A 122,167-nucleotide genomic window follows, 5' to 3' on the forward strand; every position below is an offset into this window, starting at 1 on the left:
GACCCCGGCAAGAAAATCACAAGACACAGGAGAGAGCATGTGCATCTCGTGGCCGGGTAAGGAACACGTACCAGGCATGCATGAAGGAGTCTGCTCGACAGTAAGAGGACAAATAACCTGATCAAAATACAAGCAAAGGATTGGGACGCAGGGGTCGAGGGGGAGCAGACCAGGCCAGGGCCAGAGCAGGACCAGCGCCCGGGAGCAGGGGGGTGGGCTGCGGCCCTGCTCCACACACGGCCCCTGGGCCGGTCCTGGGGACTGGGAATAGCAGCCCGGGATGGGATCAGAGCCTGGCAGGAGGCTGCGGGGCCACCGGGGCTTCTCCGGAGAGGCCCAACAGCTGCGCGACTCCGTCCCTGCGCGCGCGTCCGGTGGGGCAGGCCGGGCTCTCGGGAGAGGAGAGGGGTCTGCCTGTGTCCTGTGTAAGGAAGGCCATCCCCCAGGTCAGCAGGCACCCAAGCCTCCACCGCCCACCCGAGGGGCCCCTGGGGCCCAGGTCCCCGCCATCCGTCAGGCACTGGACTCTGCTGACCGGCGGACCCGCAGACTCAGGCTGCTCCGCCAGGTCGGTCCCTCCCCCGGGCCCGGGGAGGGGGCGGCCCGGGCTGTCCAGCGGGAAACCTCTGTCCTCCCTCCTCCCAGCCGCAGCCCCCCCCACTGCGGTCTGCACAGCAGATGGGGCAGAGGGTGAAGGAGTCCACAGGCCACACGCGTCCCTCTGCAGCCCCGGGGGTCCGTGTGTGCGTGGCTGTTCCCCCACCCCCAGCTCTGCTCCACGTCCACTCAGAGAGCGTCCAGTCAGCGGCCTCCTCCATCCCCAGCCCAGCACGGCAGACCCAGGGCAGCCGAGCAACCTCCACAGAGCCCGGAGTGTCTCCACGGAGGCAGGCTGGGCCACGGGGCTGTGCCACACGGGGCCACGGGGCTGTGCCACACGGGGCCACGGGGCTGTGCCACGGGGCCACGCCACGTGAAGCCGCGCTGCCCCAGCCACGCCTCCCTGGTGGAGAAGCAGAGCCTCCTGCTGCGTTGTGTGCTCTCTCTCTCTCTCTCTTTCCCCCTCTTGCTCTCCTGCTCGCTCCCTCTTGCTCTCCCCAGCACAGTGCAATGGCGCTCCTGGGCCCGCACAGCGCCTCCTGCTGGCAGCCGTGCGGGATGGCGCAGACCCCGGCTCCGCTCTCTGTGCAGGGAGCTGTCAGCGCCAGCAGGACACAGTTCTGCCTTTTCTCCACCTGAGGACGGAGGGAGACGCTGGCCTTCTGCGGGCTGTGGAAGCCCCTGCGGCACCCGGGCCCTGGGCTCTTTGGTCTTGGATGTCCAGCCTCCAGCATGGCGGGAACCACGTCCATCCCGTGGCCCCTCCAGCATGGCGGGAACCACGTCCGTCCCACGGCCCCCAGCGAGCCCACTGGCGGTGGCTGTCACGTGCATTCACACTGCATTCTGTGACAGCTTGGAAATGTTCTTCCAGAGATCCAGAACAGTCTGCATTGTCTTCCCATGCACGTCCTTTCTCCTAAACGCCTTGTGACCTCCCCGCGTGGGAAGGAGTGCGGAGCCCTGCTTCACAGGTGGAGGGTTGGAGTGCTGTGTGGAGCTCCAGCAGCTCCACAGAGACCATAGAAACACCGGTGTGGGCCCGCGCTTCAGGCTTACCGCTCGGCGCCTTCACCCCTACCTCCAAGAGTATGTGAGGAGGGCGGCGGGCTGGGCCTGGCATCCAGGGGAGACGCCGGGGCCGGGCTGGGGCTCCGAATAAAGGATCCCCACCGCCCGGCACAGGCTAGCACAGCATCGGACCCCGCCAGGAGCGTGGGGCACCCACGGCAGGGCCCTCCCCGCTAGCAAGGGGGAGAGCAGCCCTCCAAGCAAGTCCCCGGACGGCAGAGCCCGCGTGGGACACACAGAGGGACTAACCATCGGTAACAGCCTCGACACCCACTCCACCTGTGGGTCCTTAAGACCTGAGAATTCCCAGAAAGCCGGTGTCCTCCTCGGGAAGGGAAGCTGATCTCGGGGAAGGGGAAGGATTTTACAGCTGCGAGGTAGCTCGCATCTTGAGTATGCACCGGCCACCCTGGTAGAGGCTAACGGTTTCCTCCAGCTGGCACACGCGTCGGGGCGAGGCGCTTCCCCCCTCATGCGTGCCCGGTTCAAGCACAGTGGGCTGGCGCTGGCGGGCTGAGCGGAGGCTCGGCCCTGGACAGACTCCGCAGCGTGGATCCCGGGCCCGTGGGGAGCTGCCAGGCCTCGGCCCGCGGGCCACACAGGCACCGGAGCCTGGGGCGGCGGACGCGGCGCACACCTCGGCCGGCCCGAGGCAGCGCGTCCCCGGCGAGCGGCGGCAGCTCAGCCCGTGGGACCTGGTGACCGGGGCCTGGTGACCCGGCTTCGCCACGGAGTTATTTTTCCAACCATCTTAAAAACGAGACCTTCCTTGAGCCGCAGAACTGTCCCCCCCCCCCGGCCCCCACTCACCACACGTGTACCCGAGAGCCAGCAGCACGGGCACCGGCCCACGGCCAGCCCCAGAGGCCCGGTCCCACCTCGGTCCCGCCTTGGTCCTGCGGAGCGACCTCTGCACCTCAGTTGTGACTGACGCGCAGCTGTCACGCCAAGTCCTTAAACATTTACAGAAGCAGCCGGGGCTTCCTCCCCTCCAGCCTCTCCTCGGGTCGGGCCCGGCTGCCTGGCGGCAGGGCACGCATCGGCTGTGCCCTGTACTTTTACAGGGAAGGTTCTGGAAGTGGTGATGCAAGGCGTGCGGCGTGCTACCTGCCTGGCGGCCTGAGCTGCCCCGGGGGTGCTCTGCTGACTCGCAGCCCTCGCCGAGCGCTAGCCGGATGGAGAGACACCGCGGCGCGTGTGACAGTGAGCGTGCCCGGCCCGCACGGCCCGCCGCGCCCTGCTGTGCAGCCCGAGCTGACCCACCACACTGGACACACAAGCACTGGGGTTTCTGGAAGCACCAGAACTTGGTCCTCTACAACCTGAGCGCGGCCTCGGGGCTTCCTGACCACACAGGCGGCGGCGTGGGGCCGGGAGGCCACGTGCGGAGCCCCAAGGCTCAGGGAAGTCCTCACAGCCCGTCTGGCTTCCATCTCCATTGGGGGGGGATGGGGGGGAGACCCACCCACCCGCCAGGTGTGACTAGTCAGGCCCCCCCCCCCGCCCTTGTGAAGACACCCATGCTGCTGGTGACAAAGGCCAGGACAGAGGAAGCTGAAACGCAAGCGCCGGCCAGGGGCCAAAGAAGATGGAGAGCTCACCATCTGCAGCCCTGCTTTTGTTTGGATAGATGGGTCTGGATCCCCGTGCTGTGCCAGACCTGGGCCCCGTCTGCAGCCCTGCTTTTGTTTGGATAGATGGTTCTGGATCCCCGTGCTGTGCCAGACCTGGGCCCCCGACAGAGCTGTGTGGCGTGGCGGGCCTGTGGTAGGAGCAGCAAGCCACAGGGTGTGTGCACGGACATGTGTGCGGGGCTTTGAGGGCTGTACAGGAGTTCACTGAGTGCAAAGGCATGTACAAGACAGTTAGGCATCAGCTCTCCAAGGAGAAACGTGGAACCCAAAGAAGGGAAAGGGCCTGACAAGCGTGCTCGGCCCTGCTGGGACCCGGGTGGAGGCTGTGCTACTGGGGACTTCTCTTAATACTTGTGTTGCTTTGTTCCACGGTACTTGGAATCGAACCCAGGCCCTCCTGTATGCTGGGCAAGAATCCCAGTCCTTGCGCGGCATTTGCCCAGCCCTCTGGTTTGTGTTTTGTTCTCGAGATGGAAGTCTGGCTACCTTTGCCAGGGCTGGCTTCCCACTCACAGTCCCCCTGCCTCCACCCCCTGCGTAGCTGAGATTACAGGCGTGGGCCGCAGCACTCAGGTGTAAAAGGAGTTCTTCAGAGGGGAGGCCATCCGATGTATGGGTCCCCTTCCCTACAGCTTTCAGACTGGGTATGAGACCCTGGCTGTTTAGTAAATTCCACCTGAACCACATCCTGCGGAGGGGGAAGCAAAGTGCAGGGCTGGCAGCAGCAGCCGTGGGCGGTGGCCTGCCCGTGGCCTGCGGGCTCCGCACGCCATATCTGCACAAGGAGATAGGGCGGCGGTGACAAATGGCATCTGCCAAGCGGCAGACATGCCACCCAGCAGATAAGGGGCCGGCTGGCCGGCTCTGGCCTCTTCAAAAAATGAGCCCCTACCCTCCTCCAAGCCCGCCCCGCCATGAAGGCAGGGAGCCGGGAGGTCCCCGGGGCCAGGCAGAGCTCTTTCCAGGAACGGCAGGAGGAGACCGGCCTGGCCGCCGTCCCTCCGCGGGAAGCTTCCAGAACGCCGCTCCTCTGGTGACAAGGAAGAGGGAGGGCCAGATGTGGACATCCCGAGACCCGGGTGACCCTGGAGAGCCCTCCGTGGGGGAGGCTCAGCCTCAGCCCTACATCTGGCCTCTGCTGGCCCAGAAGGCCGGACGCCCGGGTGGGGACCCAGGGCCGGACAGCAAGCGTCCCATCTGGAGCCCAGAGTGTCTGCCCCGTGCTGGGCCCTGCTGGAGCCCCAGGGACCTGGCCGATCCCACGTGAGCATCCCACGAGGCACGCGCGGCCTCGGCTCCATTCCTGCCAGGACCCAGGGCCCTGTGAGGACCGGTGGCCCCGAGCACGGCGGCCCTTCCCGAGCCGGCAGCTGTACGTGCGTGGATGGGCATGTGTGCCCAGATGCCAGGCCAGCACCTGGCACGGCGCAGGGGCGATGGGCCACGGTGGCCTTCCGTTCACGCTCCTGGCTCCAGGCCCCAGACAGTGCGGAGACGCCCGGAAGACGCGCACGTGACAGCGGGCCCGGACACTCCTGATGCTGCTCAGAGCGGAACACAACTACCCATAACCCTCATCTGCAGCTCCACCCCCCCCAGGCCCCGTAAGCCCCCGGCCGGCCACACACAGCAGAGGCGCCCTAAGGGTCCTCCAGCTGAGAGGCGAACATTAACCCGCGCCACCTCCACGCCTGGCATCTGCCATCGCAGCTGTCCTTGAAAACAAAGACAAAAAATGCCTCAAATAGCAGAGGAAACTTGAAGGGGGTTGCGGGCTGGGGGGGGCAGGGGCAGCGCGCGGGCTGGGGGGGCAGGGGCAGCGTGCGGGCTGGGGGGATGCGGGGGAGGCTCAGGGCAGTGCGCGGGCTGGGGGGGATGCAGGGGCAGCGCGCGGGCTGGGGGGGGATGCGGGGGCAGCGCGCGGGCTGCAGGGGATGCAGGGGCAGCGCGCGGGCTGCAGGGGATGCAGGGGCAGCGCGCGGGCTGGGGGGGATGCAGGGGCAGCGCGTGGGCTGGGGGGATGCAGGGGCAGCGCCCTCTCTCCCACGCCGGGCAGCTGGCATCCATCACACGTGGTCCCTTATCTTCTCGCCGCCTCCGATCAGACATCAGAGAGCTGCACGGACGCCAAGCAAACATTTAGTCATCTTTTATTCCCCGATGCGCGTGGTTATCAAAGTTCAAGACAACCGAGCAGTAAACAGACAGACGCGGTGGCCACTGACCGCAAGGAACGATCCCCGGGGACCGGCACCCAGCCCGGGACCACCCAGAGCACCCGGGGCGTGTGCAGAGGGTGTGCCTGCCTGGACCCCGGTCACCGCTCTAGATCAAGGCACAGGGGTCCCTCTGGCCCCCTGCCCAAACTCACAAGTCCACGCTCCGAGGCCTGAAACCCTGGGACCGGCAGATGGGGCTGCCCTGCTCCTACCTCTCAACACCACCCGTCCAGCCCCACACCGGGGGTCTCTGTGGGGACGCAGAGCTCGAAGCCCACACAAGACACCACACTTGACATGTTTTCTACAGAAAGCCACACACCATAGCGCATGTGCCACATGCACTAGCGTGGCAGATGCCCGGCCGGCCAGACGGCAGCCCGGCCCGCGGACCGCTGCATCCGCTGGGGAGTACAGGGGCATCCGTCCATATTTATACCGCACAATAAACAGAGATCGTCCTGATCAAAGGCTGCCCGGCCTGCAGACGATTGCCAGGCATGTCTCCTGGCCGCGGTCATGCCACTCTCCGGCACGAGGGGACCGGCCCCCGGGGCCGAGCCGCGTCTGAGCTCAGTGGCCGCCAGAACGCACGCTCCCCCTCCTCGGGGCGGGCGTCTTCAGCTCAAAGGGCTGCAGAGCCTGGGCAGCGAGAGGCAGGGCTGCGTCTGCAAGGCCGCCGCGTCCCAGTCGCTCGTGTGGGCGGCGTGGAGGCCCGTCCCGCGGGAACGCAGCTCTGTCCGCCGCCAGCGGGCCGGGCCGTGGCTCCCAGCGCAGGGCAGGTGGAGGCCATGGAGGACGGGGTACAGGGCAGGAGGGGACGTGGGCCCCGCTGTGATCTCCTACGCAAACGGGGGGTCACCACCCGTGGAAGGTCACAGCCACCGGCTCCTCCTGCCCGGTGCCTCCTGGTGGGAGGTCTGCCCTTCCACGCCGCTTCCAGTCACATCCGGGGGCCTGGCCCAGAGCCCCCTGGGGCCAGCGTGTACCGGCGACTCCCAGGACAGGGTGGCCACTCTTCTGGAAGATGGGGGGGGTGGGCCTCAACCCGGCACGCGCCGGGGTGCAGGTCCAGTGCTCGGGTGTCCAGTGCTTGGGTTTGAACCCTCCCACGAGGGCTCTACGCACTTCCTCCTGTACAGTCCGCTCTGCAGACCACTCATCATTATCTCTGGAATTTTCCATCCTACCCTCCACTCTCTTTCCTTCTGTCCTGTGCGGAAGGCCATCCGTCCTGGCTCCCCGCTGGCCACGTCCGCGGTCAGCTCCGTGAGCGTTCCCGGGCCGCTCAGCCAGTGACTTCTCTACTTTGACAACCACATTTTTCACTAAGTGAGCTCTGCCAACTCCATCCCAAATCTGTGTGTTTTGTTCTCTCGTGACGACTCGAGCAAGAATTCCCCTAATCACACCTTCCTTCCGGTGCTTCCCACCGTCCACCCCAGCCCCCTGCACCTTGTTTCTGGGAAGATTCTGGAGCCCTGGGCTCAGGCCAGGCCATGTGCCCTCTCTGTCCTGGTGATTCTGTGCCGCCCTGTGCTCTGAGTTCAGCAGGCAAAGCCCTGCCCCCCCCGCACCCCCCCAGGCTGTTTGCATGCCAGGGCCACCGGAAGTCCCTCAGCTCCTCTTCATTCCCCCTGCAGTGCAGTGAGAGCACACTCACCCACAACCGCGTGTGCTCACAGCTGTTTGCAAGCATGGGTGACTGCATGCACAGTCGTGCATGGCTGTCCACACCCAGGTACACACAGCCGAGTGCATTACAGCTACATACTCACATTGCCTATCTGAGCAGTTGTGTGCACACCACTGTATTCACGCATGCCATGTGAATACATGCTTGCACAGCTTTTACATGTGTGACTTCACGCTTGCATTGTATGCACACAGAGCTGATGTCTGCATGTCTGTAACACATATGGCCACACGCCTACATCATAGGTCTGCAGTTGCATGAGAATATGTTTGTTCTCACGCACATGACTTCGTGTTCATAATGTCTCTGGAATGTCACAGGATGTGCATGGTCACACATGTGCACACGTGCTTTTATTCTGTGTGTGCACACAACTGCATGCACGTGGCTGTGCATGCGACTACATGCTTGCTCATCTGCACATGCACCTGCTAGGCCGTGTGCATGGTCACACACGTGAGTGCTCATGTCATCATATGTGTGTGCAGGGTGCACGTGCTGGATACACCCATGAGCAACTGCATGCGTGCATCACCCTGTACACGGCAGAGTGCATTTATACCAACATGCGTGAGCGCACACCACTGAGGGACTGACAAGGACAGGCCCTCCTTGGCCCCACCCTCTCCCAGGGGCCAGCCCGGGTCACAGTGGCACTCAGCCAGCCCTCAGATGCACTGTGTTAATTCAGCCACAGCCACGCAGCAGGGAGGCAGGGCAGGTCGTGTGGCTGGCGGGGAGTGGCTGAGCGAGCCTGGGCAGCCTGCACAGAGGAGTTGGGTCGGCCCCGGACCTCCGCCCCCTCCCCCAGGCGCCTGGGGAACGCTGCCTCCCGGGAGCACCCCGGCAGCCGCCTCACGCTGCTGCTCAGATGGCGTCCCGTGAGGAGGAACTCCAAACATTGAGCAACAGAACAAAGCAGCAACAGATCACACGGGCCAGAGAAAATTCCTCCCGCCGGTCTGAGGACAAGAAGCGGTCAGAAGATAAGGGAGGAGAGAAAGGAGACCGCTGAGACCCACAGACAGCTCGGGCTCCAGGCCAGCGGCTCCAGCGCAGGCCCCGGCAGCCTTCCTTCCACGTTGTCAGAGCGCCGGGGCCGGGCCTGGCTCTCCCGGCACAGCCCTGCTCACTGCTGCACAAGGCCAGCCTGGGAACCGCACTGGGAACTGGTCCCTAAATCAATCCGCTGATGGAGAGAAAAACGGTCCTTCAGAGGAGGCCTGGGGGCAGGGCTCAGGTGGTAGAGAGCCTTTCTGGCAATTGCAAGGCCCTGCATTCAAACCTTGGTACCCCTTCTCCCAAACTAAGATCCTTAATATATAAAGAGCTCTTGCATATCAATGAGGAAAGGAAGGTAGGCCATGAAAAGCACTGAAACACCAGTAATCTACCATAGAAGAGATACAGACAGCCGTTCCTCCTAACCAGGAATCAGCACTACACAAGCTACCGCAAGCCCTGCCCCACCTGTCAGGAAACTTCCAAGGGCAGCAAAGCCACAAGGCCGGAGCGGGAGCAGAGCCCCCAGACAGGGCCGCGGCTCGGACACTCGAGCGTGCTCACTCCTGCTCTCGTGACCCCGCTACTAGAGGCTGCAGCGAAGAGTGATAGACTGGCTCCTGTCATCGGTCTTTCCTCCCAAAACTTCAATCATGATGTGAAGTCATCCGCAAGGGATTCTATGGCCAGATGTTGGTCTGCACCAACCTCCGTCTCCCCACCGCATCCCTGGCATGCGGTGGACACTCCACAGACACTTTTGCAGAGCAATGGGAGCGGTGGTGTCACGCACAGCCGTTCACACGCGGGAGGAAGGACTCGGTTCCGTCCTGATCCGGAAGGCACAGCAGCCACGCATCGCGAAGTGGAAAGAACCGTTGGGTTTACAAGAAAATGAGGCAGGATCGCCCACATCGGGGACCAGAAACGCACGGAGCCGCGCACGTGCGGAACCTGCCAGGGCAGGGCTGAGGTCTGAACTCGCGACCTCGCACCTGCCCTCTGTGGCATGATCCTCCCCTCCGGCCCTGAACCTGACCCCCCAGGGGTCACCGTAAGGTTTGGTGTTCATAGGTAATATACGACAGGAAGTCCGGCGTCCCAGGTGCGCTGTGAGCGCGCATGCTCGTCAGGGCAGAGCATCTGCGGCACCACGCAGAGCTCCCCTTCTGCTCCACCCACGCTCAGCCCCACGCAGCGCTCAGCCCTCTCCCCGCCCAGGCGGCTGGGTGCCCCGCAGGGGCGGCCATTCGAAGTGAAAACAGCCCCAAGGCAGCCGCGGGCCCCTGTGCGCACCCCGCGTCCCAGCGGCCCCGCGCCACAGCGCCGTGGCCGGCCGGATCCCTTGCTGCCCCTCTCCTTCGGGCAGCCTCCAGGGAGGCGGCCAGCGGGCCGGCAGGTGTGAGTCCCTGGGGGGCTGCTGCCCGTGTTCCCACCCAGGACAGCTCCACCAACAGTCAGTGCACTCAGGCAGCTCCCCGCCCCCCACGGCTCCACTTCCGCCAGCGGCGCCTGTCCGCGCCGGTGGCCCTGCAATGCCTCCCGCAGAGCACCCACCCTCTCTCCTGACCCACGCCAACGGCCCCGGAACAGAAGCCTGTGGCCCGCGGACCAGCTGCCCTCGCGCCCACCCTGCCTGTGGCGTCCGCCCTGGACCCGCGGTCCTGTGGCCAGAGGTGGCCCTGGCTGGTACACAGTCGTCACAAGAGTGAGGTGTGGATTCTAAGCACTGGGGCTCGAACCCAGGGCCTCCTGCCTTAGCAGGCACTCTGCCACTTAGCCACACTCCGAGCCCTTTTGTTTGCATTTCATATTTGAGTTAAGGCCTTGCTAATTATGCCCGGGCCAGCCTCCAACTGGCCATCTTCCTGCTTCTGCCTTCCAAGTAGCTGGGATTATCGGCGTACACCACCACGCCTGGCTGAGAGGTGGAGTCTTCCGACAACTCCAGGCACACTTTGAAAAAGCAGCCATGCGTCTGTGACGAGGTCTGGAGGACAGAGCCTCACGAGGAGCCTGGTGACCGACAAGGGAGGAGGAGGGGCGGAAGCTGAGGGTCAGGGCGAGGGGGGGGGCGAGGAGCCTGGTGACCGTCGAGGGAGGAGGAGGGGCGGAAGCTGAGGGTCAGGGCGGGGGGGGGGGGGTGCGAGGGGGGGGGCCCTGGGCCCAGCAGCTGGGTGCGGAGAGCGGGCCTGCACTCCAGGCCTGGCAGGAGCAGGCGGGCCGCGGAGCCCACGTCCCGCTGGGTGGAGGGGGAGGCCAGCCGAGGTCATCCCCGAGGCCGGCCGTGGAGGGCAATTTCCAAAACATGTGGACGAGGGCGATCACGAAGCGGGGGCCTCCAGGCCGTGATTCAAAGCAGATGGAGAGGCTGGGCGTGCTCCCCGCAGAGGCTGGGCCTCGGGGCGGGTGCGTGCCCTGACCTCAGCTCCTCCGTGGACTGGCAGCGTGGCTCCCTGCGTGGGAAGCAGGCCCGAAGCCACCCACTGGGCAGGGTCAGACCCGAGCCACCGCGGGGTCCGCAGGGGGGTCCGGAGCGTGGCGCAGGTGTGGAGGGAGGGCTGTCTCTGCCCCCCGCTCCCTCCCCCCCCGCCGCCATCGCCAGCTCCCCTTCCCTCCCAGCCACGTGGCTGAGACCTCACACCACGATGTCTCGGGCCACGGAGCCCAGGGGTGCGTGCTGGGCCCACAGGGTCGTGGGGGGTCCTGGCTTGGGAAGGGAGCCCCAGACGATGGCCCAAGCACACCCCACCTCTGCCCAGGACCAGGGCGTCCGGAACACGCACCCGCTCTGTTTGGCTTTGGTTTTCATTGTTCAGTGGGCTCTGGCTGAGAAGAACAGTCCTTTCCAGCGTGTTCCCAGTGGGCGGGGCCGTGGGCGGGGCTTCCTTTCATGACCAGAAGATGGCCTGGGCGGCCGGGGCGGCAGGCTCCGGAGACACACAGCACTCCAAAGCAGCTGATTTCCTGGGGAGTGGCGTGAGCGTGAGGGCAGGCCCGGGTGGGTGTCGACCCAAGCTCGCCCTCCGCAGAGCGGCGTGAACAGGCAGTGAACAGCACACACGCACCCATGTGTGCACACAGGAGCGCGTGCGTGCACGCACACACACACACACACACACACACACACACACACATGCTGACTGGCCCCGCCTCAGCCGGCCCCACCCCTCCACAAAAGCTCTCGGCAGAGCCCAACTTCCAAGCTCAATCAATGCTGGTCTGTGGTCCCATGTGTTCATGTGTGTGTGTGTGACTCTGTGTCTGTGTGTGTCTGTCTGTCTGTGTCTGTGTGTCTGTGTCTGTGTGTGTGTCTGTGTCAGTGTGTGTTTCTGTGTGTCTGTGTGTGTGTGTCTGTGTGTGTGTGTCTGTGTCTGTGTGTGTGTGTGTCTATGTGTGTGTCTGTGTCTGTGTCAGTGTGTGTCTGTGTGTGTGTCTGTGTCTGTGTCAGTGTGTGTCTGTGTGTGTGTGTCTGTGTCTGTGTCAGTGTGTGTCTGTGTCTGTGTGTGTGTGTGTCTGTGTGTGTGTCTGTGTGTGTGTCTGTGTGTCTGTGTGTGTGTGTCTGTGTCTGTGTCAGTGTGTGTCTGTGTCTGTGTGTGTGTGTGTGTCTGTGTGTGTGTCTGTGTGTGTGTGTGTGTCTGTGTCAGTGTGTGTCTGTGTGTGTGTTGTCTGTGTGTGTCTGTGTGTCTGTGTGTGTGTGTGTGTGTGTGTGTGTCTGTGTGTGTGTGCAGACAACAAGCACAGGGGAGGCCACGCGGCTTTCCTCCCAGGCTCCCCACTTGCCATGCATACATCCGTCCTTGGTAACGTTCTCAAGGGTTGGATGCAGCTCTGCTCTCCCCACAAGCCCTGGCTGTGCATGCTGTGTGGCCTTGCACGCGCAGTGACTCCTAGGAAGGATACGGTGTGTGCAAGAGAGCCCTGTGCACACGGCGGGTCCCCTGCAGCATCAGGCTGGCCAGCTCCCCAGGTCAGAGGCCGGTCCCTCCTCCTTCCAGCATCTTCTCCTCAGATTACTTGCAACCAGACAACGCTAAACCTCAGGGGAAGGCCCAACCTGCGCTGGGCGGTGGCTGGGTCCTGATTCCGGCACTTGTCTCTAGCTGAAAGACAAGTTCTCGCTGCCCGCTAACAGACTTCTGATGCAAGTGAAAGGAACTCCATGTAAAGCCAGCGTGAGCGGCCCACAGAGACACCTGCGGCTGCCGAGCAATCGCTTCAATTAAGCAAAACTGTATTTTTCATCTACTCAATTCTAAGCACTGAGAAAGAACAAGCCTCTAGACAGAGAAGCAGGCACTGGCATAAATGTTATGGTGTAATCGCATGCCCAGGATAATTAAACACACAAGTTCAAAGCCCGGAAGTGGAGGATGGCCTGCCCCGTGGGCTCAAAGTACGGAGAGGGCGGGGCGGGGGGGGGGTCGGGGGGGGCTCAGGGAGCAGGTCCTGCGGCTCACTGGGTTCTAAGAGAATGCTGAGCATGGTAAGATGAGGAACCGGGTCTGACCGAGGCCCAGTGACGAGTGCAGGTCTACAGAGACAAAACGGCAGAGCCAGGGCTGGTGTTTCTCTCCCACGCGGAGCCCGCATGCGGGCGGGCGGTCGTGATGAACGGCAGCCCTGGGCTCCTCTCCCACGCAGAGCCCGCATGCAGGCGGTCGTGATGAACGGCAGCCCTGGGCTCCTCTCCCACGCGGAGCCCGCATGCGGGCAGGGGTCGTGATGAACGGCAGCCCTGGGCTCCTCTCCCACGCGGAGCCCGCATGCAGGTGGCCGTGATGAACGGCAGCCCTGGGCTCCTCTCCCACGTGGAGCCCGCATGCGGGCAGGGGTCGTGATGAACGGCACTTCCTGATGGGTGGGTTGCACTGCTCTTTCCAGGCGAGTCTCAGCATGGAACTCTGAGTAATGGTGCGATGGCTCGTGTGCAGTGTCTGTTGTTAGCAGCGGTGCACCTCTCACACGCATTCCCGACGCAGGGTAAGGTTTCTGCTACGAAGGATTCCCGCCGTGCCGAATGGAGCGGGAGGCGCAAGGCCTGTGCTGCCCGCCTGGGTGTGGGGCTGGAGAAGGGGGACGCGCAGCCCCTCTGCTGTCCCGCGCGCCCTGGAAGCCCCGGCAGCTGGGAGAGCACCGCGGGTGACCCCCCCCATGACACAACACGCGGGCAGAACCTCCAGCAGGGAGGGAAAGGCTTCGGGGCTCGCAGGCCTCAGCTGGTCAGCGCTTTGGGAGTCGATAGTCAAGATGGCGAGGGAGGACTAAGCCTCTAGTTCAGTGATGAAGTGATTACTTAGCATGCCAAGGACCTAGCTTCCCTGCCCAACATGGAGAAAAACCAATGTGTTGGGGATAGCTCAGGAGCAGGTGTCACCGCGGCGGGCGGGGCGGGGGGTGCACCTCCCTGGGGCAAGGGTCAGGCCGGGGCACGGGAGCACTGTCCTCAGTGGAGAAGCCTCCTGAACCAGGGCTGGAGGCAGAGATGATTTTAAAAATCCACCCATCAGTTATTGTAAAGAGAGCTTCCACGTTTGCAAGATGGGAACTAAATGTCAAACTTTGAGCCACGCCGCGTCTCCAGGGGGACGGTGCCAGCAGTGCCCCTGACGGCCCAGGATGCCCTCACACTTCCCAGGTGCCCTGGAGGGGGTCCAGGTCCGCGGTACCGCGGCCTCCCGAGGGCGTGCCCATCCCCCCATTCTGCCCACCCCCACCTGAGGAAGCCACACCCTCCCGGCCGTCTGCCCCTCACAGCCTCTGCCGCTTCCCAGGAACAGAGGTGGCAATGACCTCTCCAGGGAATTCTCACAGATTTGGGGGTGCAACAGGGCTGTGGATTCCAATGGTGGGTCACCCCAAGGCCCCGCTCACTGTCTGTCCTTCCAGCCCCGCCTCAGGGCCCGGGGCCTGCCATGATCATCACTTACTAACAAGGTGGGATGGACAGACAGATGAAGAGACAGAGAAATTAAAATTAATCAACATGACAAGGGCCAGACTCCGAAATTCGGAGCAGGAGATCAGCCTCAGAACTGCAGAGCAGGCGCTCCGTTCCCGCTTGGTTCTAAGAGCAGGAGAGGCGGGGTCCCACAACCCTTTGTGGGAAGACAAACACACGGAACCGGAAGGCTGGCCTGGCGTGGACATTCCCGCGACTCCCAGCTTCCACTCTCTGTGAAACATCCGGAAATGGCTCCCCAGCGGCTCGCGCTCCCCTGTGACCTTGAGGAGAGCCGGTGAGGTGCAGCCCTGCGTCTGCCCCTGTGAACAGCGCAAGCAGTCACAGGCCGAGGACTCACATGGCCTTGCCACACAGCATCGAGAAACCAGCCGGACGACACAGAAAACCACCCTCCAAAGTCAAAGGGCACAAACGAGGCAACAGTGTTCTAGCTGGATCCTGAGAATCAGAGGGTTGGTTGACAAGTTCTGCTTGACACTCATGGGGAATTAAATTTAAGCAAAGTCATGTTGAAAATGAAGGAGGAGGGGATGTTTTCTTTTTCATGTTATGCCTGTTACACTGATTCCCAAATAAAATGTGTCACAAGGAAAACAACAGAGTGAAGCCATCCTGAGCAAGACAGAGTCCTTTAGCAAGACGCAAGAAAATAAAATGATCTTAACACATGGTCAGCGAGCAGCACCTATCCCAGGAATGCAAGGTTGGTTTAGTATCTGAAAATAAACCTGCATCCTTCACCGAATAAGAATAAAGTCTCACAAAAGATGCAGTAAAACTGGATGAAACTCAGCGTCCAATTATGATTCTCAAGAGGGACAGAAGAGGAAGAGGGTGTCCGCAGACTGATAACAAGTCTGCACAATCAAGCAGGCCTCCCCAGGGTAGCCACGATGCCAGACTCCCTCCTAGGCAGGCCCATGGCAGGGGCCAGCGTCTCAACACAGCAGGACAGGGGCAGTAAGTGCTAGAACTCAGCAGGGTCTCAGAATAAATACTGGTACTCCCTATAAGATCGCCAGCAAGTAGGAAATAATTTAATGTATCATTTACAATTGAATCGTAAAATACTTAGGGATATATTTAATACAATATGAGCTAGACCCGATGATAAAAATTATAAAACAGGTTTAGGTGTTGTAACTTAGTGGTAGAGTGTTTTCCTACCATGTAGAAGGCCTGGGGTTTCAATCTCAGTATGGAAGGAAGGAAGGAAGGAAAGGAAGGAAAGGAAGGAAGGAAGGAGGGAAGGAGGGAAGGAAGGAAGGAAGGAAGGAAGGAAGGAAGGAAGGAAGGAGAGAGGATAAAGGGAAGAAGCAGAAGGGGAAAGGAAGGAAAAGGAGGGGAAGGGAACAAATAATCTACAACAGCCAATGACTTTAAGAGGAAACACAAATTTAGACAAACTATTTTAAGACCTACTATAAGCAGCAATCTTCAGTATGGTATTGGTACAAAATAGAAGCATGGGTCAGTGGAAGAGAGGCCAGAAGTACGCACGGACGGACACACACACACACAGCCTGTTCTCAACGAAGTTCCAAGGCAGCCCTCGGACACACACACACACACACAGCCTGTTCTCAACGAAGTTCCAAGGCAGCCCTCGGACACACACACACACACACACACACACACACACACACACACACACACACACACACACACACACACACACACACACACACACACACACACACACACACACACACACACACACACACACACACACACACACACCCTCCCTGTTCTCAACGAAGTTCCAAGGCAGCCCTCGGACACACACACACACACACACACACACACACACACACACACACACACACACACACACACACACACACACACACACACACACACACACACACACACACACACACACACACACACACACACACACACCCTCTGGGCTTTTAAGAAGGGTCTTCACCAACGTTGTCTGGCAATTGCACGTCCATATGGAAAACAGAAACATCAGCCCTTACTTCACAGCAAATTATCTGGAAACAGATCACGGATCTACTTTTATAAAAGCTTAATCTATAAAACTCCTGGAAGGAAACATAGGAAAAATTATGATCCCGAGAAGAGACAAATATTTCTTGGAAAGAACCAAAAAAGGCAGGAACCATTAAAGTAAATAAATAATAAATAAATTGGGCCTCAAAACCTTTTTTTTCCCTCTTCAAAAGACAAAATGGAAAAGCCAGCCACATACTGGTAGAAAATGCTTGAAGCTGCAGATCACATGAAGGACCAGAACCTCAGATGACACACAAAGGCCTCAGAACTCAACCGTCACAAGCACCACAAAAATGAGTGGGAGACGTGGACCGGTACTTTGTCCCAGGCCGTAGACAAATGCAGGGAAGATGCTCAGAATCACTAGCCAAAAGACCAGATGAATAAAAATAGACACGTAATACGAAACCGCACACACCCTCAGGATGGCTGGCGGGATGGCAGTCGCCGACAGTGACCTCAAGTGACCACAGGGACGCGGGCAGGCGCGGGGCCGGGTTGGAGCAGGCCGGGGACGTCTGGGGCCGTGCCCCACCAGTCAGCCCTGCATCCACGGTGCTGGGGTGGCTTGTCCGGACACCACCACGTTGTTGGTTAGAATGCAAAATGGAGTGAGGAGCTTTAGATAAAGCTCAGATAAAGCGCACGCTGACCCTGGCCGCCCTCGGCTCTGGCCCCAGAGAGCTGAGCCACTCACAGCCTGCAGGGGTGGAGGCGACCCGCGTGGCCCCCGACAGATGGACACATGAACCAGCGTGGCACAGACAGTAAACTCCTGGGCGCCCCTCGTGAACACCGCATGGATGAATCTGCAGCAGAGGCTGAGCAAGAGGAAGCAGACCACACCAAGTGCAGACAGCCGTGGGGGGGGGGGTGGAGGGAGGGCAGGCCTCCCCAGGGGTGGGGGTGGGTGGAGGGAGGGCAGGCCTCCCCGGGGGTGGGGGTGGGGGTGGGCGGATATCTCCAACTCATAGGCAAGTACGAGTGGAGTGATTAACAGAATGTAACGGGGCGGGAGGCGGCTCAGCGGTGAGCACTCGCCTCGCAGGCCTGAGGCCTTGGGTTCCATTCCTCAGCACCACATACACAGAAAAAGCCGGAAGTAGCGCTGTGGCTCAAGTGGTAGAGCGCTAGCCTTGAGCTGAAGAGCTGAGGGACAGCGCCCAGGCCCAGAGTTCAGGCCCCACGACTGGAGGGAATATAACCTGAAAAGGAATAAAGATGATGTCCAGCAGGGGAATGGTAGTGCTGAGATGGTAAACGGCAGCAAGACACGTAAGTGTGTGCGAGCTCCCGCTCCAGCCGGAACCCCTCGGAACCTCCGGGCACACGCTGGCCACACAGGCCACCGCTCCTGCTCTCCCTCCAGGCTGGAGCTGACAGTTTTTGGAGCCCAGCGTTGGTGCATGCAAACGCAGCATGCAAGGGCAGGCGGGTCATGGCAGCTGACACACACAGCTGACACACACACACACAGCTGACACACACACAGCTGACACACACGCACACAGCTGACACACACACACAGCTGACACACACGCACACAGCTGACACACACACACAGCTGACACACGCAGAGCTGACACACACAGCTGACACACACACACAGCTGACACACGCAGAGCTGACACACACAGCTGACACACACACACAGCTGACACACATACACAGCTGACACACACACAGCTGACACACACACAGCTGACACACACAGCTGACACACACAGCTGACACACACACAGCTGACACACACACACAGCTGACACACACACACAGCTGACACACACACAGCTGACACACACACACAGCTGACACACACACACAGCTGACACACACACAGCTGACACACACACACAGCTGACACACACACACACAGCTGACACACACACACAGCTGACACACACACAGCTGACACACACACAGCTGACACACACACACAGCTGACACACACACACAGCTGACACACACAGCTGACACACACACACACACAGCTGACACACACACAGCTGACACACACACACAGCTGACACACACACACAGCTGACACACACACACAGCTGACACAGCTGACACACACAGCTGACACACACACAGCTGACACACACACACAGCTGACACACACACAGCTGACACACACAGCTCACACACACAGCTGACACACACACACACACACAGCTGACACACACACAGCTGACACACACACACAGCTGACACACATACACAGCTGACACACACACACAGCTGACACAGCTGACACACACAGCTGACACACACACAGCTGACACACACACACAGCTGACACACACACAGCTGACACACACAGCTCACACACACAGCTGACACACACACAGCTGACACACACAGCTGACACACAGCTCACACACACAGCTCACACACACAGCTCACACACACAGCTCACACACACAGCTCACACACACACACAGCTCACACACACACACAGCTCACACACACACACACACAGCTCACACACACACACAGCTCACACACACACACACAGCTCACACACACACACACAGCTGACACACACAGCTGACACACACACAGCTCACACACACACACAGCTCACACACACACACACAGCTCACACACACACAGCTGACACACACACAGCTCACACACACACAGCTCACACACACACAGCTCACACACACACAGCTGACACACACACACACAGCTGACACACACACCAGAGGTTGAGGACCTCAGTCGGCTGCCCCTTGAGGCCTGGCCCACCGCAGGCCGGAGGCTGGTGGAACATGCCCCAAGCCGGGACGGGGTCACGGCCGAGGCGGCCGGCAGGCACGGGAACCCCAACAGGCGCCTCTGGTGAGGCCACCTTAGGACCACGGAGGGCGCCACGCGCCTGCAGACCAGACAGGACCGGGAGCCACGTGGATCCAGAACCCGCGCGGCTCTCAGCGTCCGGGACACGTTTCGGTACATAGAACAGGGGCACAGAGCACCACAGGTCCCGCCCCGGGCCCAGCCCCACACGGTGTCCATCCAAGGACAGTGGCGCCAGCCCGGCCGGGCTAGAGGCGGCCATGAGCTGCCGGGGGGCCTAGGACTCCCGCAGGACGGGCGAGCGTGGGGCTACGGACTGGCGCAGCGGGGGGCTGGCAAGAGCCGGGCAGGATGGACCGAGCCAAATGGCAGAACGCCAAGAGTGGGGCAGGATGGACCGAGCCAAATGGCAGAACGCCAGTGCTTGTGTTGAGCGGGGCGGGGCGGGGCGGGGTCTCCGCCTGACTGGTTTCACCTCAGAAGAGGCTGCAGGAAGGCCGGGAAATGGTGGGGTGAGCCGCGGGGTGCCGTGGCTGTGTGCACCGTGAGGCGTCTGCCGCGCGAGATCCCACGGAAAATAGCGCTAATCTGACCGACGGGGCGGAGCCAGCCCTGCCAGTCCCGGTGGCCCCCGTGGGCCCGTCTGCAGCCACCCCGACCCGCTGGGCCAGCCAGGGATGATGCAGGCGGATGATTTATGACTCCTTCGGTCACTGGAATAAATCACAGCAATGCCTAACTATTCGTGGAATGTCACCTATCAACGCACTCGGGCCCGGGGCCAGGCGTAGGCCTGTGAGCCAAGATCCCGAGGTTACAGGCAGGCTTGCGGGGCCATTTGGCCACAGCTGAGTCTCCTCTGTGTTGATATTTCCTTCTGAATGCTGGGGCCGGGCCGCGAGGCACCGTGGCTCCCTGACTTACTGACCCTTTCTGTCCCCCTTGAGCCACTCTCTTCCACTTGGAACCCCTGGAGGGCAGACGGCCAGTGGGCAAGGGGAGGCGTGGGGCAGAACCGTGCGGGACAGGATGCCGCCCCGCACAGCGGCTCCCAGGGGAGCCCGGGGTGCCCGCAGGCTGAGTCCAGCTCCTGCAGCCCCTCTGCCCAGCCCACCCTCCAGGATCACTTCTAGGCACCACGGGCAGCAACACTGGCTCTGTTTCTTCTGGGTCCTGGGCTGGCGTCTGGGCCTTCCTCCCACCCTCAGCTGCCACCGGGGCCCCTGGCTCAGCGAGGTCCCGCCAGCTTCCTGGCACCCCTGAGTCCTGCTTCCCAGCAGCAGGGGGCTCCTTGCTGGCCAGGAGCTCCAGCCTCCGCTCCCAGGCTCCTGGGCCGTCCCCGAGCTCAGCCTATAGCCCAGCTGCGGGCTATGGGACGCCCTACCCTGCCCCCCCAGGCCTGCCCCTATACCTGCCCCTGCCCCTGCCCTGCCCCTGCCCTGCCCTGCCCCTGCCCTGCCCTGCCCCTGTCCCTTGCCCTGCCCTGCCCCTGCCCCTGCCCTTGCCCTGCCCTGCCCTGCCCTGCCCCTGCCCCTGTCCCTTGCCCCTGCCCGTCCCTTGCCCTGCCCTGCCCCTGCCCCTGCCCTGCCCTGCCCCTGCCCCTGCCCCTGCCCTGCCCCTGCCCTGCCCCTGCCCCTGCCCTGCCCCTGCCCTGCCCCTGTCCCTTGCCCTGCCCCTGCCCTGCCCTGCCCTTGCCCTGCCCCTGTCCCTTGCCCTGCCCTGCCCCTGCCCTGCCCTGCCCCTGCCCCTGTCCCTTGCCCTGCCCTGCCCCTGCCCTGCCCCTGCCCTGCCCCTGCCCCTGCCCTGCCCTGCCCTGCCCCTGCCCTGCCCCTGTCCCTTGCCCTGCCCCTGCCCTGCCCCTGCCCTGCCCCTACCCTGCCCCTGCCCTGCCCCTGCCCCTGTCCCTTGCCCTGCCCCTACCCTGCCCTGCCCCTGCCCTGCCCCTGTCCCTTGCCCTGCCCCTGCCCTGCCCTGCCCCTGCCCTGCCCCTGCCCCGCCCCTGCCCCTGCCCTGCCCTGCCCCTGTCCCTTGGCCTGCCCTGCCCCTGCCCTGCCCCTGCCCCTGTCCCTTGCCCTGCCCCTGTCCCTTGCCCTGCCCTGCCCCTGCCCTGCCCCTACCCTGCCCCTGTCCCTTGCCCTGCCCTGCCCCTGCCCTTGCCCTGCCCTGCCCTGCCCCTGTCCCTTGCCCCTGCCCCTGCCCTTGCCCTGCCCCTGCCCCTGCCCCTGCCCTGCCCCTGCCCTGCCCTGCCCCTGCCCCTGCCCCTGTCCCTTGCCCTGCCCTGCCCCTGCCCCTGCCCTTGCCCTGCCCTGCCCCTGCCCCTGTCCCTTGCCCCTGCCCTGCCCCTGCCCCTGTCCCTTGCCCTGCCAGTGATGAGCTCCGAGGTGAGATGACTTCAGCTGCTTCCCCGGCAGCAGGAGGAGCCTGCTTTCCCGGCCCCTTGCAAATGTGGTCTCCAGGTGGTGGCGTCCCTGTGGGACGCAGCGCAGAGCTGGAGGCTGCATTCGCTTACCGGCAGCCATCCCTGTGCAGCGAGAGGAGGGCCCCGGGCCCCGACCCGGCCCCCGCTGCTGAGCCGGTGGGAACTCCCAGCTGTGCGCTCCTTCTGGGGGCTGCTGGGTTTTCTGGAAGGATCTGGGCTGCACTGGGCCCCAGGGAAGAGGCAAAACTGGGCAACGGGGAAAAGGACAAGACAGGCTTTGCCACCTTTTGGGGTCTGAGCCCAGTGCGCGGGCGCCGTGCGCAGCCCTGCGGCAGTGGGCAGAGCTCTTCCTCTGCACGGGGCTGAGCCGGTGGCTCCTGCTTTGCAAATGGACACCCGGGCTCCTGGGCTGCTACCGGTGCTGTGGCCCGCCTTCCTCCTGCCCCTCTCCCTTCCCTCCCCCTCCCCAGGGCCCGGGGCTGCGGGACCCACAGGGGAGGCACGCAGGAGCCGCACGTTCTGTTCGGGTGGCCCCGAGCAGGGACTACCTCAGGCCCCTGCACCCCATGGTCCCCCCCCAGGGCACAGCCTTGAGCCCGGTACCAGGGAGCTCCTGGCTGGGCTGAACGTGAAAGATCCCAGTGGAAACCTCAGCTCTGCGTGGCGCTGGCAACTGGCACAGAAGCAGCGTCCAGGGCCCGCAGGGGTGCACAGCTGCTCTTGAGAGGAGCACGGGGAGGAGCAGCTGCGGCAGGGGAGGAGCAGCTGCGGCAGGGGAGGAGCACCGCGGCATGGGAGGAGCAGCTGTGGCAGGGGAGGAGCACCGCGGCATGGGAGGAGCAGCTGCGGCAGGGGAGGAGCAGCTGTAATACGGGGAGGAGCAGCTGTAATACGGGGAGGAGCACCGCGGCATGGGAGGAGCAGCTGCGGCAGGGGAGGAGCAGCTGCAGCAGGGGAGGAGCAGCTGTGGCAGGGGAGGAGCACCGCGGCATGGGAGGAGCAGCTGTGGCAGGGGAGGAGCAGCTGCGGCAGGGGAGGAGCAGCTGTGGCAGGGGAGGAGCAGCTGCGGCAGGGGAGGAGCAGCTGCGGCAGGGGAGGAGCACCCGCGGCACGGGGAGGAGCAGCTGTGGCAGGGGAGGAGCAGCTGTGGCAGGGGAGGAGCAGCTGCGGCAGGGGAGGAGCAGCTGTGGCAGGGGAGGAGCACCCGCGGCACGGGGAGGAGCAGCTGTGGCAGGGGAGGAGCAGCTGTGGCAGGGGAGGAGCAGCTGCGGCAGGGGAGGAGCACCCGCGGCACGGGGAGGAGCAGCTGTGGCAGGGGAGGAGCAGCTGTGGCAGGGGAGGAGCAGCTGCGGCAGGGGAGGAGCAGCTGTGGCACGGGGAGGAGCAGCTGTGGCAGGGGAGGAGCACCCGCGGCAGGGGAGGAGCAGCTGCGGCAGGGGAGGAGCACCGCAGCAGGGGAGGAGCAGCTGCGGCAGGGGAGGAGCAGCTGTGGCATGGGGAGGAGCAGCTGTAATACGGGAAGGAGCAGCTGCGGCAGGGGAGGAGCAGCTGTAATACGGGGAGGAGCACCGCGGCATGGGAGGAGCAGCTGCGGCAGGGGAGGAGCAGCTGCGGCAGGGGAGGAGCAGCTGTGGCAGGGGAGGAGCAGCTGTAATACAGGGAGGAGCAGCTGCGGCAGGGGAGGAGCAGCTGTAATATGGGGAGGAGCAGCTGTGGCAGGGGAGGAGCAGCTGTAATACAGGGAGGAGCAGCTGCGGCAGGGGAGGAGCCGCCCCAGCAGGGGGAGGAGCAGCTGCGGCAGGGGAGGAGCAGCTGCGGCAGGGGAGGAGCAGCTGCGGCAGGGGAGGAGCCGCCCCCGCAGGGGGAGGAGCACCCTGACACGGGTAGGCAGGGAGGAGCCTGCAGACGCACGGAGGGATTTCAGGCTGGGCCTCTGGGCCGTGGATCTGGCCGTAAAGGAAGAGAGGGACCTGGAGGAGAGAGCACACCCTAAGTCAGAGGGCAGATCTCAGCGCGGGGCCCCGGCCGGGCCGGCCCCTCACCACCCCCGGGCTCACGGGCCCCGTAACTACCTCCAAGTCCTGCATGGCTGCTCCGGCGGGACAACCTGACCACTCGGCGGACGACCCGCACAGCCCGGAGTCAGGGAAAACTGCAGCCCACTCACAGCGGGCAGACCCGGGCACAGTCCTGCCCGGCGCCCCTCTGTCCCCTCAGAGGATCACAGGGAGAGCCGGCGCCAGGAGCAAATGGCTGCCGCGCACAGAAAGGCAGAGGGCTGCGTGGCGGCGGCCGGACGGTGGCCTGTCACTGTCTACTGACGTTTACCTCAGCTGTGGCTCGCTGTGTGAGCGAGGGCGATGTCCTCGTTGTCCCTCCCTGGGCAGCCACACTGGAGACGCAAGCCTCCGGCGTGGTTGTGAGGCCCATTATGCCAGGGTCCCCCAAGACCAGGATGGGCCTGCCCGTCCTTGGTGCACGCTCAGCATGGGCTCTCTCCTGTTGAGACTTGCCCCACACCCTCAAACACGCGCACACACACAGACACACACACCCAGGCACGGCCATGGAATGCAGGTTCACAGGCTGACCTTCACCCGGAGGTGGCCCAGCCCCACACAAAAGCAGCAGGCTCAGCCTTAACACAGCTCCAACCGGACACGACCATCCAACGGCACACCACCCAAACCTACAGCTCACCACCCATCCACCACACACCACCCATCCACCACACACCATCCACCACGCACCATCCACCACACACCACCCATCCACCACACACCACCCATCCACCACACACCATCCACCACACACCACCCATCCACCACACACCACCCATCCACCACACACCACCCATCCACCACACACCACCCATCCACCACACACCACCCATCCACCACACACCATCCACCACACACCATCCATCCACCACACACCATCCACCACACACCATCCACCACACACCACCCACCACACACCATCCACCACACACCATCCATCCACCACACACCATCCACCACACACCATCCCATCCACCACACACCATCCACCACACACCATCCACCACACACCATCCACCACACACCACCCATCCACCACACACCACCCATCCACCACACACCACCCATCCACCACACACCACCCATCCACCACACACCACCCATCCACCACACACCATCCACCACACACCATCCATCCACCACACACCATCCACCACACACCATCCACCACACACCACCCACCACACACCATCCACCACACACCATCCATCCACCACACACCATCCACCACACACCATCCCATCCACCACACACCATCCACCACACACCATCCACCACACACCATCCACCACACACCACCCATCCACCACACACCACCCACCACACACCACCCATCCACCACACACCACCCACCACACACCATACCATCCCCCACACACCATCCCCCACACACCATCCCCCACACACCATCCCCCACACACCATCCACCACACACCATCCACCACACACCATCCACCACATACCACCCATCCACCACACACCACCCATCCACCACACACCATCCCATCCACCACACACCATCCCATCCACCACACACCACCCATCCACCACACACCATCCACCACACACCATCCACCACACACCACCCACCACACACCACCCATCCACCACACACCACCCACCACACACCACCCACCACACACCATCCACCACACACCATACCATCCCCCACACACCATCCCCCACACACCATCCCCCACACACCATCCACCACACACCATCCACCACACACCATCCACCACATACCACCCATCCACCACACACCACCCATCCACCACACACCATCCCATTCACCACACACCACCCATCCACCACACACCATCCACCACACACCACCCACCACACACCATCCACCACACACCATCCACCACACACCATCCACCACACACCATCCATCCACCACACACCATCCACCACACACCATCCCATCCACCACACACCATCCCATCCACCACACACCATCCCATCCACCACACACCATCCACCACACACCATCCACCACACACCACCCACCACACACCAACGCATGTAGGGGCACAGCTACCTTTGCAGAGTCACTGAACTTCCTTGGGCAAAGCGTGCCTCCTCCCTGAGCAGCCTCGGCTGGCATGCAGCCCAGAGCACTCGGGACCCTGAGCTGCCCAGCCCCGTCCCTGGGGGGTCACTCGCGGTCCCCAGTGTGCCCCACAGCCGGACAATTCCCAGGGCGGGGAACTCGCTCCCACTGGACACCGTCCCGGGCATTTCCCGAGCGGTGCGCCCTCCTCCGAGCAGCACCCCCCATTCCAGTCTGCCTGTATTGGGTGCAGGGCACGTGCCCCACACCCAGAGACCGCCCTGCTCTTGCCGCGGGGGCCCTGCTCCTGGGCACTCTGGCCGCATGGGTAGCTAGTACTACGCAGCCATGGAATGGAGCGAGGTAACCATGAGAAGTCAAAGACCCTTCCAGAAGCCCATGCTATTCCTCCAGGAAAGAGGGTCTTGACCCATGTGACAAGATCTTAGCCTGGTGGCCAGCAGCAGCAAACCAAGCAGGTGGCAGAGGGCAGAGGCTGCAGCCCACGGCCCCCACTCAGAACCCGCTAACTGCCAGCGCCCTTCCCCAGGAGGCTGGGCCAAGAGAGGCAGAGGGGCCCCCAGGTCACACCCGAAGTGACGGCAGAAAGCCCTGAACCATTACCTCAAGGGAAGGAAAGTTCAGGAAGGAGGACAACAGAGCTGCGGTGATTTCTCCAGTATTCTGAGTTTGAAAGAATGATAAATCCTGAGGAAATTGAAGAAAATAAAAATAAAAGAGTGGGCAGGGGGTCCCAGGCCCGCCTCCCCCTCCCAGACCCCTCCCCGAAGCTGATGTCCCGCGGAGCCCCAGCTGGGGCCGGTGCGGGGAGAGCAGCCCACGCTACCAGGCCTGCGGGGACTGGGCGGGAGGGGTACTCAGACCCTGTGGGCCTGGGTCTGGCCACGCATCACCTGTGAGGGTCCTGAGTCACCACCGGGGGTCCCCGTACTCCATCTGCGGGCCCCTCCCCTCCCCGCCCAGCCCCTCCAGCTCAAGGAGGCTGAATCTCTGATCTACAGGAGGGCTGTGCAGAGGGAGCCGGGCAGCAGTGGACAGCGCAGCTGGAAGGACAGTTGGAAGCCTCAGAGCCCGCAGGATGCGAAGGCCAGTGTGCAGCAGATGCTCGTTAATGGAGGAGAAATAAAAGCCGAGTGAGAGCTTTTGCTGTAACACTTTTATGGGCAGGTCAAGGGCCTGGAACGGTTGATTCCCTTTTTGTGTGTTTTGGCGCTGGGACTTGAACTCAGTTCCTGGGCACTGTCCTTCAGCTTTTTGGCTCAGGACTGGCACTCTACCACTTGAGCCACAGCTCCACTTCAGTGTTTCGGTGGCTCACTGGAGAGTCTCATGGACTTTCCTGCCTGGGCTGACTCTGAAGCTCAATCTTCAGATCTCAGCTTGCTGAGTGGCCGGGATTACAGGCGTGAGTCACCGCTGCCCAGTTGGTTGACTGGATCCTAACTAGACTACGCAGCAAGCCCACCCCTCTACCCCCTGGCCTGGCCAGCACGTGTCCACAGACACGAGGGCCAGCGAGGCAGGCAGGCTCTCCCGACCACGGCGCCACCCTCCAACCCCACAGCCCAGGCATGCGCACAAAACAGACAGGTCTAAACGTAAAACCAAAGCATGAAGCCGGGAGAAGGCTGGAGACAGTCTCTGGACTCACAAACACAACTTGTAAAAGGGGAAGCTGCTTGGCTGGGCTTCCTGAGAATTAAAAACTTCTGCTCCGCAGGAGACCCGGGAAGAGGACGCGAAGATGTGCGGGGCGGGAGGAAAACGTTGCCAACACAGCTAAGAGGCCTCGAGCTGAGATAGAGAAGCCTCAAACACAACAGCAAATAAAGTCAATAACGCGAGAGGAAATCGGGCAAAAGGCACGGACAGACACCTCGCCAAGGAGCGTTTATAGACGGCAAATGAGGGCAGGAGAGACACGCAAGCCATGAGGGAGACGCAAGTCAACGCTCAGAAACACGCTGGTCACCGCAGAGTCCTCCGGCCCTCGGCCTGCGCGGCTGCGTCTCCGGGGTGCCTACGCGGCTGCGTCTCCGGGGTGCCTGCGCGGCTGCGTCTCCGGGGTGCCTGCGCGGCTGCGTCTCCGGGGTGGACGTTGCCGGTTGCTGGGAACATAGTGCTCAAGGGCACAGAAGCAAGTTCTCCCACAACTAGAGGCCACAGCCCAGCCCAGGCTGCAGGCGGGGGTCATGGCCCTGCCAGGGTGCCGGCCTCCCCTCCGTCTCCCCCGGCTCTGGTGGCTCCAGCATCCCTTGGCCTGCGGCCGCATCGCTCTTCTGCTCTGGCCCTGAGGCCGCTTCCTCCATCTCTGTCCTCGCTCCATCCCTCACAGCGGTCCTGGTCCTCACATCTGGCCACCTGGCTGGTCTGGCCAGGCCTCGGCTCTCCCCCGGGAGCCCGCGGGGACTTCGGTCCTCACCGCGTTCTGGGGCGGCCGTGGGACTCCTCGCTGGGCACCGAGGCTCTGACCCGGCCGGCGCCACACTGGCGGCCATCCAGCGTCCACTCCCCTGCCGAGCCACGCTGCCCGCCCAGCCCACTCCCCGTGATGCCGGCCACTCGGGATGCAGGGATGCAGGCCAGCAGGCCAGCCCACGTTGGCTCACACAGGGCAGGGCAGGTGAGAGGCAGCATGGAGACGCTGGGGGGGAGGGGAGGGCGGGGGAATGACCAGGGCAGAGCCAGAGGAAGGGACGCCTGCCGGTCCACGCAGAGACACTGGCCTGGCCTTTACTCTGTCACCTCTGTTTGCCTGAATGGACGAAGAAACAGATGAGGAGCTTGCAAGGAAAAGGGATAAATGGGTGTGAGAGTTCTAGACCACGGGTGGTGCGAGCCCAGACTCCCTCCAGGGCACACGGGACTCCTTCCCATCAGCGGCGGGGTGAGGGAGAGCCCCTGGGGCACGCACTGCACCATGACCACCAGGGGGTGCAGGACGGGGGCAGGGGCCCTCCAAAGGGGAGGCTGGGCACCATGCACCATGACCACCAGGGGGTGCGGGACAGGGGCAGGGGCCCTCCCAGGGGGGCTCGGGAGGCGGCCGAGCCTGCTGGGTGCTGCCCCCTCCCTGCTGTCTCCTCCTCCATGGGGCCCCGGCCAGCAAGAAGGACACGTACTGTGCCGGCCCAAACGCTGCCAGATGTGGCCTGAGAGCAATGTTTTCAAATCCTCGATTACTCAGGGGGAAGCAGCCCAAGGCCTACTTCCTCACACAGCGGCGGCGCCCAGTCCCTGGCAGACATCACTAGTCAAACCCCCAAACCAGGATAGAGCCTCTGTATCGGTTACCACGGAGCTCCTCAGCCCTGTGCCCGGCCCACAGATGCCCCTGCCAGGAGCCAGTGGGCAGCCAGGGCTCTTTTATAAGAGTTCCTCCCGTTTCTGCCACTCAAAACAGAGCCATTCCAAGCTTGTTGGGGGGATGCAGTCTGCATGGAGGGACCTGGGGACGTGGTCCCAGGGGAGAACAGCCTGTGATCCCTCCCAGGCCCCATCCAGATGACAGACCAGACAGACAGCCCGGGCCAGGGCTGGAGCTGCCCAGGTCTGGGGCCGGCCGGGGACATGGAGTGATTGCTGAACAGGAATGGGGTTTCTGTTTGATTTTTTTTTTTTTAAGTCTTAAAGTCAAGAGTGGTGGTAGCTGCAGGACTTTAGATATACTGAGAACCAGACTCTGCACACGCTAAATGGTGACATGTATGGTACGTGAATTATATCTCAATAAATGCTACAGACACCATCTGGGAGGCAGATGCTTCCTGGGACGCCTCGGGCGGGCGGGGCAGCTTCCTGGCCAGGTGTCCTTGGCCAGTGTCCACCCGTCTTTGACCGTAAACAGAGGTTACAATCTGCCTTGCTGGGCTGTTTGGGGCCCTGGATTGACAATCATAGCACACACGGCGTGGGACACAGGAGGCAGTGATTGGGGTCCCCCAGGGGCCCCCATGACAGCTGGCACTGTGTCTCTCCTCCCTAACTTGCCGTGGAGGCCCGTGGTCTGGGGCCTGTGGTTTGGAGCTGAGAACATGCACCGGCACTAGGAGAAACAACCGAATGCCGGACAAACCACCTGGCCCACAAATAACCCCAAGCCTGGGATGGGCGGCGCCGGCTTCGGGGTGGCGAGGAGGACAGTGACGGAGTTCCCAGCTGGGTTCCCAAGCTGGTCCTGAGGGACCAAGCACTGGCTCCATCGCCACGCCCCAGGCCAGGGGAGCCCTGGGCCCCGAGGATGCAGAGCCACGGAAACCTGCTCCGCTCCCAGCCTCTCGCGAGTCTGGCGCGCTGGCCGCCCGGGGCCGTGGAGCCCACACCGCAGACCCCCCCCCCCCCGCGACGTGCGCCCGCCCCAGGGGTTCCACAGTCTTTCTGGCTTCAGGAGCAGGGGCCTGGAAGGACGCTCTGTCTCGGCGTCCACCGTGCCACGTCCCGCCGAGCGCCTGCCGGACCCGCCGAGCGCCTGCCGGACCCGCCGAGCGCCCGCCAGAGCCCGGAGAGCGGCGGGCGTCACACGGTACCGGGGCACGGCCCCATCCACACTGGAGCCAGGACCCTGCCAATATTTTTAACGACGGCCTAAAAATCCACCTGCCTGCTCTCCCCCGTGACTATTGAGGACTCGAGGGGCCACGGAAAGCCATGACACGTGGCTGGCCCCTAAGAAGGAGTTGTCAGTCGGCTTAGAACGACCGTAAACAGGGTCGGTCACCGGTAGCACTTACTAAATGCAGATGGTCTCCACCACCCGCGTCTGCCTGGTTGGCAAAGGGCACCCAGCCTCCAGCCCTCCCTCCCCAGTCCAGAGAGCACCTCTGCCACAGAGGACTCATGAGATAAGCCGGTGGCCTGGAACGCATCAGGAGGGGAGAGGGGGGCGACAACAGAAAGCATTCACCGGAGACGCCCTGACCTTCGGATCAGAGACACACCAGGAACTCTTCCTACCAAAATGATTTTGCCTTCTGAGCCCCTGGCCCTTGGTCCAGGAACTGGGATTTTCAACCAGAAAACAAAACGCTTTGTTTTGCCTTGAAGATGTTTCCAGATTGCTCACTCACATGACTGGCTCGCAAGTCTGGATGCAGTAATAAGAAACACAGATTGCCCTGCTAGCACCACGTCCCCGCTTGAACGGAAGCCCCTCTCTGCCCACCCCAGGCCGGGGCCCTGAGCCAGGCCCGCAGAGACCATGCACTTACCCCGGGGCGAGGCCGGTGCGTGTGCCGGGGGACAGCGGGGCTCCGGCACGGGCTCACTGCCCAGGTGCCACCGCGGCTGCCGTGCGTCTGGGTCCACGGCCGTTGCTGGCGAGCTCGGCTGCTCTCAGCTGGGAAGTTTCAAGTTCCAGGCAGCCTGGGCTTCCTTCTCCCCTTCCACACTTAACCCTGCTTTTCCTGGCTAGGAGGGGCTGGGCGATGTCAGCCCGTCCTCCCCACCGGGCGAGCAGCCCACCGGCCTGGCCGCCCAGGGTCGCCGGCTTCCCGCGCGGCTCCTTCTGGGAGTGGACCAGGAACGCGTGGCTGGGATGGGGGGCGGGGGGGTTGCGGCTCTCCAGGGTGCCAGGCTTCCCAGGGCTTGAACTCTTCTTTTCCTGGGGAGCAGGGGGGTCCTGCCTACTGGTCCTTGGGGGGCAATTAGCCCTCCAGTTCGGGGGCTGGCCCTGGGCGAGGCATGGCTGGGGAGTTCACCAGCCCCCGCCTGGCTCAGTTCTCGCCCAGAGCCTCCAGCTCCAGCCTTCGGCGTGAGACACAAGCCACGCCCACTCGCATGGGTTGGGGTGAAGCCGTCAGGCGGAGCCCTGCCGTGGAGCGCAGGGTCCTGGAGACTGCGCCCGGCTTCCCTCAGAGGCCCTGGCGGCCCAGTCCTCCCACGCCGGCGTCCTCCATGCTCATGGCGACCAGGGAAACTGAGTCATGGGAGATGAACCACAGCCATAACTTATCCTTGGGGTGGCTCTGAATGCTGGGCAGGGGGACCACGGCCAACAGGCCCTGGGGCAGATGGAGCCCCGGCCGCGAGCCATCGCTCCGCACGCCACGACGCTCACTTCACCGCGCACGCTGCACACGCCTCCGGAGGTCCTTCCGCTCCAGCCTTCCCTTTTTCAGAAAGCGTTTGCCGGTTCCGTCTCAGCCCTGCCCTCGGCCGGGGGTGCTCCAGCTCCCCGCCGCGGCTTTCCCATCATCCCCTGGGCCTGCCCGTGAGCCGCACAGGTGAGGGCCTTGAGGGTGATGACGCAGCTCAGCACAGCTGAGCAACAGCCTCCCTGCCGCCTCCAACACTGCCTTTGGTTTCTGGAAACTTCCAGAACACAGATCCCGGACCTGCCCGTCAACAGGTGAGATCTGGAATGGGGAGCAGCTGGGGATCAGCAGGGCTGAATTAGGGCGAGGAGGGCAGTGGGCTCTTGTCCTCGGGCCTTCCCTTCCCCCTCCACCTCAGGACACAGGCACCACGCCCGCCACGCTGAGGTCATTCTCCAAAGCCCCGGGGCAGGCGCAGGGCAAAGGCCGGAGGAGGCCGGGGCTGGGCCCTGGAGTCCCCGGGGACTCCTGCCCAGGCTGGAGGCCGGCACCCCCGCCCACTCGGCCTGGAGGTGGAGGGAGCCTGGGACTCAGAGACCCCGCGCCCACTCGGCTGGCCAGGAGCCAGCGGGCCTGTGTACTCACCGCCGGAGGTCCTCACAGGGTGGCCCGGGGCCCCGTCCCATGCCTGGCCCCGTCCCAGGCCTGGCCTCCCGAGCGGGGGCAGGGTGGCTCGGCCAAGCAGAATACTCAGGCGGGGTCTGGGCCGAGCAGTCCTGCTGGGCAGGGGCTCCGGTCCACTCCCTGGGATGGCCAGCCAGAGACAGCAGCGTTCTCGCCACGTGGACCGCTCCCACACCTGGGCTTGGGGGGCGCGGCCCACGCAGGCCAGGGCCGGCCCAGGCGGTCACACCCTTTGCCACGCTGGTCATCTTGGGGGTCCTATAAGATGGGTCCAGATGGCGCCAGAGCTGGGGCTGAGGCCAGCCATGTGGCCAGCACTCTGCTGTCCTTGGTCAGGCCTGCGGTCTTCTGGTTGGTGGGAATCTTCTGGGAGCCAATCCCACACTGGGACATGAGAGACTGGCTCTGTGCTGGAAGAGACAATTCTATAGCACGCTCCACCGAGCCCCGTAGGCCCCCGGCATGCCCGCAGCGCGTGCACCAAGCCAGGACAGGGGGGGTGACGGGCCCCCAGGAGCCAGCCGGCCAGCTTGCTCTGGGCCCTGCAGAGCCCCCACAGCCCCATTCTGGGTGAGATGAAGCGGGTGCAGGCCCTGATGCCACCCCGGCTGGGAGCCCATCCCTGAATCCCAGGGAGCAGGTGGCGTCGGCCCCAGGCCCCGCAGCTGCAGACTTCCTGGCCACAGCTCAGCTTCCTGCTGCTTTGTCCATCTGGTCCCCCCTCCCCGCTTGCTCCGGCCCAGCCGGCCCTAACCCTCTGGGGGATTCTGGTCCCCCTCAACAGGCCCTGGGGACAGGCATGCCGCCAGGAGCCAGCAGAGGTGCCGCAGCCCGGGGTAGGGGCGGGCCAGCTACCTGGCTGGGGCCTGACCGTACCGTCTGCAGCCATGGCGGGGAAATGCAGTGTGTGGTCTCTGGCAAGGGCCAGGCAGCCAGAAAAAGCTCCTTTGGCTCTGAGAACGGCTTCTGTCTGAGCCGAGGACCGAAGGACCTTGCACAGGGACACAGACACAGACTTGCACCAGAACCACTGCTCAGCCAACCAAGGCTGAGGACAAGGCCCTTCCAAAATCAAAGCTCAGGACAGGAAGGAAAGAGGCCACGGGCCACGCAGATGAGGCTCTGTGGCCTTCCGCTCACACCACCCCCGGGCAGCCCCTGAATTCCTGCACGGGTCCTCTGGTGTGGAGACTGCGGAGAGCATGCGTGCCGAGGGGCACAGAAGATTCCCTGACTTTCCTCCCAAGCCACACGGACCTCTCGGCCCCATTTCGGCAAACTGGCAGGAGCGGGCAGCTGCCCCAGGGGCGGGGGTGGCATTCCCAGCGTGGGCCGGGATGGTGGACCCGAGGCGCCTGCCCCTCCTGGCCCAACCAGCTGCGGTGAGGGTGGCCTTCAGGCAGGACTCAGGAGGTGACACACAGAGAAGGCACTTAGCACGAGTTTGGCTCCGTGCGAGGAGTAAAAAAACAGTAGGCGACAACAACTTCCACCAAAGCTGTGCGCTGTGCGTGGCTCCACCGGGAGGGGCAGAGCTGCCGGGCCAGGACACAGGCCAGGGTGGCGGCTGCCCGACGCCGCAGGCAGAGCCATTGTTCCCAGCGGTCAGGGTGGCTGCGCGGCCGCACCGCACCCCGACACCCGTGTTCCCACACTTGCGCCCCGAAGCCTGAGCAAGCAAGGCACTCTGGCGGCCGGCCTGGGAGCGGGGCTCAGAGACTTCTCCCCACAGCCATGTCTCGGCCAAGGGCAATTCCGGTCGAGAAGCTGCAGCTGAAAGTAATTTCTTTTACAGCCAACGTGAACATTGGTGGGAGGCTTCCCCACCCGAGGAGGGCCCTCCCTCCCCAGCCCCGGGGAGCATGTCAGGCACCCTGCAGTGGCATCTCTGGGGCCTGCTGACCACACTGTGGGGGAGATGGCATGTGTGGGTGCGGCTGCTGCCCTGGTCTAGCTGGAAAGGGTAAAACTGCCACCCGGGGAGCTCAGCCAGGCCCCGGGCCCAGGGCTGAGTGTGTCACCGCTCACTGTCAACTCCCAGCTCCCAGGTCGGCTTGGAGAGGAGGAGTGTGCTCTTTCTCTTGCTGTCTGTCTCTTTGTCTTGATCTCTCTGTCCCACTGTCTGTCTCTGTCCCACTGTCTGTCTCTCTGTCTGTCTTGCTGCACCCCTTGCCTTCCCCCTCTTCTGGTAGATCTTCAAGATGGTGGTCGTGTCCTGTCACTGAGCCGAGTCCCAGCAGTGGGCCCTTCCATCCTAGCCATGGGCAACCCATGCCCAACGCATGCTCAGTCACCAAACCAGGCTGCTTCTCCCTAGAGAGCCAGAGCCAGCACCTAGTAGGTGTTTCCCTGAACATAGAACAGAGCTGAGGCGTAGCCTGAGGCCCATGGTGGTCCAGGCCACGGGAGGGGTCAGGCCACGGGCTGCCTGATGGGACCCTCAGCTGCCTGACAGAATGAGCCCAAGGGGAGCAGCACAGGGGCCACACAGCCTGAGTCTGAGGTGAGAGGCTCAGGGCCCTGCACGCGGGGCCGTGACAGTGACGCGCCCCGTCCTGCATGCGGGGCCCCGGCCGAGACACCCTCCACTGTTCTCTGAACAGAGCTAGGTGCCTGGCTCACTCCACTTGATGCATAGCTGTGCTACCACGATGATTATTTGCCAACAAACAGCTTGTGGCCTGTTGTCTTCCAGGACATAGCCGGGGACAATGTGGACCCTCCAGAGCAGATACAATATGGAAGAGGCCCCCTCTTGCCTAGATGTGCGCCTCCATTTTACTGTGAGGCACACAGAAGAGCAGGAGGGCCATGCACAAGAGCAGACGTGCCGCACGTCCCTCCACAGGCCGCCAGCTTCCTCCTGGGCAGCTTTGGTCTCAGCTCATTCTCGCTGGTGATTTGGGGACCATCCATCATTGTGTGGCGACTAGATCGATGGTCTCAGATAAAACCCAACAGGGGCACAGTGGCTGACAGTGCATCCATCATCTGTCTGAGTCCTCTGGGTGCCAGGTGCAGAGAGGAGCCACTGACTCCAGGGAAGCAGAGATGGCGATCAGAGCCGGCCGAGGCCCCCGCACCGCTGCCAGCCAGCTCCCTGCCCAGCCCTGGCCTGCAATACTGTGCATTCCTCGCTTCCCAGCGGCAGGGTTGACCTGCTGCCCGCCACTGCCTGGCGCGAGAGCCCGCTTTCTTTCCCTTCCTGTGCGCACTATGCCACAATACGCAGGAGGGGCTGGTGGAGGGGGGCCCGTGGCAGAGGTAAATGTCTGTGGGAGGGGTGTGGCGTTTCTTTCCTGACTCCTCAGGGGGTTCAGTGGAGCAAGGAGGGGACAGTGTAAAGGGGTGAAGCTAATGCCCCGCATGCACTTTCTATCTAGGTCAAAGCCATTGTATTTTATAGGTTTTAAGGAGGGTCACATAGTGAGACCCTCCTGGGCCTCAAACAAGGTACTCCTGCCTCCGTTTCCCAAGCGCTGATTATAGGCATGTCCCACTATACCCAGCTCAGGCTACTTTATTGATGGATTTTTTTTTTTTTCTGGTCATGGGGCTTGAACTCTGGGCCTGGGCGCTGTCCCTCGACTCTTCAGCTCAAGGCGAGTACTCTACCACTTGAGCCACAGCACCACTATCAGGTTTCTGGTGGTTTACTGGAGATAAGAGTGTCATGGACTTTCCTGCCTGGGCTAGCTTTGAACTGTGATCTTAGATCTCAGCCTTCTGACAAGCTAGGATAACAGGCGTGAGCCACTGGTACCCAGCTGATGGATTTTTTTTTTTTTTTTTAATGATGGATGCTAGCTAGAAATGCAGTAACGGGCTGGGAAGGTGGCTCAGTGGTAGAGCGCTTGCCTTGCATGCACGAGGCCCTGGGTTTGATTCCTCAGCACCACATAAGCAAAAAGAAAAAAGCCAGAAGTGGAGCTGTGGCTCAAGCGATAGAGCGCTAGACTTGAGCTGAAGAGCTGAGGGACAGCGCCCAGACCCAGAGTTCATGCCCCACAACTGGACCCCCCCCCAAAAAAAAGAAATGCTGTAATGTTTTATTCATTGCTTTGGGGCCTCCAGCCTTTACTGAGATTTAATACCTTTAATAAATTAATCTCAGGAAGAAACTTTAGATTGCACCTTTGGAAGCTATTTCAAACTTTCTAGAAACATCGACAAATGAGTTCTGCATCTTCCTTTCTAGGACTCGGCCTCCTGCTCATTTCCTTCTCTTTCTGTGCACACAGGTGCCCAGGCAGGGCGGGGGCCTGGCCCTGATGTCTCAGTGGAGCTCCAGGTCTGGGGGGAAACCTGCGGTTGAGTAAACAGTCTGATTTCTATTCTGCTGAACACTTTGAGTGGATGCTGGAGTTTTACCCCAAGCTGCTGCTGAGATGACTTCTGAGCGCCCAGATGGGTAAGCCAAGGCGGACGTGGTAATGACGAGAGTCCACAGGGTTTGGATGGCTGCAGCAGTAACCTGTTACATGAGGGGCAGCTCAGCAGGGTGTGTGAGACAGTGTATGCTCTGCCAGATGTGATCGCTAGTATGTGGTCTTGAATGGTTACCCCCATCTATCCGAGCTGGGCCACGCTGCGATTTTCCTTCTCTGCTGAACCTGCTCGGGGTCTGAAACGGCACAAGTGGCGCGCCCCCTCCTGCCTTCTGCAGGCCCTGCGCCGGCGGGGAGTTCCCTCTGGGGCGAGGTGGCGGGGTGGGGTGTGCGTTATTCTGGTATTTTCTGCTCCCTTGCTTCCTGGCTCACCAGCTAGATTTCCAGCTGTGCAGTTTTTGATGATCCTATTTTCTAGCTGTGGACTCATGCTGAGGTTCCCACACAGCCTCGTCTCTGAGTGGCACCCACACAGCTGCCTCGGAGCCAGCTTGGGTGCTCTTTCCATGGCCCTCTGTGGCTGGAGGACTTCACTTGGGATTGATTGCTTCTGTCTGCTGGATGCTGTCTTTACAGTGATTTTATCTCCCTTGCTGCAACACCAGGCATCTGAGCCTCCGTCAGCCTAGTGTCAAGGATAGAAACACGAGGAAGCTAAAGGGCGATCTAGAAACCCAGGGCCCAGCCCTGCCAGGACCCTGCCCAAAGTGAAGGGCTCCACAGAGCCTGGGCTCTGAGGGCCCAGGCCCCATCCCAGTCACCACTGCCAGCCATGTATGCCAGGCTGGAGAAGCGGGGCATGGACAGCCATCTCCTGCTGGCTGAGCAGTGACCAGTGATCCGCCCCAGTTCCCCGTTACCCCGTTCTCGCCCGGCCCTGACCAAAAGCCTGCTCTCCTGAGCCTCTGCAGCCCAAGTTCTTCTCGTTCCTTTCCCTCAGCATTCCACCAGCCGTCTCCCCCACAGAGCTGCCCGCGCGGTGCCCCTTGTCCTGTGCTCACCAGCAGCGGCTCTTCTAATTGTAATCTCTGCTAGCTTGGAAGTCACACCGTGTCCAGCATTCACCGGGTGAGGCCAGAGCTGGGCCACAGTCCTGTGCCCTGCTCACTGCTCTCCTCGCAAGGCCCACACTAATGACTGCACCTTGTTTTGACTTGTGACAACTTTAGGAGACACCATTTCCTTGTGCGTGTGTGTGTGTGTGTGTGTGTGTGTGTGTGTGTGCATGTGTGCGCGTGTGTGCGTGTGTGTGTTCATACGCAGCTCCCGCATCCCAGGCCTCTGCCTACATACAGCTGGCTGGTGCAGCATTCTCTAGTACAGGTGGGCAGCCCAGCCTGCTGAGCATGTGGCAGACATTTTTAGGTTGAAGAATGACAGAACAGCATGCCAATCACAATCCAGTGTCCCACAAAGCGGCTGCACCAGACCTAGACAAAACCATGCCGCCCCCACTTCCCACCCCCCCACCTCTGCCTCTGTGGGGTTCTGACACCAGAGCCCGGGGGTCGGACTTGGCGCCCCCAGACAGCGATGCAGACACGAGGCCGTATCGGCCGCTGCTGCCTCCTGCAGTGCACACGGCCCACGCCCCTTCTCGCCATGTGTTCTACACCCTGGCGACTGGCAGGCTCACCGTGGTCGCTCCCTGGCCATGCAGAGTCTTGCTGGGTGTGCCTGTTGGTGCCTGCTGCCTTTTCTGTCTGCGGTGGCAGGGGAAGCTCAGCAGCAGTGCTTTCCTGAGTTGTGGCCATCCTCCGTTCACGCGTGTCTGAGTTTCTTCTTGGCTTCTTGTACCAACTGTGTTCATCTTGCCAAGGGTCAACTATAGTGTTGTCAGCTGGATGTACTTGACATTGCTTTCCTCTCGCTTATCTCTAAGCTTCTTGTAAGCACCTTTATTGTTCCATGCAGGCCACAAGCTTTGACATGTCAGTTTGTGAGGCATCAGTGGCTCATACCTATAAGCCTGGCAGCTTGAGAGGCTGACATTGGAAGGATCGCATTTCCAGGCCAGCCCAGGCAGAACAGTCCCTGGGACTCCATCTAAAGGAAGAAACTGGGTGTGGTTATGTGGACCTGTCTGCCAGGCTATAACCAGAGGTCCACGCGAGCAGATCACAATGCAGGCATGTGTGCAGGCAGAAAGTGACAGTCTACTAGAAAGTAAACAACCTAACCCAGGCACCAGTGGCTCACACCTGTAGTCTAGCTGCTCAGAAGGTTGGGACCTGAGGATACTGATTTGGAGACGCTTCTCTCCAATTTATCAGCAAAAAGCTGGAAGAGGAGGTCTGGCTCAAGTGGTCAAACATCAGCCACATATGAAAAAGCTAAGGAAGCAAGAGTGGGGCTGGGCAGGGGGCTCGGTGGTAGAGCGCTTGCTGGCAGGCATGAGGCCCTGCGTGGGATTCCTCAGCACCACATAAGCAAAAAGAAAAAAGCAGGAAGTGGCGCTGTGGCTCAAGTGGTAGAGTGCTAGCTTTGAGCAAAAGAAGCTCAGGGACAGTGCCCAAACCCAGAGTTTAAGCCCAGGATTGGCAAAAAAAAAAAAGTGTGAGGCCAAGTTTAAGCATCATTACCAAAAGATGTATGTGTGAGATGTGTGTGCATGTGTGTGTGTGTGTGTAGAAGGAAGCATGCACGCACACATACACACATCCTACAAAAGGGCTAGAGACAGCTTAGCAGCGGGGTGCACACCTAGCAAGCATCAGGCTAGTATCACTAAACTTAAAAATAAGCCTTAAAGACACGCATCCACCCACTTTCTTTCCGTTGGTAGGCCGTGGGGCTTGAACTCAGCCTGGGCACTGTCCCTGAGCTTTTCTTTTTTTTGGGGGGGGGGGTCCAGTCGTGGGGCCTGAACTCTGGGCCTGGGCGCTGTCCCTCAGCTCTTCGGCTCAAGGCGAGCGCTCTACCCCTTGAGCCACAGCGCCACTTCCGGCTTTTTTCATTTTGCATATGTGGTGCTGAGGAATCGAACCCAGGGCCTCATGCATGCAAGGCAAGCGCTCTACCACTGAGCCACCTTCTAGCCCCTAGTCTCTACTCTGAGTACAGCTCCACTTCCGGCTTTCTGGTGGCTAACTGGAGATAGAAGTCTCACAGGCTGGCTTTGAACTGTGATCCTCAGATCTCAACCTCCTGAGTAAGTAGGGCTACAGGTGTGAGCACCAGCACACAGCCACATCCACTCTTTATTTGTCCTATAGGTTGTTTAAGAATGCATCACTAGCTGGGCGCCAGTGGCTCACACCTGTAATCCTAGCTATTCAGGAGGCTGAGATCTGAGGATCTTGGTTCAAAGCCAGCCCTGGCAGGAAAGTACGTGAGACTATCTCCAATAAAACCACAAGAAAACCAGAAGTGGCACTGTGGCTCAAGCAGTAGAGCACTTGCCTTGAGCTGAAGAGCTGAGGGACAGCGCCCAGGCCCAGAGTTCAGGCCCCACGACCGACCAAATAAAAATAAAAGTGCATCACTTCTTTTCCCACCTCCCACAGCCCTCCCCACCTCTGCCGCCGGCCCCTCCTCTCATACCCACTCTCAGAGGTGGCCAGGCGCCCACCAGGATGACGGTGAACTCATTATGCCGGGCACTTTGGAGAGCTGCCCAGGGCTGGCCTCTACCCCTCGCTGTGCCAGGAGGCTGGACAGGGTGGAAGGGAGCAGAGAGCTCTGGACAGCAGCTTTGAAAAAGCACCAGGCACCATGCCCTCAGTCAGTGAGCTCCTCTGTTGGAGTCTCCCCACCCACTAACGAGACTGCCAGAAGAGGAGGGCGCAGCGGGCCAGACACTGCCCGTCACCGCATTCAAACCACCTCCCACGCGGCTATTTGCAACTGTTTTCCTTGCCTTTCAAAACACTGAAGCTGTGAAGGCGTGATCTTGGATAGGACTTCCCCCAGGACTCTGGCCATACCTCTGCCCCACCTCCTACCGGGCTGGAACCAGCCCTGCCTGCTGCAGGAGCCCCACCTGCGCAGAGGCCTGGGCAGCCCACCTCAGAACAGCTGCCTGTGTGCGGCTGTCTTCAAGGTGCAATGGCACTGAAGGACGTGGTCATAAATACAACTTTATTTCATTAAAAATGCATAATTACAGTGTGTGGGAGCGTCTCCCCTAGAAAAGTAGGTAAGTTTCCTTTCCTGCACAATCACTCCGTCTCCGCAAACGCCTGCTTCCTGCCGCTGAACAGAGCACAGCAAAGGCTTCCGCATTTCCACTCGTTTGTTTTTTTTTTTCCCCATTTTCTTTTTTGTTATAAACACCATAGCAAATTAAAAAAAAGCCATTAAACAAAATATTGTGGTTCTCGTTTCTCTGAGTGTACTCTACTCGGCGCTTCTCCTCCGGACATGGGCAGCACGACTCAGAGCCGGGGCCCTGGGGCAGCCAGGACCCTGCCCCCAGGAGGAGGCAGCTCCCAGACGTGTCGCAGACCTCGCACAGACGCCGGCTGGCTCAGAGCGCGAGCACAGGGCGCGTGGGCCCAGGCAGCATGGTGCTGGTGGCTCGGCCACCTGTCTCATTGGATCTGGATTGCTCCGTGTTCAAGCTGCATTTCAGGCTGTAGGGTGGGCTGCAGGGCGTCGGCTGTCTGCAACAGGGAGATAAAGGAACTTTTCTAGAAAAATACCCGTCTGCACACATCCAGAACACTCACCTGCCATAAAGCCACCAGTGACCTCCACGCACACAGCAGACTGGGGTCACAAGGCTACCCCGCCTTGGTATGAGACACCGGGACCCTGCACTCGGCAGCCGCGCTGGACTTGATCAAAGCCCAGCCCATCTCCACCCATCCCCTAGGCAAACTGGGGCCACCGTGGCCACCTCTGCTGTCAACGTTCCATCCTCACCTTAAGGGTGTCCTGGAATAAATGGGGTCAGTTAATATGGTGTTCCTAAGCTGACACATTCACCTAGCATCTCAGGTTTCATGTCACCCTCCACCCAAAACTCACAGTGTTCCAAAAAGCATTTCATTGGGCAGCTACCATTCTTCCTTGAAGACCCAGTTGGAATCAATGACCTACGGACATTAGAAAGACTGCACATATATTCTCAGCCTGATTGCCGCCTATGACTAGATCACTCTTCCTCCACCTTGGCCGTCACTGGTGTGGCCCCAGTGGAGGAATCATCCGGGGCTTTGGCGTGGCCCGGGAGTGGGATGGCCAGCTAGGCAGGGACTCTGCTGGGGGGCCAGAGGAGCCCCAGAGGCACTGAGGCAGAAGCCTACGACCGCTCTCACGTGGCCTCAGGCCCTCAGCACCCGCTCCTCTAAAAGACAGACCATTCTGGCTTTGGAGGAAGGATGTGGTACAGATATCATCTGCCCCATGAGGCCTGGGCACAGCCAGGCAGGAATGAGAGGATGAACTTGTGTCAGAGCTGGCGGCTCCACGGTGGGTTCCAGTGTGGCCTGGGAGTCACGCCAGGGGGATCAGCACCGGGCGCGGCCGGGGCTGGCAGCAGGGTACCCTTGCAAGCCGGGTTCCTTCCCCAGAATACCAGAGGCATTTCAAGGAGGAAGTCCACAGCGCCTGCTCCCCAGTGCCTGCCTGGGAAGCTCCAGGAGCACCAAGCCCTCGCAGCCTCACAGGCCCCTGGGAGGCACTGACCACACGGGCTGGGAGCGAAGCCCAGTCCTCGACACAGAAGGCCAGCGGCTGCTGCAGGAAGCCAGAGCTGTGCGCGCTCAGCCCCAGCGCCAAGCAGGCCAGGAAGACCCAGGGGAGCGCCTGGACACCAGGGCCGCGCCGCGGGCTGTGCAGCTGGGCCTTCGCCGTCTCCCCACCGGACAGAGGCAAGGTGCCTCGACTCCCCGGTCTCACGGGAGTCGCAGCCCTGCTGCAGGAGGCTGGCCCGGCGCCCTCTCTGCACAGGAAGGGCTGCACTCCCGGAACCAGGGCCCACGGCCAGGAGCAACTCCGAATTGGAGGCCTGGGCAGAGCTTTTTGTCTCCAGGTTTACAAATACACATTTCTATGAGACAGGCTGGAATCTGGGTCTGGCCCACATAACTTCTGCCCTTCCTGTGCAGAGTCCACAGAATCCTCCCCCCGTCCTGCCCGGCGTGTCTGCCCCACAGGCCTCTCCATGGTGGCTTTCCTGCCTGGAGGTCGAGCCCCAAGCTCGGTGTGCAGAGGGGAGCGCAGGCGTCCTCCTGGAGGCCCGAGGACTCACCTGTGCGGCAGCTGTGTGGTCGCTCACGGGCGCCAGCTGGACGTACTGCACCTGGATGTCACTTCCCTGGAGAGAGGAGCCGTCCACCCCTGCTGCGGTCGGGTCGGAAGAGGCCACGGCTATCAGCTGAGCTCCCTGCAGCACCTGGGGACAGAGCAGGCTGGTCAGCACTGCCAGGGCCGCCTGGTGGCCAACATGCCCTGTCGGGACCCACAGCAGCAAGGCCTTGGGTTCTGGCTCTTATGGCACACTGCCAAGGGACAGGTGGTTTGGTGACAGCCAACAAGAGTGTACAAGTGCGTTCTGCTATGTCCCCCAGGAGCCCCTCCCACTGCCAGCACACAGAGATGTTGGCTTTCCAGAGGCAGGAAGGACCCTGAGAGAGGACAGAGGCAAGTCCTGGCTCCAACACACAGGTGAATTCAAACAAGCAGAGACACAGGTGTGTGCAAAGCGCATGTGAGGGAGCGTTCTGTTGGTAAAGGCCAAGGAGGGGCCCAGGGAAGCTGGAGAACGAGGTGCTGGGAAAACACTCAACACCATGGCGGCCCTCAGACCCCTCACCATAGGGAAGATGGGTCAGTCTAAACCTTCTTCATACGCTTGCATGACAAACACCAAAATAAAATGAGCTCTAAGCCTTTCACACTTGCAAACAGGCTTCCTCGACTTCCATCTCAGTGAGTTCACGGACCAATCACCATTAGCAGACAAAAGCAGGCACTGTCGCAGGCAAGTAACAGCAGCAGAAAACATGCTAAACTGCCTGGCGCTGGTACTCACCCCTGTAATTCTAGCTGCTCAGGAGGATGAGATCTTTCAAAGCCAGCCTGGGCAGGTAAGTCCATGAGACTCTTACTTGCAATTTATAAAACTATTCCCCAGAAAACCAGAAATGAAGCTCTGGCTCATGTAGTAAGTAGAGCATTATTAGCCTTGAACAAAAGAAGCTCAAGGACAGCGCCCAAGCCCTGAGTTCTAGCCCTAGGACTGGCACCAAAAACAACGCAAGAAGAAAAGATGCTACACCTATACTGGGGCAGCCTGGAGCCATGTACCCAGCACTGTTGGCAAAGCTGCAGACTCTCTGCAGGGCAGGGAGCTGCGGCAGGGGTCAGCCAGGAAGACGGTGGCACGCACGCCCTCCCGCTGGCTAAGACCAGTGGTGTGGGCACGGATGGAGTCGGGAGTGCACCATCACACACATGCAGAGAACACCCCTCCCAGGCAGCTCCCAGGGGGTGCGAGGACCAAAGCCAAGGATAATGGCTGGCAGCCTCAGGATTAGACAAGGACCTTCGTATCACAGGAGACTCTTCACTCAGGCTGAACCTGAGCAGGAAATGAGAACAGGACAGGCTTATGTGGGCTGGCCAGCTAGGGGCCTCAGGGTGTCTGACCAATAGCACCAGGAACATGGTGGTCAGTGCCAGCCACAGGGATGGGAACTTGACATGGTTGTCATTTTGTTTGTTATTGTTAGTTCTACGGCTGCTAGTGAGGCTAAGTTACTTGCCCAAGATCACAGAGCCAACAAAAATAAATGACACAGAAGTGGCCTTACAGGCGCTTTGCCCCGGCCTGCCAGCAGCTGCGCCTGCCTCGGCCTGCTGCCCCCGGTGGCCAAAGCCCTGCTCGCCTGTGACAGACTAGCTAGAAAACAGCAAACCCATCACCAAGAAACCTCAAGAACCTCACGTGACGTTAGAACAAGGAAAGTTACTTACACTGACTTCCTTCTGCTTCAGCTTTTGTTATGGATAGAAAACAGCTTCCAGGCTAAGACTGTCTTTCTTTTTGCTGGCTTCTGCTGGCTGAATGCATACTGATTCGCATGCGTGTGCCACAATGCTGGGGGCAGAGCAGGCGCCCACGGGGCACCCTAAAAAGAGGTACTCTCCGAAACTCACCAGTGAGTAGCGTCGCTGAGACGCAGGCCTCCCCAGGCCCAGCGCGGGCCCACACAGGGCACCCTTACAGGTAAGGTGCCCCCTGCTTTGCCAGTGCAGGGCCCCTGGCCACATCACCGGAACCCCAAAGGTCTCCAGGTTAAATCACTGTGCCGTCGGGGCAGGCCTCAGGTGTGACTTTTCGGCATGTTCAGTCACTCCATTTTCCCCTTCGGGACTGCCCATGCAGGCAGTGTGAGAAACAACGTCCTCCTGGTTAAGGCAGCTCCGCCTCGGGGTCAGCTGACAGACCCAGCTCCCATGCGACACCCAGGGGTCAGCTGACAGACCCAGCTCCGTGGCGACACCCAGGGGTCAGGTGGATGGAGTATGTTTCACTACAGCGCAGGCTGATGCCTCAGGAACTAAGTCTGACTCCCGGCAAGCAGAGGGATGCTGGAGGGCCAGGGGATGGGGACACAGCAGTCACCACACTGTGCTGCTGCCCGCTGGGGCAAGGGATGCAGGAGTGAACATGCGTAGACACAGGCTCCATCCCCAAACAGCTTTGAAAATGGAAGCATGTTCCCAAGTGTCTTCAATTACCTCAATGCTAACCTTGAATCGCCGCTATCCTGTCTACTCACACAAGTGTCCCCAGGGACGGCACTGCACTGGGTTCTGGTGCAACAGTGTTTGCCTCTAACAGGGTCTTACTTCATCTTTGAAAGTTATATTTAAAGATGATTTTCAATGGGCCAAACAGGGGCCCTCCAATCCCGGGGACCACCGTCCCTGCCTTGGGTATCTGCATCACAAGAGAGAGGCCTGAGCCACGAGACGGGGCCAGCGGTCAGTGAGGCCGGACCTCCAGCAGTATCTCGGGTTGTTCTAGAGCTGCTGCAGCCTCAGCTAACAGCAAACGCCTTCCAACTAACTAAAATGCTGATAATGTCAATGTAAGCAATCATTTCATCCAAGTTCTTGCTTAAAAAAAATAATATCCTTCGTAGCCAAAACCCATGTGCAACTTTTCCTGGGCCCCTGCCTGACTTGAAAATTTCTTCTGTGTTAGAACCTGTAGAATATGGTACCAAGAAAGTCAACAGGGACGGAAATGAGAGTCCTGCAAATGCACATACCACCCTGACCAGGCATCACCACTCAAGCCTGAAGTGAACTTCTTCCTGCTCAAACAGCCAAGGAGCAGCCAAACAGCATGCTGTGGCAGACGGCACCACCCCTGTGCCACACGGCCTCCGGCAGAGGAAGCCCCAGGCCTCCCTCTGCCTGTGAGGGGCCTCTAGGCCCCTCAGACAGGCGCAAGACCAGAGACAGCTGTCCAGGGCCATCACCCGACCTCATTCAGCGAGGGGATGGGTTATACAGCTGGGTTTGTGATTTTTAAGGATAATTTCTGGGACTACCCTAGCCAGGGCTTGCCACACTTGGCTGTGCCAGAAGGAAGCACAAGCTGTCAAGAGTGTGCCCAGGCCGGTGAGGAATAGGCCCGAAGGGACGGGAAGCCCTATTCCTTCCTCCTCACAGATGGGCCCGGACCTTAACCTCCAGACGCAAGGTGGGAGAGAACTCTGCTCCGTTCCCAGAGGCAAACAGCAAACCCACAACCATGCCGTGAGGCCCCTTAGCCAGGTAGGCCACACAGGGAACCTGCACAGAGAACCAAGAACCTGGCACGCCAGCCCAGCCCAGCCGAGCCTTGCACAGGGCAGCCACCCGGTCCCCACACACCCCCAGCTTAGAGCAGACATGGAGCAGAACCTCTCTGCCTGCAGCCTAATAAATCAGCGCCATCAACAGCACCTCCCAAGTTCTCTCCAAGAGACCCGCCCCACTAGGTTGGCCTGTCCAGGTCTGAGCAGCAAAGTGGGCGTGGCACTCTTCCTCCTACCTCTGTGGGACCCTGCTCGGGGACCAGGGTGCCCAGCTGGTCACAGCCCACAGCGAGGAAGCCCAGGGCCGAGAGCAGATGGCACCAACCTCACTCGACCCACAGCTCCGTGCCTGCTGTGCAGAGCCGTGCTGACCTTGTCCTGCAGAGGCCTTGGTGAAGTCTGCTCCCCAGGCTCCACCTCCCACCCACATCTGCAATCAAAGAGCAATGCATCTATGGCTCACAAAGGCAATGGCATAAACATCATCAAGTGCTGTTGTAATTCCAGGAAGCATTCTTTAACTCAACCTCTTCCTGTAAATCTGGAACAAGTGTGTGTCATCAGTCTTCAGTAAACCAAACATCAACACTCACACTAGGACCAAGAAAATGGGAGCAAAATCAGGCTGGAAAGAGCCTCAGAGTCAAGAGCACCATCCTCTTGAGGGTGGGGGGAGGGCGGGGTGATGGGGGACACTCCCAGCACAGGTCTGGGCTGTCAATGCTGAGGGAAGAAGGGTTTTTTTATTTTTATTATTTTTTTATTTTTTATTTTTTTGTCGGTCGTGGGTCTTGAACTCCGGGCCTGAGCGCTGTCCCTCAGCTCTTCAGCTCAAGGCTAGCGCTCTACCACTTGAGCCACAGCGCCACTTCCGGTTTTCTGGTGGTTTACTGGAGATAATAGTGTCATGGAATTTCCTGCCCAGGCTGGCTTTGAACCGTGATCCTCAGATCTCAGCCTCCTGAGTAGCTAGGATGACAGGCGTGAGCCACCAGCGCCCGGCTAGAAGGGTTTTTTAAACCATTCTGTTTTCCAATTATCTTCTCAGTTTGGAAAGCAAAGCTATGATTATGAGCAGGGTAGGTTTAAAAACAGGCCAAGTGATAAAACTAGAATGTCTACAAACAGAAAACAAAAGAGGACTAGCTAACAGATTTACCAGAAAAAGGCAGCTTCTTGCAAATGCATACTGTTCACTTCAGCCAGAAGGCAGAGCTTCCTTGAAGCAGCAGGTGCCCGGCCTGAAGTCCTGCGAGAGGGGGCTGGCTGGTGTGTGCTCTCTGGTGTGAGGTCACACAGCAAGGATGGGACTCGGTGGTGGAAGAAAGTGATATTTGCGGGTAAAAGTGATCAGGTGGTAGATTGATTTGACATTTTGCAACGAGGAGGATCATAAATTAGTGGTTAATCATGGCCACCAGCTCCAGAGGCAGTGACATCAGCAAAGACCTGCTTTGCTCTTCTGCGAGTCTGCAGCCACAGCCGCGGCTCCCGGGTTGCCAGCCCTGCGGGTGGGGGCTGGGGTCTCCAACCTGAGGCCAACTTTATGGGAAAAGGATCAGACCCAGGGTGCATGAGCTTCACACTAATGCAGCGTACAGGCCCGACTGGATTTTTTAAAATTCTAAGCAGAAGTTCGTTCAGGATATACAGAAAGAAAGTGACTCTCAGGGGTAAGGAGTCTTGCTTTCCGTGTGCACTGAAGTCTAGGCTCATCCTAACTATGATGAAATTCCACCACCAGTATAAATAGGAACCATCAAACCATCAAAAACAGAGAGGCCACCAAGAACAGAGCCAATGCGCTGTAACTACTTCCCACTCACCTTGTCACCAACAGCACACACTTGGCAGAAACAACTGTGGATCCTCTTTAGTTCTGTGTCTCTCTGGCTCTTTCCAAAGCAACTATCTTGTATTTACACACTAACAGGGCTGCATCCCACCTGACCTCCACATGTGTCTGTGAAATTCCCCTTCAACAGACTCTGCAGAGTCCGCAGCCCTCTGCTCAGGGCGCCTCTGTCCCTTCACCCCGAACCCTGTGATTTTCTTGTCCCTTGGTGTCCTGGGTGTTCTCAGAGGCAGCAGCTGCAGGGCCTTGGCTGGCAGCACACATGGGGACACACAGGACTTACAAAGGAGAATGCAGCAGGAAAAAGCACCATTTCTTGGGTGGTAATGACAAGTGATGAGAGGGCTCTGGGTGTGTGATCCTTACGCGCATTTCCTAAAGTACTTCCTACAAAACTGGAAAACTTCCAGAGATGAAAACAGTTTCTCCAAGAGAAACTGTCCTCAAAAGACCAACACGGCACGATGCTCACAGATACTAGCACGCTCCCTCCTCCCGGAGAGCAACCCCTCCTGGGTGCTCACAGGTTGGGGACCTCACTGGGCTCAGAATTCCAATCAGGCTCAATGAAGGGCTACTCATCTCTTCTCAGGTTAGGAAAACTAAAGGGGTTTGTGTTTGACATCAAGAAGCAGAAACAAAGCCCACCTAATCCTACGCACAGCTACCTATGAACCCTACCAGCAACATCACGCAAGTGTAGAGAAGGCAATGACAGGCATGGAGAGGTTTCTCTAGGAGGTAAAAACTGCCATGAGATCCCACAGCTGTAAATGGGACTCCAGAGCCCAGCAGGCACCTGTGTGCCCACAGCAAAGCCAGTCCATCGCACCCTGCCTTCCCCCGCTGGCTGGAGGGAAGGGGCCACTGGGCAGGGGTGCAGTGAGGGTAGCTAGCACTTACCTGCCCATCCTGACCAACATGATGAATCTGGAGGTTGCCCTGCAAAATGAGTAGAAAGATGATCAAGGGGAGCTCCATGACATGTGTAGGCAGGGTGAAAAATTCCCCATGCCTTTCAGGAATAGCTAAGAAACCACTAATTCTATAAAATCTAAGCTTTGTAGCTATAACCCACAAACTAAAACATCTTACGCTGAGTTTGTAGACATTTTTTTCTTGTATTAAAAACACACACATACCTACAACGTGAATCCATTTCATCTACTCTGACCCCAATGAGAGTATTTTTTCAACTTTTTATGAAACAGTTTTAGATTAGTGAGAAGACAACACACACACCAAAGCCCTGGCATGGATGCCCAGAGGGACCCCTCTGCAGAGGCACCGCAGGAATGCATGGCAGGAGTGCGCGCGCGCGCGCGCACACACACACACACACACACACACACGTCGTGAAGAGCCAGCCCCGGCATACAGGGAGGCAACAAGGAGAGCTGCTCCCGCTGTTGCACAAGACAGCTGTTCTTTCTGCGTGTGGTACACGCTGCTGAATGTTGTGCTGAAACACGAGGAAGGCATCCCCTAAAGCAGCAGGAAGCCAGAAGGAGGGATGCCGGAGAAAGCGCGGGGCCCAGCCCCACAAGCCCACTCCAACTGTGGCCACCTTGCCCTGGGTGTGGTCCTGGCACACACCGCACCCCTCCCATCCCCAGCTCACCTCGCTGTCCTGCGTAATCTGCACCTGCTCCCCTTGAGGCACCTGGGCAATGTGGAGGTGGCCCTGTGGGATCCGCGACAAGAGAAGACACCAAGAAGCATCAGAAGAAAACACACCAGAGGAGCCAGATGCACTTCCCGCACACTCCCCAGGAAGGGTGCTGCCAGGGCGCACGGAGCTGTGCTCTGTGCCCCCCTCACGTGGCCCCACAGAGCCCCTCCTCACATGACCCCACAAAGCCCCCCTCACGTGGCCCCACAGAGCCCCTCCTCACATGACCCCACAAAGCCCCCTCACGTGGCCCCACAGAGCCCCTCCTCACGTGACCCCACAGAGCCCCCCTCACGTGGCCCCACAGAGCCCCCCTCACGTGGCCCCACAGAGCCCCTCCTCACATGACCCCCACAGAGCCCCTCTTTACATGACCCCACAGAGCCCCTCCTCACATGACCCCACAGAGCCCCTCCTCACATGACCTCCACAGAGCCCCCTGCCCGTCACGTGGCCCCAAAGAGCCCCCTCCTCATGTGGCCCCAGAGCCTGCCCCCCTGCCCGTCACATGGCCCCACAGAGCCCCTCCTCACGTGGCTTCACACGTGGTGCTAAGTGGCATGCTGGTGGGAAAGTTAAAAGGGGAGGGGCGTCAAGTGTGTACTACACCAAAGCTGTTTTTTTAAATCAAGGAAACACATAACTACTTATACAATTTAAACACTAATAAATCAAAGAATCCAGCTAAAACACACATTTGTTTATGGATGTAGGCAAATAACTCCTATAAATCTTAAGTTGGCTAAATGAAATAATACTCCTCTTATTTCGAGTTCTCTCTTGTTCACAATGGGTCTGAGAACGAACTCTGCCTTTGTCGAACGTGGCTGCGTGTGTGTGCTGACCACACACATTCAGCAGCCTGGTAAATCCACTGCTGACAGGTGCGTCACCTCAAGCTCTATCTTAGATGTGCCCACCCTGTGCTTCCAGAAGCCCCGGGATCCCCCGGGAGAGCAGTATTTCTTTCTTGCAATATAGGACCTGGCCCCGTGAAATAGCCCTGGGTGTGCGTATGATAGTGACTAATGTCTTCAAAGACGCCAGTGGACGGGTGTGATAAAAACTGCCACAAAATTTCAGGGTATCCTTAAAACTCCGCATTCCCCCCACAGCTTCTAGAAGTCTTCCTTCTCTGCCACCAAAGCCCAGAGTATGTAAGGGGACATGACTCCTCCCAGCTGGACTGACTGCAATATCGGCCATAGGATAGACACTCCAGCATAAAGGAACTCTGAGGCAGGACTGGTCACTCAGGGCCTGGACATTACACAACCCCAGGGAAAGCTGACGGAGAAACTAAGGCTGCTCATGCTTTCCCACTCCTGGAAAGAAATGGCTTCTTCTTCCCTCAGTGAAAGGACACCTGTGTTATGAACTGTCTCAGGACAGACAGAAGGGACCCTCATGCGGCCTGTGCACCTGTGACGCACACAGAAGGATGGGGGGTGGGGGACGAGGGACCCGTGGACCCGTAGGAGCGCTCACACAGGCTGTGCGCACGTAACGTGGCACAGAAGGATGGGGGACCAGGGACTGGTGAGGTCCTGTAAAGGGTTTTCAATACAAGGTCATGCGGCAACTCGTGTCTGTCTATGAAACGTAAGGACGCATGTCCAGCCCCTGATGCTACCCCCTCCCATGTCCCTGGCACATCAGCAAGAAGGTACATACTACTTGGACTTGTCCGTCTTCTCCGATCTGGTGGATCTGCACCTGCTGTGCATTGGCCAAGGCGTAGTGCAGGGCCTGAGGCTGTGGTTGCTGGAGCTCGGTGGCAGGTGGCGGGGTGCCCATCATGGTCTCTGTGGGAACATGGAAAGCAGACGTTCCGACTCAGGCGCGGCCCAGGCAGAGCAACGCCAGGCCACCTCATCTCTCTCATCCTTGCCCTCCACTCCCACGCTGACTTGGGTCAGCTGACCTACACTTTCCTGTAGAGCTGGTTAGTGCAAGCTCTGGGCAAGTGAGATCTCAGAGCCTGGAAGGTACAGGACTCAGCAACAGTGTTCCAACAAACCTCTCCCATGCACACTGACCTGAGCAAATACACACGAGACCACAGCATGCATTTGTGGAAACGAACAATAGGTGATGTTAGGATTAAATCCTCTTTAACACCAGCAGGACATAATATTTCACCAAGGAAAATCTAACTAGGAAATAGCCCCATCCACTCAAAACATATATCCAACAAATTTTGCTTTCTATGTTTAATCAAAATGAGATACATTTGTTTTGATGTTAATTTTAACTATAATGATATTTAAAATTGTTCTTAAATACGTAGAACATTACAGGCTCACAAGTACTTAAAAATTAATGCATATACATACTTTTGTACGGAATTATGATCACTAGTCAATAAAAAATTATTAGGAATAAATAGATTGCAGTAGGATAAAACTGAGAAAAGCAGAATATTAATGCGAATGGAAGGAGAAATATGTAAGATGCAAAAATTAAAAAAGAATTACTAAAGAAGGCTTTTGACGTATTTTAATCACTAACTGTAGTGTCGGGCTGCCATGACATACAGGCTCCACTGAGTGTGTCTGATAGCAGTCGCATCCTGAGGAATCGCAGGCAAGGGTCTCAGGAACCAGCCCGCTGTGCTTTAGGCCCCCACCACAGCACACATGCTGTCCAGGAAGCTCACAGTGCTGTGCACGGATGCGCGGGTGTGCGTGTGCGTGTGCGTGAGCGTGAGCATGTGCACGCAGGAATCCTGGTGCTTAAACGCAGGTCCTAGAAGCTATCCTTGAGCTTCTCTGCTCAAGGTTAGCACTTAAAGCAAAGCTCTACTGGCTTTTTCGGTGGTTAACTGGAGATAAGAGTCTCACAGACTTTCCTGCCTGGCTGGCTTCAAACAGAGATCCTTAAACCTCAGCCTCAGGAGTATTACGGTCATGAGTCACTTGCGCCACCCAACTTACAGTGCTTGTTGTAAAACCCAGCTGCCTCCAACTCAAGGACAAGAAATACAATACAGATGCTACAGTAAACTAACTTTCAAGAATCCTCTTGAAACTAGTGATTTTGTGGTTTGTGTTCAATTGGATAGTAACTAATTCATCTTTAAATAGACTAGCCTCTCAGGGTAGAGTGGGACATCCTTGTAATCCCAGCCCTGAAAAGACAATGGCAGGAGGGTCAAAAGTTCAAGGTCAATCTGGGCTAAATAGACACTGTCAGTCAATAAGTAAATAAACTTGCCTTGATACTAAATCTTAAAAGTACCGATGAGGAAGTTCCCAGTCTGTTGATAATTCAAAAGTAAACATAAGAACCCAGCAGGAATCACAACTAATTCCAAATTAACATAATTCTGGCTTAATTACATGTTCCTGGGTTATTTCTGTCAGCAAACTAGCCTCAAATGCCAGAACAGCTTTAATGAGCCAAGAGCAGATGCACAAAGGACAATGACAAAAATCCCTGGAGTCCCTAACTAACCACCTGCTTTGCTCCAGCTAATCTTAGCCAAGAACACTGTGTATTAAGACAGAGTTTACAAAGCGGAGTCCTTGGAGAGAATGTGTGGGGGCTGGAGAGAATATGGCAGGCTGGCAGCCCATCACAGGCTGGACCCACTGCAGGGCAGGGACAGGATCATAGCTCAGAAATGGAGCTCGTGCTTCCCAGACAAATAAACGCCTAACCGTGCTCACCTTCAACTCCTGTCCAAACATGTGGTGCACAGAAGCTGGCGGTGGCGGCGCACCGTCCCCATGCTCAGACCCTGCCACCAAGGCACAGCAGGGCACACTTCTGAGAAATGTCCATCAGTCAAGCCACAGAGGTGATGCTTTGCCTGTCCTGCATCAAAGCCACCCTGTCAACCAGCCACCGGGGCTCCTCAGACAGCGCACGCCCAGGGCCTGCCCGGGACTGGGCCACTGGAGGCGTGTCACACAGCCACAAGGGGCTGATTGAGACTCCCAAGCAGCTAGCAACACAGGAGCCACCGTATGTCAGAGAAAGCACTGACACATTTATAAAAACCGAGAAACAAAGTGTGCAATCACTGTCAGAGTCACTCGCTTAAAGAAGATGCTAGTAAGTGGAAGAGAAGCAAACACTAGTGAGTGTAAAACTGAACCAGACCATGCGCTGTGTGAACGGGCACAGCAACCTGGGCTGGAGGAATAGCGCGTGTGATTCCACAGACGTGCAGGTCACCTAGGCCATGACCCTGCATGTCTAGAGCCCTCTAGGAGGGCTGGGCCAGCAGTTCAGGTGCCGCCCGGTGTACCAGGCCACTGGCTCCCCAGTACTAGAACTGGAATCTGAACCGAGCGTGGTCTGCAGTGGCTCGGCCTCCCGCTGCACAGCTCCACGCTCACCGCCCGCTGACCGCTATCAGGGCTGATGCCCTGGGCCCCAGAGCAACCTGACCGTGGACCTGCGCTGGAGCCCCGTGCGGCTTGCCAGGTCACCTCACGTGGCGCGCAGGTCCACATGGCGCTCATCCTCACCTCACCTCCTTCTCGGCCTCCAGTTCGGCAAGGGCCAAGCTGCCTCACCTCCTAAGACAGCTGTGCTCTGCGAGGAGCCCCTCACTCCGTGTCCTAATCTGTGCCTCCAGAGGAGTCCCAAGTAACTGCAGCCCCTGCTTCATCTCTAAGGGATGCCTGGGCCCCAACAGCTGCATAGCCAGTTCCTAAGGCAGCTGTGTTATGACAGAGTTCCTCCTGAACTGGAAACAGAAATTGAAAACTATAAAACAGGAGTGGGGGTGGGGGAGTAGAGCAATATGAGGCCTTAAGTTCAAGTCCCAGTACCAGGGGAAAAAATAACTATAATACTAGTGCAGCGTTTTGAAATAATGTGAAAGCCACAGTAATGCTTGGGGATAAAGAAAAATATATACATATAACTCTACTACTTAGAGAGCCACCATTAAGATGTTCACATTTGAATTTTCAACCACCTTCCACACACAGCCACGTAACTGTCATGGAAACGGGGCACGGCCCGGGTGTCAGCTGCCCAGCCGAGAGCGCTCAGGTCGCCAGGACAAGGCTCCCTCCGCGCACTCCAGCCCCAAAGCAGCACCCCAGGAGCACAACCTGTGTGGGCCTCGCCTCGGGGAACCTCGACTAGAGCTGGGCCGCGTATCCGATAACTACCAAAACACCGGGAGGAAAACTGGAGGGAGCTCCAGGTGATCTGATCTGTAGCTTCCAGAACAAAGTCCGTGGACAAAGACTGCACTGAGAAGAGAGCATGCCCAGCCCACGCTGCCCCGGGACCTGAGCCGACCCCACGCCAGGCTCAAGTTCCAGGAGCTGCTGCCAAGGAGCTCCTGTGGGAGTTGAAAGATTATTTTAATCCACAATTTTTGTAAATGCCTTGAACAGTGATGCGTCAGAGGCAGTGTGCAGTCACCTGTCAATCCTACTGAGTTCTCCAGGAGAACAGCATCTCTAGGCCAGGCCTGCAGAGTCTGCCCCGCTAACTTCAGATTGTGAGTCCATGAACTCAGAACACAGAGCACAGCGACTGGTGCTCCCCCAGCCTTACCTGCAGTCACTGCCAAAAATATTGGTACCATTATCGTGGCTGTTAAGCCAGCGGGACACTCAGGCGTGAAATAACTAGGCAGAGGAAGGAAGGTCTGCACAAACTCGGCACCCACTGGACTCAGAATGCAAGGCCCGGTCCACTGCCCCTATCTACTGAACCCCCAGGGAGTCACAGAGCACCAGCCAGGTGGGGACAAGTGCACACTCAGGCAGCCGCTCACCCCAGAGCCCACCTGTGGCGCTGTATGAGGATGAGGAAGAGGATGGCGTTCTGCGTGAGAAGCTCTTGACTGCCAGGCTCTGGCCTCGCTGTTTCCGACGCCATGCTGTCCGGCATTTGGAGTCGATGCTCTGTTTGATCCGATACCAGTCAGACTCTGTGATTCCAAATTTATAGAAAAGGTGACCTGGAGGAACATATTCCAGATAAATGCTGTGAGCACAGGGCGTCTTCCTAGGCCTGGGCCTGGGCCGGCCGGGGGTAACCTAGACACAAATAAGACGCGCTCTCATTCTACCCATGGCCTGTCTAGCTGTCTCACACAACTTCATCAACAGCAAAATAAATGGAAGAAGTTCAAAATGTAATAATCAGAAGACTAAGCTGAAAAACTTCCTGTTTTGACTAGCAAGAACACTGAGTTTGGACCAGCTACTGAGGGTTAAGTTACCGCTTAAGCCCTAAATATCTTTTCCTACTGAGACCCAAGTACTAGTAATAATCCAAAGAAGAGCTTATTTTTTTAAGTGCTATATTAAGTATCACGAGTTTCTTTTGTTTTAGACAGCCACTTCTTGACTTTTTCTGCGCATATGCTTAGGACACATTTGGCCGACCAGGATGATAATGTGATCTAAGGGAGCGGAGCGCAGTGGAGAGAGGCTGGGGGCAGCGCAGGAGAAAGCGCTCTGCAGTAGCAGCAGCAGCATCCATCCACCCTAGGACATAAACGAAGCCGCAGCTCTGGACTCAGACTTTTAGGTCACTTCTAAACAATCACAGTCATCGCTCAGTACTGTACATGTGCTGCGGATGCCATTAGGTGTCACGAAGTTCCAGGGCCGTCAGCAGTGTTTGTGACAGAACGGTCAGATTGCCGGCCTTGGAGCACAGACAGAGCCCAGCGTTGAGCTCTACCTTATATTTTGAAGCATGTTTTTTTTTTTTTGTTTTTTTTTTTTTTTAAAAAAAAAACCTCATGGAATAAGAACGTCACTACCTTCACATTCATTTTCAGGCAAAAGCCAGAGAAATGAGACATCATCAGTCTAAGTCAAATTATGGGTCTGGCATAAGAACCAGCTCAATTCCCACCTTCTATTGACCACCCAAGCCAGGAGACCAGGCAAGAAAAGGCACATTGCTTCCTCTGCAGACCTCTGCTCACAGGGCTGCCCCAGCTTGACCCTACAATGGGTACCTGCAGTCCTCAAGGCACAAAGACCAGACAGCACCAGCTACTCTTCCTTGAACACCTAAGGAACTCAGCGCTAGCTCAGGCCTGCTGCAGCCCTGACTCTTGGCCAAGCGCTCCACAGGGAGCTCACTTGCCCTCTGGGCTGGGGGAAGCTGCCCTGCTTCCTCTCCATCCCGGGCAGGCTGCAGGGCAGTGCCTGCTAGTGGAGGGTGTCCAACAGAACAGCTGCCTGCCTTCCCTCTTCCAGAACTCCACCACTGACCCTGAGGGCACCAACCAAGCAATGGTTCCCAAGCTTGCTCAGAGCCCCGAGGGCCGCTGTGGGAAGGGGACAGATAAAAGGGAATAGATAGAATGTCTAGTCTCACAGCCTCAGTGGGTGGCATATTTGATTTATCAGTCACAAAGGAATGGAGACACTATCATTCCCAATGTAATCTCAAGTTTAAGGAGAAAGTAAAGCGGGAAATAAGTGCCAACAACTTCTTTCTTGAAATTACAGACTTAATGATAGTGGCTGGCTCAGAGGAACAACAGGAATCCAAACCCCTCTGATGGGAAAATGAGCCAATGTGTTCTCTTGGCTGGTGCTCCAGAGGCCGACATCAAAGCCGTCCTGTTCCCTGTTCTGTTCTCCCCACTCCTGCAGCTGCTCTCTGCCACCTCCAAGGCTGCGTCTAGATCCCTGTCCAGGTCCCTGCTAAGGAGAACCAAACCCTCCCCCAGCTCTCTGGGCAAAGCCGGGACCATGACCGATAAATGCCAGTTGCTCAGCATGGCCATTTGACTGCAGAGGACTGGGATGAGAGCTGACATCTGACGACGCAAGTTCAGAACAAGCCACGTCCCGTGCTCTGGGTTGAAACCATGTCCTTCCCAGGGCCTCAGAAGGTGACCTCACTGCAAAGCAAGGTCTTTGCAGATGTGATTAATTAAGTTTAGATGAGGTCATACTAGCAGGCTCTCCCTCCAGTGACCGGTGTCCTTATAAGGAGGAGAAAGAGACAGTGATTTCCAAGAAGATGGCCATGTGATGATGGGGACAGAAGGGGAACAATGCTCTAAGAGACAGGAAATGCCGAGAATCACCCGTCCTCACAGAGCCCTTCAGGGCCTTCACACCCGGAACTCCTTTTAGTTGTACAAATTAATCAAATGTTCTCCCAAATGCCTAGAGACCTCAGATAAAACCTCTACTACATCAAGGAAGCCAAATACAGGGAGGCCAGAAGGACCCACAGCCCCAGGTGAGCAGTCCTGAGAGCCTGTGCCTGCCCACAAGGTGATGCCTCCAGCAAGAGCAGCCACCTGGCTGCAAAGTCTGGTGTGCACAGCCAGTGGAGGGGGTTAGAACAGCGTGTGTGCACCAGAGCCCAGAGGCCATCTCCTAGCCGGCCCACCAGCCTGCTCCAGAGCAGGGCACACACGGCAGCCAGCCACTGAAGGCCCAAGGGCAACGCTCTCTAGATGGAGGTGCAGGATTTCTTCCTACTCTTAGTATTCCTACTTCCTACTGTAAAGTCCCATCCCCTGTGCAATGACAGAGAAGCTATAGGCGCAGCACCTGTCCCCACTGCCAGCTTTCCACGGCCCCTGCCAGGACTGCAGCCCAGGAATCCACTTGCATGTTGCAAGCTCAGAGCCACGGTTTAGTCTCAGCAGGCGTCTCTCTCTAACGCCTCACCCACCTCCCCTCTACACTGGCACAGACGACAGCCATGTGGACAACACTACTCCCAGCTCTCTGTAGCTGGGTTTTAGGTGTCCATATGATCCGTCCTCCTTCCTTAGGGGCTCGGTATGTCGTAAACCTAAGTGTGCCGAGTCAGAGGTCCTTCCACTCCCATGTACCGGTCCCCTCCCCCTGGAAAGCAAGGAGGAAGTCGGCCGCTGGCTGGAGCAGCTGCACGCAAGGTGCTCAGCTCACACACCACATGCACAGCAAGGCCGCCTCTCACGGAGCAGCCACAAGAAGACCCGGGGGACGACCACAGGTTCCCAGTAAGATCTCAGGCCTCCCATTGGGCCTTCTGCGACTCATGAGTTTGTACAGTGAACTAGTCATTGCTACATAGAAAACAAATGACCTGCCATAGGCAATGAACAGGAGAACTATCAAGTTTCCGCTTTGCCAAGCCTTGCTCGTGCCTCAAGAATCCCCATATTTCGTCCTCTCCTGTGTCCACAGCAACAGCCCTGGCCTGCACTAACGGTGTCCAGTCCCTCCACCTGGCCCTGTTACCAGCCCGCCATTTCTAGAAGGGCAATCCTGCCCTCACCTCACCCACGGGGTGCTGTGGGGAAGCCTCACTGGGCACTGGCCCGGGGTCTGAGTTCAGTGTGGGTGCAGATACAGCAGGACCACACCACTGAAGAGCACACACTTCGAGGAACTTGCTCTAACAGACAATCTCTCTGGAAGACGGTGCTCTGGGACATCGCAGAGGCTCAGGGAGGCAGGTCCAGCTGACACTGAGGTGCTGTGTCAGCAGCCTAGGGAGCTCAGCCTGTAGGCCTGGAGAAAGCAGAGGAGCCAGGCTCATAGTGCATCCCACATCTTCTGACACCTTCTAAATGCACAGAGGAGGACAGGCAGGCAGGCCGTCTGATGGAGCCAGGGAAAACAGGGACTGCCCTATTGTGTCTGACCAGTGCCCTCTACCAACTGGCACAGACCCCCTGAGCACCAGAACCCAGCCTGCACCACTGACATAGACCCCTGAGCACCAGCACTCAGCCTGCACCACTGACATAGACCCCTGAGCACCAGCACTCAGCCTGCACCACTGACATAGACCCCTGAGCACCAACACTCAGCCTGCACCACTGACATAGACCCCTGAGCACCAGCACTCAGCCTGCACCACTGACATAGACCCCTGAGCACCAACATTCAGCCTACACCACTGACATATACCCCTGAGCCCCAGCACTCAGCCTGCACCACTGACACAGACCCCTGAGCCCCAGCACTCAACCTGCACCACTGACACAGACCCCTGAGCACCAGCACCCAGCCTGCACCACTGACACAGACCCCTGAGCACCAGCACTCAGCCTGCACCACTGACACAGACCCCTGAGCACCAGCACTCAGCCTGCACCACTGACATAGACCCCTGAGCACCAGCACTCGGCCTGCACCACTGACATAGACCCCTGAGCACCAGCACTCAGCCTACACCACTGACATAGACCCCTGAGCACCAGCACTCAGCCTACACCACTGACATAGACCCCTGAGCACCAGCACTCAGCCTGCACCACTGACATAGACCCCTGAGCACCAACATTCAGCCTACACCATTGACACAGACCCCTGAGCACCAGCACTCAGCCTGCACCACTGACACAGACCCCTGAGCCAGCACTCAGCCTGCACCACTGACACAGACCCCTGAGCACCAGCACCCAGCCTGCACCACTGATACAGACCCCTGAGCACCAGCACCCAGCCTGCACCACTGACATAGACCCCTGAGCACCAGCACTCAGCCTGCACCACTGACACAGACCCCTGAGCACCAGCACTCAGCCTGCACCACTGACACAGACCCCTGAGCACCAGCACTCAGCCTGCACCACTGACATAGACCCCTGAGCACCAGCACTCGGCCTGCACCACTGACATAGACCCCTGAGCACCAGCACTCAGCCTACACCACTGACATAGACCCCTGAGCACCAGCACTCGGCCTGCACCACTGACATAGACCCCTGAGCACCAGCACTTGGCCTGCACCACTGACATAGACCCCTGAGCACCAGCACTCAGCCTGCACCTCTGACATAGACCCCTGAGCACCAGCACTCAGCCTGCACCACTGACATAGACCCCTGAGCACCAACATTCAGCCTACACCACTGACATAGACCCCTGAGCACCAGCACTCAGCCTGCACCACTGACGTAGACCCCTGAGCACCAGCACTCAGCCTGCACCACTGACGTAGACCCCTGAGCACCAGCACTCAGCCTGCACCACTGACATAGACCCCTGAGCACCAGCACTCAGCCTGCACCACTGACACAGACCCCTGAGCACCAGCACTCAGCCTGCACCACTGACGTAGACCCCTGAGCACCAGCACGCCCTGTTCCTATATGCTTCTACTCTGAAGGTCATTCTCCATGACCTCCAAAAGCCTTAAGTCCTACCTGTGCCCAGGAAGCCACAGTCCTAGCACTGATGTTCCAAGGTGCCTGCCTCTCCAAATCAAGGCCAACTACCATACTCCAGCTTCACATCAGGTCCTCATCATGTCCCTGGAAGGGCAGGACAGCCTCCCTGGACTTCAGGAGCTCCCACACAGCGCTGCATACTGGAGCTCGGCTAGCCACCTGCGCGCTCCCTGGCACACTGCACAGGACAGTAGAGCTGGGCAGTGGGCTGCATGCCTCTGAAGGCAGCACTTTACTGGAATACAGCTGTGTCTATTTGCTTACATTTGGACTACAGCTGCTCTTGCAGTGGAGAAACAACCTGTCATGTGGCCCTTACGCAAAGGACTCTTCTTCCAGCCAGTGGGAACACCCTACTCCAGCCCCTTCGCCCTTGCCTGAGAAGCCAAGGTGAGCTGCTCGTACGAGCTCCTCACACATCCATCGGAATGACTCTCCGAGTCTGACAGGTAGCTCCTGGGGCTGGAGAAGGGATAAAAGCATTGGAGTGACAAGAGTCCCCGCCACACTAAAGGATCAGCATTCCTCAGCAACCCAGAAAACTCTATTCTGTCTGGCCTCCCCCGTCTGAGCCATGTGCAGAGGACTCCTCCAGCTTCAAGGGGGCCTCAGGAGCTACCGCCTCTCGGGGAGAGCTCGAGCTCTGTCACTGTATTTGTTTAAGGAGATTGCACAATCCTCAGAGGCCGCTAAAGGCCTTATGTCATGTTTATCAGAAGCCACACTGTATGGCTTCTGAAGGTGGAAGGCTCTGGAATGGACACTAGGGGGCCGTCACCAGGCCGTAAGTGCTAACAAGGAGTTTGAGTAGTGTGCATCCTTTGCAAATGCCATCAGTGAAATGATGTATATCCACAGCCAGCTTGGGAAAGCGCGACTCTTCAGGGCCTCTGCGGATACTATGATCATGTTCCACTGGCCTCCAGCTCAACCAGGTCAGACATGAGCATGGCACGGGGCCAAACAGATGCTGCTCTCAGAAGGGAGGAAGAGGCAAGTAACACTCCAATCATGCCACTGGACAGCTCCCGCGTGCTGTGGCCAGCAGGAGGTACGAGACCTGGCACGTCTCTCTTCCTCAAGAGCAGCCCAAGGACAAGCGAGGCTGGAATTTTAAAGTCCACGTGAAGCACCTTCCCAAGTGTCCTCATTGGGCGCAGCAGACAATGCCTGCCCAGAGGAAACGCTCAACCCAGGCCACCACCACCCCCCCCCCATCCGTGCCCCGCACCGTGCTCAGTTCAGCTCTCTGAATGCCCTGCAGCAGCCCAGCCCGGCGGCAAGCCACGCGTGCACTTACACCGGATCCCGTAGATGGTGAGCGGGTCGAGCTGCTTCTTCCCGTGCTTGCCCTGGCCCGACAGGTTGGACACAGCCTGCACCTCGCGGTGGAAGAGGTAGTCCAGCAGCGTCAGCGCCATCTTCTCGGCTGTGCGGCAGTTGGTGCTGATGTGCAGCATGTCGGAGGGGATGATGGCGCAGCGCACGCGCATCTCGGGGTTGTTCTCGTCGCCCAGCCACGTGCCGTTGGGGTAGTCCTCTAAAAGAGAGAAGGCTCCCTCGTCAGCAGGGGACAGAGGCACGTTCCAAAGAGACAGCGTGGGTGGCTCAAATACTTGCAGCAAAAGCGCAGGAGGGGCTTCAATATCAGCTCCCAGAGTCCACACGGAGGCCAGGAGCCCAGAGAAACCTTCTGCTGTGGGAAGTGGGAGCACTGAGCTCCGAAGAGCAGAAACAGCAGCCTACATTCCTGCGAACCCATCTTAGATACTGCAGGTGGCAGCTGACCTCACCCACACTGTTCTCCTACCTCTGGACCGCCTTCAACTCTGCCTCAGCAAACAACACCGCAAGCAAGCCTTGCACACATCTCAAAGCTACCCAGCTGGGCCCTGCTCACAGCTCAGGAATGGTCACCAGCATCCAGGTGTGGCAAAAGCCTTGAGGGACCCTGAAGGGGCTGCCCAGAACATACAGGCTCAAGCCAGCCCCATCTGGAAGGAAGACATCAAGCAAACTCTGGGCCGGACACCAGAGTCTCTCTGCAGTCCCATAGGTCAAGAGCTCAGAGCAAAATTCACAGCTTCTAGTCACTGTCAGCTCTGCCCCTCATTTAGACAGGAGTGAGCAAGGCCAAGACTTTCCGTGCAGCCTTCTCATGGGTCTGATGGCCACACCAAGCACGCCTGTCTCTGGGACAGTGAGTGTCCACTGGTCCTCTGTGTGGAGAGAAGGCAGGCGCAGGGAGCTCGCCTCTGCCTGTGCGCTGCCGTCTGCCGCGTCCCCGGGGATGCGCTAACTCGACAGCACTGCCTAGCCCTCAGCACAAGTGTGCCTTTCCCACGAGATCTCGCTCCCTCCAATCCACCTCAGACCACCCAGCAGTGAACTCGGAGCTGACCTGTGGGAAACAACTCTGCCCCCTGCTCACAGCATGGCGACTCCATTCCTCTTCATTGCCACACCATTTCTCTAACACTGCAAATCACACTACTTTGACTCACTGCCTCATAGGTTGCCAGTAACAGAATGAGAGCCCTAAGCCTGGTCATCAGGACAGGACAGGCCTGGAATGCCCCCAGGTCTCTGGGACCCGAGGGGCTTTCCCTGCAGGCCCTTGACCACATGTGTATGCTATGCCTCCGGCAGACAGCTGTAAAACATCTGGGTGAGTCCACAAGCCCTGTCCACACAGACACGATCTCTGCAGGAGGTAGGGGCCAGAACCGAGCAGCCAGCTATAGCTAACAGCTCTGATTTCTAGAATTTAGAATAAGTGATGAGTTAGAATGTCATTGCTAAGGAACACCAATGGTTCACAGTGAAGAAGGCTCTCTGGACACATGCTCAGACACTGCCTTGAAAGTCAGTCAGCCACCATTACAATCATGTATTACCCAGCCCTTGGAGGCTGAGACAAAAAGATCTCAAGTGTGAGACCTGTGTGAGCCCACAGTCAGACCCTGCCTCAACATAATAACAACACAACAGACTCCACCTAAAGACAACATGACTCCAGCAAGTCTAAGACGGGCTCACCCCAGAAAAGTCCAAGGGCATCTACAAATATGTCTGAAGCCAGGTGCCAGTGGATTACGCCTACAATCCTAGTTACTCAGGAGGCTGAGATCTGAAGATTGCAGTTCAAAGTCAGACTCTTACCTCCTATTAACCACCAGGAAACCAGAAATGGCATGGTGGCTCAAAGTGGTAGAGAACTAGCCTTGAGAGAAAAAGCTCAGGGAGGGGCTGGGACGGTGGCTCAGTGGTAGAGTGCTTGCCTTGCATGCATGAGGCCCTGGGTTCGATTCCTCAGCACCACATAAGCAGAAAAAGCCAGAAGTGGCGCTGTGGCTCAAGTGGTAGAGCGATCACCTTGAGTTCAAGAGCTGAGGGACAGCGCCCAGGCCCAGAGTTCAGTCCCCACAACCAGCAAAAAAAAAAAAAGAAAGAAAGAAAGAAAGAAAGAAAAAAGAAAAAAGAAAAAGCTCAGGGAGAGCACCCAGGCCTTGAGTTCAGGTCCCATGGCTGACAAATAAAAATACACATAACACACACACACACACACACACACACACACACACACACACACACACACACACACACACACACACACACACACTCTGGAAAGTATGCACCTGGTATGGATGTACACTCAGAATCCAAAGCTGGTCAGGTGTAGATCTTAATGACACATCTGCCTATGGTGTCCAGTAAAGAAGCTGGAAGGCCAGGGCTGCCCCAGGCTGGAGCAGCATAGTCTAGTGGAACTCAACAGAACCTCTAGTCAAACAGAAGGTGGTATTTGGTGACACCAAGTATTGCTGAGCCTTTTATTAAACAATGGGGTACAAGGACCCAGTGTGGCCCACTGATCCCACAGACATTGGGTGTGGTGCCACCCCCCCCCACCAGGACACTGGAAGGTGCAAAGAATAGTGGGCAGGACCTCTCAGCTTTGCTCTCAAAACAGCCAACGGTCCCTGTAGCCTTTCCCAGGAAGAAGACTGCTAAATTCAGTCCAGCCACGCTCTCCATGTTTACTCTAAAGTAAACTCAGGACAAGAGCTTAGTGCTGCTGAGCACTCAACTTTCCATGTGTTTAAAATTCCCTATTAAGAGAAAAGGAAAAAGAAGGAAGTAAAGAGAACTAAGATTCCTGGCCTGAAGTTGGCACTGCCAGACCAGAGAGGAGCCTTTTCAGCACCAACCACAAGTTCACATACAAGCTTTCAAGAGTTGCTTTCCTTTGGGTACTAACCTCCCCTTCAGACGCAGGGCACCGTGAATGTGGCCAGTCCTCATGGTGAGTTCCTGCTTTAGGTAGCAGCCTATGAATACTGGGTGTGAGGTCCTCTGTCAATCAAGAAGGCTGAGGAGGGGGAGCACCAGCCACAGCAAGTCTAACCCACAGAGGTGAGAGTCACTGCCACCTGGAGAAGGAAATCCCTGCTGGACATAGAGAGGCTCAGAGCCTGCTGCCATCCTCGGAGTGGGGCAGGGAGGACCCCACGTGATTGGGGACACCCTGAGAACTCTCAGCGTGGTATCCTCCTCAATGCTCAGACACAATGCCTTCTGACCCTGGGGAGACAGACTCGTGTCACTTACTGGTGACACTGAATTGTGTCTCCCCACAGAAAACAAGACAGAAAATCTACTTACACAGATGTCTGAGAAATGCAATGTACCTCTTGATAATCCAGAAAGATCTATTTGTTTTACTAAAATGTCTTGGTCCAATTTTGACATTTGAAACAATAGATTCTAGGAATTTATTTTTAGAGTACCAAAAAAAATAAAATAAACCTGCTTTCTATTCCAGTCATTTAAGTCTTCAAAAAAAAAAAAATTGTCTGGAAGACCTATTAAAATGAAAACTTACCCGAGTGCCAGAGCACATGCCTGTAGTCCTAGCTACTCAGGAGGCTAAGATCTGAGGATCGCGGTTCACAGCCAGTACAAGCAAACAAACCCAAGAGACTCAGCTTCCTAGCTGGATACTGAGTCATGTCCTTAAGTATAAATCTCGATGAAGTGGAAATTTCTGCCTTGATTTTTATGGTGGTGTGGATTTGACATTGCACCTCAGCTTGAGAGGGACGTTGTGTTATCAGGAATGGAATGGGACTGTTCAGAAATTTTCCAGCCCCACCACATGGATCAATCACAACTATAAATAACTCACGTCTTCCACCAAAGTGGACAAGATGAATTCCCTGTGCGACCACTGAACACTTTCTTGTGCTTATTCACAACTACTGCCCCATAAAAAATATCATGGTCAGGGTACTCCTCCAGGACCAGGCCATGCTTGGGTCAACATGTGCACTGGACCCTGCAGCTAGACTATAGATGCTCTGAGGAGATTTCATCTCCATGGCAGGTACCAATGGGCTCTGGTCACAAGAATACAAACTGAGCAAAGGCATAATTCAGCTCCTGTCCCGGGGCAAGGGCCACGGGGGCCTCTGTCTTTTATTGGAGGCCATCAGTGAACCCAGGGACACGAGCTCAATTGCGATTAGGGCAAGTATTACAAACTAGCTGCCTCGTCCTGCAATGGAAAAGAGCCTGAGCTGCTGAGCAGACACAGTGCCCAGGATGCCCATCCTGGGCAGCAATGCCCACTTCAGACACAGTAAGACCTGAGACCTGCTGATAGCTCTTGCTGCTTTGTGTCCAATTCTACTCTTAGCATCCAATTTGCAAGCACCACAAAAGGGTGCTTACGTACAAGAATCCACGTGGAACAATTCAGCAAGACAAGTTACATGAACAAATGTCCAGTGAATATTTCTGGAAACTTTCTTTGCTTGTATATGGTTAATAGTGAACACAGCAACTGTCATTCATCGATTTCATGGCTTTCTGTTCCATCAACACCCTGCAGCTTCCACTGGTTTTCTAGAATGAGGTGGCTGATCTTTGCTCCAGCCCTCCTCTGCTCAGCACACGTGCACGGCTGAGCTCAAGAGCATTCTAGATCAACCCTTGTCTGCAGTACAATCCTTCCCCATTACAAGTAAGTATGCAACATTTTATATCTAGTCAAGTTTTGTAGCAATTAGCAAATGCCCAAACAACTAGAATTTAAACTTTTAATTGTTACTCTAAATCCCTGTTAAGAGATACCATTCCTGCCACGTTTTAGTTAATTTGTATCTTTAACTCAGTCAACTTAACCACTGAATGATTAGATCACCCACACTCTTGGTGCTCCACAAAGACAGGAACACATCAGGACCTAGTCACCAGCAAAGGACACCAGGACCACTACCACCAAATCTCCTGGACCTAGCCACCAAAAACAAAACAAAACAAAACAAAACAAAAAACACCAGGACCCAGCTGCCAATTAAAGATACCAGAACTCACCACCAACAAAATACCAGGACCCAATAACAACAAGATGCCAGGACCCAGCCACTAACAAAAGGCAAGCACAAGAACCAGGCTTACAGTTCCCTGCCCAGCAACTGACTGTCATTTCTTTCTTACCCAAACTGAATTTCATCACCAACAAATTACCTTTGTAATATCATCACTGGCTCCTAACTTGACACAAAGGGAATCTGTAATTCTCATAGGACACGTGTGCTTCTCTATGACATCAGGCACACAAATACTCACATAAGGAGACAGCAACAGCTCCTGGAATTCAAGCTATTCTAACTTCCTTCAGCATTTTTATATTGTACCACATTGCTTAAAAGTACAAAGTTGTCCCTGTTGCTGGGCTGGCCAAACGGAGAAGGCGCCGTGGGGACACACCTTCTGAGTTCAAGGTGATGAGCGTGACGTTGCTCCCGATGTTCTGGCTCCCCGGCTGGCCACAGTTGGACACAGAGTCGCTGGCCTCTGACCCGCTCTCCCCATCTTCGTTGTGGCTGTCATCTTGACCTGGCACCTTCACCACGATGGTGTTCTGCCGACGCCCAGGAACAGCACTGGTGGGAACAAGCACATCAACCCGTGTGAGAGTGAGCAAAGGCAGCCACTGTCAGTCCTGACTTCCTGGACAGCACTGGGCTGGTCTTCTCCCAACACCTAACTGAGCAGGGACCAGTGCACCCGGGGGGTCTCCCCACACAGCTCTATGACGATGAAAGCAACTTAACATGGAAACACTCAAGAGGCTGAGATGGGATAAAAAATGTTTACAAAAAAATTTACATCACCAAAGAAATGAAAGCATAAGTCACGGGGACTCGGGCCTGCAAGGCTGCTTTCAGATCAAGGTTATCCTTCAAAATGCTGCCTTGCACCAAAGAGGTTTTAGAGCCATGCCAAAGAAAGACTACATGAAGAGGACGGGGGCGCAGAGCCCCAGGAGCAACCCCCCCCCCCCCCCGTCAGACCCCAGAGGGTGGCTCAGCCTCCAGAAAGCCCTCACACTCCCGTCACTCCCAGGGCAAGCCCAGGAACAGGCTGCTGCGGCCCTCGGGCAGAGCGTCCCAGGACCCCTCCAGGAGCTCTTCTCACCACAGCCCTGATGTGCGGCAATGAGAGCAAGGTGCAGCGGAAGAGCCCTGCCCAGCAGGCAGGCGGCCAGCTGCACTGAAATGCTCCAAAAAGACCACTTAGAGACTGTGCCTGCTTTCTGAATAACCCTGTCAACAGCCCAGACCATGACCGACTAAGCACTGGAGAGAGAAAGCACTAGTTCCCTGTTCACAAAGTCAAAAAGGGTGTGTTTGACTTGTTCCCACCCCAGAGGTGGAAGCTGTAAGCCGCACTTCTGAACTGGGTCTGAAGAGATCTGTCTAAGCTGACCTGGTTCCCGGTAATCAACCTGAGCAGCTGACCTCTAAGAGCTAACCCGAGGGAGCCTGGCTCACCTCTGGGTACCCCCCCCACTTTCACCCCACGTGTCAGGCCCAAGACCACAGCTGCTTCTTAGAACACTAGGCTGAGAAAATGGGGCAACACCTGCAGAAGAGTGGAGCGCAAAAGCAAAAACAGGATGTGGTGGAGACACAGATGGGAAACGAGAGTGACAAGCCCCTGAGGTGAGTGGAGCCCAGACACTGAGCTAAAGGCTCCCCACAGCAACACTCACTGGACAGAGGCTGGGACAGGGCCTGTGTCCTTCCCACTTCTGGCCAAGACACTTCAAAAGATACAGGGTCAGAAAAAAGCCACAATGCAACATGCTCACATCCTTCAGCAGACTCTGAGGTGAGTCTGTGTATCTGACACAGCGCCATGACAGATGGTGATGATCAGCTGACCACTGTGAAACACCGCCGTGCCCTCCACCACGCGTCAGCTCTGCCAGTCCCCGGGCCACTCGCCCTGTGTGTGTGGCCTTGCCCTGCCCACCCTGAGCACCTACACAACTGGGTGAAGCCTGCTGGAACCATCCCAGGGACAGGGATGGCCACGTGTTTTCTGTGCCCTGGCTTGGGGACATTCACTTGGTGACATCACAGTGGCAGGGGGAGGGAGGATGGTGCATGGCTACTGACTTGCTAATGATATTTTCCAGGGAATCCGGTGCCCTGCTGCTCAAGGGGTCTTCCATCTTGGCTACAATGGCGTTCTGCCGATCATTGTTGAGTATTACTGTAGTCTGGGGGACGACGCTATGGAACAAAAGAATCACAAGAAAAAGAAGACCTTAAAACAACAACATTCATTGTCAGAGCACATCAGTCATTGAACATAGTCACTCCCAGCGGCCTGCACTGGGGAGGAGGGATCAGGCAGCGGTGGTTTTGTTTAGATGTGAGAACACACTGTCATGGGGACTCTAGAAGGGCTCAACTTCCTGCTGGCTGGGAGACTCTGCTGACACAAATCACAAGACGAGGGAAAGCCAGCTGAGGTATCAAGAGCTGTGCTGCGCCTCACATGCACCCACAGCAGCAGGTGTGCGTGACATGAAAGCCACCTGTCCTTCCCATCTTCCCATCTCAGTCCAGACAGACGCCTCCGGTCCACTGGAGGCTCACAGCTGCCTGTCCACACGCAAGAAGGGCAACCGGCACGCTGGCTGGTAGAGGCACATGGCCCAACTGCGGACCTCCTGGAAAGTGCGTGGACCATGGGAAACAGAACTCTACAAAAGAACAGCCATGACCCAGGAACAAGCAGGCCCAGGTGAAGACTGAGGCAGCACTGGTCGGCGTGCTCACGGTGAGTCCACCCAGCAGACTCTCAAGACACATGTTCGTTCCACTTTTCAATGTACAGTCACAAAAAATCTCTAAAGTATGCTTTGTAGTGAAAGGTTGGGGAATATAAAGAACTAGCCCTTGAAATGCAGTCCTTATTATTTTAGAATAAAGTATCACCCTTTCCTGGGGGCAGGGGCTGTTTTTCAGTGATGTGAACACATGAAAATCAAGCCTTCCATCACATGACTGTAACTGCTCCCGCACAGGTGTCAGAGATGGCTCCACGCTACCCATTCTCAGAACCACAGCTGACTGCTGCCCCAATGTCTCGTCACTTCTCTGCCATTCTACTTGTCCTTTGCTGACACCTATGATGCCCACCAAACTACGAGAAGCTATTTACTACAATCGGTGGAAACCCAGCAGCTACACAGCTATACAGCTTCCTATATGCAAAACAGGAGTCAAAAACAGCTTCGGTAGGTTTGGCATATACATGATCATATGTACCAACCGCAAATGAAATCAAGCATAGTTTTTCAAAAAGTATGGAGCTTCAGCATCACAATCAAGAATGAAGTTAGTTGTGCATGGCTCAGCTTGGTGGCAGAGCACTTGTCTGGCGTGTGCCAGCCAATGGGCTCCAGTGTGCAAGCAAATGTTTCTGGAAGCATCTTAAGAAATGAGATGGGAAATGACAAAGATGCTTTCACTTCCTGTAGGATTTGGACTTTCTGAACACGCTATTTCTTTCAAGTGTGCACATACAGGCTGAGTGCTACCGCATTTCGCTTGTGACTTTCCAGGGTGCCTGGGCTGAGCTACAGTACCAGTGACTCGGCCACACACAAAACCAAGTACTACAGGAAGATGTTTTACAGATGCTCTTACAAATCATCACCTAAGTCTATCAAGAGGTAGTGATCCTGGGGGGGCCCGACCTCTGTGGGGCCCTGCAGAGGTGGTGAAGACTCCCTCCAGATCGCCTGCCTGCGGTCCAGCCTACTACAGCTCCCTCCTGCCCCTGCCAACCAATGTGACACTTGCTCATCAGCCCCACACAATGTTAGCCAGTCCCTGGAAGTAAATCTCTTGAAGACTGCCTGTTTCTCTGTTTCTCTGTTTCTCTATTTCTCTCTCTCTCTCTGTTTTTCTATGTATTTCCTTCTCTCTTTCTGTGTGTGTGTTTCTCTGTATTTCCTTTCTCTTTGCCTCTTTCTCTCACTCTGATACACAAATACATGCACACACATACACACCCATATGTATGTGCAGACATATACAGCCCCTCCAACTCTGCCCTGCTAAGTCCAAACTCAGATTTTGGAATAATCACAGAGTCACAGGTAGCTCTGGAACCAATGGCACCTGGAGTCTGGTGAGTCCTTCCCCTCTGCCTCACCCGTGAAGGCACCGACAAGCCCTCACTCCACAGCCACGGCAGCGCCCTGAACCAATGTGCAGGGCCGCGTGTCCTTCTGGGGAGCTGGATCTTGCACCAGACCCCTGTGCCCATCACCACTGTGCAGGCCCTATGAAGGGAACCTGGGACTTTTTTGTTTAACTTTCACAAGTCCCCTGGGTAATTCTCAAGTGTACCTCTGGCTTCTAACACTAAATAACAACCACCAAGTTACATCTTTGCACACAGGACCCTGTACAGAGATACACCTCTGCTCTCATGCTCCCTCAATGGCTGCTTCTCTGTGAAACTCATCACTCTTGGCCACCTGTTTCCCACATAGGCGGGGATATCCCAAGCCCCTGAGAATACCTATCAGAAGTGCTCGTGAACCGTGTGAACTTGCACCAAGTTGGATGCCTCTGAATGCCAGGGTCCTGGTGCTGCTGATCCATGTATCAGAAGAGAAACATCTGGAAACAGTGAACAGGACAGAGTGCGGAACACAAGGCCCAGAGGACAGCCTGAGACGCTCATCTATTGGTCCTGCAGACACCGTGCGGGGCGAGGCCTGCAGTGCTGCGGGCTTATGAGGTGAGCGGCACCTCTCAGCACATGGAAGTACATGGAACACAGAGCACCGGCTCCGCACCATCCCATTCGCTGCAGCTTCTAGTTCACATGTGCCGATCAACACAAATACAGCAGAAACCCTGAATTCAACTTGCTGACTCGACAGATGCCACTGGAGGTGCAGTGCCCCCTCACGCTCCCCAGCACTGCACGCAGACACTGGCCTGCCAGTTCTGCACGGCACCAGACCCAAGCTTAGCCGGTGCTCGGTTCACAATGAACTGCCTTCAACTGTCCATGCCTAGCTTCTAGGTGCAGCATCTGGCTTTCACATTATCTGCATAAATGTGCCCATGTACTCACTCGATGCCTTTAACCCAGGTAATTGAACACTGACCCTCTCTGATCCCTCCAAAGAGTGGAGAACATCTATCCCACAGGTGATTCAAGGCTCACAAAATCATTTGGTACATGGACAGTCACATAAGTGTCTGGTCGGCTGCCGGCAGCCATCTACCTGCATTGATAATTTCCTATGGCCCACAAATGGTGTTATAATACTCAAACAGCCTGTGGCAGAAAACGGTCCCCCACACATATCTACAGCTCCCAATACTTCTTCCAAACATCTCCCAAGTCAAACCTCGTGCCATTCCCCATATTGGCAACTGCACAAGATCCAAATCCATCGCACACCTGGGGCGGGGGGAGGGGACACCATTTTCCTGGCCCTGAAGTAGAGCACTGTTGTGAACAAAACCCCATCTGAGCAATCTCACGAGCATTTTTGTGACAGAGATTAAGCTTTGGCCTCAAAGAAAATAGATCTGCCTTTCTTTTCTGTCCATGAAATTATTTAAAGCATCTCATTCAGGTGCAGAATCTAAAAATCTCGATCCACGATGCCAGCTGGGGCTGGCCTGAGTCCAGTCCTCTGTGTTCCAAGGAGCTCAGTCAGCACGGACACTCCAGGCCAAATGTCGGTGGTCCTTCAGACCGCAGGTGGTGGCCCTCAGGGAACAGCTTTACAATCCAAAGAACAGCAGCGTCTCCTTCATCCTGTCAGATGACACTACACTTCTCACCATCACTAAAAGGCAGATTCAACCCATCTACAGTGGGGTTTTGTTTTGTTTTTTGCAGTACTGGGGTTTGAACTCAGGGCCTTGGGCTTCTAAGTAGGTAATTTACTAATTAAGCCACACCCTCATCACTGAAGTGATTTTTAGGAGCACATGATTTGGATACAAAGCAGTCTCTGGCTCACATATCCCTTTTCTTTTATGTAATTAAGTACCGAATCACTCAGAACCATTCAGAATATTACTACAGATTTTCTTACGACAAGACGCACACTTCCCACTCTCCGTGTGTTTACACAGCAAAGACTCTGTGCTCTTACATCACACTGCTCTCTCTGCAGTCCTGGAATGAGGCCGAAGCCTCTACTTTCCGAAGGCGCCTGTGCACAGCTCCCCACGCACCTAACCACCGGAGAGTCACACACCCAGTCATCCTCTCCTCCTCTTCACCTTTCGTGTATGCCTGAAATGATGCGAGGCTTGGCCTCAGATCCAGCCCGGATGCCAGAGATGCTGGAGACCTGTGCTCCCACACAGAGGGAACCTAGACACGGTCACCTCTACCTCACCAGACCCCGGCAGACCCAGCATAGGATCACCAGAGGCCCAAGTGAGAAGAGCTGTCCACGAGGCCCGCTCCTCCAAACAGCCTGTCCCAAACACAGCAGAGATGCAACAAAGGGTGAGGTAGCCGCTCGCAGAACAAAGAGCATCATCCTCAGTGGGAGGGCCTGGAGAACTAACTTGGAAAAACCTGGCTGAGTGCTAACAGTCTGCAGACCCAGGAGCTCAAGGCAATGATCAAAGTTGAGAATCACAGCTAACACAGCCTTCCTCACAGATGTCCAAAGTACCAGCATCCACTGGAGTGAAAAGAATGCTTCCAAGTCCTGAACTCCGAACCTTACTCCATATGATATTAATATATGGGGATAAAACATTCTTGTAGTTTAAACTTGCAGTTTGAATTTTCCAGGAATGTCTAGGAAAAAATTGTACTTTTCTTCCCTTGAAACTACACAAAGACCTGCTCACCATTCAACACTCCACCAACCAGCAGAAACCTGCAGCCCAAGCCATGCCTGGTCAGCCTGCACCAGGAAATAACACGTGAGCTCAGTCTCTGCTGGCCCCTGCAAGTTTTGCAGGAGTTTGCTTGTTGTTTTGGTCTTGGTTTTTTCAGTTTTATGGGAAGCATTGGAATTTGAATGCAGGGCTTTGCACTTGGCTTGCTAACTGAGCTGGCACTACTACTTGAGCCATGCTTCCAGCACGGCCTTTGGCTGGCTATTTTGGAGATGAAATCTAACAGACTTCTCTGCCCAGGCTGGCTTTGAACTACCACCCTCAATGTCCTGGGTAGACAGGGTCACAGGGGTGAACCACTGGCACGCGGCTCCCTTGCATGCTGAGGCACAGCATGGTATCGCACACTACTCTCCCTTTACCTCTCCTCTCCATCACTGTTAGACCACCCTCTAAATATTACATTTTAGGATAGGGAGTATTTAAAAGCAATTGTCCTAATGAAAGCAATTGGTGGGTATGTCTGCAAGCTTACTAGAAAGCCTGCCCCGAACACATATTGACAAGTGTCTGGCCCAGGGGTGGGAGTGGGAGGTGCACAGCACAGAACAGATACAGAGCACGGGACCGGTGCCCACCTCCTCCACCCAGATGATCCCCTCCCTGCGCCTCCCCTCTGAAGGTGACAGTAGGACCAGGCAGTCACCAACATCCCAGTGTGCTTATAAGTCCTAAGGGAGGTTCTGTGAACTGCACCAGCACAGCAGACATTGCAGGAAGCTGTCCCAGACACAGCAGGACAGATGGCCCCTCGGCATCCACAAGATCCCCTAGGGACTCCTACTCCCCTTTCCCATAATGCCCTGAAAGTCTACTAAACACCCAGTGCTGCTCTGGCCACCAGCACACATGGCAGGGTGGCCCCCAGTGGCCACTGTTGGCAGTAAGGTCACTGCAGTCCCTTTGGCCTGAGGTGGCACTCACTGCTCGCACACCATACCGCTCCTCCAGTCGCACAGGGCTGTTGGCCAGGGCTTGCAGGGAACTCAAGAGAATAGCCCTTGGCAGAAGGGCTTCAAGCTCTCCTCAGATGCACAGACTTGCCCCCTGCCACAGAGATGACCTCTTGACAGACCTGCGTTCGCCGCCCAAGCCTGAGCCTGAGCACGCCCACAGCAGGCTGCCTTGGCCTGTAGAATGAACACTCCGGCCAAGGCCTTCAGAGGCCCTGCTCCAGTCCAACAGTTCACAAAGCTTCCACTCAGTGTGGAAGCTACAAGACCTCTCTACGTTTCAAGGGGGCACAGTAGAAGCTACAGACTTGAATGGAAAGTCTGATATACTCAAGTAAATTTTAAGGAAAAAAATATCTGAAGACCAGCCAAAGAGAGGTGGAAAAAGAAAAGGAGCAAGTGCAATCTGCCAAGACTTGGTCAGGTGCATGGGAAAGATGCCTCGGTCTGGCTCATGTCAAATAGAAAGTGGAAACAACTCAAGTCCTTCCAGCAGGGAGCCTGTGTTTGGTTTCAGTCTAACTGGAGCCTGCCATGGAACCACAGGGGCAGAAAGCCGATGTCCATGGCCGATCCATCACAGCAGGGCCTGAGCCAGCCTGGGGCGCTTTTTCTAAAGGCTCCTCTGAGAACTGGGGCTCCTCTGTCCTTACCATCGCACTTTGTTGCAGGTCTGAGTGGCGCCAAGTGGGGAACCTGCCACCATGGGGACCTGGATGGGGCTGTGCTGTTTGTTGGTCACTAGGTCCAGCTTCTCTTCCAAGGACTTGCAAGTTGCCTCCAGAGCTTGCAGCTTGGCCTCAATGCCATCCAACCGCAGACATATCGTCTGGTTAATGGAGTAGAGGAAAGACTGCAAGAAAAGAGAAAAGTATCACCAAGTGTCTTCCACTGCAGGGAGACAATTCTGAGGAGGGCGAGCAGCTGGTCCTTAGCTTCAACGACTCCTCTCATGCAGAGAGGTCCCTACTCTGTGCCGGCTCATCAGTGACAACCAGAAGCCTCCCTCCAGGCCCCATCGACACGCAGGGGCGAGCCTCAGTTAGGCTTATCCACATCAGCTTCTATTATCTATTAATATGCTATGGTGTCAATCAGCAAATTTACACAAAGCTACATAATACTTCCAATGATGAAAACAGATTACACGTAACAGCTAAACAGCCGAAAAACCAAAGGTTCTGCATATTCTCACCATGCCCAGCTGCCCTGAAAAGATGCCTTGACTTTGAAATCTGTAATGACCTTCCAGTGGAACTTCTGAATCGCCACCATGCCACCTAGTGGCTGTCAGGAGGAGTGTCTTCCTGTTTGATCATCATTGCCTAGTCCAGCCCAATGGCCAACTTGGAGTCAACAGCCATGTGCACAACTCAAACCCAAGAAAAGACCCTGGCCCATTCCCTCAATCGCATTCGTGCCAGGAGCCACTGGGAACACATGGGGAGACCCATGAATCAGGAAGGAATTCTGCTGTGTCATGAGACACATATGTAAGATTTTCATTAGCACATACAAGTATGCTGGTGCATAGCGTTTATAGCCACTCACTTGAGCTCACATTGCAGTGACCCAGATGGCACTAACAGACACACTGTGTGAGCAGAGGATGCACAGGAAGTGAGTGAGCTCCATTTGTGCTGCTCTTATCAGCTCCTCCTGTGCTGGTGTTTATCTCTGACTCTACAGACACTGGAACCAAACAAACAAATAAAAGGTCTGAAAATAACCCAATGACTGACTGAGTCTGAGAACCCCAGCTAGCAAACTTCAGGATTAGCCTGAAACAGTTCACAGTAGTGGGCAACAGGTGACCACTCACCTTCTTCCCAACTATGGAGGGCCTGTGCAACCATAGGAAGACACCCCATTTGCAGCACCTCACCCTATCACTACCTAGAGAAACTCTTTTGCACAGGTACTTGGTCAGGTCGCCCAGGCCTGGACACAGACTGCAGTGTTGGGGGCGGGGGAAGGCCCACAGCACAGTCACGCCTGGACTTTGGAGTTCCAACCTCTAGAACAGCTGGTGAGTAACTTTCTATTGCCCTCAGAGCAGCCCCCCAGTCCATGGGAGAAAACTCAGCTACAGAACACATGCCTTCATCGTATTACCTTTATAGAGGGGTCCTGACAATTGATTTCTAGGCGCTGACGTTTCAAAGCAGGTTCATCTTCATCTGTCACTACATGATTCTCTAAAACAACTGAAAACCAATAGTAGAGACAGAAAATTAGAGTTTAACCTGAAAACTTTCTCTGAATTCTTCTACCATTAAGGCAGCAAATAAACACATTCAGGATTGTGTGCAATACACAAATGAATTAACCAAAATATAGTATTTGCAGGGGAGAATTCAAATGGTATAATTCCTTAGAAAAACTCACAGTCCAACAAAATGAATACCAGGAAGCTGGTACTTGAAAGGTATGGGTCAAGCAGAGGGGAGGAGAGAATAAAGACAGGAAGGGGAAGGGAATGAAGTCACAATCTTCAATGCATATCCTATGAAACTAAGAAAACTGAGGAGAAGGGTTGGATTGGGAGGGATGGGGGAGCATGATGAATGGAATGATATTAACCACAAGGCAATATACTTATAAACTGATCTCTTGACTAGTAACTCCTTTGAAAGCTACTTAAATAAATAATATTTTTTAAGACAGCAAGTAAGACAATGAGTATTGAATGAGAGAGGTGCAATCTATCTCTTATTTCATTTCGTTAACACTCAAACATGTGTCCCCAGGCCAACGCATGTTTTAATGAGCACGTTGCACGTCGCGGCAGAGCCTCACCCCCCAACTTGAAATCAAAGCTGCCCTGTAGCTTGGGAAGTAGCCAAGTGGTAGAACCCTTGCTAGTGCCAGATCCAGTGTTCACCCCCAGCACACGTGGGAAGATAGCACCCTCTGCATGCCACATGTGTTCAGGTGTGGGTAATCCAAAGGGCTCAGCCTCAACATGCAGAGTGAGTTCTGCAGAAGCTGCCTCACAGCTCAGCTGCGGTCAGCAGATTCCCGCTGGAAGATTCCGCAGACCTTCATGGCCTGCCCCCAGAGAAGCAAAGCAACCCGTATTCCAGGCCTGCCATGATCCCATCCCAACTTCCTTCTCTCATCTACAATCGACTCCAAACCAGGATCCAAAGATCACAGGGAGGTCGAACGCTTGGCTCACGTCAGAGAGCACCAGCCAATGAGTGAAAGCCAGCACCAGACACCGAATTCAAGGCCCAGTCTTTGACAGAAAAAAAAGATAAAAAAGAGCCAGAGATCAACGTTGCCCACGGCCATCTCACGGCTGCAAAGCCCAGTTTTGTGTGTGCCAGTCCCACCCTTCCCATCCCTCCTTTGTCTTTACAAACTTACACCCTTGCAACTGCGGAGGGGTGGCGCTGCTGAGTCATTGACACTTTTTCACTTCACTTCAGCTCCTTGCCTGGATCCCTGACTCTCTACCTGGTGCTCTTCTCCTTCCTTGTTCTACAATTTCTACCTAACACGTTACAGGCTTGCCAGGAGAGGGTACAACAGGCCACCTAACCCTCGGGCAAGTCTGTCTGCACCATTCCTCCTCCCTCAGCTATTCATAGGTTAATGGCTTTCACTCACTTTTAATACTAGCACATGGCAGGATGCAGGAACACGTTACATAGGCACATATAGGCAACAAGTGTATTAAGTATGTCTGTAGGAACACAAGTATGTTTACTCTAGTATTCTGGGTAGGACAAGACCAGCAACCTACAGAGCCATGCACTTTGCATTCCTCCACATGCTCTCAAATGCGCCCTATTGCAGTCAGAGAGATGAGCCAATGGTGTGCCCCGACTCCAGCAGTGCTAATTGGCCATGATCCCCCCTCTTTCCACCAATCACCTCCCCTGGGGACACAGATGTCCCATCCAGAGGTCATCTTGGTTAAGAAGCCATTCCTCCAAAGAGCAGGAACTCACTGTGCTTGCCCTGTACCACCAGCAATCCCCGCCCGCACCACCCCAGAGCAGGCTGCTCCTCCACACACAGCCACACTGTGGGAAGCTGAGTGCACAGTCGCCATGACCTCTGGCCCCACCTCAGTCAGAGCAGCTGACTGAGCCACAACCCAAACAAGATCTCAGAGGGGAGAGAAAGGCGCAGCATGTGAGATGATTCATTTCCTCGCAGCTGGATGCAACACTGAGCAGCTGCAGCGAGTCTGACAGGGAGAGGTACGCAGCCTCTCGGCACTCTGCTGCAGCTCCAGGGAGCAGCGGTCCCCCCTCAGCCCACCTCAGCCTGCTCACCCACACTCCCTGAACCCAAGCCCAAGCCTACAGTGCCGGGCTGTTGTAGGTTCCCAGCCCTTGTGGGGCCTCCTTAATCCCACTTGCAAAGTGATGACCATCCTGGAACTGGGGAAGCAGAGGCCCTGGTGACTGCTATTTAGCCTTTCAACTTGCAGAATGGACACACCCGTCCAGAGAGGCTCGGTGGCTTGTCCAGAGCCACACAACCACTTCCTTCATAACTACGGAAAGGAACAATGTGTGTGTCCTTGGCACCTAAACCACAGCTCTCCTTCTCTGTCTGAACCTTAGTATGTAAAATGTCTAATATCTAAAACTTAGGGTGTTGGAACAGTTTTCTTTTATAGCATTGCAATATGTTTTCTAAAAAAATTGTCAACCACTCACTAAAATATGAACAGACCATTCTTAAATTGTTATGTACAATGGCAGAACTTCTTATAAACAAATTGGAAGCAACATAAACTGACTGAAGGACAGTGGTCCTGTGTATTTTTTATGACTGTCCTTCCAAAATTACTTCAGTCGCTCTCCTTTTCTATACCATAGCTAAGTTCTAAATGTGGCACTTGCAGCTAACGTACTAAGATATCACACAAATGAGAATTAGAGCTTCTTATGAGACTTCTGTTTTCAATTTTACCATTCCTGAAAGAATAACCAAATTCTCTGAGACTTGTGTGCACTTCCCATTCACACAGAACCAAACAATAAATCAGACACTCCAGCAAAACAAAGAGACCTTGTTAAGAAATCGTTAGAAAATAATAAATGTAGAAAAAGTTGTTTCACAGATGAAGTTCCTGAAATTTTGAGACTCAGAAGTTTACTTCCAAAGAGTCTCCTTGAAATAAATATTTAAAGTTTCAAAGTATATCTTATGTGTTTAACATAAAGAAAAGTGCCAGCCTTAACAGAGGTGAAGGGGAAAGTTGCTTCCAAGCACAGCAGACAAATGAGTTAATGAAACGTTTCTGGCACATTCGCCAACGTCTTATCAACTTGTTAAACATCCATAAAATGTTACACATGCTTCTTGGAATTTACCCTACAAAAATCTTTACCAAGTCAGGCGTGGTGACCCACACCTACAACCCCAACAGTCAGAGGTGGAGGCGGAGCTCGGCCTGGACTAGAGACCCTGTTTCCAAAAAAACAACAAACAAGCCAACCTGTATGTGCAAAGATCCTTATCACCTCACTGTATGTGGGAGAGTGTGCAAAACATGGCCGTGGCCACCACGTGAGAGACGGCCATAAATTAGAGAAGGTCTATAAATAGAATGCCACACAGTTACTAAATATAATTAGGTTTGCCCATATGAACACAGGACAATTAGCATGGTCCACCATAATATTTAGTGTTATACAGGAGAGGTTGTAAACTAGAAAGGTATAACATTTAAGAAATGCAGGACCATGAGAGAGAGGATATGTTTCTGACCACAGAGAGCATGACTGACAGGTGCCAGGGTACCCAGGAAGGGAGCTGCCGAACAGCTGCACAGCTGTGCAGAGATCTGAGGGCCTGGCCAGAAGGATGAAGAAAAGAAACCAATCTATGATTCACATTTCATACAGAACAGGCATCATTCTGCTTCTGCAAAAAGGAAAGAAAACAACTGTAGTAGCTTTTAGGTTTTAAGGTACAAAGAGAGTAATAATAGTTCACCTACTGTCCCACAGCTCTGTACCTGGATGGTCAGGACTCAGGTCTTCCACGGCAATCTGAACCACGTCCGCCAGGTCCTGCTCGGACATCATCCAGACAACGAAAAGAGGGGCAGGCCTACTAAGCAAGAATCCAGTTCACAGGGAGGCTACAAAACAAGAGGAAAGAAAGAGGAAAATCAGCCATCATAAACGTGGCATGTGACACGTGAAAGAACAAGAGCTACTACACTAAGTAATTCTGCATATCCAGAAAGATCTAAATGTCTGCAGATTTTTAACACAGAGCTTTTTGTACCACTAAAAGGTGAGTGCCTATAATAATTAAGAAACCACTCAGAAGTATTACTAGTGGCCATTTTCCTTAATGTCTAGACCAGCCCACACCTGACAGCTTCTAGTTTTCCCACATCTTTTTAATAATATTATGCCTTTTTTTTTTTCTTTTTGACATTCCTGGGGCTTGAATTCAGGGCCTGGGCACTGTGCCTGAGTTTCTTTTGCTCAAGGCTAGCATTCCACCACTTGAGCCACAGCGCCACTTCCAGCTTTTTCTGTGTATGTGATTCTGAGGAATCGAACCCAGGGCTTCATGCATGCTAAGCAAGCTCTCTTCCACTAAGCCACCTTCCTAGCTTTTGTGTACTTTTATCATCTGCATTTATCACCATTTCAGAATGTTCAACAAGAACACATCAGGGCAGGGGTGATGAAAGATGTCTCCATTCCAGCTTTGATCTATGCAGAGACTGTCCTCAACCACTGGTCTGGGGAAGTACGCCAGGCCTAGGGTCACAGAAAAGCCTCCGGGCCTGACATGCTCCTGCTAACCTGTGTCCTCTGACCAGGACCTCTGGAGGACAAGCTGATGGGTGATCCTGCGAAAGACAAGGCTACATATGCACCAAATCCAGGCAAATCAAGAGGTAAAGCAAAAGAACTTTAACAAAAGGCTCAAGTTCTTAATAAATGCAGTAGTCTTTGATGTGAAGATGCTGCCCCTCTGAACTCTTCACTGGTGGTTTTAAGACATTAAATCTGGTCACAGGATGTTTTCAGACCTAATAATTCAAACAAATGGAAAAGCATTCTAGACGTTTTCTAGGAAAAAGCGAAACAGGCAAAACATGGTAGTTTTTGAGGTTGCATACTACTAGGCATCACTGGCTACCTGGTAGAATGTATTTACCCTCTGCTCAGCACAGAGCCCTGTGTAGGGAAGATGACACCAGACAGACTTGCCTTCCCAGCCTTCCTTACAAAAAGCTGAGGCTAAGGTCTAGCCAAGGAGCCCCCAGCTTAGAACCTTGGGAAACCTCAAGAGAAGTGACCTGTGCTGTGGCCTTTTGTCCTTCATACCCTGCATCTGCCGGTGCCAGGCCTGGGATGAGAGAGGGTGAGACCAGGGCCCAGAGTCAGGAGCCAAGAGCTCAAGCTCCTCAGACTAATGAACTACTATCTCTAAGCTGCCCACCCTGGACTTCCTCATAGGAAAGAACAATAGCCAACCACCTGGTTTAAAACCACTTTATTTTGGCACTGAAGCCCATTCCCAAAGGACCCCCAAAGCCACAGATTCCCCGTTAAATGTCTGCCTCATAGAGACCAGTGGAAACAGGGATGGCTTTGAAATGCCAAATTCAAATTTTTTCCTGGTTTCTAAAAGCTGTGGAGTGGCTTAAGAAAATACCCTGAACTCATCATAAAACCCTGAATCCTAACATCTTCCAAATGAGGATACCGCCATTCGTTATCCAAGTTGTTTACTCAAATACTTCTGTCGCCAGGATAAAGAGCCCTTTAAAATTCTGCTAACAGTGAAGGTTTCGATAGAAAAAACTAGGGCAACAAGCCCAAGAAAACTGGAACAGAGCAAAGCATGCGGTTGCCATTTTGGCAAATTAAGTTTGCTGTTTCTCAGAAGTCCTGGGGATAGTCCAGTCCTAATATAATAAAACAGCTGGACTAACATTAATGTTCAATAAAGACTTGTTCTGCATTACCATCTAGAACTCTGTGTCTCCCAGGGTGCACATGGAGCAAGGAGCACCCAGCCAGCCCAGGAGAAGACTTGGTGCTTGCCAGAACAGCCATGTGGTGAAACACCAGTCTTCACCATGAAATGAGAGCGGTTTAATCACACGAACCACGATGGGAAGATGTCCAGAATACACCAACAGCACGGAGCACACGTGGAAAGTTCCAGAGAAGCATACATAACTGATGCCAATTCCTTCCCTAGTAACTGCATGCATGCATCTTGGTAGGTCTGTGTAAACGCACGGTCTGGAATGGCACATTCCAAACAAGGAAGAAGGCAGAGAGCCCCACCCTCCCGGATTGTCTCCTTTTCCATGAGCAGCCTTGGTTTATTTGATTTGCCTGTGAGGCTGCTTCTCCGGAGCAGACTGGTGAGAAGTGAGCAGGTGCGGGCCAGGCCAAGGGAGTCAAATCACAGTGAGTGTGCCAGCACTCCCCCACCCCGCCGCCTCGCCAGGCCCACCTGGCTGTAGGGCTGCAGACAGGACCACTGGAGCCTCCACGGGCCGCACTCCTCTCCACCCAGAGTCCCCCTTCTCTACCTCACCTTCCCTGGTTCCACCGGCCATCTTGCTTTCTCTGCCTCCCAGTTCCCTCCTCGGCTGCAGTCTATCTGGAGTGGTGAGGGGCTACCTCCCTACCTCTGCCTCCGCTCCAGTCCCCATTCTGCTCCTCTTCAGGTCATCTCTGCTCTGCTCTCCTCACACATCCCATACTTCCCATTCACGGTCTTTCTTCCTTCCCCTGCCCCAGCAAGACAGCTCCAGCCCCAGTGCTCTCGCGTCCCTTCTCTGGGCTTCCTGCGGACTTGGCTCTTCCAACCAGCTATCCCAGGCCACTGCCCCCATCTCTGCTGGGGGGTCCCAGGGCTTGGTGCTGGGCCTCTGGTGGCTTCCCTGCGGGCAGCTGCTGCTGGGTGTGGCGCAGCTTGGACCCTCTTCCCTGCTCACCCACTGGGCCTATCCATTGCCCTTCCCCGCACCCCCTCAAACCCCACGGGCCCAGCCCAGCTTGGGCTCTGACAGCCAGACATCAGGAGGCCCCTTACCCAGCTCCTGCTCTGCACCCATCAATCACACAGCGCCACCAAGTCACGCCTTACAGCACCCCCTGCCCACTTCCTGGCTTGCTTCACTGCTCAGCACTCTTCCAGCAACTTCCTAGATATTTTAAATATTTGGTTTGCTTGAGCACCCATCTCTCCTTCTGGAAGCTGAACCCCCACGGCAGCTTTCACCTGTGGGTACTGCCAGTCTGTCAATCAAGGCATTCGCCCACCACAGACCCTCCGAAAACCACACAAGGGGGCAGGTATGAATGATGTCAGCATTTCTACTGGAAAAACGATGGGCAGAGAGGAACCCTAATTACCCTGACATGATCAACAGAGGTGGTACCTATGTGTGAAAACATCACACTGCACCCCATCCATATTTATATTCATCCCAACTTAAGAAATTATATGTTAATAACAAAATAAAATTTAAAAGCCAGGCACTGTGGTTTGTGCCTTTAATCCCAGACACTCGGGAGATGGAGGTAAAGAGGTTCACAGAAAGGATCAGCAGTGGGGGAAAAGGGAGAGGTGGCTTAGATCCCTACCAACCAACAAAATGCTGGGCATAGTGGTGTGTGCCAGTCACCCAAGTTAGCCAAGATAAACAGGAAGATCAAAGTTTGATGTAGATGGGGCATAAACTCAGGACCCTAATCAACACATAGCAAAAGCACAAAGGGCTGGAGATCTAGTTCAAGTGGTGATACATCTACCTAACAAGTACAGGTCTGAGTTCAAACCCTAGCATGCGGGGGGGGGGGGGGGGGGGGGGGGAAGCAGGGGAAGGTTTTGAAATAAGCCAGGCGCTGGTGGCTCATGCCTGTCATCCTAGCTACTCAGGAGGCTGAGATCTGAGGATCTTGGTTCAAAGCCAGCCTGGGCAGGAATGTCAGTGAGACTCTTATCTCTAAAAAAAAAAATCACACAGAAAACCAGAAGTGGTGCTGTGGCTCAAGTGGTAGAATGCTACCTTGAGCTGAGGGACAGCGCCCAGGCCCAGAGTTCAAGCCCCACGACTGACATAAAATTTTTTAAAAAATTTTTTAACTATGGACTCCACAGTTTTTTGTGTCTGTGTTTTGCTGTCTATGTTTGCTATGTAATTAACTATCACTAAGTCTATGTAATTAACTATGACTAAGTCTAACTGCTCACTTTACACATTGTTAATGGTAAGGACAGATTTGGCTGCTTATTGACTGTCAGCAATGGACAACAGTAGCTATTTCTCAGCTGAAATAGTTAACTGCAAAGATGTGTGTGTGTTTGGGGGGGGGGGGCTGGGAAGGTGGCTTACTGATAGAATGTTTGCCTAGCATGCATGAATCCATTCCTCAATACCACATACACAGAAAAGGCTGGAAGAGGTGCTGGGGCTCAAGTGGTAGAGCTAGCCTTAAACAAAAGGAAGCCCAGGGACAGCACCCAGGCCCTGAGTTCAAGCCCCAGGGCTGGCAAAAAAAAAAAAAATTATATATATATATATATATATATATATATATTACTGTAAAGGTGATGTAACTGCAAATATATTTTTAATTTTAATTTTGCTATGTCTTAAATAAATGGGGCACCCATGAAGTAAAACCAAAGGCATAAAAACAGGAATAAAGACTAGCTATTTTATGGGGAGGATAAAGGATGTTGACTATCTTTGAAACAGATTATTTGTAACTATGAAAACCTAACAAGAAAACCTGTTGGGGTGCTATTTGGTGGGAAGGAGCGAGGGAGTGTGATGGAGGGGTGAGACTGAATGGAACATGGTGTAAACGTGGAGATATAACAGTGACCCCCCCCATAACTGAAGTCAATATAAAACAATTAAAAGGATAACCAGCTATTTTAATTGCACAGAAGGCTTCATTTTCGTGGTGAAGGCTAATGTAATGATGGCAGCACTACCAAAGGCTCGCTGCGCTTCATGCTGAAGTTTTCCCTTGAGATTTCTCTTGGTCACTACATCATCTACACCGTTCATTCTGCTAGGGATGTTCCCACACAATGGATTCTTCCCATCAATTTCTTGAGGACAGGCATTCCCTACAGGGCTGTCTTTGAGTCTACCCTCACAGAAAGCCCTCGTGCCACGTGTGATGTGGGGCCGAGGTGATTTCCACAGGAAACAGGACAATGCAGTCCAGACACACAGCCTCCTGGGGTGGGGACTCACTCTACTGGGACCACCTTGCCATGGCCAGCTCCCTGCAGGGCAGCTAGTCTGGAGGCACACTGCACACCCACCCCGCCCACCCCACATGCTCCTCACACGTGCAGAAGCCACCTCCTGCTGGGCCCACCTCATCCTGAGGAAGGCAAAAACTGAATTCCCTGTTGGTTGGGAGCAGCACTTCATAATCACAAACCTGATACAATCCTAAATACAAGCCTGGGTGTGTAGATGTGGCTCACAGAAAAAGCCCCGGAAAACAGCAAGTGTGGCGAGGACCCCATCCACACGTCCACACCTCTCCCCATCACACAACTTATCTCAAGCTGAGCTGGAATGGCAAGTCCACCGCACCATAAAAAAATCAAGCAGAAACTTCCACTTCATCTAGACTTGTATTTAGGGACATGGCTCAGTATCCAGCTGAAGCTGAGTCTCCAGAAACGTCTGGGTGATGACCAGTCACCCCATTTAATCCAGTCCACCAGGGATACAGCCGCACCGACGAAATACATAAAAAGCCAGATGCACTCAGCAAAGAAATTAATGTTTATTGAATTAAGATATGTGGAAAAAACCAAGCTTATGTTTCCCCTCCAAACCGGTTTGGGGTGAAATGGGGAAGAAACAGAAGAGCATAAGCAGCTAGTCAGGTATAAAGTAACCAAGGAAAACTTCCCCGGGGCCCCTGCTTACCCTTGGAGAACACAAGCCACAAAAGACAAAAGAAACTCTAAATTTAAATTAGGAAAAGGGCAGACCAGCCTTTGTTCAGCTCCCCTATCTTCTTATTTGGTAACACCTTTAGCTAAATGGGCCTTTTTCCCCCTCCATTACCAGAGTTTGAACTCATGACCTCTTGGCTTGCTTGGCTTGCTTTTACACTCTTCTACTTTTTGCTGGTTGTTTTGGAGGACTTTTGCCCAGGTGGACTTTGAACTGTGACCTTCTAGGTCTCAACCTCCTCAGTGCTAGGATTATATAACAGCTCTACATGTGTCACTTTTATTCATACCTCTCAGCACAGAGGTCCAGAGGAGAAGGGCTGGACACAGACTGAAGCGTAGCACTGGGGTGTCAGCCCGCAACCACGTGGCCAGCTAGCCTCTGCCTCAGGGGGGCTCACCAGAGATGGAGACTGGGGTACCAGTAGGCAGCAAAGCAGACACATCTGGACACCAAACGCTGCTCCAAGGATTCAAGTGAATACATTTCCAGATCAGTCTAAGAAATCCAAACACTGGCAAGTGTCAGGTGCATATTTTCAAGCATGTACCTAAAACAGAGCCCTGAGCATTCACAAGTCAGGTGAGACAAATGAATAGCTAGCCTGCTTCTAGGAACTCTTTTTGGTGTTAGGATCTTCTTTACCGCCATAAGATTTGTGGGCTGGGAATGTGGCTCAGTGGTAGAGTGCTTGCCTTGCATGCATGAAGCCATACACAGAAAAAGCTCGAAGTGGTACTGTGGCCCAAGTGGTACTGGGCAAAAGAAGCCCAGAGACAGTGCCCAGGCCCTGAACTCAAGCCCCAGGACTAAAAAAACAAACAAACAAACAAACAAAAAAAGATTTGTGAGTACCCCAGGAAATTTGTGCTCCCTTAACTATGCCTATCAATACTTTTGAAATTAGAACAGAAAATGTTCAAATGTTTATTACACATTATTTATTGAATGCTACTTATTAACTAATTACAAAAGTGAATGTATAGCGGGACTCTGGGGGCTCATGCCTGGAACCCTAGCTACACAGGAGGATGAGTTCTGAAGACTGGGGTTCACAGGCAGCCTGGGCAGGCAAGTCCATGAGACTCTGATCTCCAGTTAATTACAGAAAAAGCCAAAGGTGGAACTATGTACGGTTCAAGTGATAGACTTGAGCAAAAGGAGCTCAGAGACAGCACTCAGGCCCAGAGTTCAAACCCCATGACTGGCCAAAAAAAAAAAAAAAAGTGTATGTATTACACAGTAACATACAAAACATTTTTAAAGAAAAATAATTATAGAGTCCAAAGAAACAACAGAAGCTTAGGGGAAGAGGGATGATATTCTGCACTTTTACAACCTTAACACCAGACTAAAGCCGCAGCTGGGCTCTCCCGCTGCTCCTGCCTCTGTCCATGCAGATGGGCAGCTTTGGCTGATGACTGTGACCAAAACCCAGGCTCACACGGCAACAGCGGCAAGGCCAGAGTATGGCCTTGTCATGTGATCAGGGATACTCTCCTCTAATGAAAAACCAAGGCACAGTGGGCACTTCAGTTTTCCTCAAAGGCTAACTGCAATGTGGAGCCTGAAACTGATGAACTTGGCTTTAAAACCCACAGGTCCATCTCACACTTTAAGTGGATCTTTGACCCATGCGTGACCTTGACCCATCACCTAGGAAGGACTTGTTATCTGAAATACACAGGCCTGCGCATACCCTGTGTTGTACAGCCTCAGCACCTCATGTCTAACCCTGCCAGGGCGCATCCCTGAGGGAACTGGCCAGGCCCTGGAGGCGGACTCCAGAGCTGAGACTTAATGTACTGCTACATCAAAACATTTCTGGGTGAAAATGGCATCTGTTTTTCCATTGCCTGGCGGCAGAAAACACAGCACAGAGTTTGCGGCTGTGGCCTTGAGAGGTGCTGGAGCTCCCTCAACTTTAGCCACCACCAGTCCTGGACCATCAAATATACAAATGGTGACACAGAAAAAGGCTGCTGAGCTCTCAATACCACTAAGAAAACTGTCTCCACCTCACGGGCCTCCTGGAAAGGGCTCCGGCCACCTCTGGGTTCGGTGGGCCATAATTAGCTAACACACACGGGCCCCACGGCAGGCACACGCTTTCATCCGGGAGCGCTGTTCCTACCACTGCTGACCGCCATCTGCAGCCTTCGCCTTTCACCTGGGCCGTCTTTAGACCAGCGCCGCGGGCTGCGGCCATGCCACGGCGTCCCACACGACACTGCCGAGCCGGCTCTCCTTCAGTCACAACTGGTGCCGCCCATCTCCCAGCTGCGAGGGGAAGAAGCCCGGTCTGCCCCTCCTGTTCTGCTCCCCTTCAGTATGGATCATCACCAAGTGTCCACTGGATCCTCTCTGAGTTCCCGTCCCCGCTCACACCTGCGGCCCCTGGACATCCTCTTGCTGAGGCCTCTGGCTCCAACACCTCTAGGGCACAACCGTCACCTCTCTGTGACACACCCACTGATGGTGTGGTGACACCACGTGTCTTGCCAGCCCTCCAAGTGTAACACATGGCTGAACAGGAGCCAAGCCTCCGGCCGCGGCCTATCAGTAACTTCTGAGTGGTGCTCTTCCAATGAGCTCCTCCCCCAGAGCCCAGCTCCAGCACCATGAAGGCCTCCTCTATCGCCAGCCCCAGACCTCCACCCCTCTGTCAGCTCTAGCCCTTCGGCCAGCACCAGGGCCTGCCATGGGGGACAAACAGGCCTGCAATCCATACAGCTTACCCCATTGCTGAGGCTTTATGCCTTAAAATAGCTGAGGAAGAAATTTAAAAGAAGAAGAATGTTTCAGGAAGGGAAGATTATAGGCAACTTTCAAGTTCCCAAGTAAGGTTTGAGTGGAACACAGCCAGGCCCAGCTTTGCGGCACTGCCCCTGCTTCTCTAGTGATACAACACAGGGCCAGTGAGCTACACAGTTGCAACACTTACACTCTGAGCAATGAGCTAGCCCTACATGGCAGGCTGTGGGGTTGGGCCCTGAGCTCCCTGGCAGATTACCTGTTGCAAGGCTGTTAGATCTCCACAGATGATAAACTATTTGGATGAGAAACTAAGTCTTAACCTATGGCAAACACCATAACCTCTAAAACAGGTTTTTTAAATGTGATTTTTGGGTTGTTTTTACAAATAAACTGTACATATTACTTCCAAAGTATCTGAGACCCGTCAGATGCTATTTGCAATGATCGGCAAACAGCACACACCTCCTCCTGGACCTGAAGGTAACAGTCATGTTCATCTGTATCACTGAAGAAAAGTCCTGGGAATCAACATCTGTCCCTTAACCATGTCAATACACGCTCCTTTTATTATTATTATTATTATTATATGGACTTCCTAATGCCAGCCATGGCACCCTTAGCAGATTTAGACCCAAGGGTAGAAACTAGTGCATCTGATAAAGTCAATATCAATTTCTAGAGATCACAAGTTCAAGAACACCAGAGCTCTATTCAAGGGCAGCGGAAGCCATGTGTGGAGACCGCATGAGCCTCAGCCGCCTCTCCTCCACTTCTGCCACTGCTCTTCCTGATTTGAACACAAATATCTGGAGATGGGAGGGGGAGCTGAAGGAAGACAGGCCACAACCTACACCTTGAAAGGAGAAAGCTGTTTCCAAATGCTGTGTTGACTTCTGATGACACATTAAGTCCAACTACACTTCATTTCCCACTAAGATAATGAATTTAAGATAATCTAAAAAACTTTAAAGTCAGGCTCAGAATGTAGCTTAGTGGTAGAGTGTTTGGCTTGCTGCATGAAGTCCTGGGTTCGATTCCTCAGTACTACCTAAACAGAAAAAGCTGAAAGTGGCTCTGTGGCTAAAGTGGTAAAGTGCTAGACTCTGTGCAAAAGCAGCTCAGGGACAGCGCCCAGGCCCTGAGTTCAAGCCCCAGGACTGGCAACAACAAACAAAAACTTTGAAGTCATTTTTCACTGAAACGTATTCCTGTACAAAACAACGGACACAGTATAGTAGTATACACATGAAGTCCCAGCACCAAGGAGACAGGATTGTGAGTTTGAGGCCAGTATGAGCTACACAGCTACACCTTGTCTTAAAATAAACAAAGAAAAACAAAGAAAATAGCCAGGCGCCGGTGGCTCACGCCTGTAATCCTAGCTACTTATCAGAAGGCTGAGATCTGGGGATCATGATTCAAAGCCAGCCCAGGCAGGGCAGGAAAGTCTGTGAGACTCTCATCTCCAATGCACCACCAGAAAACCGAAAGTGGCGCTGTGGCTCAAGGGGTAGAGCGCTAGCCTCAAGCTGACGAGCTGAGGGACAGCGCCCAGGCCCAGAGTTCAAGCTCCACGACCGACAAAAAATAAAATAAAAAATAAAATAAAGAAAATAAACAATACACCAAAATTACAACACTGTGCAGGAACAGAACCTATCACAATTTACAAACGTTCTCTTTTGCAGAACGGAGGTGGAACGCAGGTCCTGGCGCGTGTTAGGCAAGTGCTCTAGCACTTGAGCCACTCCCTAGCCTTACAACAAATGTACCAGATAGAAGTCACTTCCCACAGGCAAACACACAGCTGTTCTAAGACCAGGGGCTCAAGGGAGCTGCCACCTGAAATTCCACACAATCGGGAGGCATGTGCCAAAACCTTAAGGAAATCTGTACCTTAGCCAGGCCACATAAAAACAAAGCACAATCACTAGACATGTCAGTAGGAGCCGATGCAGACTGCAGGCCGTCACTAGACATGACAGCAGGAGCCGATGCAGACTCCAGGCCGCGGCCGGCTCACCCCGACCTCCCAGCTGCCTGGGACCCACAAGAAACCAGGCAGCGCACCAAGGAGAACCAAAACAGGGAAATGCAGCGAGGCAGACCACCTGGCCCACTAAGTCCAGACTCAGAAGATGTGCAGGTGTTGGTGGAGCCCCACATAGCTCCTGCCTGCTCAGTGACAGTGAACACATCCCCTTCCAGTGGCCACCTCAAAACCAAGAAGCCAAGTACTGAGTTCAGAGTACTGAATTCAGCAGGTCTTGTCAGGACTCAATGGGTGATCCACGCTTACTCCTGGGGAAGACAGGCAAAAGACAGAACTGCACTGCAGCCCCAAGATGACTGATGGGTTCAGACACTAAGATTGAGGAAAAGTTCAAGGGATCACAGGCCTACAAAGTACGCAGTTGTCTTTATGAAGCCAACATACATATTAAGATGTCTTAAAATGGCAGGACATCTCATACCTATTTGAAATGCAATGAAGACTGTTACAAATTTGGATGGTATCACACTCAGGTAAGGTACCAAGTAAAGCTTCCTTTAAAGCTGAAGACCAGGTTGCACACTTCTCGCTCCAAGCTAAGGCAGGAGGAGTGCAAGCCTGAGCTATGTAGGGAGACCCCATGTTCATTTTGTTTCAAACAAAACAATTTGACTTAAGACTCATGATTCATTCATTAATCCTCTGCCTTTCAGGAATGTTCTTCTTACCTTACTATAGGATGAACACACTTTTAACTGGATAAGCCAAAATATTTAAATTACTTTGATAAACAAACCAACTCTGAATCAGTCCTTGACAATCAATCATTACCCAGCCCAACAAGAACATGCTGAGAGAGTCCGGGTCAGTCGATGGACACGCACTTGTGTGCATGCACACATGCGTTGTGGTACTGAGGTCCGAACTCAGGGTCTCCAGCTTGCCGGACAGGGATCTACCCCGGGAGCCAAGCCCCAAGGTACACACCTTCCTTTGAACCTAGCAGATGCCGTGTGCCAGTGTTCTCTCTGGCCCTGGCTCTGGCTGCTGCCCACTTGCCACTCAGCCTGGGCAGACTCCATCCCTGAGGCCTCTGCCCGCAACCGCTCTGGCTCAGGATTTCCCAATGCAATGGCCGGAGGAAACAGCTATCCAAATGATTTGTCAGAAAGAAACCTAGCCTTTTGATTGTACTGAACTTGTCTTTTATAAACAATTTGGTGCCTAATTTAGAATTATGTGTGACACACAAATAGTCAAAGGGAGAATTTTATGGAGTCTTTTTCTTTTGCAAATCTGAATAAGATTCAGAGTTTAGATAAGAGGGATGTGGTAATGCTAAGCTCCTGACTGTGGCAAATGTACCACAGTTATACAGAATGCCCTTATTTCTAAGCTGATCAAGAAACACGCATCTTACAATGTTCAGCAAATACGCATACAATGGCTGAGAGGGACAGAGGCTGTAGAAAGAGGGTAAACAAGGAGAAACTGCTGACACTTGAAATACAGGAGAAAACTATAATTCTTTGCATTTTTTTGCAATTTCTCAGCCTGAATTATTGAAAACAAGCTCAATTCACACTCAAAGATGTTGAGGCTTTTTCTGAAAAAAAGCAGTGGCAGAAAAACAATAGACATGTTCTCCAAGTTTAATGGGGACTAATTAACCATACTTCTGAGAGGCTGTTCAATTATGACGTCTCCCAAATAAACTAAAAGCCCCTAAAATACTTTCAGTGCCTTCACCAGTGAAATGGGCTGTCGGCACTCCACGCCCACACGTCAGTGATGGACAGCCAGACACCAGAGGGTCCCAAACGCCGAACCCACCCAGCCCTCACCCCTCAACTCCCCTCTGGTCTGTGTCCAGCTCACATCAGTACAGCCAGGGAGGGTCTGGACCCACAAAGCACTGCTGCAGCCAAAGGCAGCCACTTTGTGCCTTGGCTACTTTCAAGATAGTCTTGCTTTATGCCCAGGTTGGCCTGGGCTGCATTCCCACTTGTGCTTCCCCATGTCACTAGGGACAGCAGATGGGTGCCACCGTGCCCAGCCATGTGCTTCCCCAGTAGCTGGGATGACAGGCAACAGGCGTGCACCACTGGATGGAGCCACTGAGATGGCAGTCTTTCAAACTCTGATGGCTGGGCTAGCCTTGAACTATGAAGAAGCCAGGATTCCAGGCTTGAGCCACTACCCGTGGCAAGCCTGTCTTTATTACTCGGTACAGGACCTGGCCTCAAGCTTGCACCAGCCCACCCACTCACCTTCTACACATTATCTCTATTCCGAACGGAACTCCTGAGAGAAGGGCCAGGGCAATTTTCGCACACATATTCCATTCCACCTACCATCTTTCCCAATGATGTAAAACCAGATCCCTTTCCACTTCAGTACTCAACTTTACTCTTTCGTAACTCATCATGGGGAGCAGTCCTGCAGCTTCCCTGTGAGTCCACTGTGGGACGGCAGAGCAGCTGCCCCGTGCACAGCCCCTCTGCCCTGAGGGGCTCCCACAGACAGGAACTCCAGGTGAGATCCAAAGCAAACTGTAGCTCTGGGACTCCCAACATTGCTATTTCCCAAACTCTACCCCATAAGCCAAAGGAACACTCCAGAATACTTTAGAACACTTCTGTTGAACAATTCTTTAGGACTTTTTTACCATAAAAAATCTTTATTTACCACAGGTATGAGAACTTTAACGCTTTCAATCTGAGACATTCTTGTTGAGATCTTTAATATGTGATCTCCCGCAGGTATCTTTTCTTCTGAAACTAAATGGTTTTTTTTTTTTTTTTCCAGATTTAAGTGGCTGAAGTAGTACTTTTTTTTTTTTTTTTTTTTTTTTGGGTCCGGTTGTGGGGCCTGAACTCTGGGCCTGGGCGCTGTCCCTCAGCTCTTCAGCTCAAGGCTAATGCTCTACCACTTGAGCCACAGCGCCACTTCCGGCTTTTTTCCTATGTGGTGCTGAGGAATTGAACCCAGGGCCTCATGCATTACAAGGCAAGCACTCTACCACTGAGCCACCTTCCCAGCCCCTGAAGTAGTACTTTTAAGTAAGATGGGTATTTTCAAGTCTGCTTTGAATTGCCTGAATGGTCGCGTAATTTACGAGTCATATGCCTAAAGCTTACAGGATTTAGATCCTAGGGGTGACACTTCTGACTCTGTGAGACAGTTGTCACTAAGCTGACTGCAAATGTACCTGGCACAGAGCCTCCTCTTCATCACCTGATCACCACACTCCACAGGAAGTGGCTGGCAGCTCATTTCTTTCTTTCTTTATTTTGGGTCCAGTCGTGGGGCCTGAACTCTGGGCCTGGGCGCTGTCCCTCAGCTCTTCAGCTCAAGGCTAGCGCTCTACCACTTGAGCCACAGCACCACTTCCGGTTTTTTTCTTTTTGCTTATGTGGTGCTGAGGAATCGAACCCAGGGCCTCAGGCATGCAAGGCAAACACTCTACCACTGAGCAGCATTAGAAGTCGCTACACCTTAGAAGTCGCCTGTCACCTGGCCTGCAGACATGTTCAGGCAACACCTGCACCAGAGTGGACCTCCCTCAGCTGTGATTAAACAGCGCTCTGCAGCACCAGAAGACCTGATGTGGCTCTGATACCATTTCTGCTCATGGTGGCCGACAGAGAGCTCCCAATGGGTTTTCCCACTGAGAACTATGATTCTTTGGGATTCATAAATATTCTGGGGAAGATATTTTGGAATTATGTAAATATCACAGATTAGAGGATATGACTTAAATGCAATGTGAGATTCTCAAACATATAAAGGACATTAGTGCCAGGCACTGGTGGCTCACACCTAAAATCCTACTCAGGAGACTGAGATCTGAGGATCAAGGTTTGAAGCAGGCCAAGCAGAAAAGTCCGTGAGACTTTTCTCTCCAATTAACTAGCATATAGCCAAAGTGGAGCTGTGGCTCAAACGGTAGAATGCTAGCTTTGAACCAAAAATGCTTGGGAAAAACACCCAGGACCTAAATTCAAGCCCCAGGACCAGTACCCCCACCCCACCCCACCCCCAAAAAGGAATGAAATACTGATTTGAATAAGATCTAGAATTTAGTTGGCAGGGCTGTGCTATTAGGTGAAGATTTTATTACCTATGAACACTAGAGAGGCCAAGGAAAGAAATAGGGAAACTCATTAAATATTTCTGCACCTTTTCTGGAAAGACCAAATTTACTTGTGAACTAAGTTTACTAAGTGGCAGGGTGATTTTTATAAACCGAGCAGACTTGATAGCAAGGGTCAGGGCAGGGGACTGCTGGAGAGGACTCAGCTAGCACGCCTCTAGCATGCTCACTGAGCACAACTTGCAAGTGACTGTCTGCTTGAGAACATCATCTCTGTCTGCAGGCACACAGGGGTGTGGTAGTGGACTGGTAGTGTAGCGCATACAGCAAGAAGTCAGTCTGAAATCAAGTGTCTGCGGCAGCATGTGGCTGGCCCGCCTTCCCTTGTAAGCCTAGTGCCCTGCCAAGGCTGCAGAGCAGAAGCAACCAGCCAGCTCAAGGTGGACATGGCCTGGTGACCTGGCACCCAGCCTGTCCCTCAGCAGACACAGGACCACAGGGGGAAAGACTGGTAGCATGAAGAGAACAGCTCCGGAATCCTGCTCAAGGGGAGTGGCCATAAAGTGATGCCCACTCATCCCACTAAAATGAATTCTCATGGAGTGCGGCAAACCCACTATAAAGAGAACACAAACACAGACAAGTCTTCACTAATAGATGACGGAAAGGATCCAATCCAGGCAAAGGAAAAGCAGCCTGGGTAGAGCACACAAAGTAGGACACTGAGTCTGAGAACCCTAATCCTCTGCAGACTAGGACCCTCAGCAGCAGACCAATTTCCATAGCCCAACAAAGCAGAACAGCTCCCAGACCAAAAGGGCTCCTTAAAGAGGAACAGCCCAGAGAATGTCTCTATCTGCTGCTCCAGGTGCAAAGAACACACTCCCAATCATCAGAGGGAAAGCCATTTCCAAGACCAGTCCATTCCCAAGCTACCAGCTTTCACTTGCTCTAAGGATAATAATTACCAGTACTGGAGGCAGTCCTAATATGCAAAGCAAGAAGCCAACATTTACCAAAGAAAAGTACTATTTACTAGAGTAAAGAAGAAATCAGAAGAGGATTGAAAAGAACCCTTACTTCCTCAGCCTGGAGGTGATAATGCATTCCCAAGAAACACTATGACAAAGGCAGAAATTGGGAGCTTCAGGGCCAGGGCTGACAGTAAAAGCCTGTAATCCCAACCAAATACTCAGAAGCATGTAGGTGGGAGGTGGGAGAATGGGCAGGCAGGTAGGAGATGGCAGTCAAGAAGAGGGGGCGGGGGGGGGGGAGACGGGGGAGGAGGGGAGGGGGGGCGTCCCACGGCACCCCATCCAAGAAATAACTAAAGCAAAAGGTCTGGTGTAGTGGCTCAAGTAGTAGAGCAACTTCCTAGCAAGCACAAAACTCTGACTTCAAATCTTAGTAAAGAAGAATTAGAAGTGGGACTGGAAATTAAAAAACAAGGCTGAACCCCTTTCCCAGAACAGGGAGTTTGAAAGGGGACAAGAAGGATAAAGACAAGAGACCCCGAGGGGTGGATCCACGCGTGTCCTGGGAGACAAAGTCAGAGCAATCGGTTCTCCAATGCTCCAAGGAAAGCCCAGCCTCGGCCCCGGCCGGGCTCCCATCGGGAGCGAGACCCCGGGGACGGCCGGCGGCCGGGCCCGCAGGGGAGCGGGCGGAGCGGGCACGGACGCCACCCCGGCCCGCAGCACCGGGGGAAGCCCGCAGCAGCGGGAAAAGGCCTGGGCCAACTGCGGGGAAAACAAAAGCTGCCGGGCGGGGGGCGCCGCGGGCGGGGAGGGCGCTCCCCGCAGCCCGAACGCCGACGGGAGCGGGCGCGGGGCCGGGGGGCGCGGGGCCGGGGGGCGCGGGGCCGGGGGGCGAGGGGCCGGGGGGCGCGGGGCCGGGGGGCCCGCGGAGGCCGGGGGGCGAGGGGCCGGGGGGCGAGGGGCCGGGGGTCGAGGGGCCGGGGGGCGCGGGGCCGGGGGGCGCGGGGCCGGGGGGCCCGCGGAGGCCGGGCCCGCCGCTCGCCCCGCCGCTCACAGAGCCCGGGAGGGCTGCGGGCGCGCACGCGGGGCCGCAGTGACACCGGCCACCGCACAACGCGTCCTCGTTGCTCCCGCAGGTCCGGGCTGACGCGGAGGTGCGGGCGGCCCGCTGCCGCGCCTGGGGCCGCCGAGGCCGCGCGGCGGGCAGGGCGCGGGTCCGGCGCCCCCTCCGGGCGGGCGGGAGCGGGGGGCGGCGGCCCAGGCGCGCCCGGCCCGGCCCGGCCCCGGCCCCGGCCCCGCGGCGCGCTCGGCCCCCGCCCCGCCCCGCCCCGGCCCAGCGCGCCCCGGCCGGCGTGAGGGCCGAAGCCGTTGGCGGCGGTTGGCGGGCGGCGGGGCGGGGCGGGGGCCGACGGAGATCTCGCTCTCGCTCTCGCCCCGCGGGAAGGGGGAGTGGAGGCGCGACCGGCTGCGGGAGCTGCAATTACCGTGTGGGCTGCGGAATTCTCGTGGTGTTTGTCGGGGAGATGCGATAATGGCGTCCGTCCTCGCGAGAGAAGCCGCCGCTCTGCGCAGGCGTCGCCGGCGCCTCCCCGCGGCCCGCGGCCCGCCTTCTGCGCAGCCTCGCTGGGCTCCGGCAGCGGGGCGGGGCCAAGGGGAGGAGGCGGGGCTTGCGCACCGCCTCCCCCCCCCCCACGCGCGCGCCTCCTCCGGCCGGTTCAGGCGAGCATGCGCAAGAGTCGTGCCCTCCGGCCGAGGGTTGTCTCCCCGGGGTGCCCTTTCCTGGGCCGTGCGCTCACGCCGCCTGCCGACACAGAGAAAGTCTTCTCTGTGGGCCATCTGAGGCTCGTACACCCTCTCTGAGGCGTCGGCGTTCAAGCGACGACTACACTTCCCAGGGTGCCCTGGGCGCTCAGCGCGGTGCCTTCTGGGAGCCGTAGTCCCGGGGGAGGTGTCTGTGGTGTGCCTGCCGGGATTTGTAGTCGGTTCAGACTCGGGCCTTCGCGCCCCGTCCCCGCCCCGAGGGCTGCTGGGACTTGTAGTGCCGCAGACGCTGGTGGGCTGCGCGTCCCCCAGCCAGTCCCACGCGCCTGGCCTGCCGTCGGGCTTGGGGCTCCGGAGTCTCGGGGTGGCGCGTACCTTAAAGGGACTCGTAACGGCCCGGGTCGCTTATCTGCCCCGGGCGGATGCCGGCCACCAGCGTGTGCCGGAGGAAGGCCTCGTGGAGGTGGGACGCGCCGCCCGTGCAGCCGCCCCGGCGCCGCCCGCCCCGGGGCTGCACCCCGCGGCTCCATCCCGGGGCTCCCGCCTGGGCCGCGCCGGGCCCGGCGTCGCTCCTCGCCTGGAACCGGGACTCCGGAGAGGAGGAGGCTTGATTCGCGCTGCCCGCCCACTTCCCTGTGCGGCCGCCGGCTGCGCGACCCCGGGCGGCCTCGCCGCGGGGGCCCGGCCGGCCGGGGGGCCCGGGGGACCCGGGGGAGCGGCGCGGCGCCCGCCGGGCCTTCCCGGACCGAGCCCCCGCTGAGCCCCGCGCGCCGGAGACCTGCCCCGCCCCGAGACGGGGAAGCGTCTCGGCGGGGCTCGAGGCTGGTAGAGGGAAGCCAGGGTTTGGGTCCCGGGTGAATGCTTGCAATCGCACATTGCCTTGCGCGCCAATTGGATGCTTTCTATACCAGAATAGTCACCGAGGGCAACGTCCAGCCCCATTCCTCCTCCCAGCGCCTCGCTGTGGCCCATCCAGATACGCCCTCCTACACAAGCTTGTCCTGCCGACCGCTGGCCCTGGGGCTGCTGGGTGCAGCCTGCCCGTCCGTCCGCCCGCCCGCCTGCCCGGAGGGGAGCAGGGCACACTGGGCTGTGCAGGTACGCCTCTGCCACCCGCTGTCAGTCACAGCTGGAACTGGACTGCGGATGGCCACCGATCAACTTGTGACACAGCAGCCCCTGGAGCTCACAGAAGATAACAGCTCTAGCCCGACCCCAGCAACCCCACCGCTCCCCCAGGCCGTGGGAGGTGTTGATGACACACAGCCCAGGCTCTTAGAGTTAATGACACACGAGCTGGTGGTGTCTGCACACTGCAGACCCCAGCAAAAGCTTCCGGTACCAGGACCTGCAATGCGTTGTTCCATCAGTCTGTCCAGTCTCCCACTGGCAAATGGGCCTTCCTTTGCTTTGCTAAACCTCCCAGGCCCTCACACAGTAGCACTCATGCTGGGCTGCCCACTGGCACTCTTGGCAGTGCCTAAACAAATAACCCCACTTCTACTTGCTCCTCTTGGTAAACCTTGCAACCAACCCATGCACCAAAATTCCTGACATGTTGGGCCCCCTAAGTAATGAAATCTTGATGTGTACTCTTCTCATTATGAGTTATGAGCCCCAACATCATGATCCTAATTACAACAAAATCCAAACCATTTGATCTAAACAGAGCTGGGCACAGGGAAAGATTCACCGTGCCTGGGGGTGGAGCAGATGCATGGTCCAGCTTCCTCAGATTTCAGGCATGGGTCACTAGGACCCGGCTTGGCTTGTAGGTTTCTGTGATTGTGAGTGGTGAGGTGAGCAGTCTCTGTGTGTACCCATGTCTCCACTCTGGGGAAGTTGGTAGGGACCCCAGCTGACTTGTGCTCTGTCCCCATCCCTCTTGAGAGAGTCGGTGAGGAGGGCTGGAGTTGCAGATCTAAGATTCTACAATCTAATAGTCAGCCGGTCCCTCTGGGCAAGAGACAGAAAGCTTAAACTAAGAATCACTGCAAGCATAACGCTGCCCTGTCTTCATGGGCTCTGTCACCCAAGAAAAGACACTGGGATGAGCCGCTGCCCAGGCCAGAGAGGGCTTCCTGTGACCTGATGTCCACAAGGACAAAGATCTCAGGTGGGTACGCCAGAATGACCACATAGCACATTGTCCAAACAACACAGACCCTTGTGCAGGAAAGGGACATGATTAATGTTTATGCAGAGGCCGTGGTGTAATCCGGGAATGTCACAATGACCCAAGGCCTGTACCCAGTGAAGGCGACAGGTCCCACATGCTTCCCTGCTGCCAGACCAAACGGTGTCCCACACCTGGGACAGGCCAGGGTTGAAATTTAACCACCAGGCTCAGGGGTTTCTCTGTGAGCTTCAGAAAGATGGGTATACCCCATACCACAGCTATCCTGGGCACAACCAGACAGCGGGACAGTAGCCCTCTTGGTGATCGAGATGCTCAGGGCCATGGTGCTGGGGAGGGTCGCCTGCCGGCCCCCCAGGACCCTCTCCCTGGTCAGGAAGATGTGGGAGTCTCCCCGAAGCCCTGCCGCAGGGCAGGGGCAATGGAGTCCCCAGCACTACTGCACACTGGGAGACGGAAGTGGTACTTGTAAGTAGGCCCCCAGATTCCTCCCGATGTGATTCCAGGCTTGGATGGTTCTCAGGACCTTTTGAGATGAGAGACGGTTGCCAGCCAGCTGCTTGGGTTCTGAATTTTGGCCCATCTCTGGTGGCCCTGAGCAAGTCATTTAACACCGCTCACAGTCACCGTGGTTAGGTTTTCAGGGGCAGCGAGCAGTATGCACACCGCCACCTTGGGCCAGGCCTTCCTCTTCCTGACCTCAAGCGCTTCCCCTGTAAGAACAGGGTGGGCGTTGCATGCATGGCTGCTGGGTTCTGTTCTAACTCAGCACCCTAATTACTTCCTGGGCTTTGGCGGTTGGAAAGGCCCAGACAGACACCCACTGTCTGTGGACACTAATAACACTGGAGAGAGACAAGAATTTGGCCAAACTGCCCTTCTGCGCAGCCTGTCCTGGTCTTGGTGCTCTGTGCCTTGTTTTCTTTCCTGAGGCATCAACACCTTTCTCCCCCTGTGCTCATTGACCCTTAGGATGGTCAAGGCCACAAGACTTCACTTGGAATCTTCACATCCTCACTTTGTAACTGTGTGTCCATTAGAAGGTGTCTTAACTTCTTTGACCCTAGTTTCATCATCTGCGCAAGGTGATTCATAGCAGTACTTACCATGTAGCATTTATTGGAGAATGACATGAGGTGATTGCTTTACCAGCAGCTGTCTGGGACCTTTCACTCTATCCAGATAGGAACTGTGGGTAGAAGAGAAGTTAGCAGTCCTGGGCCCTTGAGTTCCCAAGGCCTGGGGGCCAACAGCTCTGGGCTGCAGCCACCAGCAGCACTAGAATGGCTTTTGTGACCTTCCAGTGGTGCCTGCTGGGTTACAGCTTCTGAATGGCCTTGGGTTAGGGCAGCTTTGATAGTCCCCAGAGGCGCGGCTTTTGCCCCTAGAGCATTGGGGCCCTCAGGCTGGGACAGTGGCTGGGGTCACCACCCTCAGGACCCTTCGGCTGGGCAGCTCCAACACTCTGCCAGTATTTGGAACCAGTGACCGGGACCTGTCCCCGTTGCTAGAGGAGCTTAGACCAGTGACGGTCCCTAGCAAGCACCAGCTGTTACTTGGCCCTGGGCGGCCACACTGAGGGTCCAGCCTTTCCTTGCACATCACCCTGCTGGTGACATCCAGTGGCAGCCAGTCTTTAGCTAGCATACTCCACACTGGGACCGGACTGGCACGGTGGCCAAGCATTTCCCAGTCTCACCATGAGCCTAGTGCATTCTGCCAAGCAGGAAAGACTTTATCCAAGTTATTCATTGCTGTCTTCTGGTGTTTTATTCATTGTCATTCTGCACACTGTTTGTCTAGAGGAAAGAAGTTTGCTACTAACAATGGAAAACACAGGGGTGTGGCTTTGGGAGGATAGAATGCTTGGATTGGTTTGATCAATGGAAAGCGCTGGGGGTGTGGCTTTGGGAGGATAGAATGCTTGGATTGGTTTGATCAATGGAAAGCGCTGGGGGTGTGGCTTTGGGAGGATAGAATGCTCGGATTGGTTTGATCAATGGAAAGCACTGGGGGTGTGGCTTTGGGAGGATAGAATGCTTGGATTGGTTTGATCAATGGAAAGCGCTGGGGGTGTGACTTTGGGAGGATAGAATGCTTGGATTGGTTTGATCAATGGAAAGCACTGGGGGTGTGGCTTTGGGAGGACAGAACGTTGGGATTGGTTAATGACCGTCTCTGTAGGAGCACAGTAAGTGGGAGAGCCCCTTAACCCACGCACTCCCCAGTCCCACCTGTGGTGGGTGAGCCCCATCCCATAGGGAACACCTACACCATGGGAATGGAGACACAATAAACACTTTCATTGCCTGGGAGAGCCGATTATTAAATACTGGCTGGACCCCAGCTGCACATTCCTGACCATTGTTGTAATAGGTACTTGATGCTCAGTCCTGTGTGGACCTTCTTAGTCTGGCTCTGTCCAGGCTGGGCTTGGCTGGACCAGGCCCTGGGCTGTGGGTGGGTCCAGATCTCCTCCCTGACCAGCAGCCCTCTGCACTGCAGTCTCCTCACCGTGCAAACATGTTCCAAGCCCCTGTATTCAGGATCAAGCCTCTGATCAGCAGGAAGCAGCTGGAAGCCAGAGGCCCAGGGACAGTGGGGTGGGGATTGCTTCCCCAGGGGTGAAGGGAGGGAGTGGATCAGTATTCTTGATCCTGGAGTCCCCAGACAGGGGACAACGTGTGTAAGGAGAGGGGTTCTCCCTCATCTCAGCGCGCACCGGTGGCTCACGCCTGTTATCCTAACTACTCAGGATGCTGAGATCTGAGGATCGCCGTTCAAAGCCAGCCTGGGCAGAAAAAGCCTGGGCAGAAAGAAGTGGCACTGTGGTTCAAGTGGCATTGCGCTATCCTTGAGCACAGAGGCCGAGGACAGAGCCCAGGCCCTGAGCTCTGTTAGGTTTTTAAAAAGAGGTAGGTGAGAACCGCACCAGCACGCACGTGGTATTCAGATAAGGGGTAGGTTTATTCAGTAGACCTGCTTGGACCAGGCAAGGGTGGCACTCCACGTGGCTGGGAAAGGCCTGGGAATGAGAGAGAGCTGGGAAGAGAGGAAAGAGAGAGAAAAGAGCAGAGAGAGAGGGGTAAGAACAGTAGCACTCACGTGGTATTCAGGTAAGGGGTAGATCTGCTGGGACCAGGCAAGGTTGGCACTCCACGTGGCTGGGAAAGAGAGAGAGCAAGAAAAGAACAGCAAGAGCTAGAAACGAACAGAGAGAGAGAAAAAAGGGAGAGTCTGGGCCTGGGCTAGCCCTTATGTAGGGTATGGGTGGAGAAAGGTGTGGCCACATCAAATTCAGATGTGACCTCAGCGGATGCAGATGTGACCTCTTCCAGGTGTCCCAGTTGCCTAGGTAACGCAGGTACTGGGTGGAGACTGCTGCGAGGAGGGTGGAGTCTGCTGGCCATCCAGGAGCGGACCTTACAAGCTCAAGCTCCAGAACTGGCAAAAAATCAGTAATACCAGTGTCATGGATGCCCGCAGCTCCTGGCCACTGCCCCTTAGCAAGCGCTCTGCGCACACGTGTTAAATAGTGGTGAGAGAGGATCCTGTTTTATTTTCACGACTTCCTCCTGGGACTCGCTTTGTTGGCACAGCCTACAATAGTAGCTGTTTGCGGTGGGTACAGTAGTCAGGTGGCGTCTCCTCCCCTGCCCAGAGCAGTGGGCAGCGGCCTCTCGGGGTGGCAGACACCAGCTCCGCACAGATGTCTCCCTGTTGGTGGTCTCATTTATTATCATCACAGCAGACAGAATCCTAAAATACCCACATTTCTGAGTCTGGGAGACTTGGACTTCCATGTTGAACAGGGGCCTCTTAGGGGGTCCGGTGCCTCACCCCCGCCCCCAGGTTTGGTCTAAATTAAGGTTGGTACAGCTGTGTTAAATTCGCACCGTGCGCTGGGAGGACCGGATGTGGTGTGATCCTCGCCTGGCTGCTGTCATCTGGATGTGTGCCGCCCCACCGCGCAGAGCACAGGCCGGGGAAGAGCAGCACCGCGTGGCCTGGGAGACAGACAGGAGCGACTGAGCCTTCCAGGGCTCCGTGGCAGCTCCCCAAGCCTTGTCACCCTTCTGGAGAGGGAACAGGCCTGGGCAGGCAGGGCGGGATGTAAATCAGAACCCTTCAGAGCCAGCCGCCTCCCAGCACAAACTCAGCCCTCAGCTCCTCCTCACCCTGCAGCACCTCTGCAGGGCCAGGCACCCTGCCCAGCGCCGAGGAGTCCGCGGGCGGGTCCTAGTGCTCTGTCTCGATGGAGATTGTGAGTAGGTGAAGAGAAGGTTGTCCAGGGCGGGCAGCCCTGGCTGTGACTTCCCCAGGCCTGGGCTGGACTGGCAAGCCCTACGAGCTAGGGGTCTGTGCTGCAAGATTCAGAAGCTAGAGCCTGGCCCCAGGCCCTCGGGGTGGAGACGGCCTGTGCTGGGGCTTAGTTGCCTCCCCCACACACACCCACGGGAGTCTTGCAAGGCCTGCTCTCCAGCAGGAGCAGCAATGGCACATACTAGCATCACAGCTGTCAAGTCAAGGGCCCAGTAGAAGGAGCACCCATGGCCCAGAACATTCAGTACGGGGCGTGCACCAAGGGGAGGCATAGTGCACAAGGAAGAAGCAGCAGGGGGGGGCAGGGCTCCCCACTGGGCCTACTTCCCCCAAGCCCAGTACTTCAGGGCCTCTGTCCCGCCCCGGCCACCTCCGGCCAGTGCCTCAGCCCCAGTCTCCCCTGTTCCCAGGGCACCCTTTCTGGACAGGACCAGCCCCTGTGCCTGGGGGCACCCGGCAGTCTCCTGTCAACATCCAGTCGAGAGACGCATTGTACGACCCACAGCTGGAGCCTCTCAGCATCTCCTACCACCCTGCATCCTGCCGCTATGTCTGGAATACCGGCTACTTCTTCCAGGTGGAGTTCGACGATGCTGCCGCCGCCGCGGAGAGGTCAGGTGAGCCGAGCCGGCCTTTGAGGCCCTCCCCAAGCCACCCGCTGGCCGGGAGCAGGGAGAGGCACACGCGTGGGCACGGTCACACGGGAAGCCACAAGGAACGTAAAGCCCCTTCCCTCCTCAGCTTCCATCCCAGGGCAGGATGAAGATGAGTTGATAAAAGTTGTGAGTGAGTAAGGCCAGGTGCCAGTGGCTCATACCTGTAATCCTTGCTAGTCAGGAGGCTGAGGTCTGAGGATCCCGGTTCAAAGGCAACCTGGGCAGGAAAGTCCATGAGACTCATCTCCAGCCAATTACCAAAAAGCCTAAGTGCAGCTGTGGCTCAAGTAGTAGAGCGCTAGCCTTGAGCACAAAAGCTTAGGGACTGTGCTCAGGTTGCCAGGGTCTGTATGTATACGCACGTGCGCGCGCGCGCACACACACACACACACACACAGCTGTGAGTGTTGGAATGAGGCCAGTGACTGGGGCTGGGCAGAGGGACAGCAGTCCTGACTTCAGTGTGTGCGTGGTGTCACTGCTCGGGCACAGTGGGCTCCAGCAGGGGAGCGGATTCATGCGGTCACCCTGGGCCGGTGCAGGCCGCTCTGGCACCGCCCCGCCGGTGCTCTCTGATCTCATCTTTACTCCACCAGTGAACAATCCCCTGCACTGAGGAAGACCTGAGGTGGCGCATGACAAAAGCCCAGCCCCGATGGGCTTCGCCCGTGGGAAATGCGTCCACTCGGGTCCTGCAGAGGGCAGGGCGCCACTGGCTGGGGCTCCAGAAGATGCCAGGGGGAGCTGAGGGCCCTCTCCTCCGTCTTGCTCCACTTTTTCCCGGTGGAGTCTTGCTCAGCTGGAGATTCCCTAGTAGAGGCCAGGAATCAGCTCGGCCTCTCAGCAGGTGGACCAAGAAAGAGCCCCTTGCTGGCTGATGTGTGTCCCCACGGTGACCACCAGTCTGGGTGGAGCAGTCCCTGGCCAGCTGGAGGCTGAGCTGCCCTGGAGAGAGAGAAGGGAGTAAATGGACTCCATAGGACCGTGGGCCGCTGCTCCCCGGGGGGAGGCAGGGGCTGAGAGCCAGCCGGGTGCTCTCCTGTGGACATCGGCCTTGTCCGTTGCCCTGAGCTCACCCTAGATTGGTGCTTCAAGGCTTTGCGCTTCCTCCAGGCAGCAGGCCCACCGCTGACCTCATCCTCACCCGACCTGGCTTCCCCGTCCCCATCTGGGTCAAAGGGCGCACCCTCCCTTGCCACAGACCGAAAAAATTAGCTGGGTGTCTCTCTTGCCATATGAATTAGTTGGCTAATCCCGGGTGGCTCGCGTCCCTTCGGATCAATCTGGTTTTACTTTCTTCTCTGTTTTCCCAGAAAGCCAGTTCCCCTTTTCCATCTGTCCTACTCGCTTTCACGGCCACGGCCGCTGCGCCCCTCCCGGCTTGGCCACCCTCCACCGCCGGCTCCCGTTGCCCCTTTCCAGGTTTTCTGTTCTCTTCATTCTCTTCCATTGGAAACTGGGAGCAAAAATCAATTGGAAGACACAGCTGGAAGATGGGGAGGGCTGCACGGGCTTTCAGCCAGAAAATAAGACTAAGGAGACTCTCCCAAACGTTTAAGGAAAAAAAAACTGGATAAAGGAAAGGAAATTAAAGAAGAAAAGGAGGAGGAGGAGGAGGAGGAGAGGGCTCATAAGCAAGTCAGGAAGTGAGCGGAGAAGGTACGTGGCACAGAAACAATTTTGCATAAAATATGATGCTTTGGGGCTGGGCTACAGCAACAGAGGGGTGCCAGACACTACGAGCAAAGTTGGAGCAAGAGGCCGAGGAGGTTTCGGCCGGTCAGCACGAGCGTCCCGGGCTTGTCCGGGAGGGGAGGGTGGCAGGGGAGAGGAATAGTTCCAGGAATGTGAGCTGCTGGAGGCCCAGGGAAGAAGGACTGGCCTAGGAGGCGGAGCAGGACAGAGGGAGGAAGAGAGACGGAGGCCAGCGTGCGGAGAGGAGAGGAAACCGCAACGCAGAGCGGCAGTGACGCCCACACGGACGGCGCGCGGGGCCTCCTTCACAGACCTGTCCACGGCGGAGGGCACCACAGGCAGCAGAGCGGGGCCGCTGTGTGTCCCGGGTGCTCTGCCGCTGCCAGTGGCATGAAAAGCCGGCTGACCTCTCTGACCCCTTGTGTCCTCTGGACCAGTACTGGCCGTGCAGGGCGCTGGAGGAATTGAAGAGGGGCCTGCGTGGGGGGACAGGTGCGCTGCTGGAGGGCGTGTGGTGGACGTGGGTCACCTCACCTGAGGGGCGCAGGCCGCGTGCTCCCACCACAGGAGCACAGAGAAGCACAGAAACCGCAGCCGCCCAGGCCCAGCTCCGGCTTCCTCTGAGTGGGGGAACGTGGCGCATTTGTGGCACGTGGCTGACCCGCAGAAACTCGGGGCCCCGTGGCAGCACAGTGGCTCACGGGCCTCCGAAGGCCGCTCTGAAGGCCAGCAGCGGACATGGAGGCCTCGTTCGTGCCTACTGCCAGGCTTCCAACGTTAACGCCAACTTGAAGTCACGCAAATTCATCAGTAGGGCTCACTAGGGCCTCTGAGCCGCCTGCAATGGATCAAGAGGCTCTGTGTCAAGAGGCCCAGCACCCCGGCAGCGGAAGGCCTTTCCCCATCAGCCCCTGCGCAGATGCAGGAGTTCAATGAACCTTTGTTCCTAGCCGAGGAGGCAGACAGGAGTTTAAAGTTTACAGATTTCTGTCAGGGATCTTTGGTGACAGATCAGAGACACAGTAAGAACAACATAAAATAGGCACCCAAGAAAATGTGGGGCCCTCACCTGGACAGATGGCCCGGAGACAGGGCAGGAACACAATAGCAGGCCCTGTTTCTCCAGCCCTCCAACCTCTGTGCCACCGAGGGAGATTGGAGCCTGAAGGAAGGAGCCTTCCCGGGGCCCCGCCAGGCACTGGGGCGCCAGGAGAGACCATGATGAGGCTCCAGGAGGCGCGGCCACTCTACAGCGGGGCTGTGGGCTAGGCACCCCGAGACTCAACGCGGTGGCATTGCCAGGAGCTCGGTCCAAAGCCCCCCCTCCCCCCCCCCCCCAGTGAGATGGAAGAGCGCAGCCTGGACTCTTCTATCCACAAAGACACGCGGGAGCAATCCTGCACCAAATCATCACTTCGCGAAGAGTGTGTCGGCAGGTGGCTACACCACGGCGTGAGCACCAAAGTGTTTTCCATCCCAACCAAGCTGCTACCAGGTGGTTTTCTCTTCCAGCCAGGACTATCTCTAGAGTTGACCAGAATTCAGCCCTCCCTCTGGCCTCTCAAGCCAGAGTCCCTTTCCAAGCCCCGCCCCTGACACGTGCAGAGCCTGCGCGGTCAGTCCCTACGCGGGAACGGGAGTACACGTGTCACCAGTCCTCTGGTGAGGGTCCTTTGGGTCTAATTGGGCAGAAATCACCAGTAGCTAAGGAGTAGCTCCCCCAGTGTTGGCAAACCTGGGCCCTTGAGTGTGAAATACTTAGGGGCTGGGCACACAGGAGCCCACTGTTCCCTGTCCTGTCTAGTGAAAGCTAGAACCACAGTGCCAGGCTTTTGAGGCCAGAGAATTATAGCTGTAAGTGCTCAGGTTACAGGCTGGCCACTCGAGTCTCACTGCTAGTGGCCAGGCATTTGTTAGCAGTGTAGTCCTTTATTAGCGGTGATCCACGCCAGCTAGAGTTTGGAATCAGAGCCAAGGGGGTTGAAGAGTCAAATGGGTGATGGCCTTGCATGATCTTGTATCTGTGGGTCTTTTGTGTTGTGTCCTAGGGCTTGAACTCAGGGCCTGTGCCCTGTCCCTGAACTTTTTTGCTCAAGGATAGCACTCTACCTCTTAAGCCACAGCTCCGCTTACAGCTTTTTGGTGGCTAACTGAAGATAAGAGTCTCTTGGACTTTCCTGCCCAACCTGGCTTCAATCCACAATCCTCAGATCTCGGCCTCCTGAGTAGCTAGGATTACAGGAATGAGCCACCAGTGCTTGGTGGGTCCTGTCTTGGAGGAATGGCAGATGTGTCAGACGGCAGCGGATCTCCCGTGTTGATGGTCGCCGGGACTCAGTAGTCAGTCACAGCGGGCAGGTCCAGGGACTTGACTCAGGAAGCACTTGGTAAATATCGCCATGTTTGATTGGTGCCTTGTTCCCATGAAATTTACATCATTATCCTTGAACAGATGTCAGGTCTGAGACTCAGAGAGAGAAATAACCACTCAGGGCCTCTCCGTGTGAAATCAAGGCTTGCGTTCAGGCGCACCCACCCTTCAAACCAGAGCCAGTATGTGATAGGCACACCGTCTCCTGCAGGAAGCAGAGGGTGCTCCATGGCCCCGAGTTCTGGGCTGGGCTCATGGGGCCCCAACAGCACAGACGCCCACCTTGCTGGACTCCAGCTTGCCCGGACAGAGTTACAAAGACCTTCTGTGAAGGGAGAGCCCTCTGCCCTGCGCTTCACAGCTTGGACACTGGCTACTTCCGGAGCCACCAGGAACCAGCCAGGAACAGGCTAGACTTTCTATGAGGCCACGTTACTGGCAGTTCCTACCAATGGGAACATCTCCAACTTTTCTTACGTTAATTTTAAGCCTTAAAACCTCCGTGCCCACCAAAAGCCCGCTCATCTTGGAGCCAGTGTAGGTGTCTGTTCTGTTCTCCGGGACCTGTTTGAACAGCAGACACAATATTATCTGAGACCAGACAGCCAGCAGGGGCCCGGCCTTGACTGACAGCTGCTGTTTTATCTGGGGGCTCCGGCTCTGACTGATGCAATTACGCAGTTGTATCTCTGCGAGCGCCACTATCTCAGCCGCACCTGCTCAGCAAGGGGGGATGGATGGGAACACCAGGTGATGGATGGTCACGCCACGCATGACAAACCGCGGTTGACAGTCCCAAGGGACTGGCTAGGGGAAAGCCTCCTCACAACCTGGGCCTGCCTCTTTTTTAATTAGAGGAAGTTACCTTATCACTGTATTATGTGAAAAGTCCATTGAAATTGTTTTATCAGTCTATAAATAACCTTAAAACCGATCCTTACTACCATAGCTGAAGGGCCGAAGGATCTTGCAGGCCTGAGCAGGGCTTGGGCTCTGAGTGACCCAGAGCAGGTGAATTAACTCCTCTGAGCTCCTGCACGGGGCCCGGGGCCCAGGTGAGGAGCAGGTTCCTCGAGATGGAAGTTCTGCATCCAGTAGCAGGTGTTCAGTGAATGCTAGCTTGCCAGTCACTCCTGACATGCGCAGAGAGTTCTCCCTCACAGATAAGGATGTGCGCTGCCGGTGGACAGGAGGCGGCATGCCCACGGTGTGGAGACAGGGCTGATGGCTAGGTCCTCCGTGAGCTACTGCATCCCATACAGACTGCCCATGGCGAGCCAATGTCGTGCGTTCCTTGGCTGACTCCCTACGATCCCGTGTTGTTTTGAGAACTTCACTTACAGCAGCCCTATCCCAGGAGAGCCCCCCCTGCTTGGCAGGTAGAGAAAGCAAGCCTGACTCTAACCCAGTCCTAGATGCCGCACTGTGCTGCCTGTGGAGACAGCCACAGTACATGACTTTCCATAAAACGTCGTTTTTTGTTTTGGGTTTTTTTTTTCAGTCATGGAGCTTGAACCCTGGGCCTAGGTGCTGTCCCTGAGCTCAAGGCGAGCGCTCTACCCCTTGAGCCACAGGCCACTTCTGGTTTTCTGGTGGTTCATTGGAGATAAGGGTCTCACAGGCTTTCCTACCCTGTCTGGCTTCAAACTGTGATCCTCAGATCTCAGTAGCCTGGATGACAGGCGTGAGCCACCGGCACCTGGCTCAAAATGTAGCTTGCCGCTTTGCTGGCTGATGACAGCTCTCACTGTGAGACATCACAGTCGCATCTTCCGTTCCAACTTGACAGGGCTCTTGATGGCCACGGCGGAGCCAGGCTCTGCCAGCCAGGCTCCTGGGCAGTGTGTCTCAGGGACCTTGGAATGAAGACGCTGTGCTTGGACTGAGAATGTGGCTCCGTGGTGGAGTGCTCGCCTGACATGCATGAAGCCTGGCTCGATTCCTCAGCACCACATACCCAGAAAAAGCCAGAAGTGGCACTGTGGCTCAAGTGGTAGAGTGCTAGCCTAGAGCAAAAGAAGCTCAGGGACAGTGCCCAGGCCCTGAGTTCAAGCCCCAGGGCTGGCCACAAAAAAAAAAAGAGGCAGTGCTTGGCTGGAGCCCTCTGTGCTCCCCCGGTCCAGTCTGGGTGGCACATGCCCCTCCAGCACCTTCCTGGGCCAGAGGACAGAGGCCCTGCCTGTTCACACAGCCACCGGGAAAGCCCAACACGTCTCACCCTTGTTTCTGTTTGCATATTCAGCAGCCTTTTGGGGTTTTGTGAGCCCTCTTGGTGTCCTGGGTGTCCGCTACAAAACAAGCAAGTCCTTGTTCATGGCCAGATGCCCTACTTGGTGTGAGCTGCGGAGGAGCGCTGGGGGGGGGGGGGGTCGTGGGAAGGCATGCCGGCCCTCCATTTCTGCCTCCTGCTGAGAAGAGGAGGGGGTGGCGGGCACGGCACGTCTCAGAACCTGGCCGTGTCGACACCGAGCTGTTACACACGGTATTTGGGCATGAGGTATAGGACATGCCCTACATAACCCTGGAAACCCTCTGAGGATTCTCACAATCTCAGAAGTGCCGGGAGCGGGGTCCTTACCGCCACCTAGCGGCAGCAGGGATCAGCTCCTGCCTCCAGTCCAGCAGTTCCGGGGACCCCACACACACACACAGGGTCCGGCCGTGTACCCCACATGGTACACTGAGCTAGGCCTGGGGGGAGGTGACCAGGACAGACGAGACCCCGCCTTTCCCACAGCCGCCTTATGACTGGGCGCTTCGAAGTGCACCCTCCCTTGGCAGTGCTACTGCGCAGCCACCCGCAGACAGTGGACAGTGTAGCCAGCTCAGCCCCTCTCCCCGCCCACCACACAGGCGACTGGTCTCCCTGCCCCTCCGTAGGCATCAGCGGCGGACCCTTGGAAAACCACTACCGACTCAGGCAGTTCCACTTCCACTGGGGAGCCGGGAACGAGTGCGGCTCGGAGCACACGGTGGACGACCACATGTTCCCGGCAGAGGTTTGCAGACGCCAGGGCGCCGGTGCCCCCCCGCCCCCCGCCCCCGCCACGGTGCCCCGCCCAAAAACACCGCACAGCACCACCAGACCACTTGCGCACACTGTCCAAAGGGGGCGCTAGAACCATCTTGGTCCTGGGGTGGCCCTGGGCCAGTGGACCCTGTCATACCCCCACCCCCGCCCACCCGCCTCCCGTCCCACACCCTCTGAGTTTGCGACGTCACGCTCCAGAGGCCCCTCTTGGGGCCCTGCAGGCCCCGCACCACGTGCGCAGTCGCTCGGGGAGAGTTAAGGCAGAAGGCCCCTTCTAGATGAAGCCACCACATCTTTACCAAACCACAGCTCAACCGGGGCCTGTGCTCCTGGGAGCTCAGTCCTGCTGTGACTTTCTCCCACCCACTCCTCGGAGAGTCGGGAGGAGTGACAGGCCCACACTGGCCGAGGCCAAGGCCAGGTCCAGACTCAGGAAGGGACCTGGTATTAGGAATCACTTTCACTAAACCCTGTGTTCCCTCTGGCAGTCCAGAGTGGTATGACTACCACCCCATGGAACTGCCTGCTGCGGCTCAAGGACCCAGAGCAGTCTTCTTCCTCTCCCGCCTGGATGGCAGAGGCTGGTACTGGTGGGGTCCGAGGCCCCGTGCCCCTGGAGCACCGCTGCAGGGGGCACCTGGGGGCCGTGCCGCCACGCTTGGCTCATTGAAATTCCCAGACAGAAATCAGAGTGATAGACGTCCATTCTCTTTGTACTGTGTTTCAGCTGCATTTAGTTCACTGGAATTGTGTGAAATATGCACATTACCAGGAGGCTGTGACGGGGGAGAATGGCCTGGCTGTGATCGGTGTGTTTTTAAAGGTAACGGCTTGCTGGGCGTGGCTCTCCTGCAAAGGAATGGTTCTGCACACCGTCTGCCCAGAGCAAGGCGCACCTTCACCCAGTCCATGGCCTTCCCACGCTAACGCTCCCATGTCTGTGCTGTGCAGCTCGGGGCCCGGCATCAGGCCCTGCAGAAATTGGTGGACATCTTGCCAGAGATAAAGCATAAGGTGAGCGACATCTCTAAAACAAGGCCTTGTCTGATGAGCAGAGTTGCTGAGAGCAAAGGCTAACTTGCAAGGACATGCCATGGTTTAGTAGAATGAACTTTGGAGAAAACATGAAGCTCCGGTTCTGGTGACAGAACTACAAGGAGCCAACTCCAGGAGTACTCCAGGGGTACTGTGAGCTAGGTTTGGGACGTGACTACAGGCCACTTCAGGTTTTCTTGTGGTTCATTGGAGATAAGAATCTCTCAGATTTGTCTGCCCAGGCTGGCTTTGAACCTTGATTCTCAGATCTCAGCCTCCTGAGTAGCTAGGATTGCAGGCATAAGCCATAGGCACCCAGCAGATAACATTTATTTTCAGACAGATTGAAATGCGTACCTGCTAACATTTGGGATTTGACCAGTGTACCCCGCACCCCTTTGGTGAAGAACTGCATTAAGGTCATCCCTGTCCAAGGAGAACGTGTTGTCTGGGAAAGCCGCCCTACTGCCCACGGCGTGGCCACCACCAGGCTTGGCCTTTCAGCCTTTGATCGCCTTGGGGTCAGAGGGAGGCTCAGAAGCATGACAAGCGTGACTGTGTCACCTCCCTCCAAGACCAGCCCAGAAGGGCTGCGAAGGAGAAGTGGAGTTTATTTATTCACTACCACACAAAAGCGTCCCACGGCGGGAGGGGGTGGCCGTCAGATGTGGGCAGACAATGGTGAGAGCCGCCGGCGCTTCCTCGCCAGCTCGCGGGCCCTTTGATCTGTGCGACGCGTTCTCTTGATGTTGACCTCCTGGCCGCCCCCCGGGACCAAGAGATCGCCCCCCTCTATTCTGTCCTGGGCTCAGGAACACCTCAAGGCCAAGGTGCTCAGTGTCCCTGGGCCGCATCCCCTTCCTCACTGGGCCACAGCCAGAATAAACCTGGGGCCCAGCGGTCCCCAGCCACCCTGGAGTGAGGCTCGCCCGGATCTGACCCCACTCCTTCCCCGGAAGGCCTTGGAACATCTCCTCCTCCAGCTAACAATTTTCTGAGCAAAGGGGAGTCGTGGCAGGCAGGGAGGGGGGGAGGAGGGGGGAAAGAAGGAACATAAAAGAAGCATCACTCGGGGTAAGGTCTGGTCCTGACGTTGCTCTCTGGGCCTCCATTTTCTCCAAAGAACAAGTCGGCCTTGGAGGGCTACCCAGGCCAGGGCCAGAGGAGACTGGAGGCCCCCAGCCTCAAGTGCCCAGTGAGCCTCCGTCCATCCACCAGCCTAGGACATCAGGACATGCCCACCACAGCATGTGTGTAGGACATCCCCTCGGCCTTCCTGCCCGATCCACGACTCTGACCCACCAGGTCTGAGCTTGTGGCTTTGAGCAAGTGACTCACCTCCGAGCGCCTCCCGTTCCCCTCTGTGAATCCAGTGCATTAGTGGTAGACACGGGGTCATTCTTCTCAGACAGAACGGGACATAGGTGGTCCCCTTCCTCTGGGCCTGGCACCAGCATGGCACAGATGAGAGGAGGGCTCACAGACATGCACGTCTGCCCTGCGACCCTGGGCACCTTGCATGTGATAGAATGCCAGGCCCTGGCCACGGGAGAGGCTGCGTGCCTGGTTGGCTCTGAGTCACTGGTGGAAGGCAGCAGGGAAGGACGGTGTCGGGACGGGGTCGAGGTGGGAGCTGGCCCAGGTCAGATGGGCGGGCTCGGCGTGCAGTCCCAGTGCTGGTGCTCCCCCCTGAGGACCTGGCCGGTGGTTCCTCAGGAGCGGGTTCACCGCAGACGCCTCCGCCAGTGTGCGGCCGCGGGGAACGCCTGCCTGGGCCCAGAGCCCCATCCCCTCACCACTGTCTCCCCTGCGGCCGGCGGAGGGCTGCCCTGAGTCTGGGCTCTCTCCCGGCACTGGGCGTGGAAGAGTCAATGGGCAGAGCACCCAGGCGCCCCCTCTCCCTGAGGTCACTCCAGCACCTGAGCGCAGGATGGCTGCTTCCCTGTGATGCACAGCGTCCTGGAACCATGTCCCAGGAACTGCCAGGTGCATGCAGCCTCCTTCCATGCCCTGAGCTCCAAGGTCACAAAGCATCATTCTCACGTGCCCACCGAGCACCCACCTGGGCCAGGTGGAGTGCCAAGCCCGGTGGGCACACCTCACCAGGGTGAGCCCCCCAGCGCCCACGAGAAGGAAAGCGACCCACAATGCTACACAGGTGTGCTCACCCGAGATCGGGAGCAGCTCCAGCCGGGGCAGTGTCCTCTGTGGTCGCAGCACTATTCATAGTAGCACCCCAAATGCTGAGGGGTGAATACACATCGCAGGTGCCAGGCCTCAGTGGGAGGCCATCAGCCATGGAGAGGAAGGCACAGGGGCGCGGATGGCCCTAGTCACCGCCAAGCTCGCACTTACCATGGCAAAGATGGCCACTTCTACATACACTCTTCTGTCTCAGTAAACCCGGTACCACCTCCACCACCAAGGCAGACAGAGAAGGAAAAATACCAGGCGGGGGTGTTGCTCACATGGTAGAGCACTTGCCTGTGTGAGGCCCCGAGTTCGAGCCCCAGCACCACACAGGCAGGTGGGCGCACATGTGCGTGTGCACATGAGGAGGTGGGCTGGTGTCTAGAGGGCTTTTCTTACTTCTGCTTCTCCCTGGGACGGTGGGGGCACACGCCCGCCCGCCACCTGAAAACACATCTCCGTCCCCGTGAGCCGGAGGCTCTGCCCTCCTCCGTTCCCTTCTCCCCAACTCTGCGCAGCACCCACCGCCCTGCGCTTCTCCCTCTCAGGATACCTGGTCAGCCGTGGGCCCCTTTGACCCCACGTGCCTGCTGCCCGACTGCCGGGACTACTGGACCTACGCCGGCTCCCTCACCACGCCGCCGCTGGCTGAGTCTGTGACCTGGATCATTCAGAAGCAGCCCGTCGAAGTGGCCCCCAGCCAGGTGAGCGGGGCTGCGGGGCTGCGGGGCTGCGGGGCTGCGGTCCTGGGAGGGACCGTCCCGGCAGGACACCACGACGGGCACACACAGTTCCCCCGTTCACCATTGGTGCATCTTGAGTGGTCCTGTGTCTCCTGGGAGAACTCTGCTGACACAGGGGTCAGGGAGTTGGACCCCTCGTTCCCCACCCTTGTGCTGATGTGGAGATGTCAACCGTGGCGGTGGGGGAGACATGCTGGGGCGCCAGCCCAGCATGCGCCCTGTGATCGGGGTTCAGGGTCCAGCCTGGCTAGCGCGTCCCAGGGCTTGCGGTCAGGCAGTGGGCAGTGGCCCTTGGTTGTGTGGGGATGAGATGCTGTAAAAGTCCAGAAGGGAGAGCTGAGCACGGCAGCTCAAGCCTGTGATGCTAGCTGCTTGGGAGGCGGAGATTGGAGGATCATGGGTTAAGGCCAGCCAGGGCAAAAAGTTCTCAAGACTCCATCTCATTCTGCAATTGGGTGGCTGGGTGGCTGAGCACAGCAGTGCACCGATATAATCCCAGCTATCAGGGAAGGGTATGCAGGAGGATCACAGCCCAGGGGGGCCTGGACAAGATGAGAGGGTCGACCTCAAACGAACCAAGGCCGGTGAGGCTGGGACATGGCGTAAGCAGCAGAACATCTGCGTAGCCTGACTTCAGTCCCCATTACTGTCCCCAGAAGGGGACTCTCTTCCCACCATGACTCGATGGAGCGGCTGGTGAATGTGAGCTGGCTCCTGGCTGGCCTCAGTTTCCCTCCACTCGGGCCTCTTTACAGGGCTGCTGGAGCTCAGGGAACCTTGCTTTCCCCAAAGCAAATGGTCTAAAGACCTGAAAACAGCCAGGCACAGGTGGCTCACGCCGGTCATCCCAGCTACTCAGGAGGCTGAGTTCTGAGGGTCGCAGCTCGAAGCCAGCCCGAGCAAGAATGTCCTTGAAACTCTTATCTCCAACCACCAGAAAACCGGAAGTGGAGCTTGGCTCAAGTGGTAGTCCCTTCTGCCCCTCAGAGCCACTGTCACCGTGGGAGGGGAGGGGACAGGGCCTTGGGAGCTGACTTCGGTCCTGGGAGCTGGGTGACCCCGCGCTGCCCAGCACCCTGGCTGTTCTCTGTTGTAGCTGTCCGCATTCCGAAAGCTCCTGTTCTCTGCCCAAGGCGGGGAAGAGGAGATGATGGCCAACAACCGCCGCCCGCTGCAGCCCCTGCTGGACCGGAAGGTCCGTGCGTCCTTCCGGACCCCTGAGGGTGCTGAGGCCACCAGCTCCGCCCAGGCTGGGAGAACTAACTGAAAGGGCGGCGCGCTTCCCAGGGGAGTCACACAGGACCCGGGATTAAACCGCAAACGCCAATCACCGCGTCGGGCTGTGTCTCGGGCGGCCCACGGCAGCTGCAAGGGGACTCTGGGGCATCAAAGCCACCTTGCCCCAGGCCATGCGCTCGGCCTCTGTCCACGCCATTCTCCCCTTCTCCGCACAAGGTGTCTTCTGTTTGTCCCCTCCCAGCCCACTCTGGAGTTCCCGGTGACACAGAGACAGGCTGGCACCTGCTCTAGTTCCAGATCCCCTGTGTGCAGCGTCCTGTGTGCCCCGGTTCTCTGCCCTCAGAGGCTCGAGACCCTTGTTCGTTTCCCCAAACCATCCCAGCACCCTGGTTGACGGCACCGGAGCCCAGCTCCGTTCCTCGCCTCTGGCACCTCTCCTGTGACTCGCCATCCAACACAGCATGCTCCGTCCCACCTGGCCTCCTAGCATGTCCGCTCCGAGGGATAGAGCCAGTCCACCCCAGGATGGCCTAGGCTGTGTCCCCACCAGCAACAGCAGAGCCTGACACACAGCAGGACCCCAGAAGACATTATGACGTGAAGGAGTCAGGGCGGCCTTGCCCTGAGAGTTCTCTCTCCATCGAAGGGCTGGGTCCTCCTAAAAGACACAGTGGCATCATGAAGCAAAGGGAAATGGGGCTTAGGCACCATCTATGCTCTGGGTCGAGTCTGCCTGAGGCTCTACCCAGGCAGTCACAGAAGCCAATAGAACCCTTTCACCTCAGACAGTCTGGGTTTCTTTTCTCTTATTATTTACTTGGGGCAAAAATATTCCAATCAAGCTGGGTACCAGCTTGGTTTTTCAGGAGGCTGAGATCTGAGGGTTGAGGTTCAAAGCCAGCGTGGGCAAGAAAACCTGTGAGACTCTTATCTCCAGTTAACCAGTGGAAAGCCAGACGTGGAGGGTTGGCTCAAGTAGGACAACTTTGGTCTTAAGCAAAAAAAAAAAAAAAAAAAGCTAAGGGACAGCGCGAAGCCCCTAAATTCAAGCCCCAGTCCTGGCATACACACACACACACACACACACACACACACACACACACACACACACACACACACACACACAATCAATACTTTCATAGGATGAAAATATTTTCCCTCTCGGTAAAGACAAAGTTCTATAAGCAACCTGATTGTGTTATCTTGGAACATTTCCTTACCGTCAGATAAACAATGAGAAACGGCATAGAAAAATAAGCAAACACACTTGTGTCTCTCAAGGTACCGTGATGAACTGCATTTCTTTGTGGAAGATAAAGAATAAACACCACTCTGATCCACAAATAGCCTCTAAAATCAAAGCGAGCGGCGAGTTTGCTTTGGCAGGGCTTCGCTTCTCTCCCGTACCGGGATTGCACGGCGCAGCTGCGGTGTCTGAGCTGGCAGGGGCTCCACGCTCTTTTTTCTTCTTCTTTTTCTTTTCTTCCCTGTCAAGTCACTTCACTAGTTCTCTATGGCAGTTGGTTGTATCTGTGGAAATACTTCCCTGAACTACCAAGTCTTTATTTAATTCTTAAAAATTGCATGCGGTGTAATAATGATAAGGTCCCATAGCAAAAATCTAAAGCGTTTGTTTGAGACACAGAGAAAAAAAATACAGAAAACGATGATGTTGTTGAGGGTGGTCTGCGTGTTCACGTTCATCCTCACAAACGTGTGTGCCGATCACGTGGCTCTTCCACCCTCTGGCCCAAGGATTTGCCCTTTCCAAGGCCACGTGGCAGGCCCTGCACCGGGCTCTGCCGAGCTGCATTCTGCCTCAGAGGTCCCCCCGCAGTGGGGTCTGCACTGCGCCACAGAGGTCTGCCCCGCAGTGGGGTCTGCGGGCTGTGATTCCGCCGCAGAGGTCCGCCCCGCAGTGGGGTCTGCTTTCCGCCACAGAGGTCCCCCGCAATGGGGTCTGCACTCCACCGCAGAGGTCTGCCCCGCAGTGGGGTCTGCGGGCTGTGATCCCAGGGGCACCTGAAAGGCATCTCAAGCCCTGCAGGAGGAACAGAAGCTCATCAGCAGAGATTATACCGTCCACCAGCAGAGCCAATGGTCTTTCTTTACATACACAGGGGCAATTATTTTGAGATAGCTTGAGAACAACTCCCAGATTGTGTTTTCAAAACAGAAGTCTTCCTGAAGCCCTCCAAATAGGATCCTTTAGATCAGAAATTAAAACCGCAGCCTGCCAAGCATGGCCTGGCTCCTGGGTGCTTCCCCTCACCCACCTCTGCTCCCTGCCCCCGGCCCCAGCACGTGACCTCTCGGGACTGGGAGGGAGAACAGGGGCTCTCGCAAGGCTCTGCAGCTGGGCATGGATAGGAAACCGGCCACAGACGATGGCCAGGCTCCGAGAGCGGCGGGCTGTGTTGCGCTGTGGAGGGAGATGGGGCTGGGGTTAGATCCTGGGACCTGAGGCCGGGATGAAGCAGTGTGGAAGCTCATGACCCCCCTCTGTGGGCCGTCCACCCCCACAGGGACTTGAGACTGAGAAAGACAGAGCAGGTGTCAGCAGGGGAGGCCGCACACCTCTGTGGACTGACACACCCACTGGGGCTGGAAGAGCAGGTGGAGGTGGGGACTGGCTTTGTTCATCTCTTCATTGATTTGGGGATGTCCCCTGGGCTCTGTGCCTCCTGAATCACGTTCTCATTTGTCCATTATTGCGAAAAACAAGACCTGTTCCCCCTGAGACCTGAGATATTCCCAGGATGTGGACCAGGCCTGGACACATGGCTACAAGACCACAAAGAAGCCCAAGGAAGAGTTGTTGGTTTCAGCCCTCAAAGCAACAGTGCATGCACGTGTGTGTGTGTGTGCGCACGTTCACACACACACACACACACACACACACACTAAGTAAACAAAAGAAAGAGGCCCCCACACGGGCCTGAATGGGAGGGCGGGCTTCCATGGTGAAGGAACTCCACCTCACTTTTGTCCTGGAGAATTTCTGGTCCAACTTTTGAAGTTCAAGGCTTCCTCCCTTGGCTTTCATGTTATTTTCTCGTTTTGTAAGAATACAAATGCGTGAGAACCGCTGCTCGTTCCTGGCACATGCGGTGGCTGCCTCCCCTCCCCTCCCCTCCCCCTCCCGTGAACGCCCAGCACACTCACAATAACGGGCAGGAACCAAGTTCTACACGCGCCCCTCCCCCCCAGCACCTGTTGGCCCTCTCAAGCAAACACTCTTCCGTCCACCCAAGTATTGACTGGGTTGCGTAGCCTGGCGTTAGACATCCTGCTAACACGCTTCCATGTAGAAGGTGTTAAATTGGACCAACGCCAGACTCAGGGAGGCCCTGCAGGTCTCGTCATCTTAGTCATGGTGCTATGGCTTCAGCAGGTCCTGCTGACCAAACCCCAAGTGAGGGCCTCTTCCACATCTCCTCCTTCTGCTGGGCCTCCTGTGGCTTCCTGTGCCACAGTCTGGCCGGGGTCCCTTGCCATCTGGCTTAGCCTTTCCCCTTCCTCCTGGCCAGCGTCTCCTCCTTCCCAAATCCACCTCCTCTGAGTGGGGAAAGATTTCTTGGTTTGCTTGTTGTTTGCCGTTGGTTCTTGAGACACAGCGTGGACCCTCTATGTTGTTTCCTTCCTTCACCCCAGTCAGCGCTGCCCCTGGCTCTCCTGCCGTTGCTTGACCCCCATAGCCGTCTGCACACATTGCTGCTGCCCACCCTTGCCCCTCCTCCACCTCCGGAGTCCTCTTCCTGAGCTGGGAACACAGGGCAGGGGAGCAGCTCGCTTTCCCAGGCCCTCTCAGCAGGCCTTGAGAAGGACAGTGGTCACCCTCAGCACAGCACGTTCCAAAGTTAAGAGTTGAACCCTGAGCTATGAAGTCTCAAAGTGAG

The 122,167-nt window shown here is 56.3% G+C and overlaps 2 protein-coding genes across 8 annotated transcripts; one reads left to right on the plus strand and one right to left on the minus strand.

Moving 5' to 3' along the window:
* Window positions 1-40,733: 40,733 nt before the first annotated feature.
* LOC138823502 (protein BANP) lies at window positions 40,734-98,662 on the minus strand. Of its 6 annotated transcripts, XM_070016865.1 has the most exons (14): window positions 98,572-98,662; window positions 81,295-81,420; window positions 77,424-77,515; window positions 75,962-76,161; window positions 69,562-69,678; window positions 67,865-68,040; window positions 62,391-62,630; window positions 55,724-55,897; window positions 51,637-51,767; window positions 49,912-49,983; window positions 49,194-49,232; window positions 42,871-43,014; window positions 41,646-41,713; window positions 40,734-41,278 (listed from the first exon to the last, which is right to left on the minus strand). In XM_070016865.1, the coding sequence occupies exons 2-13, from the start codon at window positions 81,362-81,364 to the stop codon at window positions 41,675-41,677; spliced, it is 1,494 nt and encodes a 497-aa protein (XP_069872966.1). In that variant the 5' UTR covers window positions 81,365-81,420; window positions 98,572-98,662; the 3' UTR covers window positions 40,734-41,278; window positions 41,646-41,674. The 6 variants fall into 6 exon arrangements, with proteins under 6 accessions (XP_069872966.1, XP_069872965.1, XP_069872963.1 ...); XM_070016864.1 differs by lacking the exon at window positions 41,646-41,713 and having other exon boundaries at window positions 49,912-49,974; XM_070016862.1 differs by lacking the exon at window positions 41,646-41,713.
* Window positions 98,663-101,116: 2,454 nt separating this feature from the next.
* Window positions 101,117-119,395, plus strand: LOC138823503 (carbonic anhydrase 5A, mitochondrial-like). 2 transcript variants are annotated; one of them, XM_070016868.1, is made up of 7 exons: window positions 101,117-101,453; window positions 105,719-105,925; window positions 112,884-113,029; window positions 113,789-113,884; window positions 114,013-114,075; window positions 116,835-116,990; window positions 118,126-119,395. In XM_070016868.1, the coding sequence occupies exons 1-7, from the start codon at window positions 101,297-101,299 to the stop codon at window positions 118,294-118,296; spliced, it is 996 nt and encodes a 331-aa protein (XP_069872969.1). In that variant the 5' UTR covers window positions 101,117-101,296; the 3' UTR covers window positions 118,297-119,395. The 2 variants fall into 2 exon arrangements, with proteins under 2 accessions (XP_069872969.1, XP_069872970.1); XM_070016869.1 differs by having other exon boundaries at window positions 101,122-101,453; window positions 112,911-113,029.
* The last annotated feature ends 2,772 nt before the right edge of the window (window positions 119,396-122,167 follow it).

The sequence above is a fragment of the Dipodomys merriami genome, unplaced genomic scaffold (genome assembly GCF_024711535.1).
Source record: "Dipodomys merriami isolate MVZ:Mamm:240054 unplaced genomic scaffold, mDipMer1.0.p SCAF_120, whole genome shotgun sequence".
Classification (NCBI taxonomy): domain Eukaryota; kingdom Metazoa; phylum Chordata; class Mammalia; order Rodentia; family Heteromyidae; genus Dipodomys; species Dipodomys merriami.

Excerpts from the sequence above, each read along its gene's own strand:
- LOC138823502 (XM_070016862.1), bottom strand. The coding sequence starts at position 81,364 with ATGATGTCCGAGCAGGACCTGGCGGACGTGGTTCAGATTGCCGTGGAA. Across the intron at positions 69,679-75,961 it reads ACCTGCAACAAAGTGCGATG|CGTCGTCCCCCAGACTACAG; the intron begins GTAAGGACAGAG and ends TTTGTTCCATAG. Across the intron at positions 68,041-69,561 it reads CTGGAAAATATCATTAGCAA|TGCTGTTCCTGGGCGTCGGC; the intron begins GTCAGTAGCCAT and ends TGTTCCCACCAG.
- LOC138823503 (XM_070016868.1), top strand. The coding sequence starts at position 101,297 with ATGCTCAGGGCCATGGTGCTGGGGAGGGTCGCCTGCCGGCCCCCCAGG. Across the intron at positions 114,076-116,834 it reads TGCCAGAGATAAAGCATAAG|GATACCTGGTCAGCCGTGGG; the intron begins GTGAGCGACATC and ends TCTCCCTCTCAG. Across the intron at positions 116,991-118,125 it reads TCGAAGTGGCCCCCAGCCAG|CTGTCCGCATTCCGAAAGCT; the intron begins GTGAGCGGGGCT and ends TCTCTGTTGTAG.